Below are 144,179 nucleotides of genomic sequence, written 5' to 3' on the forward strand. Positions count from 1 at the left end.
TCTATTAGGGGTGAATCGGTGCATCAAAGGTGTAGTACAACCTTTTTTGACTTTAAAAAATGTTGATTCTAATTTTTTAGTTATGAAGAAAACCAAAAAGAGTATAAAAATTTGTAACTTGTTCATCTATCAGAGACTTGAGACATGGAAATGAAAGAGATTTTTTTGTTTATTCTTGGGGGTGGGGCTTGCCATAGTCAAACCCTAGTTTAGGAATTAACCTTGAATTGAAATAATTGAAATGTAATCCGAGCAAGTAGTAGTGATAGATCTAAAATAAAATCAATGTAAATATACAAATATGCTCTTGAATTTGGAATTAACCAAGTATGTAGATGTAATAGCTTTGACTCAAGTTCAAAACCCTAGAAAGGAAATCAAATTTACATCAAAACCTTCATGATTGGATATGCTTGAAATCCACCATAGAAATATATGTAGATGAATGTATATCTTGAGAGGATGGATGTAGAAAATGAAACAAATGATCTTGAATGTATGAAGGGAGATCTTGAACATTGGAATGGCAAATCTTGTATAAAATCATTCAGTAGCTTGAATGCATGAATCCTTGATCTTTAATGAAGAGATTGATTAAATTCCTTGAATCCTTGAAGAATGCTTGAATTCTTGAGAGCGTGGATGTGAGTTTTTGAATGCTTGAGGTTGAGATATGAAAAATGGAGTAAGTGGACGGGTTTATATATAGATTATAGTTGACTAATTCCCATAGGCTGACTATCATAGGAGTTTGTACTTGATATTTATCTAAAATATAGGAGCCAACAAAAAATGACAAAAATAGGGCCCTATTAGGGGAACAATGCACCCCTGATTGGCTTATCAGGGGTTTAGGGTTCTCTTGATGCATTAGGGGTTCATTGCACCTTTGCTTTCTAGGTGCACAAATATTGGGGACAATCTGGGGACCTTAAAACAAGTTTTAGAATCCAAAAATGATGCCCATACTTTAAGGATACCCTATTTTAGTGTGAGGAGTATAGATCTTACCTTGAGATTATCACTAGGAAAATATGATCCTTAAAGATGATCTATTAAATTTTATCCCAATTCCACCTCAGGGAAAGGATGAAAAAGGGAAGAAGAGATGAAAGAGAGAAGGACATTGATGAATTCACATTTAATAGGTGCTAAAACTTCATTAAATTATAGTGCTTCCAATTTAATATGGTACACTAACCTATTGAAAAATCATCACAACTCTTAAAAAAAAGGTAAATCACCTTGGTTTTCCTATGAAAATTTGATATGTGACACAACCACTTGTCAAATTTTACAAAATGCCTGATGTAGGAGCATCTAGGTTGTTAGAGAACTATTGCATCAAAAAAAAAAATTAAATAAATAAATAAGATAACAATAAAAAATAAAAAGAGATAGAAAAGAAAAATCCTAAAGAAATGGTATATCCAAAAATATAGGAAATTATGGAAAAGTATGGAATCCCCAAAGAATAAGTAATCCTAAAAGATTGCATGTATGAACAACTTTATAAATCTTCATTTAAAGACAATTATTTGATATTGAATATTGGTCCAATATATAGCTGCACGTAATGAGCACACTAATTATATGAGAGGGATAAAACTAGAATTATCCCTATTTGTGCATTCTTATTTCTTTGTTATAAAGAAACTATCAAAGAGTAGGCAAAGGTAATCCTCTAATGAAATATTTAAACAAAGTCAGTGCTTTAGATGGAGAAGTATATGGCACTTCATGTGCTCCACCCCTAACTGATGCGAACGTTAGAGTAGTTTGATTCTTTCCATCCACCACACACCCATAAGATTGAGTCCATCCTGCTACCTAATAAATAACACATGTATTGTCAACATATATTTATTGATATAGAAGTATATCTTTAGTTAAAATAAATCTTAGATCTCACCTGTTGATTATCATACCAAGTACCATATGTATCGATTGTGAATAGTCTTAATTGTTTGGCTATAATATTAGCAATTGTTCTTGTTGCAGTAAATGGGACAACTGAATCTTGGTCTCCACTGTAGATTTCATTTGATGTTACAAAGAACTAGTGAGTGAGAATATCAACACTAAGAAATCTATATTACTTAAGTTGACAAAATACATTACCTAAAAAGCATAATTGGTAGACCATAACTTAGAAGCTTAGTTAGAAGGTCTATGATGTTGATTCCCCTATTCCTTTCATCGTAGTTCAAAGGCCTGCAATACATGTTGAATTATGAACCTCTTCTTTAGTATATGTTAGTATGATGATAATAACACTGCTAAAGAATACACATAAAACATATACATTTTCACAAGTGCTTCCACTATACTATAATTGGCATACTTATAATTTTATTATTTATATTATGTTGTACTACTATTTAGTAGATTAGACTAAGATAAAATTTGTATACATAATTTGTACTTAGATGATACTTTTGATCATATTTCTTTTTGATATTTACTTTATATTAAAAAATAATATTATACTATCTTTTAAATTCAATTAACTAAATGTGACTTCCTATAAATAAAGGAAAATCACATAAAAATATCCAAATTAGGATATTTTAAGGCAAAGTCTTCTAGTTCCAACTTGTAGGTTTTCATGGAAAAAAATATCATTATTGGATCAAAACTAAAAGTACCAACTTGTATATAATATTATAGTGATTTATTTAGAATACTAATATCTATTTGGGTTATGCATGGTCATTAGTATGTTAATATTCAAGAATTAAATAAAATATAGCCCTTAAATTGAAAATATAAGGATTATAATCATACCCATCACAAAAGGTCCACGAGTAAGTATCATTACTTCTACTTGCATGAATTTTCTTCTGCACCTCATTTGTGTTAAGGTATGTAACTATGTCATTGTCAGCACAAAGGTTTATTTCATTTTCAACTTCTAAATTCTTCTCAAAAAACTTTGTTTGAATCTGTTAGACAAATATTATTGATTAGTGTATGATTTAACCTACACCACATTAATACAAAAAATATTGAATAAAATTGATACAATCATTTTGAAAGGTTTGATAAACTTACTTCTCCTTGAAGCTTGGACAATTGTGAGGAAGATCCAATCTCATTTAAACAAAGACCTAAGGTAACATCATAATAATCAATATTTCCAATTTCTTCGTACACTTTGTTAAATACTTCATTACAAGCTTCGGATGTATTTTGATCAACAAATCTCTCTATCCATTGTTTGGAATTGTTGCAGATAGTTTGAGTCAATTGATAAGTTTCATCTGAAATTAACCCATGTGACCATTGAAATTCTCCATTATTTATACTAATCTCAATGTCAACATAGGGATTTCCCATCTGTAATCATTTGAGATTTTTAAAATATGTGTGTCATGAACATTACAAGTGGTAGCATCATATTTGAGGAGTATAATTTGATATTTTATGAAAATATGTTATTTCAAAATTTTGAAATTACTAAAGTACATAAAAATAATCAATTTCAAGTAAAATATTCTCTCAACATACAATAATTCCCTTTAAGTTGATAGGAGTTATGCTTGTCTTTTTGTTGTAATCTAGAACAAGGGCTGCCAATTGTGGTATATAATGCCCTGTAATATGGATTTAATTATGAGAAAAATATTATGACTAAATTTATACTTAAATGATACTAGTATTGAAAAAAGTAGAGATTGATCAATTGAACAAGTACTTCAAAAAAATTAAACCAAAGAATGCTTGAAGATATATGTACCTCCATAACTCTCTCCTGTTATGTAGAAGTTTACATCTCTAAATTCTGAGAATTTTTTAAACCAATTCAAAAGGAATGCCAAGTTATCTTGAGCTGTAACACATTAAATATTTTATTAGTTTTTCACTTTCAAAAAATCACCCTACATATATGAATGATAGGGAGTATAGATAGAGAAGAATGATAAAATAAATGACAATAGTTTTTTTTCCTTAGTATTAAAATTACTTAGTTTTCTATAATCATACAAAGATAGAATTAGTTTATTGAATAATGATAATAAAAAAATATTTTAACTTCATTAATCAAAAGGAAACTAAAAAAATTACCATTAACTTATCATATTATGAGAATGCCAAAAAATATAAGCAACATGAAGAAACTAATTTTTTGTTTTGCTTCCCTTGGTCTTGGAAAACATCATCTAGTTCCAATCCTCTATAAGGAAACTAAAAAGCTCCTAGGAGGTATTGTTCTCTAGGCCCTTAGTCTCTATTTTTCCTTCCTACAAATTCATTAGTGTCATGGTTGAGGAATGCATCATCTTCACAACAAAAGGACAAGTGTTGTGAATTTCTCATCTAGGTTTTCCATATCCTCTTTTATTTTATGGATTTACACGCAATTGGCAACCTTGTACACAAAAGGTTTAGTGTTCCTCTTGGGATTCATGATAAGGTCTTAACTACCTCATCTATACTATAAGTTGAGTGGTTGTATCAAACACTAATAGATTGGCCTTTTTGTGCAACGACAACCTCACTCTAACAAGTGGTATTAGAGCTTGGTCATAGGTTTGAATCCTTAGACACTCGAGTAATGATGAGGGGAATATTATTGGAAAAATGTTTAGAGCTCCTCTTAGGATTTGTGAAAAGGGTTTAATTTCCTCCTATTTACTATAAGTTGAGTGGTTATATCATACACTAACATGTCATTCTTTTGGTGCAACAAGAACCTCACTCTAAAAAACACATGATCCACAACCTAGTTTTGATGCAATCTTGTCATCAATCATAAGTTTTTTACCATTATTGAGTGAGGTATGAGTAGGGGAAGCAATCATTGATAGAAATAGATGATACTAGGGGGGGGGGTGTTGGAATTATGATATATTTGTCATTAGTTACAACACTTATTCAATTCTGAATGCTTATTGAGCTCATACTGAGCATTCCCTTGGAAACTAAGCATATGGGTAGTTTAGTAGTGTTTACTAAGTTCATAGTGGTTACTCAGTAGAATAGTGTTCTCCAAGGAGTTAGTGGTCATCGAGCTTCGCAGTGTTTACCGAGTGATCAAGGTAAATGAAGGACTTAGTGTTTATCGAGTGATCAAGGTAAATGAAGAAACTTAGTGTTTACCAAGTGATCAAGGTAAACAAAGAACTTAGTGTTTATCGAGCGATCAAGGTAAATGAAGGACTTAGTGTTTATCAAGTGATCAAGGTAAATGAAGAACTTAGTATTTACCGAGTAAACAAGGTAAATGAAGGAATCAATGTTTACCAAGTGAAGAAGGTTATCAATGGATTTAGTTTTTATCGAGTGACACAATATTCACCAAGTCACCAATGGTTACTGAGCTCCAAGCTACTTAGAATGATTAGTATGGAATGTGCCTCTACTCTTACTGAGTGCATGATGATGCAGTGTATTGTAGTGGATGCCAAGTATTAGAAGGTCATCGAGTCAATTTGAGGAACTCAAGTTTTCTACTATCTGGCTAACTCAGTAAATATTTGTTCACTTGTGTTTGGCCGACCTTGCCAGTGTAAATATTGGAATGATATATATATATATATATATATATATATATCAATTGAAAAGAAGTGATTTTGTGTGTGTTTTGTAGTTGGTATTGTATGGCAATTTTTGAGAAGAGAGAAAGCGAATCAGCAGCAGAACAGAGGAATACAACAAGGTCAACATTGGTGCAGAAAAGTTATATCTATCACATCAGGTGATCAGAGCATAAAGGATCTTATCAGCAATCAGTTGTAACCAGATCCACTGCTTCATTCTAACAGGTGAATCAGTTTGTAAATCCTTTAATAGGGTAGACTTAACAGTCTTTTGTAAATCTCCTAACAGAGTGCATACTTCATTTTATGTTTGTAAATCCTCTAACAAGGTGGATCTAGCAATCCTACTTGCTCCTAATAAGGCAGATCATCAGAAGTGATCATTGTAAGCCTTAACAGGCCAAATTTATACTACAATATTGAAGTTTTGTGGGCATCATCCCCACCCCAATTTTACTTTCTAATTGGAAGGTTTCTGGGTCACCAAATTAGTGTGTTCATATATGTTTATCTTTTCATGCATACAGTAGATTAGATGGATGAATGGTGAATAAGTTATTATGCAAAATTAATTTAAAGTTTTAAGACTTACTGATTCACCCCTCCCCTCTCAGTAACCTTGTTAGTCTTGATTATTTCCAACAATTGGTATTGGAGCTTTGTGGTTCTCAGGATAAAGTTTGACAGCTTGAGCAAAGATCAAAGACAATGGAGATATTCAAATTTGACAAATCTATTGAGAATGAAAAGCTAGATCTGGAAATGGCCATGGCTCAACTCAAAGAAGCAAAGGAGCATCTTTCTCAATCTCTAAAAAGAAGGAAGGAACTTGTAAGACAAATGAATGATCATTAGTATATTGAAGAAAAGATTGAAGACCTTTTACCATCAAGCAGTTCAAATGAAGCTAATGAAGCAATCAAGGAACTCCTAGCAAAGAATGGTTCTCTGCAAGAAGAAGTAAGAAAGCTCAAAAGAGAACAAGAAATCCAATCCATTAGGCTATGTGAAGTTTTAAAATAGAGAAACAAGGCAAATGAAGACTTAGAGGTAAGAAATAATTAGTCCCTTCAGCATGAAGATCTTGTAGGTCAACTATCTAATGCAAATGAAGAAATTATGAATCTAAGATCAGAGAATGAAAGTTTGAGAAATGATTTAATCATTGAAAGACAAATCAATGCAAGCTTACAAAGTGATCTGAGATCTGAAAGACAAATCAATGAGAGTTTGGAAAATGACTTAAATGTTGAAAATCAAGTCAAAGAAAGGATGATAAAATATCAAGCAAATATGGATCAATTGAATCAGCAAAATGAGTAGAATCTTCATAGACAAAAAGGTAAATTTGGTCTTGGATACAAGGAAGAAGGTGGAACCTCCAAACAAGGTGCTCAAAGGAATCAAAGACCCACTTGCAATCACTATGGCAAGATAGGACATACATCAAACAAATGTTGGAGCAATGGTAAAGGAAAATTCAATGGTAAATGCTACAACTGCAATCAGCATGGTCACAAAGCAAATGAATGCAAAGAGAAACCAAAATTTGAAGGCAAATGTCACAAATGCAAGAAACAAGGTCACAAGGCATCTGAGTGTAGATCTAAATCATTCAATCTAGCAGAAAAAATTTTCAATGCATTATTTGGTTGGGACTACAATACTTGGTGCAAATGTCATTATTGTGGAGAATATGGACATATTGGAATTAACTGTGCAAGGCATCACCTAAGGAAGAAAGATACTACTATAAGATGTTATACATGTATCAAACTTGGTCATATATCCAAGAATTTCATGAACATAGGAAGAATTGAAGATGAAAAGAAAGCCAGAGCTGACAACATTTGAAAACAGATGAGACAATAGTGGATTCCTAAATCTACCGAGCTAGAAAGTTCAAATAATGGCAATGTCACTCAAGAAGTGGGTGACTTCACCATTTCTAATTAGACTCATCAAGGAAGATCAGGGACTACATCTTCAAGAAATATCCTAAGTAGTTCTATAATGAAGGAGTGTAAATGGCAAGTCAGTATATCAGATACAAGACATAGTTCACTATGGTGCATCTACCGAGCAAAGTTGGTTTAGACTTAATCGAGCTAGATCAGGAATATGAAAATTTTTGTTTGTTCACCAAGTTGCAAGGTTTACCAAGTAAGTCAGTGACTATCTAACAAACCCTAGGTCATCTTAGCTACCTTCGTACCCAAGCATTAATGGCAAATTTTTCATCAAAAAGGCAGAATTTGATCTCATTTTTCACCACAAAATTAGAATATATAGAGTGAAGAGATCTCCAAGAGCATGAAAGTGAGTTCAAGTGATTTGAAGTAATTTTCTAGCAAAGAATTTGTTTTGCAAAATCATTCACTCACCAAGTAGCAATGGCATGCACAAGCACCAGCAACAGAAAGGCAAAGAGAGGCTCTAAAATGCTTGTGAAGGGAGTGGAATGGAAAGCACCTAGCTTCAAGCTTGTTCTTGCCATAGCTGCATCGCTCGACCTCCATGGAGCCCAATTGTAGATTCCACCAAAGATACTACTTATATACGAAATTCGTACTCATTTCAAATGCACAGTTCAAGAAATAGGGACACTAGATATGGATAATGCCCTAGTTGAGTTATGTGTGGATGGAACCCTCAAACTCGAGCACAAGCATCTAGAAACCAAAGGTTTGACCCATATCCTACACTTGCCAAGGAACTTTCAAATGAAATGGATAAGAGACATTTTAAGTCATGTGCATAATGTTCAGTTGTGGTTAGAGAAACCCATCCTAATAACGAAGAAGATGATTCATAAGATCACGGGTTTACCTATGTTGAGCAAATCCAAAACCACTAAAACCCTAAGTCGAGATGAACTTCAGAAGTTAACCCTAACTGAATGGGATGATAGAGGATTGAAACTTAACAATGTATCTGATGCAGAGCTAAGATTTGGAATTCATTTAATTGCATATAAGATGTATAGTTCCAGCAAATTGAATAGTGTGACCTGTGAGGCTGTGGACTTAGCCTATAAGATTGTGAAGAAGAATATGGAGTTTGACCTAGCAGATGTGTTGTTGAAACAACTAAATAAGAACATTGACAATATAAGGACCTCAAAAACCAACTCTTGTAAATTTGGTTCTTTGTTAGTTTTTTCATTTTTCTATGTACAAAAGTTTTTTCCTTCTAAAGGTACAGTTGTATGGAGAAAAGATATTTTAGTTTTGTATCAAATAAATGAGTTTATTGCAGAAATGGGTATAAATTTTGATAAGGTAATGGATAACTATTTTGAAGACTTCAAAGAGAGGATGAATAATAGATTCAAAATTCCTCCCAAGCTTGTTGAAGATTATAAGGATGATGTATGCTTCATGGTTGACTGTGACAAGGTATACATTCAAGTAGTTAGACCCCGAGTTGCATGGGTGAAACCTCTTCCCTATGAGGTAAATATTGATGAAGCTAAAGATATTATAGAAGCACTGGTAAATGAGCCAGTAGACCCAAGACAACAAATTTTTGGAACCTATGATGAAGCTAAGGCCAGAATTGAGCTTGAAATCAAGATACCATAGGCCATAAGCAACGGCAAGAGGAAAATAGCCAAATTTAAAACTTCAACTGGTCCTCTTATACTCACCAAGGGAAAAGGTGAAGATGAAATAGGTGAAGAAGAAGAAGGAGGATAAGAAGAAGGAGGACAAGAAGAAGGAGAAGAAGAATCTACAAAAGAACAACCAAAGAAGAAAGGTAAGGTAATCATTGCCAAACCTAAGAAAAAGCCTACTGCAGTATTCACCAGAAGAACTAGAAAAGATAAGCAAGAACCTATACTAGTCAGGCCTGCACCTATATTTGAGCAAAGGCTCAAACAATTGGAAGAAGGAGCTAACATCACAAATTTCAAGGCATTGAAATTTGAAACTACAATAGATGCTGAGCAAATGCAGATTGAGGAACTGGTACTCAATAAGATGGGTAAATGGAAATACTCCCTAGACCAGATTGCCCCTCAAATCTCAAAAGAACTACTGGAGAGATTGCAACCAAGATGGGAGTTACCTACCCAAATGGTAAAAGATATTTATGAGCAATCCTTGAAGAATTTTCGACCAAGTCTCACTGGAGCAGAAGCAAAAACTGAAATGAAAAACCATGAAGGTAAAATGATGATCAGATTCCACACCTATTTGATTTTGATTAAAGACATTGAAAATGTTGTAAATGATGCTACAAACATGTGGAAAAACATATATCATCTACATGAGCCCAGTGAAGACCCAGTAGAAATCAAAGATGATGATAGTAGCAACGATGATGAGTTTGAGAGCACTCCATCCATCACAGTCTCACCAGGAGAGTTGCATGCACTGATGGAAGATAAAGAGGAAGAAGCCAAGGAGGAAGAAGTTGAAGAGGAAGATAAGGATAAAGATGATCTGGTGAAAACTACAGCAACAGTAATTGCACCCCTTTCTCACTCTCTACCTAAAACTGTGACATCATAAAGGTTGGAGTCAGCTTCAGCAGGTTTGATAACATCTACACTAGATTTATCATCTGCACCTGCCACATCTCAACTCTAGGTATCATCAATGGAAGTGTCTACCACTTCATCTACTGAGCTACATCCCTCTTCTTCAACTATCGAGATAGCCCCCTCAGCTCCATCATCATCAGTCGGTATAGCAGTAAGTTCCACAATTTTGTCAATTCCAATTTGTTCTACAATTTTGTTAGCATTATCTGCATCTACTTCAGACCTAGTTAGTTTAGATACTGCATTACTGAGTGTATCACCATTTTTGGCAAGTACTCCTATTTTTGATCTGATATATACTCCTATTGGCACTCAACCCTCAAGCATTCTAGTTTTCACTGCTAGTCCTTCCATCTCTTCTATTGTGTCTATTCCTAAGGTCAAACCAGTCATCACAAAAGTCAAACAAAAGCAACCATTAAGACTTATGATCACTGGAAAGGAAATTCTTGAAGATATTGACTTAGACATAGAGATAGTAATCCCAAAGATTGACTATGAAAATGCTACCATTGAAGAAATGAGGTATGCTAGTCAACTAATTGAGATGAAGGCTACATAGAAGTAGCTAAGGTCTGAAAGGGATAAGGAATATAGAATAATTGAGAATGCCCAGAATATAATTACTGAGGCTATAGGTGTTGATGTTGATACTTCTCAACACATTTTGATATAATTAGAAGAGTTAGTCAATAAATTCAATGAGGATACCTCCGGTCAAGAAAAGTTGATGGAGAAGGTAGAAAAGAAGTTTGATAATAAGGTGCTTGAGCACATTGCTTAGCATATAGCAATAAAACAGGTTGAATTAACCACAATTTTGGCCAACATTGAATTTTATTTTAATAATGTAACATCTCTTTTTGCTAAGCTTTGTGATGTTACCGAGTATACTAAGGAGATAAGAGAGAAATTGAATAAGATAGATGAGGATCTAAAGACAAGTGCACAAAACCTGAAGCTTGACCCCAGTTCAAGCTCATCTCATCACCTCAGGATCAAATTTTTGTCAGAGAAGTAGACAGAATTGTTGAGAGAAGAGGCAAGGATCTGATCTACATTGTTAGATATTCAGAATATGATCCTTCCCATCATGGACATAATGCAGAAGCACATTGTACATTCAAAAACATTAATCCATGACAACAATTTCTCTATTGTAGAACATGTGATTGAACTCTCTGCAGAAGTTCAAGTAGCTCTATCCACATGCAAAATCTTGCAAAAGAATTCAGATAAAACTCTGCAACTCATTCTCCAGGTACATTCTGAGTTTATCTCACATTTTGGCATCTCTATGTAAATACATTATTTTATTCTTTGGCATTATTGTCAAAAAGGGGGAGAAAGAGATACCTAGGAAGAAATATTGGTGAGATGAATGTACAAAAGGGACAAAGAGATACTATAAATAAAAGTCATATAACTCACATAGATACCTTGTGTATATTGTATGTGGGAGTTATATGTAAGGAAGTCATGTATATTCAGCAGAATCAGTCGTCAGTATGTCAGATGTATATAATTTTGGCTCATAAGTGTTTTTGTCACTAATTCCAAAGGGGGAGATTGTTGGAATTATGATATATTTTTCATTAGTTACAACACTTATTTGATTATGAATGCTTATCAAGCTCATACCAAGCATTCCCTTAGAAACCAAGCATATGGGCAGTTCAGCAGTGTTTCCCAAGTTCATAGTGGTTACTGAGCAGAACAGTGTTCTTCAAGTAGTTAGTGGTCACCGAGCTTTGCAGTGTTTACCAATTGATCAAGGTAAATGAAGGACTTAGTGTTTACCGAGTGATCAAGGTAAATGAAGAAACTTAGTGTTTACCAAGTGATCACAGTAAATGAAGAACTTAGTGTTTACCGAGTCATCAAGGTAAACGAAGGACTTAGTGTTTACCGAGTGATCAAGGTAAATGAAGAACTTAGTATTTACCAAGTAAACAAGGGAAATGAAGGAATCAGTGTTTACTAAGTGAATAAAGTTATCAATGGATTCAATTTTTACCGAGTGACACAATATTCACCAAGTCATCAATGGTTACCGAGTTCCAAGCTACTTAGAATGATTAGTATGGATCATGCCTCTACTCTTACCGAGTGCATGATGATGCAGTGTATTGTAGTGGATGCCGAGTATCAAAAGGTCATCGAGTCAATTTGAGGAACTCGATTTTTCTACTATCTGGTCAACTCAGTAAAGATTTGTTCACTTGTGTTTGGCCGACCTTGCCAGTGTAAATATTGGAATGATATATATATCAATTGAAAAGAAGCGATATTGGGTGTATTTTGTAGTTGGTATTGTATGGAAATTTTTGAGAAGAGAGAAAGTGAATTAACAGCAGAATAGAGGAATACAACAAGGTCAACATTGGTGCAAAAAAGTTATATCTATCACATCAAGTGATCAGAGCATAAAGGATCTTATTAGCAATCAGTTGTAACTAGATCCACTGCTTCATTCTAACAGGTGAATCAGTTTGTAAATCCTTTAACAGGGTAGACTTAACAGTCCTTTGTAAATCTCCTAACAGAGTGCATACTTCATTGTATGTTTGTAAATCCTCCAACAAGGTGGATCTAGCAATCCTACTTTCTCCTAATAGGGCCAATCATCAGAAGTGATCATTGTAAGCCTTAACAGGCCAACTTTATCTGTAGTATTGAAGTTTTGTAGGCATCATCCCCACCCCATTTTTACTTTCTAATTGGAAGTTTTCTGGGTCACCAAATTAGTGTGTTCATATATGTTTATCTTTTCATGCATAGAGTAGATTAGATGGATGAATGGTGAATATGTTATTATGTAGAATTAATTTAAAGTTTTAAGAGTTATTGATTCACCCCTCCCCTCTCAATAACCTTATTAGTCTTGATTATTTGCAACAGGGGGGTGGGGGGGGGAGGCGGGGGGTGTGAATTAGTATTCTACAAATTTTTTTCCCATAACTCAATATTATTAATTACTTTGCAACATGAATAGGAAAGTAAACCAATAATGCTAAATAGTAAATATAACCATACACAAAGAGAGCTCACAACACCATTATTTTTTAACTAGGGAAACCCCAGTGGGGATGATGACCATATAATGATCCACTAAACAAAAGAATCCTATTAAGGATATTTAACCTATTAGGAGTCTATCAAATATATATAGTGTCTTGAATCCTTGTTTAAGGACTAGGCCCTCTTAAAAGCCTCAAACTTGTTAGGAGTTGGTAGTACAATTATAATGTATGCAAGAAGAGCCTACTACCCTAACATGCAATATGCAAATAAGTTTCTTCATAATAATAGATATATATACAATACTATCTCACTATCGTAATTGACACTTTCTATGATCATACATTAGATTTTGCATCACACAAGGCTCACATGTCGCATATACTTCCTTTTAAATATTTCATATCATTTTTTCACTTCCATTTAGCTATGTAAGAAATAATCTTTACTTATACCTCACAAATTATCAAAATTCTAATTAGTTATCCTTGAAGCTTCCACATGCTTGGCTAATTATAAAATAACATTGGGGTTAACATATAGGATATTGGCCCATCATGGTTAAGTAATTATTTTGTTGCCAGAATAATTCCTTAATCTATACAATTCATTTGTACTGTCATGCTCTATTATACTTTGTTAATTACTTGTACTGATAATTCTTCTGTAACTAACATCATACTATATGTACAAGTCTACACATTGACATGCACCATCATGACATAGTCAACTATTTATCCTCAACTACACATGAGATAACTCAAACTTTTTCATCTCTAAATACCAAATCTATCCCTTTACTACTACAAATTTTTCAATAATTAGACAATTTTCTATCTAAAATTTCACAATGAAATACCAAAAGGTATATGTTTCCATAAATGTCAACACTAACACATCTACCTAGCCATATTGCCAACAATAACCCGATGGAAAATTTTGAGAAAATTGACTCTGTCCCAAAATGATGTCATATAAAACAATAATAAATACAAAAGTAATTACTCAATGTTGCCTTTAAAAATTGAAAATTTTATTCATGTCTTGATGGATCAATACATTCCTTATCATTCCTTTACAATGATTTTCTATATACATAGCTAAGCTCCCCATTTCATTTATATATATATTCTATACAATTTTTCTTTACATTCTTCTCCGACTTTGACATCAATGAAAAAGGTGTTTGAAATAATATATACAAGACAAAATTGTGTTACCTTTCTCTAAATAACTTGAAATTATTGATATACAATTTATAAAACCAAGTTTCAACTTTTCAAGATCCTTCTTCCATTTCTCTTTAACTATATCAGATATACTAATAAGTGTGCAAAGCGCATAATATGCAACTTCTACTTCACTTAAGTCAGTATAGGCAAATTTGTCACATGATGCCTTTTCTACAAGACACTCGTCTAATTGCCTCTACAAAATAATAACTTTAGGAGAAAAATATTCTCTAAGGATAGAGAATCTCTTTATTACCTTCTCCTTTTCATAGTTGACTCCATCAAACTTAGGACTATCTTTTTTGAAAGTACTTACCATTGATCTCCCAAAGATGTTAAGCTTTTCCTTTAAGGACCTGATACTCTGATACAAATTGTTAGCATGAATGTTGATGGTATACCTTTATGTGAGTATCCTAAGTATTGGAGATCATGTGGTAGTATTGACATGATGAATTCATGATTGTGTTTGTCATTGATGTCAACATAGAAATACTTCTACAAAGACTGGAAGAGTAGCAGATAGAGATCATAATTGTGTAGACAAAGTGTTTACTATTAGGTGATGAACAGTTAAGGACAAGTTCCTCATTGTGTCCTAATGATAAGGTTCAATGTATGTTGTTTGCTCCTAATTTAATAGTTTACAAAATAACCAAGAAACCAGACCAATGCATCTAAGGCTAGCAAATTCCTATGATGGATGCACTCAACTGCAATCTTGGACCAACTATAAGGCATAACTCATTCTTCACTTCAAGCTCTATAAGATCTAGGTGGGTTAACCGTGAGGTTCTAATATATGGTACCAGTGCAATTAAACATAAATTAGAACCTAATTAATAAAAAATGCAACCCTTTTATCTTCTAATACTTATGCAATGACATAGGAATGAAATAGCTACAAAACATAACCTATGAACTCATAAGCTAAATGAGGGTTAATTCCTTTCAACCCACTACAAAAATGTGAAATACTAAATTTATTTGATTAAAATGATTTGTGAAAATAAATTTCACCTCAACTTGCATCTGATTTAGTGATCAGTGCCTCACCCATTGAAACATAGAGTCATTACCAGCAGGATGACATAACTTGATTGCCTTACAATTAAGTTTGTCAACCAAAATTCCCAAATTCCATTCTTATGAAATATCCCCTCCATACACCCAGAAACCCTATCAGAACATTGAAGAATTTACTTAACTCCTTGAATCAAAAGTAACAACAAATCTAAAATACAACTCATCCAAGCTACCTTAAATCAAATGAACCTTATTCATTCAATATCAAAGCCAATAGCATAAAAAGAATCAAGAGACAAAATAAAAGAATATAGATAATTCATTATAAATCCCCTTTGTATTCATCCTTGGAAAGACTGAATACATAAATTGGTAAAACTAAATGAAACTCTAGATAGTTCACATGATCTAGCATCAATTACCATTTATCTAAGAGAAACAAGACATAAAATGAAATAAAATCTACACAAGAGTGGATGTGTGGCCTTCATTGCTAGAGCTCTACTCAATTAGACAAGAAGTAAAACCAACAACAACCTAGTCTCATAGTGAAAACTAGAACCCTATTGGTATCACAAAGAAAATTTCCAACACTTACAATGGATGAAAGAAAGAGAGATATAGGACAGAATTCCCAAATCTATTGTATGTTTGACATTTCTCCACTTGAAAAACCTACTCAAGAAGTGAAAAGAGTCTCTCTAATCTCTCTCTACAACTACATATCAAATCCTTAACCATTTTACCTCCCAAAAGAATAAAGTGAATCAAAATATTTGATGAAAGACCATAACTAATTTTGATACCAAATTTGAACTCAAGGTAAAAGTGAAAAATTAGTTAAATGGCCTCTAAAGGCATAATAAACTAATTTTTTCCACAATTAAGCTTCAATAAGATTTTATATCTGCCTTCAAACCAATTTTGATGCTTAATGGTGAACACTACCCATTCCATTGAGAATGCCTTAAAGAATACAAATTCACTGAATTCCTATGCAAAATCTGACCTCATATTTGGAACATTCATTTCCTCCTAATTCCAATGGTATACTATACTACATATTTTGGATAAAAATTGTATTCCTAAGATTAATCTGAAAATTTTCCTCTCTGCTATAGCTCTGGTATGGATTTTTAAATTTCTTCAAAAATTTAGAATTTCTAAAGTTCAAACTTTAGAATATAGCTTTTTCAATTTAAAAGCTTTGATCGAGCTACCACATGGCAACACCTAATTAGCTCTCAGACTACTACATCATCTACCATGTCACATCACCTACCACATCATCTTTGACCTAGCACAAGTCAGCCCACATCTATCACAATTGGTCCTACCTTGCCACATGTCAGATTAACACTTCCCCAAATTATTTCAATATCATGCAACTTCATAGTGTGGGAAAGCACTGACCTCTGATCTTGGTTAGATCAATGATCACAAAATTTTGTATTTCTATAACATCCAATCAACTTCTCCAACCAATAAAAGATCTCTACATAAAGCAGTACATTCTAACAACCACCATGCAAGCAACTTGCTTATTACCTTTTGAAAAGGTCAGTCCATAACGTCATCATTTTCCATGCATCAGATAGGCATTTCCCCACTTTATCTAATTGTTGGTCATCTTCACAATGTGATTAAGCACTAGCCATTGATCTTTGAAAGATCAATAGTGGCACAATATAAACCTTTTTGATAGTATGAGATAGAAGTAATGACATCAGCATGGACATGTGTCACTAAGGCACTTCTTCGCTTTGTCTAAAACTTGTCCAACTTTGTCAAGCAGGAAAGCATTGCCCATTGATTGATCCAAGATCAATGGTGGAGCAAAAGATATTATGGAAGACCACGTCAAAGTGCATAGCCAATGATAGTATAACACCTATGGTATGGAAAGGGAACAACTGTTAGCATTGATGATTTATTTTTCAAAGTGTGGCACTGACATCAATGTGGACATGTGTCCACAAGGCACTTTCTTGCATTACTTAAAACCTTTGCATCTTGATCAAGTAGGGAAGCACCAACTGTGGATCTCCCTTTAGCTCTATGGTGGATAGAAAACACATTGAGGTCTACTCATAATACTTCACCTATCATCATCTTGGACAAGTGTTAACACAACGTTTGCTTGCTTTAGTTAAAATCTTCACACCTTCATGAAGCAAGAATACACTTGTCATTGATCTTCCAAAGATCAACGGTGTATAGATGTGATGCCCAAAAGTGAACCCATTGTATGATTTGACCAATTATATTTTTGGAAATTTGCATGTTCTTTGACCATATTGACAACACAAAAAATTTTAGATAAGGTACTGACAAGTTAGTCTTTGTAGTGCATTTATAACCCAACATCACCAAGTGCTACATGGCACAAAGGCACTTGCTCACATTACATAAAGGTTGAGTAGATCCATCTTGTGGGTATGCACCCACCGTTGATATTGGAGAGATCAATGGCTAGCCCAAAACAAACCATCATAGTTAAGATGCTTTATGAAACACTAAATAAAATAACCATGGTTAGGATAAAGGTGACTAGGGTAAAATGGTTGAGAAAGGATTTTTAAAAGATATATGTAGAAAATTTGAAATAAAATATTTTAAAGAACTAAAACTTCCCACACATATTTGAATTCAAACAAATGAAAATCCTACCCTTGGAAACATGGAGCACAAACAATATTAGGGTAACATAAAATTAAGGGCTTTTGATTTATGAAAAATAAATCTTAAAAAACAACCCTAATTTTGAATAAGTAGCTGAATTTTCACTGTAATATGCAAAAATTTTGAATGGTGAAAAATTGGGCCAACATGTGTAACATGAATTGAAGACATGTAGAAGTTGTAAGTGATTTAAAGAGAGTAGTGCAAAAACATAGTATCTAAGAAGAGGTTTCTGATGATTGCATTATATCTTCTAGTAGAGATATAATTTGGAGATGCACAACTATTTAGTGATAGAAGAAAGTCATATGGTGATGTTAGTCAGTGCACAAGCCCTGAAGTGACACATGTGAAGATATGTTTAGATTGTGAGTTGACATTGCTATTGTAATTATGAATTAATTAATTATCTTATCATAATTAATTGGGAAAGCCTCAAGGTCAACTCAAGGAATTATTTTGAAGATTCAATATAAAGGAAATATTATGCAAAGTGATCAAGGAAGTTTGAATAAGAGAAGAGTATTTGGTAAATGTGAGAAGTGATCCATGGGATTATTGGATGAAATATTCATGATCTAGTACTAAGATCAGAAGGAGAAGAAGTCCAGTTGATAAGAAAAAGAGAGAGGAAGGAGTAGTATAGTATAATTATAATATTCTTGAAGGAATAATACAAAGATCATTTGGATAGTGGGTTCATTGGTATTTCTCCTAAAGCTATTTGGAAGGTGGGTCCATCTACCTTATACAACTCTTAATAGGGTTGGCACAACTCCTAACAAGGTTGGAATCTCCTAATAGGGATTCAAAGTCTCCTAATAGGGATTGATCTGTACTAAATGTTTTTATTTCTCATATGGTTAATATTTAATAAGGTTGATAATTGTGATAATAGTTGGATAACTGATTCACCCCCTGCACCCCCCCCCCCCAGCTATATTGGTGGACTATATATTCTAACAATTGGTATTAGAGCTTTAGGCCCTTGAAGAAAAAGATTAATAGCTTTGGGAGATCAATGGCGAGTCTTTTTAGAAAGGATAGTTGAAAGTTTGATGGGTTCAAATATGATAGTTGGAAGGATAAGATGAAGACTCATATACTATGTATGGGTCTAGGATATTGGTTTTTGACAAAAGGTATCAAAACAATTATTGAAGAAGAAAAATTTGAATAATGTAGTGAAGCAGAGAGAGATCTATTCATGTGTAACATGAGAGCCAAAGAAGCCTTACTATTATCTCTTCTTGAGAATGAATAAAGTTAGGTAAAGTCTCTATTAACATCTTATGAGATTTGGAAATCTTTATAATCTACTTTTAAGGTGATTAGCATACAAAAAGAATAAGATTGCATAGTTGAATGTGTTTATTTCAAGATACTAAAATGATGAAAGATGAATCTATAAGAAGCTATGTAGGTAGGATATATGAGATTTTTATAGGAATCAAATCATATTTTATAACCAAGGAATAAGATGAGGTTGTGTGGAAGATCTTGAAAACTTTGACACCACCATTCAAGAAAGTAGCATAGATGGTAGAACTTCTGATACCTTGTACTAAGAAATTCACTAGGGAAAATTTTCTTGGAAGATTGGAATCAATGGAACCAAGTATGATAAAATTTGGAGAATTTACAAGAGTGGAGATATATTTTAGTGCCATAAATATCCAACCAATTTTATCTAGATGTGTAAGTACTCATGGAGATTTCACTAGTAGCAATAGAACTAGATCTGATGATGAGAGAAAGATTGAAGGAGTTGCCCTTCTTGTAAGAAGAGCACCAAATGGTAAGAATATTTTTAAATGTTGTACTTGTAATGAATTTTTTTACTATGCATGTAAATGTCCTAAAAGAGGAAAAAAGCATAAGGAGAAGTTTAAGCCTAGAAGACCTAGAAATTGCTTATATGCTAATGAAGATGAGGAATCTGAGGAAAGACTTCAGAATGAAAGTGATGATGAGATAAAATTTGTAGCCATAAAGGAAGATGATCTTGATATAAACATTAGAGAAGAGAAGGTTCTAGTTTTCCAAGTTGAAAAGAAATCTAATTGGATAATAGATAGTGGATATTCACATCATATAACTGGTGATATGAATAATTTTATCAAATTCAGGAATCATGATGGAGGTATGTTAGAGTTGGTAATAATATAGCCTATCACATAACAATAATAGGATCTATTACTCTTGATGGAAAGTCTAACACTGATGATATTTACTTTTTTGGTGGTTTAAAGCATAATTTGTTGAGTGTTGGACAATTATTAGATAAAGGTTATCAGTCGCAATTCACTAAGAAGACGTATATTATTAAAGATAAAGATAGCAAGTTGATTGGAATAGGTACAAGATCTAGAGGTAATGTATTTTAGTTGAATCCCACTAAGATGGCATGTTTGGTTGCTAAAGTGAATAATAATTGGTTATGGCATAGAAGGTTTTGTCATATAAAATTTGATAAAATTGTGAAGGTTAGTAGCACATTTTTATTTAGAGATTTGCCTAAAATAACTAACCCTACTAATTTTGTTTGCAACGAATGTATCATGGCTAAGAATAAGAAGGTATCTTTTCCTAGTAAAAAGTTCACTACTATAAAGAAGCTAGAGATTGTTCACACAAATCTAAGTGGCCTTATCAAGACAAGAGGATTCTATGAAGAAAGGTATTTTATGATTTTTTTTGATAATTCCATGAGAATGATGTGGGTAGCATTTCTTAAAGAGAAATCTAAAGCATTTGAGAAGTTTAAGATATTTAAGAATAGAGTTAAGAATTAATATGGTGTTAAAATAAAATGTTTGAAATTAGATAGAGGAGGAGAGTTCACCTCTATAGAATTTAACATGTTTTTTGAAGAGAGTGGAATTAAGAGATAATTATCTTCATCTGTCATGTCCCCTATTCAAATAATTAAAAAAAAAAAAAACTTTGTTAAGGCAGGCAGGCTCCAAAAAGGTGAAATTTCGGAAAAAGGGGCTAATCTTTGGAAACCAATGGACTAATAAATAAAAATTATTATTAAATTAAATTTTATTAACCCCTCTTGGATGTGAGTTAGGGTTATGCCCTCTTTAAAAGGGGTTTGGAGGCATTTTGGGCTCATTCTACATCTTGATTCTTGCTAATTTTCTTGTTGTTCTTCAGAGGCTGCCAAACCTGTGGAGAAGGAGACCCAAGAATGGGAGTTTTTAGGTTTCTAGGAAGGCTAAGAATGGGAGTTTTAAGCCATTCCATGTGCATGCTCATACAGAGTTTGCCTTTGTGCTGAATAGTGCCGATTTGGGTGTTTTCGGGGTTGTTTTTGGTTTGAGTTTGGGTTTTCAGTTGAGTATTTCATATCAGTTTAGTTTTCTTCTGTATTTCAGACTTTATGATGTTAAAATAGAGCTAAATATATGTATTGGGTCATGATTAAACTTCTGAGATAGTTTATGAGTGTTTTGTGGTGTTTCTGGGCATTTTTGTGTTAATTTCAGGAGCCCAATTGAGCATAGTTTTGCCCTACATTTGTGAGCTGTTGTGTAAAGGCTATACAAATCTAGAAATGTCATTTTGTAGGCTATTATGCTGCTGAAATTTCTGTAAAAATGTCCATTTTCAGATTTATTAATAATTTGTGAAGTTGTGAAGTTTTTGGCACAAATTTGGACATACCCGATTTGGGTTTTATTGGGAAATTGGCAGATCTTTGTAATATTGGTTGTTTGATTTTAAAGTTCTGATTTGAGGCTGGAAATATCATAAAAAATCAGTAAAAGGACATTACAGTGGTATCAGAGCCGTGATCTTGGCAGCCTGAGGGTTTGTAGAAGTTGCATGTCAGTTTTAACAACTACCCAGATCTTGCATGTCAAGTTTTGATAACTACCCAGATCTTGCATGTCATATTTTATGATTGCATGCAACTAAGTGAAAGAGAAAAAAGATATTTGCAGAGAGAAAACAATAAAGAAATTTTGATCAAACCCCCAGTTGAAAGCAAAAGTACAAAATCCAAGGAAGAAAAAAGTATGGCTGATCCAGATGAGATGGCAAAGAAATTCTTCCAAGACATCCAAAATACTCAGAAGCAAACAGTGGATGGTTTGGCGGAAACTAGAGAGGCTTTGCGAATATTGACAGAAAAATTACAAGGAATTGCATCTATTAATGAGAAAGGGAGCACTTCAGAGGAGCCAAGAAATGGGAGATCCACACCATCTAAATCAACCAAATCTATTTTCTTGCCTGCAGATGAGCCACCAGTACCAAATCCAGCCATTAATCCAGTGGAAGAGGTTACAGGTAATTTGATTACATTAAGAGCTATTTACAATGGCTTAGATGATGACTTTCATAGTTCAGTTCCTTTTAGAGAATATGTGGATATGATGAACGCTTTGATGCCCAAGAAAGAGAACAGGAGGGAGCATGACACAAGTGGAAGAGAGATCAAAAAAAAAAAAAGCAAGTTTACAGCACCTACTTTTGATAGAACAAATAAAATTTCAGCTAGAGCATGCCTACAAAAATTACAAACTTTCTTCATAGTTAACCCCATGAAAGAGAGTGATGCTATTCAATTTGCAAGTCTACACTTGGAAGATGCAGCCTATGATTGGTGGTATCATGGAATGACTACTCAAGGTCACGATCAGGTAACTACATTTGAAGATTTCAGTCAAAGGGTGATAGATAGATTTGACCGCAAGGATGATGAAGAGTACTTTAAAGAATTGTCAAAGTTGAAGCAAACCAAATCAGTTAATGAGTATATAGAAGAATTTCAAAAAGTGGCTGTTATGGTACCTGATATGAGTGAAAAGAGGATCATTTATCTTTTTCTTGATGGTTTAGAAGATTCTGTTAAGGGTTTGGTTAAGGCTTTATCACCCTCAACCTTACATGAAGCTATCAAAAGAAGCTTACAAATTGAAACTTGCGTGCCTATGAAATCAATCACTAATCAAAAACCCCCAAATCTTTGGCAACATAAGGGAAATTTTCAGAAAAAGACTTTCCCAACACTACCACCAAAAGATGTGACAAATGTGGCAAAAAAGAAGGTAGATGAAGAGACTAGGAGTGAATTACGAAGGAAAAAGCTTTGTTTTACTTGTAGAGAACCATGGGTTCCAGGACACAGATGTTTGGGGAAAGGTCAAGTGCACTATATTGAAGTTGCTTCAGAATCTGATTCAGATGAGCATGAGGAATTTCATGATACTAAGGAGGAGGTAGAAGAAGAGAAAGTAAAATAAATCAGCAAGGATGGCACTTTAGCAGCATTATCAGGAGTCCCAAGATACCATCCCTTCTGAATTCGAGGGGTACTAGTAGGGCAAAGGTTGACTGTTCTTCTTGATAGTGGGGCAACTCACAATTTTATTAATGAGGGATTTGTCATGAAAAGAGGGCTTAAAGCAGAAGATTTTGAGGGATTCAATGTTACTGTAGCTGATGGATTCACTATGCCTTGCACACGGGTGGTGAAACAACTCAAGATGTCCTTAGGAGATTATGAGTTATGTGATGACTTCTATGTGGTTGGTATTGGGGAGACAGATCTTGTATTGGGTGTTCAATGGTTGCACTCTATCGGAGGCTATTACATGAACCATCAAACTATGGAGTTTAAATTTCATTCCAATGGGAAAGAAGTCATATTGAGAGGGTTATCGAATGGAGCACCTAAGGCGGTCTCTGCAAAGAGGATGGAGAGGAATTTTCAAAGAGGACAAGTAACATGGGCAGCAGGAGTCATAATCCAACCAACAAGCTCTCCAAAGAATCAAGGTAATTTCCATTTTGAAATTCAAAATATTCTTGATAAGCATAGTTTAGTTTTCAATGATTTGCCTCCAGGATTACCACCAGATAGAGGTTTTGAGCATGTTATAGAGTTAGAATAGGGTGCCAAACTAGTTATAACAACCCCATACCGAAATCCAAGAGGTTATAAGGAAGAAATTGAAAAAACTATTAAAGAACTCCTAGACATGGGATTCATAAGGCCTAGCTCTAGTCCATTTGCATCATCTGTGGTACTTGTCAAGAAAAAGGATGGTACAATGAGAATGTGTATAGACTATAGGGCTCTAAACAAGAAGACCATAAAAAATAGGTATCCCATACCACGCATAGATGAACTCATTGATGAGTTACATGGTGCTGTATACTTCTCAAAAATTGACTTAAGATCAGGCTACCATCAAATCTGAATGAGGAGTGAAGATGTGGAAAAGACTGCTTTCAGATGTCACTATGGGCACTTTGAATTTCTTGTTATGCCATGTGGTCTCACTAATGCACCTGCAACATTCCAATCTTGTATGAATAAGGTATTCAGTCAGCATCTTCAAAAATTTGTTTTGGTATTTTTTGATGATATCTTGATATACAGTAAAACATGGGAAGAGCATCTAAAGCACATAGACACTATTTTGGGAATCTTGGAGCAGCAATCCTTCTATGCTAAGCTATCTAAATGTGAGTTTAGTTTGACAGAGATCCTATATTTGGGACATATTATAAGCTCTAAAAGAGTACAGGTTGATCAACAAAAAATCCAAGCAATTTTGGATTGGCCTCCACCCACTAATCTTACACAGTTGAGAGGTTTCTTCGGGTTGTGTAGGTACTATAGGAGATTTTCCAAGGGATTTTCTCAGCTTGTTGCCCCCTTGACTGATTTGACAAAGAAAGGAGCTTTTGTTTGGACAAAAGAGGCACAAAAAACATTTGATAAGCTTAAGGAGGTAATGAGTTCATGCCCTGTGCTTGCAATTCCAGATTTCTCTTTACCTTTTGTTGTTGAATGTGATGCTTCTGGAGAAGGTATAGGGGTTTTCCTAACTCAAAGGGGACATCCAATAGCATTTGAGTGTCAAAAATTAAATCAATCAGAGAAAGGGTACTCCATCTATGATAAGGAAATGTTGGCAATCATGCATGCACTTCATAAGTTTAGACAATATTTGGTATGTGGGAGATTCATTGTAAAGATAGACCATAATAGCCTCAGGTTCTTCTTGAACAAAAGGGATTTGAATGATCGTCAACAAAAATGGGTAAGAAAATTGCAAGCTTATGATTTTGATATTGAATACATGAAAGGAAAGAATAATGTGGTTGTTGATGCTCTCTCAAGAAAGCCCACTTTGTGTTCCTTATCATCTATCTCTGTTGATTGGAAAGTCTCCATAATTTTAGAGTATGCTAAAGATTCATTTGCCACCAAGATTTTGGATAAGTTAGTGGATGATAACAGGTACAAGGTTGTTGATGAATTGATTTATTACAAGAATAGGATCTTCTTAGTGCTAGGGTCAAAAACTAAGGAGAGGATATTGAGGGCCTTTCATGACACACCTTTGGCTGGTCACCAGGGATACTTCAAGACATACAGGAAAATTCGAGAGCAGTTTTCATGGAAGGGTATGAAGGAGGATGTCCTTAAACACATTAAGGAATGTATGGTATGCCAACAAAGCAAGAGTGAGCAAAATTTTCCTGCAGGGTTGTTGCAGCCACTTCCTATTCCCGAACAAAAATGGGAAATTATTTCCATGGATTTCATCACTGGGTTGCCCAAGGTTCAAGGTAAGGATTGCATATATGTGGTGGTAGATAGACTAACTAAGTATGCACATTTCTTTCCTATCACATCTGATTTCAAGGCATCACAAGTGGCCGAATTGTTCTTCAAGGAAATTTTTAGATTACATGGTTTGCCTAGAAACATTGTTAGTGACCGGGACAGTAGATTCCTTAGCTCTTTTTGGAAGGAGCTCTTTCATTTGGCAGGAACTGAACTCACTCCCATTACTAGCTATCACCCTCAAACAGATGGACAAATAGAGATAGTTAATAACTGGATAGAAGGATATTTGAGGAACTATGTTTCAAATCAATAACATGCTTGGGTGAAATGGTTACACCTAGGGGAGTATTGTTACAATACATCTCATCACATGTCTATTGGTATGCCTCCTTTTCATGCTCTTTATGGTTATGATGCCCTTTCCTTTGTTGATCTAATACTTTCCGATAGCAGAGTACCCGCAGCAAGTGATTTCATCAAGCAAAGCCAAGACATAATAAGGTCCCTCAAGGATAATCTACAACATGCACAAAACCAACAAAAGATATATGCTGACAGGAAAAGGATTGAAAGATCTTTTGAGGTGGGAGATTTGGTATTTGTTAGGTTGTGGCCATATAAGCAAAGCACCTTGAAGAGAAGTGGGGCAGAGAAACTCAAGCCAAAGTTCTATGGGCCTTATAAAATCATCAAGAAGGTAGGAGAGGTAGCTTATGAATTGGAGCTCCCACCAAATAGCAAAGTACATAATATTTTTCATGTATCTTGCTTAAAGAAGGTTCTAGGCCAGCAAACCATAGTATTTACAGAATTACCACCTCTTGATGATGAAGGGAAATTAGTTTTGATACCAGAAGAGATTTTGGATACAAGAGAGAAAAGGTTGAGAAATAGGAGCATCATAGAGCATTTGGTCAAATGGAAAGGATTACCACTAGAGGATGCAACTTGGGAAGGAGCACATATTCTTGAGAATTCCAACCTTCATTGCTTGAGGACAAACAATATTTGGGAGGGGAGGACTTTTCATGTCCCCTATTCAAATAATTAAAAAAAAAACAAACTTTGTTAAGGCAAGCAGGCTCCAAAAAGGTGAAATTTTGAAAAAAGGGGCTAATCTTTGGAAACCAATGGACTAATAAATAAAAATTATTATTAAATTATATTTTATTAACCCCTCTTGGACATGAGTTAGGGTTATGCCCTCTTTAAAAGGGGTTTGGAGAAATTTTGGGCTCATTCTACATCTTGATTCTTGCTAATTTTCTTGTTGTTCTTCAGAGGCTGCCAAACCTATAGAGAAGGAGACCCAAGAACGGGAGTTTGCAGGTTTCCAAGAAGGCTAAGGATGGGAGTTTGAAGCCATTCCATGTGCATACTCATACAGAGTTTGCCTTTGTGCTGAATAGTGCCGATTTGGGTATTTTCGGGGTTGTTTTTGGTTTGAGTTTGGATTTTCAGTTGAGTGTTTCATATCAGTTTGGTTTGCTGCTTTATTTTAGACTTTATGATGTTAAAATAGAGCTGAATATATGTATTGGGTCGTGATTAAACTTCTGAGATAGTTTATGAGTGTTTTGTGGTGTTTCAGGACTTTTTGTGTTAATTTCGGGAGCCTGATTGAGCATAGTTTTGCCCTACATTTGTGAGCTGTTGTGTAAAGGCTATACAAATCTAGAAATGTCATTTTGTAGGCTTTTATGCTGCTGAAATTTCTGTAAAAATGTCCATTTTCAGATTTATTAATAATTTGTGAAGTTGTGAAGTTTTTGGCACAAATTTGGACATACCCGATTTGGGTTTTATTGGGAAATTGGCAGATCTTTGTAATATTGGTTGTTTGATTTTAAAGTTCTGATTTGAGGCTGGAAATATCATAAAAAATCAGTAAAGGGACATTACATCATCTAAGACTCTAGAACAAAATGTAATAGCAAAAAGAAGAAATAGGTCATTATGAGAGGCAAAAAGAGTAATGATGTTTGAAAGTGATGTATCCAAGACAGTCAGGAGAGAAGTAGTCAATACAATAGTGTACACCATGACCAAAGTATAGATCAAAAAATGTATAAAAAGACACCTGATGAATTATAGTTTGGTCATTCACCTTGAGTAAAGTATTTTAGAATCTTTGGAAGAAAATGTCACATTAAGAGAGATGATGATGTTGGTAAGTTTGATCCAAGAAGTGATGGAGGTATGTTACTTGGTCATTCAATGAAAAGTAAAGCTTACAAATGTTTTAATTATAGAACCAAGAAAATAGTTGAATGCACAAATGTAAAAGTTAATGAAAATTTTGGAATTAAGAAAGAGATGATGGATTACAATTATGATGAAGAAGAAGAAATTTTTAGAGAAAATGTTGAAGTTTTCTTTGAGACTAACAATGATCTACATAATGATGTGCAAATTATTGGGTAGAAAGGAAAACAAAGATCTGAACCAAGAGAAGAGATAAGAGTTGAGTTAGAAACTCCCACCTCTAATAAGAATTTAAAAAAGAATCACCCACTAGTGTAGATAATTGGAAGCAAAGATAGAGAAGTGATGAAAAGAAATAGAGTTAATAAGGAATTATGTTTGATTTCTCAAGTTGAACTGAAGAGAACACATGAAGCATATAAAGATGATCATTGGATTCAAGCAATGTAGGAAGAATTAGATCAGATTGCAAAGAATAACACATGGGTAATAGTCCTAAACCTAAGGACAAGAATGCCATTGGACCTAAATGGGATGCATGCATCCATTAGATCACACAATTAGTTAAAATTGTAGGTTACTATTAAGTCAACTTTACATAAATGTAAGGATGAAATATAATAGATTCAATAAAACATTTGACATAATGATTTCACATGGAAACCTAATTTAGGAAAAACTACCAGTAACATGCTACAAATTCTCACTCATTTGAAGTGATGCCCTATAAAAGACCAACCCTATTAAAGGTTACAATGCACACTATTAAATGTGACCTGGTTAGAGGATTTCAATTACCCTATTAGGAGTGATCCTTGTTAGAGGACTTTAGATTATTTAGTTGGAATGCCACTTGGTTAAAGGATTTACAAATGACGGTTAGGTCAACCTTAATCCAAAAGATTTACCCTAGGCTAGTATAATGATTAGAAAGTAATAGTAAGTCTTAATCTAATAACAACTTACAACCCACTTTGTAGACTACTGATCTCTATTTCATTTCTCCATTCTACTTGGCTTTTATACACTTCAGCTTTGATAGCTTGTTCACCCTTTAAGCATTCATACTCTTAAACCTTCTTACTTTTCTTACCAATAGTAGTCTCTTCTCTTTGGTCACTGAATGAAGCAATACCTTAGACTCCTTGTTTTCCTTAGGTTCTCACAATTGACAACCTTTTCTTTTGACTAGCCATCTCTATAAATAAAAAATTAAGATCTTTTTCCATTCATCCTCTATCATCCATTTTAGAGTTAGGTAGGATTAGGTAGGATTCAATGAATCTACCCATCTTTTCATTTTATTCCCTTCTAGAAACTTATGCTTTAATTCTCTTTGAATTTTCCTCAAAATAGTTTATCTTAAATTCTATGCCACAACTCATCAAGCTTATCTTCCACACGGTTTGCACAATCTAAGAAATCAAACCTGTTAGCTCAGATTAATCAAATTCACAATCTTTCTCATAATGCTATCACTCAACATTAACTTGCTTTTGATGCTCAAAACAAACCACAATTTGACATCTAATATCAAATAATTCAACATGAACTAAAGTTTACTAGTGCTCAACATCAACTAAACTTTACTTGGCTTATACTGTACAAATTGTTAAGCTTGGCAGACTTAATTCTTTTCACTTGTTCTTCTGAACTTAATTAGTATATTCATCCTTTGCAACCATAAGTAGACAATCAATGCACTATAATATCACTATCTTAATTGATCCTTGTACTCCTTTTTCATACCATAACTCAACCTTTCCTCTAGGTGCTATTGTTACCTCATTTGATCAAATCCTCTTGATTAATCAAACATAAAGGGAGAAATCGAACAATCTAGAGAGGGAGATTATAGAAGATACATATAGAAGAAATATAGAGAATTTACTTAGAGGGAGATGTGTTGAGGGAGATATATATAGCGATCTAGAGGGAGTCATAAGGATGAGTTGATTGTCTATTCATCAAAAGAGAATTTTGTAACCTATTCAAAAGATGAACATTGTTGATAGAGGGAGAGATTTCAATACAAGAAATTATTTTCTTTTTGGTATTATTGTTGGTTGTATTGGTTGAATTTCTTTTCCATCAATGCCAAAGAGAGAGATTGTTGAAAATAGATTGAAACAAGTATGAGAATGTGTTTCAATCATTGTTTTGTTAGTGATGTTAAACCTTCTACTTATTGGTAATATAATTCCTTAAATTATAGTACTCAAATAATATAAGCAATTGTCTTACCAACAAGTAGCAAGTTTGACATCAGTGACAAAAAAATGATCGAAACACATTCTCTTACTTGTATCAATATTTTTTCAACAATCTCCCTCTTTGGCATGGATGGAAAACTAGTTCAACTAGTACAACCAACAATAATACCAAAAAGAAAATAATTCCTTGTATTGAAATCTCTCCCTCTATCAACAACATTCATCGTCTAAATAGGTTACAAAATTCTGTTAGGATAAATAGAAAATCAACTCATCCTTATGACTCCTCTTGATCACTACTTATATCTCCCTTAGCACTATCTCCTTTTGAGTAGATATTCCATGTTTCTTATATCTCTAAATATTCTATAATCTCTCTCTTTGGGTTGCTGGATTTCTCCCTTTATTTTTTGCTTTCTTTATCTTTTTCCCTCTTTGACAACAATGCCAAAGACTTGTCATCTTAATATGTAGATATGAACATTCTAAGTTTCTCCCTTTTTCACCTAGCTTGTGACTAATTTTTAGCTCTAACTCTTTGATTACTTTACGAAGCTCCTAAAGTAAGATGCATTACATCCATGTGTAACATATGTAAACCATCTTGTTTGATGTATGAAACTTCTCATGCTTCTTAAATAGCCTTGGATAGGGGTATCACCCCTAGTTTACCTCTTAGATACTGATGAGCATCCTTAGGTAATGCTTTTGTGAAGATATTAGCTATTTTCTCTCTTGTGTTAACATATTCCATCTTCACCTCTTTATCTTGAATGAACTCTCTCAAGTAATGATACTTGATTGCTTAGCCTTTGTATCCATCACATGGTTATTTGATATATTTATAGCACTTGTGTTATCACAATAAAGTATCACAGGTTTAATGATTTCCTCCTTCATACCTTTGAGTAGTTGTTTGATCCATACAATGTTTGTACAATTTACTATAACAACACCATATTTAGCTTTAGTAGTAGATTGAGATATGTAGTTTTATTTCTTGCTAGTCCATGTAACCAACCTTTTTCCTAAGAAAAATGCTCCTCCACGAGTGCTCTTTCTATCATCAATATCTCTACCCCAATCAGCATCAGTATAGGCTCTCAATTCAAAAAATTTATTTTTCTTGTAGTATAGACCATATTCTCTTGTTCCTTTTAGATATATCATTATTCTCTTAACAACCATCAAATGATTCTTCCTAAGATTAATAGAGAATATTGCAACTATCCCAATAGATAATGCAATATCAAGTCTGCTATGTACTACATATTGTAATTTGCCAATCATAGACCTGTACAATGTTTGATTCTCCTCAGTTGAATTATTATTCTTAGAAAATTTGTGTCCTATCACCATAAGTGTGCTTACTAGCTTGTAATCTTCCAATCCAAAAGTTTTCAGTATCTCTTTTACATATTTTTACTGAGTGATGTATTTACCATATTTTATCTAATATACTTGCAAACCCACAAAGAACTTGATCTCTCCAAACATAGACATCTCAAATTCTTTCTTTATTTCATTTGAAAAAGCTTTACACAAAGTATATTGACTTCCAAATATGATATCATTAAAAAAAAATTTAGATAGTAAAATACCTTTACCTTTCTCTATCTTCAAGTATAGATTACTATTATCATTAGTCCTCTCAAATCAAATCTTCACAAGATAATTGTGAATACTTTCATACCATGCTTTTGGTGCTTTCTTCAAACCATATAAAGCTTTGTGTAATCCACATGCCATATTTTTATTGTTAGCATCAAAAAATCCTTCTGGCTATTCTATATAAACCTCTTCTTCCAATATGCCATTCATAATACTAATTTAACATTTTTAGATATGAAGTTATCAAAATTAGATAGCTCAAAATCAATGGGCCTACTAACTAGACCTTCAAGAGTTAGATTAGAACCTAGTATACATCTCAATTCTTGTATTGTAAAAATTCTAATAGCATAAATGGGTAGCAATGTTCTCAAAACCTTACTTAGTATAGTCTCATCATCTGACTTACCTATAGCACCTGTTATTGCATTAACAACATCTTTTATCCTAGAGAAATATTGAGCAACATTCTCACCTTCTTGCATTCTAATATCATCAAACTTACCTCTAAGACTTTTAGATTTGGCTCTTAGAACATTTGTGTCTCCTCCATAAATGGTATGAAAAGCATCTCACATTTTTTTTGCACTATCACAACCTTTGATATCATTAAACTCAACATAGTTTAGGGAAGAAGCAATCTCCAACATTGCCTAGTTGTGTTCTTTCTTCTTTTTCATATTTTCAATAGTTAGGACTCCAATAGGATTGACATGCCTTTACATGATGGTAGATTGTGCATGATATCTAAGGAATCCTAGGTGTAGCTTTATTAGAATTTTCCATGTAGTAAAGTCATCTCTATTTAGTGTGGGTACCTCTCTTTTTGACATCTTGATCTTTTTCTTCTAGTACCTTCACACTAGTCCTCTTAAGCAGATGGCTTTGATACTAATTGTTGTAATTATTTAAAATAACTAGGGTGGGGGGGGGGGGGGTGTGGTGGGGTGAATCAGTTATCCAAGGTCTAGATGTACAAATAAAACTTTTCACATCTTAGTGAACCCATATCCATAAAACATATTTATTATGCATGCATCCATTAGATCATACAATCACTTAAACTTGTAGGTTACTACCAAATCAACTTTGTAGAAATGTAAGCATGAAACATAATAGGTTCAAAAACACATTTGACACTATGACTTTACATGGAAACCCAATTTGGGAAAAGACACTAGTAACATGCTACTCATTCTCACTCTTATGAAGTGATGCCTTGTGAAAGGCCAACCCTGTTAAATGTTAAAATGCACACTGTTAAATGTGACCTAGTTAGAAGATTTCAGTCACCTTGTTAGGAGTGAGCCTTTTTAGAGGAATTTAGATCATTCACTTGGAATGTCACCCAGTTAGAGAATTTAAAAATAACTATTAGGTCAACCTTAATCCAAAGGATTTACCCTAGATTGATATAATGATTAGAAAATAATAGGAAGGCTTGATATGATAACAATTTACAACTCACTTTGTAGATTACATATCTTTGTTTCAATCCTCCATTTTGCTTGGTTTTTACACACTTTAGCTCTAATATCTTGTTCACCCTTCAAGCATCCATACCCTTAAGCCTTCTTGCTTTGGTTGGTAATAGAAGTCTCTTCTCTTTGGTCATTGAATGAAGTAATGTCTTATATTCCTTATCTTCCTTAGGTTATCGCACATGACAGCCTTTACTTTTGACTAGCCATCTTGATAAATAGAAAATTAAGATCTTTTTCCATTAAACTTCTATCGTCCATTTTAGGGTTAGGTGGGATTAGGTATGATTCAATGAATCTACCCATTCTTTCATTTTATTCCCTTCTAGAAACATCTCCTTCAATTCTCATTGGACTCACCATTCAACAAGCTTATCCTCCACATGGTTCACATAGTCCAAGAAATCAAACTTGTTGGCTCAAATTCATAAAATTCATAATATTTCTCATAATTCTATCACTCAACATTAAATTGCTTCTTATGCTTGACATAAACTGTGTTGCTCAACATCCACTATCAAATCACTCGGCCCAAAACAAACTTTACTGGTGCTTGACATCAACTAAACTTTACTTGGCTTACACTATATAGATTGTTAAGCTTGGTAGACTTAATTCTGTGTGCTTATACTAATGTGGATTGGGTAGGTAGTATGGATGACAGAAAAAACACCAGTAGTGGAGCATTTTTTCTTCAAGGAAGATTGATTTCTTGGCTAAGAAAGAAAGATGATTATATTTCTCAAATTACAATTGAGGTAGAGTATGTAACAGCAACAAATAATTACAATCAAGTCATATGGATGAAACAGATGCTTAAGGATATTGGGATAGAATTATTAGAACATGCTGTCATATATTGTAATAAAAAAGTACAATAAGTATGTCTAAGAATATTGTATTGCATTCTAAGACTAAGCACATAACTATTAAGTTTCATGTTTTGAGAGAGAAGGTAGTAGAGAAGGAGATTAGATTGGAGTATGTTAGTATTAAGGAATAGATTGTAGATATCTTTACAAAGAATTTACCTAAAGATACATTTGAGTATTTGAGAGGTATTCTTAGGGTTATGCCCCTATCTACTTTTGAGTAGATGATGCATAGATTACATTAGTTTAGTGGCACACAACACTATTATTTGATTAGACTAAATGTCCATGCTTCCTATATGGGGGAGTATCTATGATGAGCAAAGTCATTGAGGAATCTTGGTAATTGGTCTTGAATAGTATCTTTGGACACTTGAGCTAGTTGAAGACTTGGAATAGTAAATTGACATAATGAGGCCTTTGTCATCAATGTCAATGGGGGAGAGAGAGTGTGAAAATCATCTCCTAAGTATGAATGGGGGAGATATGTGCATCCTCTAAATAAATGGGGAAGAGAAAGTTGAATAAGGAGATTTAGAAATATTCATGTAAGAAAGGAGGCATATAGTATGAAAAGTTTTGATGTATGGGGGAGAGGGTAAGAGTTGTTTATCGTGAACAACTAATGCTGATTCTAAATAAGATGCAAAATAGAGCAATGTTCCAAAGGATTTCAGATTTGATTGACGAAGAGGATTTGAAAAAAATGAGAACATCAGTAGTAGTAGTAGAGTACTATTTGGTATTCTTGGAACTTAGATGTTTTTCATCTATGTTACCATTAATACCAAAGGAAGAGATTGTTAGCATGACTACTAATGGTATTTATTTTGGAGAGTATCCTAAGCATTGGAGATCATATGGTGGTACTGACATATTGCATTTATGACTATATTTGTCATTGATGTCAACATAGCAGTAATTATGTGAAGATTGGAAAAGTAGCAAATAGATATCATAATCAAATAGACAATGTGTTTACTATCAAGTGATGTGTGGTTAAGGATGTTTTCCTCACTATGTCCCAATGATAAGGTTCAATGTGCATAACATGAGTTAAAGACATGCAAAAGTTGTAAGTGATTTACAAAGAGTAGTGCAAAAACATGGTATCTAAGAAGTAGTTTATGATAATTGCATTATATCTTCTAGCAGAGATATAATCTGGAGAATCATAGTTAGTCAGTGATAGAAGACAATCATATAGTGATGTTAGTAAGTGTCAAAGCCCTGAAGTTTCCCATGTGAAGATTTGTTTAAACTATGAGCCAATAGTGCTATTGTAATTAAAAATTAATTAATTATATTATTATAATTAATTAGGAAAGCCTCAAGGCCGACTCAAGAAATTATTTTGAAGATATGGTATAAAGGAAAGATACTTTCCTTGTTTTTTGTAAGTGTGAAGTGTATAGAGTATATGAAGTGATCAAGGAAGTGTGAATAATAGAAAAGTGTTTAGTAAATACAAGTAAGTGATCCAAGGGATTATTGGATGTAAAGTTCATGATTTGGTATCTAGATCAAAAGGAGCAAAAGTTTGGTTGATACGATAGAGAGAGAAAGGAGAAGTATAGTACAATTCTATTATTCTACAAGGAATAATGTAGAGATCATTTGGATAGTGGGTTCATTGGTTTTACCCTTGGAGCTATTTGGTTAGTGGGTACATCTACCTTCTACAACTCCTAATAGGGTTGGCACAAATCCTAACTGGGCTGAAATCTCCTAACAAGGATTCAAAGTCTCTTAGCAAGGACTAATATGTATTGAATATTTTTATTGACTATTTCATGTCAACACACTTAAGATGTTTACTAAGTTCATGGCAAGCTAGTAACACATACCAAGTAAAATATGTATAGATGTTGAGTAAATAGTTGATGCCAAGTAAGTTCAAGTGCCAACCCAAATATAACTACAATAGGTGCTGAGTGAACTTCATGTGCTGAGTAATCTTTAGGTGCTGAGTGAAGATCAAGTGTTGAGCAAAGTATAGGTGCCGAGTGACTATAGAAGCCAAGTGGAATAGAATTTCTATAGGTGCTGAGTGAACCAATTTTTGTATATGAGTCAAGAATTAGAGGTAACAAGTGCCGAGTAGCACATATTGGACATAGTTGTTTGTAATTGCACAAACACCTATGTAAACTATTTTTGAGCTAACATAGAAGAATATAAAAGGATATTAAAGATAAGAATGAATCTTTTGTATTACCTATAGAATCAACATGTAGCCAATAAGAAAAATGGAGAAGGCACGCAACCAATAAGAAAAGTGCAAGGAATGAGTGGAAAATAAATATTTAATATGGATCATAGATTCATACCTAACCCTAAGTCTTCAAAAATTTTAAAAGAAGAATGAAAACCCATTGTATGTGTGGATGAATGAAGTGTATGGGTGAACTATAGTGAAATTTAGAGAGGAACTTGAAAAGACTTAGTGTATAACAAAGTAGCATTGTAGCATTTTGTTGATCAAGAACAAAGTATCAAAATATCGAAGAGTGACATATCAGATTAAGTAAGGATCAAGCTAGTCAGAGAAAAATAGAGATCTAGAATTAGCAATTGGAGATTGCAAAGCTATCAAGTCAAAGACTTTCTAATACTCTTTAAAAATTATATTAGTTGTGAAAATCCTATGGACTAAGGTTGGCTTAGCAGCCATTTGTAAATCCTTTAATAGGGTGGCATTCCAAGTGAATGTACTAAAGTCCTTTAACCAGGCCTACTTTTAGCAAGGTAGTGAAATCCTTTAACTAGGTCACTTTTAATAGGGTGTAAAGTCTTTAACAAGATAGGCCTTTCATAAGGTAGACCATTGGAAGTGGTCAAACATTGTAACATTGAATAGTTACACATTGCTATAGTAATATTTTGTGGGTATCATCCCCACCCCAGTTTTACCTTCTCATTTTGGAGGGTTTGTGGGTTACCAAATTTGTGTGTTGTCAATTTTCATGCATGTCTTTACTTTCAAGTTCATTAGTTAGATTGGATGCATGTGAATGTTTTTAGTTAAAATAATTTAAAAGGGTTAAAGTTAGTAACTTCTAATTCACCCCCCCCCCCCCCCCCCCCCCTCAGAAGTGTATCTTCCCACTTGTTAATTCCAAAAATTGGTATCAGAGCCAAGTTCTCTCAAGAAGGAGCCTTAAAACTTGGAGAAAAAGATATGGAATTTGAAGTGTACAAAATTGGGAAGACCATAGAGAATCAAACAATTGGTATACAACTTGCTCTACACACTTTGGAAGAAGCTAGAGAGGAACTGAGAAAATCCTTAAAGAGAAGAAGAGACATTGCCATAGCTGTGAATGATACACAATACAAGGAGATTGACACATAAAATATATTTTCAAATGGAGATTCCAAAGAGTTTGATGTAGCAATAGCAGATTTGATGGAAAAGAATAGAGCTCAAGTAGAAGAAATCAGAACCTTGAAGATTGAACAAGAATCACAAGCCATAATGCTTTGTGAAGTAACTGAATAGAATAGAAGAGCCATTGAAGAAAAATCCATGATAGAAGATGAAAAGAGAAATCTTACCAATAGATTGGAGGAAAAGACAATTGAGTTTGAAAGAATTTCCAACATGCAGCTAGACATCTTAAGCTAGATGATGAATGCACGTCATGAGCTAAATATGAAAGACATTGAGATCTCTGCACTGAAGATGTAGAATGAACAATCACAGAATGATGTGAAAAGAGAAAAGGAAATATTAGAGAGCTTAAAACAACCTAATGAAGAAATAAATTACTTTAAGCAACTACTGAAGTCACCAAGGGCTAGCAATTTGACTCTTCAGGATTGGGATACATCAGCATTGAACAAGGAGAGTCCTCTAAGACTGGATAAGAAAGGAGTAACAAAGGTAAGAACACTAAACCTACTTGCCATTTCTATGCTAAAAAGGGACATACCTCTAATGTATGTAGAAGTAAGAATGCCCATCAACATAAGAAGCCTAAAAATGCAAGTTACTATCATAAGTGCAAAAAATAAGGACATCAAGCACATAACTATAGAACTAGGACTATCAAGAACTAAAGATTTGAAGGTCACTACTACAATTGCAATAAGTATGGACATAGAGCTTTTGAGTGTAGATCAAAGCCTAAGTGGACACCTAATCAGTCTGCAAAAAAAATAGCCATGGACATCACTACAATTGGGATTACAACACCAAGTATAATTGTCATTATTGTCAAGAATATGGACATGTTCCTGAAAATTGGATAAAGACACATTTTAGAGGGAATTAAAATAGATAGTTGAGTGAAACCACATGTTTTAGTTGCTTGAAGATTGGTCAGATCTATAAGAATTTCCCAACAAGGTCAAAGGTGTTAGAGTAATTAGTTGTTTTCACTTATTAATTAAATCATTTTGATTTAATTAATTAAGTTTCCTATTACTCTAGTTTTCTTAAGCTATCTTGTAGGTGCATATAATTAATATTTTATTAATTATAATGTGCAACCTATCTTTTTTAGGCTTTACATTACCCATTTCAGGTTTTGATCTCCTTTATAAGGATTGATCTCTTTGTATTTTTTCATTATGAAGATTTCTTGAATAATATTTTCTTTGTCTGAGTTTTTCAGATCAAACCCTTGCCTCTTCTTGTCTTGTTCTTCTCCATGATAGGTTTTCTGCATGCAGGTTTTCTTAGGCTTCGTGGATTTGTTGTCCACTTTTGCTCAAATCCTACATGGTATCAGAGCCAGATCTGTTGTAGCTTGTTCGATATTTTAAGAATAAGGGAGAACAAGGGTTTGGCAGATTAGATCTGGTTTTTTTTTTGGGTTTTTTTGAGAAAATAGGGGGTCACTAATTTTTGGAGCAGTTTGAGGCCAAATAGACCTCACGATTGGATTTAGAAGGTGTCAAAACCCCCATTTTGATATAAAATTTGTTCGATTTGGACAACGTTGATCTGGAAGGCAAATTTTTTTTGTCCAATAGCCCCATACGACCCCTGGCATGAAGTTTGAGGCAAAAAATATTTAAAAATCACAATTTTTTTGGGGTTTTTGGCCACCACGGTTAGTAGAAATCACTAGCAATCATCAAAACTACTAGCAGCTATGGTAAACCGTCGATAGTTATCGCCCGTGGTCCCGCAGATCGCCAGCGGCTCAGTGGCTATTGTGGCTCCACCGCTACTAGCAAATCACCTACCCTCCTCCTTTGTCAGTGCGGCCACCTCCAGACCTCCGCTCTACCACCACCGTGGCTCCAGCTCAACCAAAGTGCCTTTTCGCCACCACTCACGGTGGCCAGTGGTGTTTTTTTGTTTTTTATTTTTGTTTTATTAAAAAAAAAAAAGAATCATGCATTTTTAGAGGCCCTGGTGGTTTTTTCTCCGTAACTTGAGCATACAGATGTATTTTTTCGATCCAAAAAATGTGTCAAAAAGCTGGTTCCAAGATAGAGATTATGGTATAGGTGTTTTTGGGTTTTGATGTAGTTTGGTTGCCTATTTTGGCAGTCAAATTTGGATGTTCTATTTTTCACTCCAGGAGGCATATCTTGAGCATCCGATCTCCGTTTTTAGATTTTTTTATATCACTGGAAAGATCTTTCTATGCTCTTTCTAGTGATGCTAGTTGTTGTTCCAGATTCTTTTCTAGGCACATCCTATTTAGTCTTTTGCATTTTAGCATTATGGAGGATATCCTAATTATTTCAGGTCCGAGGATCAATTTTTTTGCTTCACTTGCTTCAGTTTGGGCTCTACCTTCTATTGTTTCAGCCTTATGTTTTTTTTTTTAATCATTTTTTATATTTATTGTAAGCATCTTTATGCTATGTACTGAGATAAAGTGACACTCTTTCATTTAAGGATCCTTTTCATCATTGTGGTTTTTTGTACTCACACTATTTTATAAAGTGCCATGGGGGGGATAGTTGTTTACCGCTTATAGGTCCTCTTTCTATTTTGCCTCATGAAGTGTCAATGACACATGCCTTTATTGGTGTCTGTATCTCACTCTTGATGTGTTTGGTTCTTGTGTTGTAGGAGATTTTTTGGCCCACCTTTTTAGCTGCCTGTCACCTACCCTACATTAAGGGGGGGTTATATTATTGTTCTATGCTTCTTTGTTTGATGGTTTGTTGGTTTGAGCTATGTATTTAGTACTTGATCCTACATACTAGGTGCTTGCAGTGGCTGGCTATCTATTTATTTCAATGAGATGGATCATCTACCATATAGACACGCTCTGTTTGTGCCTTATATTTTGATGGAGGTTCTATAGATCAGCATTCTGACAGAGTTTTGTAGTTCTTCATGTTTCAGTGATTCTCTTCTGATCTCTTTTTTCCTTATTCTAGAACATTCTTTGCTATCTCTTTTTGGAGTAGGTTTTTTCCCATGTGGTTTTCTCTATTTCTCCTCTTTATAGAGATTTTTTTGTGATTGGGTACTTGATCAAGCCTTGTTGTCAAGACCCAATTTTCTACTTTCATAGCTATGCTAGGTTAGCTTACCTCTCAAGCTTCGCTTAAGGGGGGGTGTTAGAGTAATTAGTTATTTTCAATTATTAATTAAATCATTTTGATTTAATTAATTAAGTTTCATATTACTCTAGTTTTCTTAAGCTATTTTTTAGGTGCATATAATTAATATTTTATTAATTATAATGTGCAACCTAGCTTTCTTAGGCTTTAGGTTACCCTTTTTGGGTTTTGATCTCCTTTATAAGGATTGATCTCTTTGTATTTTTTCATTATGAAGATCCATTGAATAATATTTTCTTCGTCTGAGTTTTTTAGATCAAACCCTTGCCTCTTCTTGTCTTTTCCTTCAGGTTTTCTGGATGCAGGTTTTCTTGGGCTTCGTGGATTTGTTGTGCACTTTTGCTCAAATCCTACAAAAGGCACCCAACTCAAAGAATGAAAAAGGTAAAGAGAAGGTAGATGTTGAACACATCAAAGGAGAAATGAATCAGACATAGAAGAAGAAAGTTGAGTGTAGCACATCAAATGAAGAGATCACTTCACCCAATTGGTCAAGTGATTACACTTCATAAAACTAAGTAGATAAAAGGCTTGAGGGACTAATTTACTAAGTCTTATCATACATCAGTTCTTAAATAAGAAAGTACTGAAAGGAAGAGATCACCATGATTAAAGATGCAAAGCTAAAAGTTCAAAAGATTTCACAAGTGTTGTTGAGCTACCTTTGGAAGTCAAGTAAAATCCAATACAAGCTAAGTTAGTAGAGGGTGTTGAGTGAAGAGGAAAATGTAGTGGAAGTTGAGTGGTGAAAAGATAATGGAAGTTGATTAACGTAGGATCCTTTAGCAACTGAGTGGACAACTGTAACTGTACTAAGCATTAAATGCAATGGAAATAGGGTATAATATCATATTTTCATTCATTTTTCTTCATCAAGAATGTAGAGAAAAGACAAGAAAGAGTGTAGAGTGAATCAAAGGCAAAGAACCTAGTGTATACAAAGATTCTAACAACATTCAAGCATGATTTCATTGATTATAAGGTGTTTACGACTATGTTGAGCTATGCAATTTCATGTTTTCATTGTGTTGGAACCCTAGTTTGAGTAAAATGGAATCTAGCTCTAGAAAAGCTTAGTAGAAGGATATATTTGAAGTTCAATTAGTGTTAAAAGAGGTTAGGCAACTCAATTTTTGTCCTATCCTAGAGGTTACATACAAGAATGATCCCGTTGGTGCCCTTTCCAAAAGTTGTAATGGTCCAAGATGTAAGGAAATGTTATAACAGCAAAATTGGAGCCATAGGAGATATGGAAATGAGGGAGGCATATGAAAAACTGTGTGAAAATGGAATGTTAAAGGAAGAATTTCAAATATTTGAAAGAAAGGGCTTAACCCATGCCCTAGTTTTCTCTAGAGTTTTAAAAACTAAATGGATAAGAATTGTCCAGAAACAAAATATGTAATGGTTATTTAAGGTTAGAAGGAGGACCTATCAAGATAATGAAGAGAATCATGCTTAGGGTTATAGTTTTTCCAAACCCAGATTAGTACAAGACCCTGCAAAGTGATTCTAAGGAAGTTATTGAAAAGAACATCGGGGTAAAATGGAATAAAAGGGGCATGAATATTGATACTATCTCAGATCCCCTTCTAGATTTTGTAGTAAGAGTCATATCTCATAAGTTCTATCAATCAAGCAGATTGAATAGTGTTTCGTGCATTGCTATGGATGTGGCCTACAAAATTGTCAAGAAAGATCATACATATGATCTAGCAGAATTGTTATTACAATAGATCATGGAGAATTTGGGAGCAATAAGAAGATCAAAAGGTGCTTAGTGTAAGTTTGGATCAGTTCTGATCTGTATATTTTTCTATGTTCTAGAAGAATTTCCCTCTTTTGGTAAAATAGATTGGAAATCAAATAAGTCAGCTATTACTCAAATCAATGAGTACATTGAGAAAATGGGAGACAACTTTGACTCTTTAATGACAAGTTACTTTGAGGATTTCAAGGAATCAATGAAGCAAAGGCTTAGAATTCTAGTTTCTTTAGTGGAGAAACATGTAAATGTTGTATGTTTCCTTGTAGATATTGATTTCACATACATTCAAGCTGCCATACCAAGAGTGAGATGGTTGAGACCTCTTGGGTATGAGATAAATGTAGATGAAGCATCAACAACAATAATTGCACTACTTGCATTAGAGATTTATAAGGATGCACCACATTTTGGAACATATGATGTGGTGAGATCTAAGGTAGACATGGAGTTGAAGATTGCCTCCACTATAAAGAAGAAAGACAAGCTTGTAAAAAAGCTAAAAGAAAAATTTGGAGAAGGCACTACAAAAGAAGTAGAAGATGAAGGTACTAATGTCGAGGAAGATGATGATGATGAAGAGAAGTAAGATCAAGGGAAACTTACCCTAACTTAATGCATGGGAGAAGATGTAGGTGAAGAGGAAGGTGATGAGCAAGAAGCTCCAAAGGCCAAGCCACAAAAAAGGAAAGCATAGAAGTAGCCAGTTTCCCAACCCAAAGGGAAGAAGAAACCTAAAAAGCTAAGCCTAGACAAGCCAACTAAAAGGGCTAACACTAGGGCTACTAAACAAGGGGCAAAGAAGTAGGTAAAACAAAATGCAATAGAACAAGCAGGACCTACCAAGCATAAAAATAGAATTAGATGAGGAGAGAATAGAGTCTGATGAGGATCAATTTAGAATGGTAAGATGCTCCACCACATCTAAATTAGAAAATATTTGCAATAATATAAGAGATAATGCAGATTTTTTTGGTCTAAAGACCATAGAATTCAATAAGTTCTCAAAAGAACAACAAAGCATAGTGGAAGAGGCTATCTACACTATGATTGCTAAGTTCAAGACCACCCCACTTGAACTTGACACTTCAATTCCTAAAGAGCTAAGTTCATTGGTTGAGAAAAAGTGGCATTACTATCTCAAGATGGAGAAAGAAATAAGAGAGTCTACATTGGCTCATGTAATGCCAGACCTCACCAAGGTTCAAATAAAAAAGGCTAATAAAAAGCATGGGAACAAATTTGCACCCAAATACAGAGCCTTCAAAATTTTGCAAAATCAAATTGAGGATGTTGTCCAAAAATCCACACAAATGTGGAAATTGATATATAGTTTGAAAACTATAAAGGAAGGATAGGAAGACCCATTTGAGGGTAGGAATAATGAAGAAGAGGAAGAAAATAAGAAAAATGAAGAAAGAGAAAAAGAAAAAGATGAATGAGAGAAATAAATAGTAAAATAAATAATGGAGACACATGGTGAAGAGGAGCATCAAACTAAATAGAGTATTCAAGATATACAATTGCTACCGCCAAGTCCTCTACATATAGTACCTAGAATTACATTAATGGTAAAGGATGTTCCTAACACTTTATCTTAGAACATCAACCCTTTAACTATAAAGGATCTCAAGAAAATCCTTAACCAATTAACACTACAAGCACAATTTTGCATAAATCTAGTATTGGTGAGTGTTGATGAGCTGCAAAAAGATATAACAAAAATAAAAAGGGAGAAAGCAACTACACAAGAAAAATCTACACAACCTCCCACAACTACAACAAAGAAACCTAAAGAGCAAGAAGTACAATACAAAATTGCTAAGGTTGACTCTACAATAAGGCCCCGTTTGTTTGCTGGAATTAACCTAGAATAGGGAAACGGGAATAGGAAAATTGGAATAAATTTATTCCAATTTTGGTCCAAAATGAGAATAAATCAAATTCTAATTTTTTTTTGGAATTCGATTTATTCTCATTTTGGGCCAAAATTGGAATAGATTTATTCCAATTTTCCTATTCCCGTTTCCCTATTCCAAGTTAATTCCAGCAAACAAATGGGCCCTAAAGGTGACAACTACCACCAAGGAGTCTATAAAGGAATCAATAGGACAAGATGTTCCTACAACACAAAACCAATGTGCACCTCCTCAAATTGTCATAATTGACCAAGGTAGTAGACAAGAGGAGAAAGAAGTGGAGAAAACCCCTAAGGAGTAGGAGGCAATACAAATGTTGGTGAACTTGCCTACCTTAGGGACTCCTCAGAAGTAGTTGAGAACTAATGCAATGCCATTGCAAATCTCTACACTAGGCTCAAACTCTACTAAGGTTGCAAGGGTACTTCAATATGGAGACCCTACACTTGATGAAGAAATAGTCATACCAAGCTATGACTTAAGGACAATGAACTTGCAATGGATAAATGAAGTGTGAGAGGCACTAGAAATGAGAAAGAGGCAAGAGATACTCAGAAATGAGTATAAGCAAAAGCAAGTACTAGTGGAGATCAAAGAAATATTTCTTGATGCCTTTAGCTTGCAAGTACCTGATGAAACTTAGCCCATAATGGAGAAACTATCCAATTTTTTGGACCAGGTATAGAATGAGGACCTTGAAACCAATGTCAAATTATTGGAATGGTTAGAGAAGAAATTTTAGATGAAATTAAATGATAAGATATCAAGTGAAATAGCACTGTCATAGGTTGAATTGGCAAAAAATATTGAAAAAGTGAAAAAGGTACTTGAGAATGTATTCTCATTGTACAAAAAGTTGTCTGATTTCTCATATTTCACATAGGAGATAAGCCAAAGAATAATGATCTTGGAGAGAAATATAAAGATTTCTAGCACACAACTCCCAAGAGATCTAGCTCAGAGTGAGAAGCATTTTGCTCAAACACTTCACACGCAAAAAGAATAAGTGGTGTTGGCACTCATGTATGCATATTTTACTCAAAGAGATTAGACTTTGATATACTGCTAAGTGTTTTTGACACTCATGTCAAAGGGAGAGATTATTGAATCTAAGACTAGGTTTTGACTATTTTGTGTCAAAACACACAAGATGTTTACTAAGTTCATGCCGAGCTATTAACACATGTCAAGTAAAATATGTATAGATGCCAAGTAAATAGTTGATGCTGAGTAAGTTCAAGTGCCAGATAGAACTACAACAGGTGATGAGTGAACTCCATGTATTGAGTAATCTTTAGGTGTCGAGTGAAGATCAAATGCTGAGCAAAGTATAGGTTCCAAGTCACTATAGAAGCCGAGTGGAACAAAATTTCTATAGGTGTTGAGTCAACCAACTTTTCTATATGAGCTGAGCATCAGAGGTAATAAGTGTCGAGTAACATAGATTGGACATAGTTGTTTGTAATTGCACAAACACCTATGTAAACCATTTTTGAGCCAACATAGAAGAATATCAAAGGATATTAAAAATAAGAATGAATCTTTTGCATTACCTATGCAATCATCATGCAACCAATAAGAAAAATGGAGAAGGCATGTAACCAATAAGAAAAGTGCAAGGAATGAGTGGTAAATAAAGATTTAATATGGATCATAGATTCATAACTAACCCTAAGTCTTTGAAATATTTAAAAGAAGAATGAAACCCCATTGTATGTGTGGATGAATGAAGTGTATGGGTGAACTATAGAAAAATTCAGAGAGGAACTTGAAACGACCTAGTGTAGAATAGAGCAGCATTGCAGTATTCAGTTAATCAAGAGTAGAGTATCAAAATATTGAAGAGTGGCATATTAGATCAAGTAAGGATCAGGCTAGTCATAGTAGAACAAGGATCTAGAATTAGCAATTGGGGATTGCAAAGCTATCAGGTCAAAGACTTTCTAATACTCTCTAGCAATTGTATTAGTTGTGAAAATCCTATGGACTTATGTTGGCTTAGCAGCCATTTATAAATCCTTTAACAAGGTGACATTCCAAGTGGATGTACTAAAGTCCTTTAACCAGGCCTACTTTTAGTAGGGTAGTGAAATCCTTTAACCAGGTCACTTTTAATTGGGTATAAAGTCTTTAACAGGACATGCCTTTCATAGGGTAGACCATTGGAAGTGGACAAACATTGTAACCTTGAATAGTTACACATTGTTGTAGTGATATTTTGTGGGTATCATCCCCACACCAATTTTACCTTCTCATTTCAGAGGGTTCCTGAGTTACCAAATTTATGTGTTGTATATTTTCATGCATGTCGTTACTTTCAAGTTCATTAGTTAGATTGGATGCATGTGAATGGTTTTAGTTAAAAGAATTTAAAACCATTAAAGGTAGTTACTTCTGATTCACCCACACCCCACCCCCCTCTCAGAAGTGTATCTTCCCACTTGTTAATTCCAACACTAATAGGGTGCATCCTCTAACAAGGAATATTTAAATTAGTACATCATCTTGTGGGTACCATCCCCACATAGTTTTTCTCTCTGATCAAGGGTTTCCTTAGCATATTTGGTGTCATTGTTTGGTTTTTGACTATATTTATTAGATAGTTACGATTTAATAAGGTTGACAATTGTGATAATAATTGGATAACTAATTCACCCCCATCATGGACTATATATTCTAATAGTTTCAACTTTCGAAGATCCTTTTTCTAGCTCTCTTTATTTGTATTACATATACTGATAAGTGCACAAAGTGCATAAAATGCAACTTCTACTGTGCTTAAGTCAGTATAGGTGAATTTTTCATAGGATGCCTTTGCTACAAGACACTCCTCCAATTGCCTCTGCAAAATAATAATTTTAGTAGACAAATATTCTCTAAGGACAAATAATCTCTTTATTACCTTCTCCATTTCTACTTCAATGTCTTCCATACATGTATTAGGTAGCTATAATTTGATTGTGAGTGTTTGAAGCTCACTCAATACTCCTTTGATTAGGACATCAAATTTTGATAAGTAATTGTTTGGCATTATGCATTGTCTATAAAATTTCTTCCCTTCATCTAAGCTCTTTCTCAACTTTGTAATGAAAATACTCAAGGTTTTAAAGTCATTCTCAATATTAGTGCATACGGTGTCAAACAGTGTTGCATCATGCTTAGTTTGAGCTTGCACTGAAGCCATATTCGACAAAGTGGTAAAATCTGCATCAAATGATCTTATCATTTCTTTTTCCTTCTTCTAAATATTTAGTTTTGTAACAGTGGTTTGTACCATCTTCTACATTCTTTTTAGAACTTCTACTAATGTTCTCTCTAAAGTCTTCACAGACTTGATCTTCTCTAGAAACTTTCTCAAAGAGGTCATTAGACTCTTTTGATCATCATCCTCATATGATACTATAGGAAATATATGAACTATTGCTGCTTGGGTAGTTGTTTCAATAGGTGTAACTACTTGTAGTACAATACTTTTCTTCTCTTCTTCTTTCCTTTCTTTCTCCTTCTTTTATTCTTTCATTCATTCTTTTTCCTTCTCTTCTTATTTCCTTCTTTTTTCCTCCGTTTTCTTTTCTTCTTTCTTTCTTTCCTCTTCTTCTCTTTCTTCTTCAACTTTCCTCTTCTAATCTTTAATCCTCTTTATTTTTATTTTTTTCCTTCTCTTTTATTTTCTTCTTCTTCGGTCTTCCTTTTGTCTTCTTCCTCATTATCTTCTTCATTAGAGATAGAATAGGTAGTAATATTGCCAACAATGTTGGTCCCATATTCTGTAAAGGGATTTTCTTTAGCATCTACAATTATATGAGTACTATCCACTTGCATGGATTTAGTACCAATAACTATATGTGGAGTTGAGTTAATTTTCTAATTTTCCTCAACCTCTTCATCATCATTAGTAGGTGTACTAGCCTCAATACACAAGGCTTTCCCTTTCTAGCTATACACTCTCCTTAGTGGTTTTTGGCATAGAATTCATATAGATGACTATGGCTTTCTCAGTTTCCTTATTTACCTCTTCATAATTACCTCCCATAAGAAGAATTGATCTTATTTTATTCCTCAACAAAGTCTCAATACCTTTCAAAATATCATCTACATCATTATCAGTGCCAAATTCATATAATTTCTTAATCATATTTGTTCTTAACTTCATATCTTCCTCTATAACTCTTCTTTTTCTATTTAGTAACCTATTATACAAGTCTTTAGGTTTCTTATTCTAAATGATATCAAATATTTTATTCCTTAAAATTATATTTCTTACTGTAGCATTCTATAACTTCTTTCTATCCATGTGACTATACAAACTGTAATATTTATTTAATTGAACAAAATTTTCATTCTTAATAATCTGCATATTCAAATTTTCAACCTTAGGTTTCTAGGCTTTCTTACTAGATGGTGTTCTTCCTTCACCAACTACCTATTCAACTTCATTTTCCTTAGTCTCTTCCTCAGAGTCATCGGATTCACTAATCTGCAATTTTATTCTTCTTTTACCTAGACCACTCATGGTTTGCTTGGTCATCTTTCTAGGGGATAGTGTAGGCACTTGCTTTACCTTTACCAACCTTTTATATTTACTTTCTATAGATTTTGTAACTACCATATCTTTATCAAGTTTCCTCTTCTATTGTATGAGTTGCTCCTTGACTGGTTGCACTTGCACAACTACTACATAGGTTGAAGTAGGTATTTGTGCAACAAATCTTGCTACTATCACTCCTTCTGAAGGTGCTACAATGGCAATAGGTGTAGCTATCAACACCTCATAATTCCCACTAGTGTTCATTTCCAAAGCTATACTTTTAATCTCATTAAATTCTTGTCTTATCATACTTGATTCCTTGAGAATGGATTCTATCCTTTTGTCAACATTCTTCTTGATTTCCTTGCTATGAAGTTCAAAGTGAAATTCCTTCATCTTTTCATCATATTTCTCACATCTAGGACATTCAACATCTCTCTCTAATTGAAGTATGATATTTGCATAACCTTCAATGAGTTCTTCACTTGTCTCATAACAAATCAATTCTATAAATTCCACTCTTGGATCTACTACCTCCATATAGATTGTATCAGTTTTTACGATAAAGCACATTTCATCCTTGTACTTTTCTACCATAGAAGGATGAATTTTGTATATTTTTTTCATTTTCAATTGAAAACTCTTTATGATCCTTTTAATGTCTCTGTCTTTGACATCTTCAAGTCTAGACTGGTAACACTAGGCGACCATCTTCATAGTACATTCATTACTATCCCAATTTTTCATTCTGAGAAATTTCTTGATTGCATGGAAAAAAAGATGTGTTACTAAATATTTAAATCTAAAAACTCCATTCTTACATTTCTTCAACTTAGCAATGCTATCCAACAATTGCACTTTGATAAACTTACACATAATAACCTTATTCTTTTCAACAACCATTACATAAGTTGCATGTAAAAATCCTGCTAGCATAAAATTTACTATAGAACTATAACTGAGCTTGTATCCTATAATATTTCTCAACACTCTAATTCTAATGTTCTCAATTAGGTCACTCTAATGTTTCTTCCATCAAACTTTGTCTTCAAATTTGTTTCAACAATCTTTTTGATGTTCCTATCATTTATTGGGTTACAACCTTCATTGCTTATTCTAGTGACCTTATGAATTAGGTCATTATGAATTACAATAGTTATATCACCTACTCAAAATAATTCTTCATGTACTCTACTCAGAATAATCATACTCCACTCATGATTATCAAATTCCATATAAAATATATACTTAATTAGGTTCAGCTCATTCAAGTATACATACTCAAGTTTAATAATTAGGTTTCCATTGCAAATAACTCTTAAATTTGTAGTGAATGTAGCTTCTAAAATATTCTACATGAGGTACATTAGGTGAGATTTGAGAAAATTCTCCCAAAGGATCATCAATAAGAGAAAAAATTGGGTACTTTTTAAACTTGTACCTTGGTTTGTCACTAACATCACATACTGATTGGCTTGCCATAATGCTAACTATTTATACTAAAAAATCCAATTGAAATCTTTATAAAATACCTTGACTATCATGTTTTAGGGATTCTATAACTTTACACTTTCAAATGCTTCAATTCGCTCTTAATTTTCTATCAGCTCTCTCACAAATTCTTACACAATCAAATGGTACTAAAAATATTGTTTGCAAACCTTAAATCATTTTAAATTTTACTTCACATTAAATTCATATCTACTTCATCTTCAAAAGTTGTCTCTAATTACTAGTAATCTTGTTTTCTTCCATGTGACTTATTGTAATCATGAAAATATTTGTGCACTCAACCATAGCTTCTTCACTATGTCCTCTAAATTCTACTAATTGTACAACTTTTGATTCTCTTTCTAACATCATCTCTGATTAACTAATGCTCTACCTCTATTGGAAATGCTTAATTCATATAGGATGAGTCACAAACAATTGTTGACTTCAATCTTCCATCAAGTGCATCAAAATACCACTCTCCCAAAACTGTATGAGAACTTTTTAGATTACTAGATTTCACAAATACTTCTTTGAATTCATCAACATGCTCTTTAATTTCTTCGCTCTAACTATTATTTCTATCATTATCATTTCTTCTATCATAATTGTTATTGTTCCTTTTGTAATTAGGATTCTTTTTGAAGTTTCTTCTATCCATTCTAGAAAATCCTGTTGTGTGTCCAAAGTTATTGCATAATTGACACATAGGTGCATTCCTTCTCTAATTGGTTCCATTCTGAATTTTAGGTGCTCTACAATTCCTTGCAATATATCTAAGGTTGTTATATTTTTAACATAAAACTTGTTTCCTTTCACCATTAGGTTTCTCTCCATCAATAGATCTTCTTGGTGATCTCCTTCTTTCATTACCTATATGATTAGTATTCCTAAACATTCTACTATTTGCATTATTACTATCAATCTTAGGTTTATTACATTCTACTGCTCTATGTCTATAACCATGACAATTATAATAATAGAAATTAATAATAGGTTGGAAAGACTTACCTATGCAATCTCTCTTCTTATGAACAACTTCATTGCATATTAAAAATCTATCTCTGAATTCATATCTAGCTTCCTTAGATGCTTCAACTTTCTTTGTTCACTTAGGTTCATCATGTTTCTCAGATAGATTAACTTTCTCAACTTCTTTAGGTACTTCAATAGGTACACTTGATTCAATCCTACTTTGATCAATTTCTTTTGGTTTAGGGGTTTCAACAAGTTGATCTAATGCCTTATTAACCTTGGTTTTCTTGGCTGATTTTTCTCCAATAAGATATCCAAGACCCATCTTATCATAAGAGGATCTCTAAAAAAGTATCTATTCATCAATTTTCTCACTACTAGAATAAAGCATCTCTAATTATTTCTTGGCTTGAGTTAATTCTCCTTTCACAATGGTATTGTAGTTGTCTAAATCTACAAAATCTATTTTCATAGAATCTAGTTTAGATGTTACTTAACTCAAATGGGATCTTAGGTCTGTATTTTCAGATTTCAAATCTGGTTCAGTCTTTCTGTCATCTTTCTTAAGACAACCTAATTTCAATAATTTTCAACTCATGTTTCAAGGTCTCATTTTCTTTCTTGAGGGTTCCTACTTTAACATTGTCATTAGTCTTCACTTTTCATTCCGTCCTATATTTTAGATGATTAATCTTATCTTTTAGCTTACCAATGTAATCTTTTGCATCTTCATACCTATCTTTTAGGTTGTCTCTTTGTTTTGTAAGAAGATCAATTTTCTCAAGAGCTTCTTCAAGATTTATCTTCAATTGTTCCATATCCATAGGGATCTTACTCAAGCTATTAAGCCTCTTCTGGGTAACTATTCTCTGATGCCAATTGTTAGAAATGGATAATATTGGGGGGGGGGGAGGATGGTGTGGGTGTGAATCAACATTCTACAAATGTTTTCCCACAACCAGATATTAGTAATTACTTTGCAACATGCATAGGAAAGTAAACCAATAATGTTGAAAAGTAAATATAACCATACACAAAGAGAGCTCATAACACCATTATTTATTAACTAGGGAAATCCTAGCCAAGGGAAAACCTCAGTGGGGGTGATACCCATAGAATGATCCACTAAACGAAAGAATCTTGTTAAGGATATTGACCTTGTTAGAATTCTATCAAATACATATAGTGTCTCAAGTCCATTTAGAGGACTAGGCCCTATTAGGAGTTGGTAGTAAGATTACAATGTATGCAAGAAGAGCCTACTTCCCTAACATGCAGCATGCAAATAGGTTTCTTCACAAGAATAAATATACACACAATACCATTTCACTATTGCAATTTGCACTTGCTCTGATCATACATCATATTTTACATCACACAAGGCTTTCATATCACATATACTTCCTTTTCAATATTTCACATCATATGCCCACTTCTATTTAGCTATGCAAGATATGACCTTTACTTATACCTCACAAATGATCAAAACTCTGATTAGTCAGGCTTGAAGCTTCCACACACTTGGTTAATTACAAAATAAATTTTGGGTTAACATATAGGATGTTGGCCCATCATGGTTAAGTAATTATTTTGTTACCAAAATAATTCCTTAAACCATACAATTCATTTTACTATTGTGTTGTGTTTTACTCTATTAATTACCTATGTTGGTAATTCTTCTATAACTAACATTGTACTATCTGTACAAGTATATGCACTAATATATGTCATCATAACCCAATCAACTATTGATCCTCTACTACACACAAGCTAACTCAAACTCTATCATCCATACATATTGAATCTATCTATGTATTGTTGCAAGCCATCCAATACTTAGACAATTTTCTACCTCAAATTTCACAATGAAATACCAAAATGTATATGTTTCCATAAATGACAACATTAACACATCTACCTAGCCATATTTCCAAAAACCATCATAGGGGACACAATTTTACTTTCAACTTTCAATTTAGTAGTTAGACTCAAGGACTTATTTTAAAAACTTCTAGAGATATATGTGGAGTTATTTCTATTTTGGGTGGTTTCTTTCCCCAAACCATCAATATTCTATCTCTTACAATGATTAGTGCTTTTCTCCTCCATTGACTTTCCTCTTGCAACTTTTTGCTTTGGTTTGGAAACTATTCTTGTAGGCTTGTAGGGGGTTTCCTAAAATTCAACATCTAATTCAAAAAAATGAAATCCATATTGTAATAAATGGTTTCATTTCCCTTATTTAATTAATTTAGTTTTATTTCCTCTTTCCAAATTGTAAACTCTAATGTGTTTGATTTGCACAGATTCATTTCCAATGAAAGTTACAAATAATTTCATATCATCCTTTTTTTCTTGTGAAAGAGAAGGAAATTAGTTTCATACATGACACTATGACATTCATATGAAGAAGGATTATTGTTTCATGATAAAAATTATTAGGAAATACCACCTCACATTGCTAAAAGGTTGTGGTTGCCTGATAAATATAACCAACATAGTTTCCTTATTGTTTTCTTTTTTCTTTCTAATTTAGTTTCAACCATAGATATAATAACTTTTTTGATCATTTGTGAATAATTTTTTTATTTTATTTTAAATTTCATCTTCATTTTAATTTTTTTTATGCACTTTACAAACATGATTGCCTAATCGATTATGATAGATTATTTTTAAATGTTTAGTCAATTCATCTTATGGTGAATATATAATGACTCAAAATGATTTTTCAATAAATGATGATTATTATCTGGTTGTTAATAATTGGCATAATATATATTTTATTTAAAATTTAAAATTTATTTTTCCAAAATATCTATTAAATATATATATTATTTAAATTAATCATACTTTAGCATGTAGAATTGATAGTAAAATTTTATAAATATCAAAATTTATTTATAATCTATTATAAAAATTGATGTAGGAGCATCTTGGGTGTAAGAGTAATATTGCATCACCCAAAAATATTTTATTTTTGTTTCTTGAATAAGGGTTGTCTCAGTGCATAGTTGTTGTTTTTGGAGGCTTGGTACTTAGTAAGTCGGCTATATGAGCTCAAAATATCCTAATTTCAAAGGTGGATGTTCATCTTGGATATATCAACCTATTAGTTGAGACTCAGTACCATATCATGAGTATTTGTGAAGTTAGTATGGATTTTTGGTGTGGAATTTTGGCACAAAAACTTTAGGCTCAATTTTGAAGACCTTAGAAGGCCCGGATGGGATCTGAAATAGGGTTGACTAGAGCTTGCATGAGCAATTCCCTCTATATCACATGGTGAGGATTCTAAAAAGGAACAAAGGTTCAAAATTTATGGTCTTCAAAAGTTTAGATGACCAAAATTTCAAAAATAAATGTCAAAAGGGTATTGGGCTGATTCTATGTTTATTTTTAGGGTTGGTTAGACTCAAGGGTTAGGGTTTGTTGTTTATCTTCTTAGGTGACATAAAATTCCATATAGAACCAAGGCCCATAGATTGTCTAGGACAACTCTGGGTGATAGTTTTCATCTTTTTGTTACAAATTATTATAAGGAAGACACCCATGTGGGTTTACATATTGTATTTCAAAATTCTATAATTCTATATTTGTTGTAATAAAAAGAAGACCATATTTTGTTATTGAAAATTGTTGTTATTTCTTTATTTTTGTAATGTGTTTGTGGTATTAAGAGGAAAATTCATCATTAATTGGTATTAGAGAAGGAGTTCTTAAGTGTGTAAGGAGATCACTAAATATGAGGAAATTGTACTAGGACCATGGTTTGGGTTGAGCATATAGATAGGTCACTGACTGTAAGGTAGTTTGCACTGGGGTTTTAATGGAAGCATGAAAATACCTCTACAAAGGGAGCATGTAGGAATAGTCATAGGTGTTACACCTAAGGGTTTTAGCATTAACATGAATGATAATAATACTACATTAGGGGAGTATCCTAAGCACTTGATAGTATTCACATGTTGCATTCATGACTATGTTTTTCATTGATGTCAACATAGCAGCTAGTCTGTAAAGATTGAAAAACTAGCAAACAAAGATTTTAGTTGTACAAACAAGGTTTTGATTATCTGGTGATGCATTACTAAGGACATGTTCTATGTTGTGTCATGATGATAACATTTAATGCACATGAATTAAGTTAATGATGCATAGAAGATATTTTTGATTTACAAAGAGTAGTACAAAAATAGAGTATTTAAGAAGTTCTTTTTGGTGATTAAATTATATCTTCTAGCAAAGATATGATTAGGTGATGCATGGTCAATTGATCATAGAAGATAGTCTATTAGTGATGTTAGTGAGTGTGTAAGTCCTAGTATAGAATGTGTGAATTTTTGTATGTGTAGAAGTGATCCAAGGGATTATTGGATGCGAGATTCATGATTTGGTTACAAAATCTAAAGGAGAAAAAGTCTGGTTGATAGGATAGAGGAAGAGGAAGGAGATACATTTCATTTGTATTATTTTACAAGGAGTAATACATAGATCATTTGGACAGTGGCCTCATTGGTCTTTCCTTGAAGTTGTTTGGATTGTGGGTTTATCTATCTTCTACAAGTTTGAATAGGGTTAGAATCTCCTAATAGGGATTCAAAGCCTCCTAATAGGGACTAATATGTATTGAATGTATTTATAGACTCTTAATAGGGTCTATTATCTAACAAGGAACTTTTATATTAGTACATCATCTTGTGGGTACCATCCCCATCGAGGTTTTCCCTCCAATCAAGGGTTTCCCTAGTTAACATATCTAGTCTTATTGTGCATGAGTATCTTGTTATGGTTTCTAATTATATTACTCATATGGTTAAGATTTATTAAGGTTGATAATTGTGATATTATTTGGATAACTAATTCACCGCCCTCTCAATTATATTGGTGGACTATATATATTCTAACATTTAGATCCCTCTAAAGATCAACGCAAGCATTGGAAGAAAAAATGCGTAGAGGAATAAATCTTGTTGTAAGAGATAAAAGTGAGGATAAATAGTAAGAAGAAGAAAATGTTGAAGAAGAGACAATTCTAAACCCAAGAGAAGAGAAAATTTAAGGCCATCTCCAAGATTGGAAAAAGACCTAACTTGTAGGTTCCCACATTGTTGTGAAATCTTAACCTAGAGAAATTGATCAATTGGATCAATAAATTGGAGGAATACTTTGAGTATGAAGATGTTGAGGATCTTGATAGGGTTAAGTTTGTAAAGGTCAAACTGAAGGGTCATGCAAAGGTCTGGTGGTAGGAGATTTAGTTGGAGTGAAATAGAAGAGGGAAGGAAGAAGTCACAAGATTGGACCACATGATAGCTAAATTAAAGTGAAGATTTATTCCCATGGATTATTATTTTGTTCTATTAAAGAAAATACAAGGGTTGAAGTAAGTGGGAAGATCTGTGCAAGAGTATACCAAAGATTTCTACTGAGTTATCATTAGAACTAGCCATGAAAAAGATGACAATGAGAAAGTTACTTGTTATCTTAATGGGTTGAGGCCAAGAATTCAAGAGGAATTGAGTTTGGTTTGAATGTAAAGTATTGAAGAGGCATCCATTTTCCCCTAGGAGTTGAGAAAAATATGAACAAGAAGTTTGATAATGAGTAGTGGAAGAAAGTATGATGAAAGATCTAGAAGATGGTCTTACGGAGGCCAAAATGATGATTAGACAAACAAGGATGAGGCCAAAAATAGTAGTGAGAAACATACGGAAAAAAATTGCAATCATTTCCATGATGACAACAATAGAGATCAAAGAGGAAGAAGCATAGGGAAAGGATCTGGAAGAGGAGGTTCTCATGGAAACTATTTTCACTATGGAGAAGAAGGGCATTAAGAATTTGAATGTTCTCAATACCAAGAAAGAATTGATATAATAATGGAAGGCTACATGAGAGTTGCACAAGTTGATGAAGATGTCAAATCATCACATTTTGAAGATGTTGAAAGAGGAGAAGTCCTAGTTAATAGAAGAGTCCTACTAAGTGGTGAGAATAAACCTTAAAAAAGGAGGAACTTGTTTAAACAAGGTATAAATGTGAAGACAAGTGTTTTGATGTGATCATTGATGGTAGAAGTATTTTCAATATGGCATCAGAAAAGATGGTCACACAGTTAAAATTGAAAAGGAAAAAACACCCATGACCATACCATATTTCTTGTGTGCAAGATGACCACATGGTCATGATCAATGAGTAATTCATAGTGAAGTTCAATATTGGAAGCTACTAGGATGAGGTGCTATGTGATATTATACCTATGGATATATATCATATGTTTCTTAGTAGGTCAAGGAATTTTGATAGGAATTTGTACATCACGAGTGTGCAAATAGCTACACTCTGACAAATGATGGGGTGAAACATAAGATGAAGTCATTAAAGGATACATATGAAAATATATTTAGTTCTACCAAACTATGTTTTGTTGATGGAAAAAAAGTTCCTAAAGGGTATGAGGTGTAAGAATATGCATTTTTCTATAATTCCAAAAGATGGTAAAGAAGTAGAAGAGGTACCTACAAAAGTTGTAGATTTATTGAAAGAGTTTCCAAATATTGTCTTAGATAATGTCCCTAATGCATTACCACTAGTGCAAAAGATCACTCAAAATATGGAATTTATTCTAGGATCCAATTTTCCAAACAAGGAATTATACAAAATGACACCAATAGAAAGGGAAGAGTTGAATAGACAAGTTCATGAGTTGTTGTAGAAGGGGTTGATTCAAGAGAGTTTGAGTCTATGTGTTGCACCAATAGTATTGGAACCAAAGAAGAATGTATAATGGAGGATGTGTATAGATTCTCAAGCTATCAGCAAGATCATAGTCAAGTACAAATTTCTATTTCTATAGATGGATGTCATTATGGATTGTTTGAGTGGAGCTGTGTATTTTATAAAGATAGATATGATGAGTGGGTATTATCATATTTGCATAAGAGAAAGAGATGAATTGAAGAATGCCTTCAAGACAAGAGAAAGGTTGTGTGAGTCATTAGTCATGCATTTTGGGCTAACCAATGCACCAAGAACTTTCATGCATCTCATAAATGAGGTACTGAAGGAGTTTTGGGGTATTTTTTCATCATTTACCTATATGATATTTTGATCTTTAGTAAGACATGGGAGGATAATTTGATGCATATTATTAAAGTTTTTGATAAGTTAAGGGAAGAAAAGTTCTTGATAAATCTAAAGAAGTGTAGTTTTGTGGGAAGGAGTTGGTGTAAAAATAGACCATGAGAAAGTTAAGGATATCCTTGAATGCCTACTCTAATGAGTGTGATTGAGATAAGATATTTTCTTGGATTGGCTAGTTTTTATAGAAAGTTTATAAGAGGTTTTAGCAATATTTGTGGACCCTTAACTAAAATAATGAGAGGGGATAGGAAATTATTTAAGTGGACCATAGGAGAAGATAAGAGTTTTAATTTTTTGAAATGGAAAGTTACAAAACAACCTATTTTAGCACTTTTATTTTTTAATACGGTATTTCAAGTAGATTATGATGCTAGTGGTACTACAATATGGGCTTTGAGCCAAGAAGGTGTTGGGATATTAAGAATAATTTGGAGGGGGGGGGGGGGGGGGGGGGGTGGGGTGGGTGCGAATCTTTCATCCAAGGTCCAAATGCATAATTAAAACTTTTTAGTACTTCAACACATACATGTGCATACAATGATTAGTTAATCCATTATCTCAAACTTTTGCATATTGCTATCCTAGGTCAAAATAACTTTTTAGTAATATAAAAATGACTTAAAAAAAAAATAATTCACACAATTTGACACAAGGATTTAATATCGAAACCCAATTCGGGAAAAAATGCCAGTAACATGCTACCAATTTTCACCCTTTTGAAGTGAGCCTTGTAAAGAGCCAACCCCATTAAAGGTTATGATGTACACTATTAAATGTGACTATGATTAAAGGATTATTTCACCCTATTAGAAGTGAGCTTTGTTAAAGGACTTTAGAACATTACAATAGAATGCCACTTGGTTAAAGGATTTACTCATGACTAGTAGGTCAACCTTAATCCAAAGGATTTATCCAAATTGGTATAGTTGTTAGAAAGTAAAAACATGACTTGATTTGATAAATAAAACAACACACTTACAAATTTCAGATCTCACATTTAGTCCTCCATTCTACTTGGCATTCATCTTCATATTTGATCTTCATCTCTGATAGCTTGTTCACCCTTCAAGGCTTTACCTTCTTAAGCCTTCTTTCTTAGTATGCCAATTGCAGATCCATTCCTTCAACCACCATATGAAGAAACACCTCTAGACTTTCTTATCTATCTCTGGTTTACACTCTTGACAAATTACTTCTGGCTTGTTATCTCCTTATATAGATAATCTCAATCTTTTGCTACTTAATCACAATCATCCATCTTAGGGTTTGGCTAGATTCATTGAATCTTCCCATCTTTTTGTTTCCTTTCCTCTATAAACTTCTCCTTGATCCTCATTAAATTTGTCTCAAAATGGTTTATCTTTAATTCTATGCCACCAACTCATCATTCTTATCTTCAAAATGCTCCACACAATTCAAGAAATCAAATTTCTTAGCTCACATTCATCAAATCTTTGATCAAAATCATTTTATTATAACTCAACAATTATATGTTATTACTCAACAATAATAGTCTTCTAATGCTTGACCAACACTAGGTTGCTCTACATGAAATAAGTCTTCACTTGGTCACTATTGCCATCCTCTAATGCTCAACACATACTAAAATTTGCTCGGTCACTACTAATATTCTTCTTTTCTTGGCACACTAAGCTTTACTTGGCACATACTATACTTTTCTTGGCCTGCAGTAGATTTTCTTGACTTCCACTATTTTCTTCCTTAGTCTTGATAGACACATTTATTTTCTTAGTCTTATTATTTTCTTAGCTTTAATATTCTTTCATTATATCCTTGAATAGAAAAACAATACACTATGTCGTCAAGGTCTTATTTGGTCTTAGTGATCCTTTTATACACCATATAACTCAACCTATCTCTAGGTACAAGTAGCAAGTTTGAAATTAGTGGAAAAATAATGATTGTTCCATGATAGGTTTCAAAAATATTCCTCATAATCTTCTTATCAACAGAAGGTAGACCTATTGTTTATTTCAATGAGAAGTTGAATGATGCAAAAAGAAAATATTTTGTTAAAATCATGAATTTTATGGTACGGTTCATTCATCAAGGAAATGGAGATACTATATTCTTCCTAAGGATTTTGTTTTATATAATGATCATCAAGCTTTGCAATATTTGAAAAATCAAGGAAAATTGAACGAAAGGCATTTGGAATGGGTTGAGTTTTTGCAGAATTATACATTTTTTTAAACAAAGGAGTGGGAAGTCTAATAGACTTCTATATTCTCTTAGTAGGAGACAAATTTTTTTGGTAGAGATGCAGATTAAGGTGGTTGGGCTCAAAGACCTCAAGAATTTGTATCTAAAGCATCCTAATTTTGGTGAAGCTTGGAAAGCTTATACATAACATATTACACTTGATAGGATGAATTGGTTTGATTTCATAATATAAGTTGGAATGTCTTTCAAAGGATTTCAATTGTCCATTCCCAAAAGTTCTATGAGAGAGAATCTCATCAAGGAGAAGTATAGTGAAGGATTGGGTGGACATTTTGGTAGAGATAAAAAATTGCTTTGGCTGCTGAGAATTATTACTAGCCACAATTACATTAAGACTATTGGCAATGGGCTAGCATCCCTCATAGGGTTTGTAACATGGCTTAACTATCTCTTGCAGCTCTATAAGACTATTGGTTATATCAAGAATTGATAGGTTGATCTTTTGGCACAATATAAATTCTCTCCTTTCTAACAATTGGCATCAGAGACTGGTCATAGGTTCAAATCCTGCAAACCCTGATGAGTGACACTAGGAGGAGAATTATTGGTAGTGTGCTAGAATCCCTCATAGGGTTTGCAACATGGCTTAACCACCTTCTATGGTTTTATAAGACTATTAGATGTATCAGGCATTGCTAGGCAAATCTTTTTGATGGGGTCAAGCCAAATAATAGAATAGACACAACAGGAAAGGGAAACTTTATTAACTATGAAAATATGCTAATACACTCAGTACAAAGAAAATAGACTTCAAAACATGCCCTATAGGCTTACAATAGTATAAATCTAGAGATAATTTCTCCTTCCAGTACCTCTTCTCAAACTCCACTCTGAACTACCTTTTACAATGCTAGAGATGTTCTTAAATAGACCCCAAACGGATAAGGATTAGGAATACATTCTAGAAAGTGCCAATTGGCATCCGCCACCCAAATAGAAGGCTCCAGAAGTTGCATTAGAAGTCAGTGCAAAATTAGAAGAATCTAGAAATGGTAGTCAAACTTTCGAGAGGCATAACTTTTGAACCATAGCTCTGATTGACAAACCATTTATATTTCTAAAAAGCTCTCAAAGTGCTCTATAGCCCTATGGATAGCTTCACTCATCCCTCATTTTTTGGCCCTATATGAGGTCATTTAATGCCCTTGACCTGAATTTGAAGCATTCTTAGGAGGTCTCCAAAAATTGAAAAATTACAATAACTTTCAAATTGTGGGGCCTTTTGACCTGATTCTTTTTCTGGAATGTTCTAAATTATGATTATAATCATCCCACCAATTTACACCTTCTAAATCACCATAATTATGGCCCATTTTCATAGTCATATTTTTTTAGCATTTACATATATCCCAAGGTGCTTAAAAACTCTAACCCAAAACACTAATAGTGGAACTGTGAGAGTTGGAACCTTTATTTGACCCAAATGGGTATCTAGAAATGAAAACACATGAAACAAAAACTATGTCTAGGTATATTTTTTTTTGGGTGACACAGGATTGCCCTTTTACCTTTGGATGCTCTTGCATCAGACACCCAGGGTACATTGAAAAGCGACCCTGTCACTTAATGGATGGTAGAGGAAATCCCAAATGGGAAACCTCAGCTGCTAATATCCAAGTTGAGTCCTCTATCAGCCATCCTTTCCACTTAACCAGGTACTCTTCATCCTTTCAATTTCTAGTACTCCTGCCCACACGACTATCTAGAATCTCTTCTATCTCCTCCTTCTTAAAAGTAGGAATTAGACATGGCTCTAGCATCAAACCCTTATCTACACCATCATCATGATACCGTGTTAAGTGTGCAATGTTGAAAATAGGAGAAATATGAATTCCATTTGGAAACTCCACCTCATATGCATTTCCTAAGTCAAGTTTCTTCAAAATTTTGCAAGGGCCAAATTTCTTCATCTTCAGCTTGTTTTAAGTACCTACTAGAAATCTTTCTTTTCTTAAATGTATCATGACTAGATCCCCTACTTGAAACTCCTTATGTCTTCTCTTTTGATCAGCCCTAGCTTTATACTATTGGTTCATCTTGGTAATGTGTTCCTGGACCTCCTCATGTAGATGCTTGATATGTTCAGCAAAGTCTTCTACTTCAGCATTTGTCCTCTCCCCTTGCTCCATCTTCCTCAATTCTAGTGCAGTCATTGGGCTATTTCCATATACAATTTGGAATGGTGATCTACCAGTACTCCTATTTATAGAGTTATTGTAAGCAAATTTTGCTTGTGGTAGAATCAAATCCCATCCCTTGGGCTTATCCCCAATTAAACATCTTAGCAAATTGCCCAAACTTCTATTTACCACTTCGGTCAGTCTGTTAGTGTGCAGGTAATGTGTAGAACTGAACTTCAAGTTTGTTCTCAACTTCTTCCATAATGTTCTCTAGAAATACCCCAAAAATTTAGTATCTCTGTCAAAAACTATACTCCTTGGGAGACCATGTAGTCCTACCACCTCTTTAAAAAACAAGTCTACAATATGGACATCATCATGAGTTTTGTGGCATGGGATGAAATGTGCCATTTGGAGAACCTATTGACTACCACAAATACTGAGTCATTACCCCTTTGTGTCCTCGGCAATCCAAGAACAAAATTGATACTTATGTCCTCCCATGGCTTTGATGGAATAGGCAATGGCTGATATACTCTAGTATTGTGACTAAATCCCTTGGCCGCTTGATAAACTTGGCAACTCTATACAAACTTCTTCACATCTTATGACATTTAAGGCCAAAAATAATGTTCTCTAAGAATGTCAATGGTCTTATCTCGACCAAAATGTCCTGCCATCCCTCCACTGTGTTTCTCCTTAATCAAATTTTCCCCCATGGAACTCCTTGGAATGCACAATTGACTACCCTTGAACAATATACCATCCTGAATCAAATAGTCTAGCCACTTGGTTCTGTCTACAACAATAGGCTCTTTACAAGCTTTCCATGCTTCAGCAAAATCAGGATCCTTAGGGTACAGATTCTCGAGTTCATCAAACCCAACTACTTCAACCTACATTACTGTAAGCAACAACTACCTCCTACTCAATGCATCCACAACCCTATTAGACTTTCCACTTCTATGCTTCAACACAAATGTATAGCTCTGCAAGAACTCTACCCACTTCATATGCCTCTAGTTCAATTTACCTTGGCTATTTAGGTACTATAATGCCTGGTGATCAGTATAAAAAAAAAATTCCTTTGGCAATAAATAATGCCTCAATTTCTTTAGGGCCTGAACTATTGCATAGAACTCTTGATCATAAACATAATACTTCTTCTTCGTATCATTCAATTTTTCACTAAAATATGCAATAGGCTTACCTTTTTGGCTCAATACAACCCCAATAGCACTGCCTCTAGCATCACAATCCACCTGGAACACCTTACTAAAATTAGGAAGTTCCAATGTAGGTTGTTCTATCACCTTCTTCTTCAGCATTTCAAAACTTCTCACAGCTATCATAGCCCATTTGAACTCTTTTCTATCCCCTCTTATCATGTCAATCAGGGGTGCACATATGCCACTAAAATTCTTAATGAACTTCCTATAAAAACTAACCAGACCATGGAATTATCTTACCTCAGTAGCAAACCTTGGAGCAGGGCATTACAAGATGGCTTTTACCTTCTCTAGATCCATTTGAGACCTTTAGGTGATACAAAAAATCCCAAGAAAACTAACTCTTTTTAAGAAAAGCTACACTTCTTTAGATTAATTAACAGTTTCTCTTCCCTCAACCTTTCAAGGACACTATGAATATGAAATAAATGTTCTTCCAAAGTCTTGCTGAAAATTAAAATATCATCCAAATAAAAAATAACAAATTTTCCCAAGACCTTCTTAAGTACCTCATTCATAAGCCGCATTAAGGTGCTTGGGGCGTTTGTCAATCCAAAGGACATGACTAGCCACTCATAAAGACCCTCTTTGGTCTTGAAGGTAGTTTTCCACTCATCTCCTTCTTGTATCTATATCTGGTGATAACCACTCTTGTGATCTATCTTTGTGAAGTACTAAGCTCCACTCAAGTAGTCCATAAGATCATCCATTCTTGGCAAAGGAAATGGATGCTTGATGGTTACCCTGTTTATAGCTCGAGAGTCCATACACATTCTCTACTCTCCATCCTTCTTTGGTGCCAATACTATAGGTACTACACATGGAATCAGGCTCTCTCGAATCAAACCCTTCCTCAATAGCTCCTAAACCTATCTATTTAGCTCCTCAATTTTAGGAGTCATCCTATGAGAAACCTTGTTACGAAAAATAGCTCTAGGGATTTAATCTATCTAATGACTGATTTTCTTTACTGGTGGCAATCCTTCTGGAATATTATCAGAGATGATATCTCCAAAGTCACTTAATAAATTTGAAACTTCAAGTGGTATTTCACTATTATCTTCCTTATCTTTTCTAGGAATCAAAGCATAACACATACACTGATGTTTCATGCCATCTAAAAAATTTCTTCCATCAACAAGATAGATCCTAGCATTGTTGCATACCTTTTCACCTTATTTTATCATGGGCTTCAATTTGTGGCAAATTCCATCCTTTCTTAGAGAGTATGTGTTTGCACGACCATCATGTACTACATGCCTATCAAACTACCATGGTCTTCCCAACAATAGATGGCAGACATTCATTGGAATAACATTGTAGAGAACTTCATCATAGTAACTCCCAATTTTGAACTTCAGTAAACATTGTTCACATACTAGGACCTTATGATCATCCTTCACCCAAGTGATCTGATAGGGCTTGGGGTGTTTCTCCCTCTTGAGCTTCAGCTTAGAGACCATCTCCTCTAATGCCAAGTTGTTAGTGCTACCACCATCCATGATCACATCACAACATTTATCCTCACACTTGGACCTGGTACAAAATAGACTCATCCTTTGCCCTAGTTCAATCTCACCACTTAGTAGGACCCTTTCATTTACTAAAGTCTCTCCTCTTTCTGCATCCTTTGAATGTGATGACTGTGCATCTTCATCCACATGAGCAACCCTATCTTGACCCTTAGCTCTCCTATCTGTCCTTCCTTGTCATTGAGGACATTCAAAGGCACAATGACTTTATTCATTGCAATAGAAATAGGTACCATGAAAGCCTCCTCTTCCTTGTCCACATCCTCTACGTCTTCCTCCAAAGTTTTGATCACAAGAGTGGTTGAAATCCTCATTCCTCTAGTTCCTCCTAGTACCCACATCTTCATTTTTCTTTTGGTTCTCATTTCAGCCCCCTAGATGACCTACCACTACCCCTTCCTCCTTGATTGCACCCTCTCTGTCTCCCCTCAAACCTTTTATTTAGCTTCTCTTCAACTCACAAGGAAAACAGGTATGCCTCTTCAATACTCGTCATTCTTACCATACTTAATTCCTCCTGGATGCTAAGTTGCAACCCACTGATATAACGAGAAACCTTCTCCTTATTTTCTTTTGCATGCCCTGATCTAATTAGAAGTTGGTGAAACTCCTCCATATATTCCTGGATTGATTTTCCTACTTGCTTTAACACATGCATCTTCTTAAACAAATCTAGCTTGTAGTCAACAGGAATGAACTGCTTCTTTAGTTTTTCCACCATGTGATCCCATCTTGTGATCTTCTCCTTTCCTATTCTATTTCTTTCCAATTGAACCTCTTGCCACTAGATTTTTGCATGGCCTTTTAGTTTGGCCTTTGCAAACTTAACCCTGTCTGGGTCCTTGATATCCTCATACTCAAAGTGCTCCTCTAGTTCATTGATCCAATTGATCAACTCATCTGATTTCAGATTTCTTAAAAATACACCCACATCAATTGTAGGTCTTTTTCCAAACTTAGTAATGGCCCTAAAAAGCCTCTCCTCTACCTGATTTAGAACTTCCCCTTCAACTTCCTGTCCAATTTCTTCTTCTTCATTGTCATCCTCACTTTCGTCACCTGCGACAATATTTATTCCTCTACAAAGCTCCTCCTACAATGTCGAACCTTCCTTTGGAGGGCTCTAACCTCCTCTAGATTAATAGCTCCAGCCCTTCCACTATGCTCTCTTCATGGAGGCATCTTCTTAACTCAAACCCATAATCACATAGTCCTAGTGCAAACTACCTCACAGTCGACGCTCTATCTACACACTCAGGAAAACCTTGCTCTGATACCACTTGATGGGGTAAAGCCAAATAATAGAATGGACACAACAAGAAAGGGAAACTTTATTAACTATGAAAATATGCTAATACACTTAGTACAAGGGAAAAAAACTTCAAAACATGCCCTATGGGCTTACAGTAGTATAAATCTAGAGATAATTTCTCCTTCCAGTACCTCCTCTCAAACTCCAGTCCGAACTGCCTTTTACAATGCCAAAAATGTTCTTATATAGACCCCAAAGGGTTAAGGATTAGGAATACATTCTAGAAAGTGCCATTTGGCATCCACCGCCCAAATAGAAGGCTCCAAAAGTCGCATTAGAATTTGGTGCAAAATTAGAAGAATCCATAAATGGTAGTCAAACTTCTAGGAGGCATAACTTTTGAACCGTAGCTCCGATTGACAAACTATATACATTTTCAAAAAGCTCTTGAAGTGCTCTACAGCCCTATGGACCAACTTTGCTCATCCCCCATTTTTCAGCCCTGTACGAGGTCATTTAATGACCTTGACCTAACTTTGAAGCATTATAAGGAGGTCTCTAGAAATTGAAAAACTGCAATATCTTTCAAACCGTGGAGCCTTTTGACCTAATTCTTTTTTTGGAATGTTCTAAATTACAATTATAATCATCCCACCAATTTACACCTTCTAAATCACCATAATTATGGTCCATTTACATAGTCTTATTTTCTTGACATTTACACGTATCCCAAGGTGCTTAAAAACTCTTACCCATAACACTAATAGTGGAACTATGAGAGTTTGAACTTTTATTTGACCCAAATGGGTATCAAAAAATGAAAACACATGAAATAGAAACTATGTCTAGGTATATATATTTTGGGTGACACAGGATTGCCCTTATACCTCTGGATGCTCCTTCATCAGACACCCAGGGTAGATTGAAAAGTAACCAAAATTGTTGAGTATCTATGGAATAAATTATGGAAGAAGTTGAAGATATATTTGAAGTTTAGTTCATCACATCATCCATAAACTAATGGGAAAAAAATTGTGAAGCAATGTTTGGGAAACTTGTTGAGATGCTTGGTTGGAGATAAACCAAAATGATGGGATCTGATTTTACCATAGGAAGAACTTTCATATAATAATTATGTCAATAGGAGTATTTTTAATAACCATTCCAAATTGTATAGGTATTAGTACCTAAAATGCTTCTAAATTGAGATAGTTGGAAAAGAGAAATAAGTATTGTTGAAGCAAAAGATTTTGCTAAATGTTTGAAGAACATCCACGGGGACAAAGATGAACACATAGTATAAGGCTAAGGAAGATGTGAAAAGGATGTATAAGGAATTTTAGATTGGAAATGAAGTTATGGTTCATTTGAGAAAGGAGCATTTTCCAATGGGTACATATAATAAGCTAAAAATAAAGAAGTTTGGACTGTGCAAGATAGTGAAAAAACATGACTTTAGAAATGCCTATGAAGTAGAGTTTCCTAATGAACTTAATATTTCACCAATATTTAAAATTTCAAAATTGATAGAGTATCACGAAGGAGGTGATGGAGATGAAGTTGAAAAAGTGCAGTGGAGTAGTCCAACAACTAGTTTAGTTATAGAGTAGATTGAGGAGATACTAGACAATCATGTTGGAAGAAGCACAAGGAACAAATTGTATGAAGAGTATCTACTCAAGTAGAAAGGGAGACTGGTAGAATATACATCATGGATAGAAGGGGAGGAGGTTGACCATCTTAGTTTTTCTCTAAACACGTGACACATGATGGGGTCACTTTTCAAATTACTCCAGGTGTCTGATGTAGGAGCGTCTTGGGTGTAAGAGAAATCTTTCATGACCCAAAATATTTCCTTTTTGTTTCTTAAATAAGGGTTTTCATAGTATAGAGTTGTTGTTTCTAGAGGCTTGCAACTTACTAAGTCAGTCATATGATTTTATTAATGTTCTAATTTAAGAGATGGGTGTTCATCTTGGATATATCAACCTCTCAAATGAGGCTCAATGCCATATCATGAGTATTTGCGAAGTTATTATAGATTCTTGGTGTGCAGTTTTGGTACAAAAACTTCAAGCTCAATTTTTAAGGTCTTGGAAGCCCTAGATGGGCTCCAAAATGGTGTCAATTGGAGCTTGTGCAAGTCAAGCCCTCTAGATCATAAGCTGAGGATTTTGAGAAAGGGGTTATAATAGATGATAGGAGCAACAATTTGAAAAGTATGGTATTTCAAAGTTGGGTTGACCAAAATTTCTAAAATAAATGTCAAAAGTGTATTGGGAGACTTTATATGTATTTTTAGGGTTGGCTAGCCTCAAGGGTTACAATTTGATGTCCACAAACTTCTTAGATGGCATAAAATTGCCTATATAAGAAGATCCCATAAATTGTCTAAGACAACTCTGGGTGATAGCTTGCATCTATGTGTTGCAAATTATTGTAAGAAAGGTGCCCATGTGGGTTTGCATATTGTATTTCAAAATTCTGTAATTCCACATTTGCGACAATAATAAGAAGCTTATATTTTATTCTCTCAAATTGTAGTTATTTCTTTCTTTCTATTATGTGTTTATGGTATTAATGGGATCACCTTTCATTAAAAATTAAGATATTTTTATTGTTTATTTGTATGATTTATTTATTTATTTAAAATAATTAACTATATTTTCTTCTTGTTCCTTAGGATGACTTAAATACCAAATTTAGTCCAATTCACTTGTGCCATTAAATTTTAAATGTGTATGTTTTTCTCTTGCATGATTTTTATTTCTTGGGATAAAAATACTCATCACTTCTTTATTTTTTATATTTATTAGGGAGAATTTTACCAACTTGAATTTGATAAAAAAAACATTATGGACCAAACCACATTGTTTGGTGAGTTTTATAAATTTTATAGAGGAACTTTTGACATTTATTAATGAGATTTTTTTTTTCATTTAGATAATGTTAGTGAACATTTTTCCTTCTTTTTAATCGTAATCAATTCACAACTCTATCCCAATATCAAGAAAAACCAATACACTAACAAACAAGCTTCTTGATTAGCAATCTCTTTGCCTTTACAAGGTGCAACTTCCTTGAAAGATTTTTTTTGTTAGCTCTTATTGTAAAATAATTCTTGAAAATGATATTTTTACCCTAAAAGTGTAATGATGTAACATTCAACTCATAAATATGAAAAGAATGTTAAAATTAAATAGCCAATTAAATTTCATCATAATGAGATTGCACAATCAACAAACATAAATGTCTTCTCTTTGCTACTTTGGATAAGAAATCCCATACGATAAAATGAGAATCCCCTTAAAATATCATACATTCCCATGTGAAAACAAATAATGTGAATTCATAAACCACAAGATTTAATGTTTAGACACCTTAGATATAAAACCATAAGATTTCATATTTATTGCATTATATAAAGTCTTAAGAAAATCTAAAGAAGAACTTCAAACATACGTCTTCTTGAAAAATAGAGAGCCAGCCCTATTGAAGTCTTTGAAATAAACTTAAATCGATACACAACGCAAAGATTCAATTTTTAAAATTGACTCGCATAGGAGGAGACGTATAAGCTTGCTGTTCCTGATCCGCAATAATGCCACCACCTGATTCCTTCCATTCCGATAGTGGTAAAGTATTTGATGGAGATATTTTTTATTTCATTCATGATCTTTATTTTGTCTTTGAAGGAAGAAATGATTTCTTTAGCTCCTCAATTAGATTTCTCTTCATTCTCTGTCAATCTTATATTATTCTCCAGGAACTCCATATCTTTGACAAACTATACTAACACATCCAGACCTTGTTCAATGACAACATTTCTCCATTCAACATTGGATCTAGCTACAAATCGGAGATGATCATCAATCCTGACAGTCGGTTTTTCAGCCAAACGCCATATGCTTTCACTTCATCAATCCATATAATGTAATCATCCCACTTGACCTTCTCTACTTCCCAGGCATTGAGTTCTAATTATAATTACCTAATCACCTTGTCTACTTTCTTCTTGGTTTTGGTAAAACTTGTGATATAATTCTATCCATTATCGATCACTAAATCAAACCAATCTGCATTGAACATTTTGGCTACAATTCTTTCCCTTATCATTTAATCCAAGAACTTCTAGTTGGAAGGGGAGGTAATATCCACTACTAAGGTTGTATCCGGTAAGGCCAAAACATCTATATTTTGCAAGGCATATATATATATATATATATATATATATATATATATATATATATATATATATATATATATATATATATATATATATATATATAATGGATTGCTTCATTTATTGCTTATCCTTCCAATCTTTCCATACCCTGTTAGCAATCTTCTAGTTGTTGGCATTGAAAATCTTCATATCGGCTACCCTTATTGCCAAGACAAGATTAGTCCTTTCCACCACATACTCCTAAGGCATGGTTTCGTCTTGGCTCTTATCACTAGTCAATTTACACAAATTAGCCACCCAATGTTTGATCTTTTCATAAATTTCAAGAATGGCCTCTACTTATGGATTCTTAATTTGGGTTGTTTTTCCTAGATATTTTCTAATAATTTCCTCCATTGGGATAGTTATAGGTAAAATTTTGCACTTCTTACTAATAGAAATATCAAAAAATTTAGGAGTGTTGAGATTACCTTGGGCCTATGGAGTTTGAAAATTTCTAGGATTACGCATGGCTAGTGCTAGCCTCCATCTACTTTTCACCTTATCCTGTAAGAAACTATTGAATTGTGAAAAATGGATGTTTATATGAGTTCACCCTCTTCTCCCTCAGTATCTAAATTCACCATAATTGGCTCTCCCAACTTCATATTTTGATTGGATGGTTCCTCTATCTTTCTCCTCTAGCTACTTCAATAGGTGATTCTTCCTAATGATTTGACTTGAACCCGAACTTTCTTTTTTCTAGGGAGTTCATCTTCAATCTCATATTTTGGATTACCTCTAGGAGGACATTAAACAATTTCATCAGTATGTTCAAGAGAGGAAGTTGGACTAGAAGTTGTTGAACATACTTGAAGATTTTTCCCCGTCCCTCTTTTTCAGCTTCCTTTTCCCCCTCAACCACTCTTCTATTATGTTCATAATGCAAAGGGTCCTTATTTGGATATCATCCCCTTCCACTTTACTCTAGTCAATCTTAGGCATGGGAAGGGCCTCAATTTTCTCTATGAATTTAGGGTCAAGCACTTATTCACCCTCTTCTTCTTCCACTCTAGATTTATCTATATGAAATGAAGATCTACAATTTGTCTCTAGGTAAACCTTGACTTTAACCTTTTTCTTACCTCATAATCATCCTCATAGTCAACCCAATAATCTTCTAATTGAGGTTTATGTATAAATTTTGGGTCTAGCTCAAATTATGTTTGAGTGAAGCCTTTATAGTCAAATTGGGGCCAAGCATGATAAGACTTTAAATTCATATCTTTAATCTCATTCTCTAACCTAAAGAGGTCTTGATTGTTACTGCATCGGTAATGACCTATTCAAATAGGGAAAATATATCTAGAATCTAGATTCTAACATTATAGCTCTTATCTACATTAGCTATTTGCCTACATATTTCAATCAATATGTAACTATCAAAGCAATATTTGAGTATTTTCAATAGCTCACCCTAGAACCAATCAACCCTTAGATATGTGAATTTATGAAACTATAAGAAAAATATGTCATAGATTATAACTAGTTGAAAGGATTCTTTAGATAACCTCTTGCTCTCCTTTCCTTGCAATTCAAAAACTAGTTTTGCCAAAAATGCATCTTGTAGCCTCTTAAAATCTTTAGAGTTCCTCTTCTCAGGTACAAATGGGGGTAGTAATAATAGATATCCATCTATCTAGTACAAAAATGGTATGGAAAACCTTTCCATTCCCTACAACAAGCTAATATATAGAACAAGTAGGATGACCTATAGAAACTAGCAGTTCTAGACACTTGAAAAAGTTCTTCGTAAAGCTTATCTATAATTATTTCTACCCAATCACTATATTTACCTTCAACTAAAATAGTCTAAATGAAGAAGTACATCCAATGTTACCATAAAAATGCATACTAGTTTAAGAAATCTTATTATTATCTATTAGTCCAAAACACTTAGTCATTTATAAGGTAGATTTGGTTGGTCAACACTATGACCAAGACACAATGAAGGCCAAGCTACAAAGAGAAGAAGTGCACAAGTTCAATAAGTGCCAAGTAGCATATAGTCGTTGGGAGTCAAGGGATTGGAAATCTACCTTAAAGGAAACACATAATATAAGATGAGTGCTATATAAGTCAAGTATTACAAAGAGAAAATAGTTCAAGATGAGCATAGTCTATTTTGAGGATCAATAAGAAGAACCTTGCATGACACATTATCAGAGGTAATATGTGCCAAGTTATACAATTTGAGTATATTAGTTTGAAATGTCACAAAATCATAGGTAAACTATTTTCTAAGAATGAAACATGTTTCTATGATCAAGGTGAAGATAAAGGAGGTAATTGTTCCTATAATCACACATCACTAATCCCTATGCAATATGAAGAACCAATTTAAAAAAAAGAAAGTTTAAGAAATAAAAAAGATGAACGAGAATTTTTTATTTCAACCTAGAAGTTTCCTAAGATGGCTATTTAAGAAGCTTTTCTAGGTTGAATATGTTCTTATGAGTTAGAGGTATTCATGTATGCAAAGTTGAAGGATAATCAATAAGTTATAAAGGTGACCAAGCAGTATAGTGAGGAGTAATTACAAATCAATCATACTAAGGTGATCAAATATTAGATAGAGATGGTTTTTTATTAGCAAAGTAGTCCAAACCAAGTTATCAAGATTGTATTACATTCTAATCAGTGTATCAAGTGAATATCTTAATAGAGTGATCCTAACAAACCTATTATAAATATCCTAACATAGTGCTCACTTAATTGTGAAGTAAAAATCCTTTTGTAAAGGTAGATTTAATAGTATTAAATGATTTTAGTACAGTAGACTCCTCATAGGGTAGATGATCAGAAGTGATCAAATTGTAGCCCTAATATGCACCTTTTTACTATAGTAGTGAAGATATGGTGGGTGTCATCCCTATCATAGTTTTACCTTCACCTTTGAGGGTTTCTGTATTACCAAATCTTGTGTTAAGTATTGATTACTTTTTAATGTGTTGTGTTCATGCTAGTAGGTGTTAGATATGATATTACATGTTATTACATGATGTTTCATGATTAAGGTTAATAAAGTGTATGTTGAATTATGTTGAGTATGGATTATGTTTAAATTGGTAAAAAAAAATTTGAGATCTTGATTCACCTCCCCTCTTAGGATATCTCTTTCCCATTAGATTTTCAACAATTGGTATTAGAGCTTAGTCCTCTAAGAAATAAGTGTAACCACTTGAGAGTCAAAGGTCCTAGATATGGAAGCCTACAAACTAGGAAAGGTGATTAAAAAGTAGAGGCTTGATTTGCAAATTATATTAGAACAAGTTAAGCCTACGAAGGAGGAACTGAGGAAATCCTTGAAAAGAAGGAAGGAGATGGTAATCCAAAAAACTAACATACAATACTAGAAATAAATAATTGAGGACTTATTTGATGAAGGAAAATCTAGTGAATATGATGCAACAATAGTAGATTTTTCGGAATAGAACAACAATTTGAATGAAGAAGTGTGAGCACTAAAGATAGAACAAGAAGTACACTCTATAAGAGTATGTGAAGTCATGGAAAAAAGAAGAAGAAGATGAATATGATAAGACAATGGATGAAAATGATAAGAGATCAATGACTAAAAGACTTGATGAAAGGATCACTAAAATACAAAGGCTCACACACAATCAACTTGACATGGTCAATTAGTTATTAAGTGCCAATCATGAAATTATTAGGAAGGTGGAAGATATTGTATGCCTAAGATCATAAAATAATTGATTGGAAAATAAATTAAGAGCTAAGAAAGAAATCATTGAAAGAATGAACAGATTTGGAGAGGCCATGAGAAAACTTGATGAATAATTAAAAGTACAAAGAAGACCTCATGACAATATTGGATTAGGATATACTGAGTTCATATTATCTACCAAGAAAGATAAATCATCAAACCATGGAGAACAAACGAATGGAAAATATAAGAGCAAGAAGCCTAAATGCTATCACTGTGGAAAACCAATTCATACAACAAATGTTTGTAGGAGTAAAAATGGTAAGTCCAATCCTAAACCTAAATTTGATGGTTAGTTGAAACAAGTACAAAAACCAAGTATATGAGTGTAGATCAAAGATCAATAAGACACCAGCTACATCTAGATTTGAAGGTTAATGCTACACATGTCAAAAGTATGGTCACAAGGCACAAGATTAGAGATCTAATGCAAAACATAGTTGGACACCTAATAGACAAGTCAATGCAACTAGGAAAGGTAATGCAATAAATTGGGATTAAAATACTTGGGTCACTTGTCAGTTATGTTGAAAGTGTGAACATATTCTAGAAAATTATGCAAGAACACATTTTAGAGGAACATCTAGAAATTGGAAGAACTTTGGTTTGGTATGCTTTCACTATTAGAAGGTCAGTCATTTAAGAAGAGTCTATAGGAACCAAGCACCAACACCCAATGATGAAGAGAACAATGGAAAATATAAATTCAATGTTGAAGAAGTAAGAAGCTAGATGAATGAAACCTAGAAGAAGAAATTTGAAGGAAGCAATAGTCCAAACAAAGTAGTTGGGATGACATAATGCAATGGATCAGGTGATTCTAGCACCAAACTAAGAGTATGGAACAATATTTTAAATTGTCAAATTATACATCATTTGGTAAAAATGAAAACATGAGATTCCAAATTATCATAAGATTATATGCATACAGATAGATTTGTAGTATCAACTGAGTGAGTGTTTGGGTACCACGTTGCAAATTTAGTAATGGCCAAGTGTTAGTATTGAAGATTAAAAAGTGTTAAGCATCGAGGTAAATTGTTTAATGAAGACCAAGTCACATTTTTTGCCAAGTAAGATGAAGGATTTTTAAAGTGTTAATGTCACATTTCATAGTAGTGGACGAGACAACCTATATTGCACCCACTATATGTATGGAACATTAATGAGGCCCTAAAATCACATTTTTGATCTATGTAGTGAATTTTATCACTCATTTTGATCACTTTTTATTTGAGTTATCAAAATTGTATTGAGCCCAAGTGATTTTTGAGAATGGTTAAGAGAATCTAAAAGGATTGTAGTGTGTTTCATTAGAATTGGAAGTGAATTTGTGAGCAACTATGTTGTAGTAGAGTGAAGCAAAGTCTTGTTTTCAAAACCTAAGTCATGATAAAGGCATTTAGTTCATTAGTTGTAGAGAAGAAGATGGAATCAAGGGCATTAAAGGTTAGTAATAATGAATTGGTTAGAAATGAAGTATGTAAGCCACAAAACTTCAAGAATATCAAGAGGTTGTGATGAAGGGAGATTCTTCTAGAGCCCTATCCTTGATCTTGTTGAGAGTTATTTTGATTCATGATGTGTGATCATGTTATATGTACAAGATTGGAGAAATTGAATATGTTTAATTAAGAAGTGCATATGAGAAACTATGTGTAAATGGGAAATTGAAGGATGAACATAAGCATATTGTTGAGAAAGGGCTTATACATGCCCTAAACTTCCCCAAAGTTTTCAAGATTGAGTGGGTTAATATTATACTAATCTAAGTCCATGATATGAAGCTATGGTTGGAAGAAGAACCAACTGAGATCACAAGGTAGATCATTCACTCAGTCACTAGCTATCCCGTTATGGATAAGGTTAAAGCCATTCAATGCCAAAGAAAGGAGGCTATTGAGATGAATACATTGGCAAAGTAGAACAAGTGTCTACTATCAATTTCAACCATTAAATATGCAAAGATTAATTTTGTAGTTAGGGTTATTATACATAGGTTTTATCACTCTAGTTGACTAGACAACATTCCTTGTGTGGTCATGGACTTTATATGAAAAATTGTGAAGAAAGACCATAGTTATGATCTTATTGACTTACAATTGAAGTAGTTAGCCAAAAACCTAGAGAGTATTTGGAAGGAAAAGAACAATATGTGTAAATTTGGTTCATTACTTGTTTGTATTTTATTTTATGTTCAAAATGTTTTCCCCACCATTGGAAATATAAAATGGAGTAAGAAGAAACTAGTCATACAACAAATCAATGAATTTTATCAATCATTTGGGTGATAATTTTGAATAAGTTATGGATGGATATTTTGAAGAGTTTAATTAGAAGATGAAGAATAGATCAAGGATCCCCAAATACTTAGTAGACAAATACTATGATGAGATTTGTTTCTTAGTTGATATAGACAAAACATATGTTCAAGAAGTCATCCCTAGAATTGCATGGTTAAGACTATTAGCTTATGATATTAACATTGATGAGGCTATTGCAGCCATTACAACATTATTAGATGAGCCAATTGAAAAAGATACCAATCCATTCAATAAATATGAGATTGCCAAGGTAAAGATCATAGTGGAGATTAATGTTTGAAGGATTAATCAGAAGATGAAAGGAATGATAGAAAGCTTGGAGAGAACATTTGGAGAAGAAGAAGGAAAAGAGAAACTATTGCAAATTACTGAGGGAAAAGGTGAAGACTTGTCTAGTGATAATGAGGAAGGAAATGAAGTAGAAGAGGTAAAGGAAAAGGAAAAGGAATAGTTCTGGTCAAGCCACAAGAAAGTAAAGGTAAGAAGGTGGTCACCAAGTCTATCCCTACAACACAAAGAGTGACAAGAAAAAGGACAAGGGAATCTAATATAGAAGTGGTCAAGCCTCATAAAGAAGTCATTGAGGTGATTAAACCAACTCAAGGAAATAAATTAACAAAGAGGGAATCCATCATAGAATAGGCTAAGCTGAGAAAACCTACAAACATGAATAGGAGAAAGTCTATAATGTCAGAATATGATGATGAAGATGATGAAGAAAAGAACAATTCAGATGGCACTAGTGAATTTAGAATTCTAGTGCATAAGCCACCCTACATAATTGATGAATTCTATGAAAATATCAAGGGGAGTGTAGATATGGATGAATTAGAGTTTAATAAGTATAATGAATTGGATACATTAGATAAGGCCAAGGTTGAAGAAGTAGTTCTATATATAATGGAAAATCTCAAGTATACACCATTGGAGTTAGGTAACCTAATACCTAATGAACTATATGGGAAGATTGATGAAACATGGTAGTATACATTGAAGAATAAGAGACAATTTAGAGAAGACACACTTTCCCAATTCTAAAGCCACGAGTGAGTACAACAAAGATTTTTTTCCAAACAGAAGAGAATATTCTATTTTGAAAAGTAAAATAGAAAAAGTAATGGAAGAGGGTAAAATAATATGGAAGAAAATATATAGACTAATGATAGATGACAAAAAAAAAGACGAGGATGAGAAAGGTGAGCTTGTAAAGCTAGAGTTAGATAATATAGAGGAAATTTAAGATGATTCAATAGACATAGTCAATTAGGTTCAAAAAGGTCAAGGAAAAACTAACATAGTAGTAATTGAAGATGAACTAGAGGTTAGCCTAGCAAAGGATATGACAAAAAAAGAAATGTCATGGTTGAACCTCATAGAAAGAGTGAAGGTCATGTGCTGACTGAGCTAGAGAAGAAGGAGGAAGCTTCAACATCCAAGTCATCTCATGAGATCTTCTTAAATCCTAACCCTGTGATAGAACAAGTCAAAGATTATCCAAAGATTGATGTACATGAGAGTGCACAATAGATAGATCTAACACCTATTATTTCTACTATTCCTATTATTTTACTTAGTCCATATGTTATTCAAGGTAATTTCATTATTAGTCAAGTCGAGCAAGAGAGTCTATCAACTAATGAAGGTGAAAATACCCAAATGCAAGAATATAAGAATGATGTCATAGAGGGAAATAATATAGACAATATAGAAGGCTAGAAGAATGAAAGAGTAATAATGAAAAAGAAGATCAGTTTTCTAATGGTGAAATACCAATTGCCTTAGGACATCTAAGTGAGGGAGAAAAGGAGGCTAGACAATAAAGTTCAACTAGTGAATTCAAAATTGACGATGATAAGGAGAAGAAAAAATGAGTGTGTACAAAAATTAGGTATTGAGGAGAATAAGAATGAGGAAATGCAAATAGATGAAGAGCCTCAGTAGGAAAAGGAGACACAAAGGCCAAATTCGAAAGTCCCCACACAAGGACAACAATAAACTAGGTTGAGTTCCAACACTCTAGGTTCCAAATAAAAGAAATTGAAGAGAAATATGAAGTAGTCTCCATAGGACATGAAGGGTAAACTAGTTACTCTTGATAAAGAGATTGTGATCCTAATTGGTACACATCTAGATTATGTGTTGAGAGAATGAGGGCACTTAGTGATTCCCTTGATAAAAAAGAAAAGCAAGAGGAGATGAGAAAATAACATCAACAAAGAAAAATATTATATCAAATTAAAGATATATTTCTTGACATTGTTGTTGTAGATAACTGAGATGCCCACAACATTGAACAACTGATTAAGTTTGTGAAGAAACTCAATGACCCTAACATAGACACACAAGAAAGAATGATGCAGTGGTTAGAAAGAAAGTTTGAGAATAGAGTGTTGGAGAAAGTATCAATTGAGATTACACTTAAAAAGGTTGAACTCTCCACTATTGTTACTGATTTGGAGCAATTAGTGAATAATGCAAACACATTGTTTTCTAAAATTTGTAATGTCTTGGGATTTAGGAAAGAAATTGATGAGAAAATAGATAAGATTGATGTAGATCCACTAAAGAGTGGTAAAAATTTGAGCTTGGATCCAATTTCCAATTCAACATATTTTTCAAAGATCAAATTTTCGCAGTGAAAACGATCATAGTTATTACATGAGGAGTACAACATTAGATCAAGGTCACATATATAAAAGAATTATTATTACCTCATTTGGAGGTGATGTAAAGGTATTTATAGGTTACCAAGGACCTTATTTGAAATAAAAAATTATCTATAGCTAACAACATGGTAGATCTAGCAGCCAAAGTGGAAATAGAAAGACAAGTTCTTGAGACACTTAAGAGAATTTTTTGAATGAATTTGGTATAATCCCTAGTCCACAATTGAATGTCACTACTTGACATAAGTGACAAAAGAAAGGGAGACATATTTCTATGATCAAGTATGAAGATCTTGAAAGGAGGAAATTTAAATGCTATGTATATTATGACTAAAAAAAATGGGGAATGGAGTAATAAGGAGATATATGATGCTGAAAAAAGATTTTGAAATTATTAGTAACAATGTAATACTTGATGACTGAGATTTAGGTATGGAGCACACCCTTAGGAGGACAGACATTTGTTGATCACATGACAAGCTATATTGTCAGTTGGTGTCAAAAAACTTAGTCATAATGATAACACAGTTGCAATTGAGTTACTAGTATGCAATGACAATTGTGTTGAGAGTTCATATAGAGCTATAGTGTCAACCAAATTGACTATGTTTACCAATCTTCAATGTGAACTGTGTTAGCAGAGCAATCTTGTTCCAAGGTAATAATAAAGATGGAAGAACAGTGCAAGCCAAGTCAGAAGCATCTACCAAGTGATCAATGTGAATTGTGCACCTAGTATCTACTGAGTGCTAGAGCTAGCTAAGGTGACAGTTGTTACTAAGTGTTTCTAGTATCACCTGAGTAAGACATTGACCTGAGTTACATCACTAAGCCTACTTGGTGATCATTTTTGGAACTATTCATGTTGTAGCCAACCTATGAAGGATTTTATTTGGATGGATAGAAGTCTAAGGTATTTTTTTTATCCAAAGAAAATATGTGTGTTTATTGTATGATCATTTAAGCATTAGCAAAAATGGAAGGGAAGATTTTTTAGAAGGCTACAAGCATCAAAATGAAAGGAAGAGACTCATTCATCATAGTCAAGTGATCAATTTCCTTCAAGGATCTTCATGAGCAATCAAAGTTGCATTTCAAAGATTAATCCACTAATTCATCCTAATAGGTGCATCAGTCCCAAATCCTTTAATAGGATGGACCTAAAAGTCCTTTGCAGAAACTCCTTACAAAGTACATACTTAATTGTATTATATAAATCTTTTCACAAGGTGAAACTAATAGTCCATATTTCTCTTAACTGACTAAGATCATCAGAAGTGATCATTTGTAAGCCTTAACATGCCAACTTTATTACTACAATAGTAAAACATTGTGGGTGCCATCTCCACCCCATTTTTACCTTCTACTTGGAGGGTTTCTGGGTTACAAAATATTGTGTTATGTTTTTTTTTTTGTTTTTTGTTTTAATAGATTATGTTTCATACATGCAAGAAGATTAGACAACTTAACAAAGTAGTTTAATTGATTGAAGTTTAAGTGGTTCCTAATTCACCCTCCCCTCTTAGTCACCTAGCTTGCATTACATTTCCAACAATTGGTATCAAAGAAAGGTTCTCTTATGAGAAAGTTTAATAGCTTGAGAGAAAAGATTAGACGCGATGGAGGTATACAAGCTAGAAAAGGCTATTAAGAATGACAAGTTGGATGTACATGTAGTCAGGAAAAAAATCAAGAAACTAAAGGAGCAACTCTCTCAAACCCTAAAAAGAAGAAAAGAATTAGTAGAAAAGATGAATGCCAATCTCTACATAGAAGAAAAATTGAAGATATTTGCATAGAGAGAAGTTTAGATGAAGCAGATACAACTATAGAAGATCTACTTGGAAGATCCTTATTCTTCAAGAAGAAGTTAGAAAATTGAAAAGAGAATGGGAAATTCATTCAGTCAAAATATGTAAAGTCATGAAACAAAAGAATCAAGCTGAAAGTGACAAAAATATGGTAGAAGAAGATAGAACACTCTCAACACTAGGTTAGAAGATAAAGACAATGAAATCCACCAACTCTCACTACATTAGGTAGACTTGGTAAATCAGTTGAATAATTCAAATCAAGATGTCATCCATTTGAGAACATAAAATGAAAGACACATGAATGATCTTAGAGAAGAAAAAGAAACTAATGAAAGAATGATGAATTCACAAGCAAGCATGGATCAATTAGCTAAGATATATTGGAAAAGACAGAAAGGTAAACCATGATTGGGCTATACTAAACAAGGAGACCTCAAAATAATAAAAGACCTACATGCAATCATTGTTGAAAAATAGGGCATACTTCAAATAAGTGTTGGAGAAATGGAAAGTCAAAGTTTAATGGAAAATGTTACAATTGTAACAAGCATGGGCATAAAGAAAGTAAATGCACAAAGAAGACTATATTTGAAGGAGAATGTTTCTCATGCAACAAATAGGGTCATAAATCCTCAAAGTGCAAAACCAAGAATTGGAATCCTACTGAACAACTTGCTAAAGCTATCTTTGGTTGGGATTACAACACTTGGTGCAAATGTCATTAATGTGGAGAATTTGGGCACATTGGACCAAACTACATGAAGACTCACCTTAGTAAAATAGATCCTACCAAAAGATGGTATGTATACAAAGAACTTGGTCATCTAGCAAATAATTGCATGAATAAAGAAAAATTTGAAGATCAAAAGAAAGCAAAGGCTGATACAATCAGAAGTCAAATAAAGCAACAATGGGTAAAGAAGTCTATAGAGAATTCAAGTGAACTCAGTGAGGTCATTGACATCCAAGACAATTGATTAGGTGATTCTTATGCAGGAGTATCTTGGGTATAAGAGCAATCTTGCATCAACCAAAAATATTTTCTTTTTAGTCTTTTCTATTTTAATAAGGACTAGTAGATAGGGGGTTGCTATTTCTAGGAACTTGCTATTTTTAGGAAGTTTGTGATATGAGCTCAAAATGTTCTCATTTTTTTACATGAAGGTTCATTTTAGAGCTATAAGCCTACCATAAAAATCTCATTACTCTAGCTTAAGTATCAGAGAAGTTATTGCAGATTTTCAATGGAAAATTTAGGAGAAAAATATCCAGGCTCACTACTGGAGCCCTTAGAGTGCCTAGATGAGGTCTGAAAGCTTGATAGAAGGGTTCTTGCATAATTTTGACCTTGTAGATCAAGAGCTGAGATTTTTGAAAAGTGGTTATAATAGCTAATCCAAGCAATAGTTTGAGAGTTATGGCCTTCCAAAGTTGGGCTACCTGAAATTTCTAAAATAATTGTCAAAGATGTATTTGGCCGACTCTATATGTATTGTTATGGTTTGTTGGCCCTTGGTATTAAGTTTCAATGTCTAGAACCTTCCTAGGTGGCATAAAATTGTCTATTTAAGAAAGGCTTGAACACTATGTAGGACAACTCTGGGTAGTAGTTCACAGCTTAGTCTTGCAGATCACTATAATGAAGGCACCCATGTGGGTTAGCATATTATACTTGTGTATTTTGTAATTTTGCATTTGTAGGGATAATAAGAAGTCCATATTTTGTTCTTTCATTTTCTATTGTTTCTTTGTTTTTGTTATTGGCTTATGGTATTAAGGGGCACACCCTTCATCAAGTGGTATCAGAGCTAGAGTTCTTGAGTGTGTGGAAAGACCACTGACTATGAGGTAGTTTGCACCAGGACCATGGTTTGGGTTGAGTGCATAGATAGATCACTGATTCTGAGGCATTTTGCACTAGGGTTTTAACAAAAGTGCAAAAATTCCTCCACAAAGAGAGCATGATGGAAGAGCTATAGGTGTTACACCTAAGGGTTTTAGAGCCCTCCAAAGACAAATGCAAGCATTGGAAGAACAAATGCATAGAGGAATAAATATTCCCATAAGAGATAAAGGAGAGGATGAGGATAAAGTAGATGAAAATGCCAAACCAGAGGTAGTTCTAAACCTAAAGGAATAAAGGATTTTTAAGGCCATCTCCAAGATTGGAAAAAGACCTAAGTTTGAGGTTCCCACATTTTTGGGAAATCTTAAGCTAGAGGAGTTGATCGATTGAATAAATGAATTGGAGGAGTACTTTGAGTATGAAGATATTGAGGATCCTAATAAAATCAAGTTTACAAAGGTGAAACTGAAGGGACATGCAAAGATCTAGTGGTAGGAGGTTCAGTTGGAGCAAAATAGAAAGGGAAAGGATAAAATCACTAGATGGGATAAGATGATTGCTAAAGTGAAGCAACAATTCATCTTGGTGGATTATGAACTTGATTTGTTAAAAAAATGCAAGGGTTGAAGCAAGCAAGAAAATTTGTTCAAGAGTATAATGAAGAGTTCTACAAAGTTCTCATTAGAACTGACCATGCAGAAGCTGATAAGAAGAAAGTAGCACATTATCTTAATGGGTTAAGGCCAATTATTCAAGATGAGTTGAGTCTAGTTTGAATGAAAAATATTGAGGAGGCATACTAGTTTTCCCTAAGAGTTGAGGAAAAATTGAGCAAGAATTTTGAAAACAAGAATAGCAAAAGAGGTCACCGTGGAAGATCTGGCAGGTGATATTATGAAGGCCATCATGATGATTAGAAGAACTAGGATGAGTCTGAGAGTAGCAATTAAAACTAGAGGGGAAAAATTCCAATCATTTCCATGAATAGAAAAATAGAGATTAGAGAGGAAGATGTAGAGGACAAGGATCTAGAAGAGGAGGCTTTTGTGGGAAATTTTTTCACTACAGAGAAGAAGAAAATAGACAACTTGAATGTTCCTAGCACTAAGGAAGGATAGGTCAAAGAACAGAAGGCTAGGATAGAGTTGCACATATTGATGAAGATACTCAATCATCACATTCTAGAGATGCTGAAAGAGAAGTCCTAGTTAATAGAAGAGTCCTGTTGAGTGGTGAGAATGAACCCAATCAAAGAAGGAGCTTGTTTCACACAAGGTGTAGATGTAAAGATAAGTGTTGTGATGTGATCATTGATGGTGGAAGCACTAAAAATCTAGTGTTAGAAATGATGGTCACAAAGTTAAAGCTAAAGAGATAGAAACACCCACATTCATACCATATTGCTTGGGTGTAAGATTACCATAAGGTTATGGTCAATGAGCAGTGCTTAGTGAAGTTCAAGATTGGAAGCTACCAGGATGAGGTACTATGTGATATCATACCTATGGACATATGTCATATGTTGTTGCATGGGCCATGGTTGTTTCATAGGCATGCTCTACACAATGAGTGAGCAAATACCTATACTTCGACCAAGGATGGATTGAAGCATAAGTTGAAGCCATTGAAGGATAAAGAAGAAAAGGTATGTAGTGCTACAAAAATATGTTTTTTTGATGGAAAAGTGTTTCTCAAAGGTACAAAGCATGAGAATATGTGTTTTCTATAGTTCTAAAAAATAGTAATGATGAACTAGAGTAGGTTCCTACAAAAGTTGTAGATATGTTGGGAGATTTTTTTAATATTGTATTAGATAATGTACCTAATGGATTGCCCCCAATGTGGAAGATCAGTCACCAAATGGATTTGGTTCTAGGAGTCAATTTTCCAAACAAGCTAGCACACAAAATGACATAAACAGAAATTGAAGAGTTGAATAAACAAGTTCATGAGTTGTTGCAGAAGGGGTTGATTGGAGAGAGTCTAAGTCCATGTGCTATACAAGCTGTATTAGCACCAAATAAGAATGGCAAATGGAGGATGTGCATAGATTCTCATGCTATCAACAAGATCACAATCAAGTACAAATTTCCATTGCTAAGGATGGATGATATTATGGACTATTTGAGTGGAGCTGAGTATTTCACAAAGATATATTTGAAGAGTGGTTACCATTAGATTTGTATTAGAGAAGGTGATGAGTGGAAGACTACTTTCAAGACAAGGGAAGGACTATACAAGTGGCTAGTCATGCCTTTTTGGCTAACCAATGCACCAAGCACTTTCATGTGGCTCATGAAGGAGTTTCTAGTTTAGTTTGTCATTGTTTACCTAAATGATATTTTGATGTTTAGTAAGAAATTGGAGGAGCATTTAATCCATATTCACAAGGTGTTTGATAAGTGGAGGGAGGAAAAGTTGTTGCTAAACTGGAAGAAGTGTAGTTTTGTAAAGAACAAGTTGGTATACATGGGATTTGTAGTCTCAGCAGAAGGTCAAAAAATAGACCCATAGAAAGTGAAGGCTATCCTTGAATGACCTACTCCAAAGAGTGCAACAGAGGTAAGATCTTTTCATGGAAACTACTAGGATAAGGTACTATGTGATATCATACCTCAGGATATGAGGTCTAAAATTGGACCTAGAGAAAGTGAAGGCTATCTTTCAAAGTTTTAATTTGTTGAAACAAAAAGTTACTAAGTAGCCTATTTTAGCACTTCCTGATTTTAACAAGGTGTTTCAAGTAGACAATGATGCTAGTGGTATTGCAATAGGAGTTGTTTTGAGCCAAGAGGGTAGAGCTATTGCTTATTTAGTGAGAAATTGAATGATGCAAGAAAAAAAAAATTCTATTTATGATCAAGTAGTTCAAGCATTGAAGAAGTGGAGATACTATCTTCTTTTATAAGGAGTTTTTTTTTGTATACTGACCATCAAGCTTTGCAATATTTGACTAGTCAAGAGAAATTGAACCTAAGGAATTTGAAGTGGGTTGAGCTTTTGCAGAGTTATACATTTGTTTTGAAATACAGGAGTGAGAAGTCTAATAAAGTGGTAGATTCTCTTAGTAGAAGACATATTTTGCTAAAAAAAATGCAGATAGAGGTGGTTGGGTTCAAGGAACTCAGTACATTGTATCCAAATGATCCTAATTTTGGTGAAGTGTGGAAGGCTTGTACAAAACCTGTTACACTTGACAAGATAAAGTGGTTGGATTTCATGATCAAAGTTAGTATGTTATTCAAAGGAAGCTAGTTGTGCATTCCAAGAATTTTAATGAGAGAGAATCTCATCAAAGATAAGCATAGTAGAGGATTGGCTGGACATTTTTATAGAGATAAGACCATTGCTTTGGTTGCTTAGAATTATTACTGGCCATAGTTTCAAAAAGATGTTAAGAAGTTTGTATAGAGTTGTTGAGTATATTAGAAGGTGAAAGGAGTGAAGCAGGATACAGGGTTGCATCAACTATTACTTGTACTAGAGAAGCTGTAAGAGGATGTTACCATGGATTTTGTTTATGGATTACCAAGGACACAATGTGGTTATGAATACATTTTTGTGGTGGTTGATAGGTTTTCAAAGATGACACATTTTATTCCTTGCAAAAAGACTAGTGATGTTTTTCATGTGGCAAAGTTGTTTTTCAGCAAAGTGGTGAGACTACATGATCTCCCAAAGAGTATAGTTTCAAATCAAGATACCAGATTTGTTTGGTATTTTTGGCGTACATTATGGAAGAATTTGAAGATAGATTTGAAGTTCACTTCATTGCATCATCCCCAAACTAATGGACAAACAATAGTGGTGAATATGAGTTTGGGAAATTTATTGAGATGTTTGGTTGGAGACAAGCCAAAGGGCTGGGATCTAATTTTACCATAGGAAACATTTGGATATAATAATTCTATCAACAAGAGTACTAGTAAATAAAAATTCTAGATTTTCTATGAGAGTAGTCCCAGAAATGCTTATGAATTGAGGCAATTGGATAAGGGAGAGATACGTAGTGCTGAAGTAGAAGATTTTGTTAAATATTTGAAGAACATCCACGAGGAGGTGAGGAAGCACATTATAAAAATGAATACATAGTATAAAGCTAAGGTAGATGTGAAAAGGAAGTATAAGGAAATTTAGATTGGAGATGAAGTCATGGTTCATTTACAAAAGGAGTGTTTTCCAATGGGTACATATAATAATTTGAAGATAAAGAAGTTTGGACCGTGCAAGATAGTGAAAATGCATGATTCTAGAAATGCTTATAAGTGGAGTTGCCTACTGAATAGAATATTTCACTAGTATTTAATATTTTAGATTTGATGGAGTATTATGAAGGAGGTGATAGAGAAAAAGTTTCAAAAGAAAATTTGAGTATTCTAGTAGCTTGTTTGGCTACAAAGGAGATTAAAGAGATACTGGATAGCCATGTTGGAAAAAGTAAAAGTAACATAACTTATGAGGAATACCTGGTCAAATGGAAAGGGTGGCTAGTAGAGGATTCATCATGGCTATCAAGGGAGGGGGTTAACTATCTTGGTTTTCCTCTAAACACCTGGGACATGATGGGGTCACTTCTCAAATTACCCTGGTGTCTAATGCAGGAGTATTTTGGGTGTAAGAGCAATCTTGCATCACCCAAAAATATTTTCCTTTTAGTCTTTTTTATCTTAATAAAGAGTAGTAGACAAGGGGGTTGCTATTTTTGGGAACTTGCTATTTTTAGTAAGTTTTTCATACGAGCTAAGAATGTTCTCATTTGTTTACATGAAGGTTTATTTTAGAGTTATAAGCCTACCATAAAATATCATTGCTCTAGCTTAAGTATTAGAGAAGTTATTGCAGATTTTTAGTGGAAAATTTAGGAGAAAAATCTTTAGGTTTATTGTTGGAGGCCTTAGAGTGCCCAAATGAGATCCGAAAACTTGATGAAAGGGTGCTTGTGTAGTTTTGAGCCTCTAGATCAGGAGCTAGCATTTTTGAAAAGTGGCTATAATTGCCAATTAGAGAAACAGTTTGAGAGTTATGGCCTTCCAAAGTTGGGCTACCCAAAATTTCTAAAATAATTGTCCAAGATGTATTTGGCTGACTCTATATGTATTCTTAGGGTCTGTCAGCCCTAGGTATTAAGTTTGAATGTCTAGAACCTTCTTGGGTGACATAATATTGCCCATTTATGAAAGACCCTAACATTGTCTAGGACAAATCTAGGTGGTAGTTCGTAGCTTAGCCTTGTAGATTACTACAATGAAGGCATTCATGCAGGTTAGCATATTGTAATTTTTAATTCTATAAATTTTCATTTGCGGTGATAATAAGGAGTCCATTATTTGTTCTCATATTTTTTGTTGTTTCTTTGTTTCTATTATGGGTTTATGGCATTAAGGGGTGCACCCTTCAGAAAAATCAATCATCTATACATAAATATGCAAGGAGAACACTGGAGCTATGATAAAAAAATTATTCTACATTAGTTCTAGTTATCCAAGCAAGATATTCTAGACTATCATATTAGATGCACTTGGACAAACCAAGTTGTTAGTTCTAATTGAGTCACTCCTCAAATCTAACTAAGCTGTTAGACCTAGTCGAGTTACCTCTTAAAACTAAATGAGCATGTGAAGAATTGACTAAGTCACTGACTCAACTAAGAATTGAAAGACTATACTAACCATGTTTCAAAACTAAATCAGGTATCTTTTACCTACCTAGTTACAAAGCATCAAATGGAGCCCTAAATTCAAAAATTTGATAAAAGGTAAAGATTGAAACTTTGTTTTCATGTGATTTCAAAATTCTCTTTGGAATTAGCATTCCTTAAGCCCCCTAGAGAAATTTTAGTGCATCTTGTTGAAGCAAATTCTTAGTCAAAGTCATCATTGTGAAATTCTTCTTCAACTGAGCAGTATGACAACATCTTCTAGTTTAATTGTTAAGAAAGGTTAAAAAATGTTGGTACAGAGTTTGGATTACATTCCTCCAAAAGTCTAACTATATCCAACAATTTCAAAAGAAAAAGATCCTCAAGGTGCTCACTCTTCCATTCCTCCAAAGGTACTTACTACTTATCCATGATATTAGATTGTTTAACTATTGTTCTATCTAAGAGCTAGGAGATTTTGATCTAGATTAGACCTATGTAGCTTTATGTGAAAATGATGTTTTGAAGCTAGATCACAAGCATCTAGAGGTAAAGGGATCGACCCACATCATCCATATTCCTAGGCACTTTTAGATCAAGAAAATCAAGCTTATACTAAGCTAGGTTCACAATATGTCATTTTGGTTGGAACATACCTATCCCATTACTAAGAAGATGATTCATAGGATAACAAGGTATCCTATGAAAAAGAAAACCAATAATACTAAAACCTTAGGTTAGGTAGAACTAAAAAAGTTGACACTTTTTGAATGGGATGGCAAAGGCATGAAGCTGAATAATGCAATTGACATGGAAATAAAGTTTGGCATCCATTTCATTGCTCGTAAAACCTATGTCTCAAGCCATGCCAGCAATGTGCCATGAAAGGTAGTGGACTTGGCATACAAGATTGTAAAGAAGAACCTATTATTTTCCCTTGACAATATTTAGTACTCCCAACTAAGCAATAACATGGAGAGCATTTGGGCCTCAAAGAACAATTCATGTAAGTTCGGTTCACTCTTAGTATGTTTCTTCTTTTATGTTTAGAAATTCTTTCCTTCTTAAGGAAATGTTGTTTGGAAGAAAGACACTCCTATTCTATATCAAATCAATGAATTCATAAGTGAAATGGGTGAGAACTATGATGACATCATGGATGCTTACTTTGAAAATTTCAAAGAAAGGATGCAAAGTAGGCTTAGAATCCTTGGGTAGCTTGTCAAAGATTATGAGCAAGATATATGCTTGCTAGTTGACTATGATAGAGTCCATAGTCATGCAATTAGACCTTGGATAACATGGATTAAACCTCTATCATATGAGGTGAATATTGATTAAACAAAGGACATTATTGAGGCTCTTATCAATGAGCTAGTAGACCCTAAGACCACTTATTTAGGGACTTGTGAAGAAGCTAAGAAAATAATCTCACTTGAGATTTAGATCCCTCAAATTTTGAAGAGAGGGAAGAAGAGGTTGGAAACTATTGTAAAGAAACTTGCCAAGTTAGACACACCTCCTATGATCACATAAGGTAACGATAATGATGTAGAAGAGGAAGATGAAGAGGTAGAGGAAAGTGATGAATAAGAGGAAGAAGAGGAACCTTACAAGAAAAAATCAAAGACCCCATCCAAGACACTCAAGAGAGCAACAAGATCAACTCCTATAATTAAATCTACCAAGTTAGGAAGGCAATAAAGCAACTAAATCTTCATGATGAAGATGAAGACAATAGCCCAATTTTATCTTTGAAGAAGGAACCCTTAGCATTGAAAAACATAATAGAAGGAAGGGGTATGGAACAATTTAAATACTTCAAGTATGACTCCAGAGGCAAAAAAGAGTAGAAACAGATTGAGGAAGTGTTAGTGAACAGTTTTTCCCATGGATGTTCATGTATCAAAACTAAGAAAAGAATGTAAACTAACAAATGAATTCCTACTTGAATAATTTAGGAATTCTCTACTTAAAATTTCTTCAAATGAAACAAGTGTAGCTACCTTTATTGCATTGAAAGTTTCAACTAAATAAACCCAACAGAGTAACTCTCTAAGAATGTAATCTGTTGGAGATGTTGGAACAACTTATTTTATCTGATCAATATGAAACAAACTTTAATGCAGAAGAACCACTTGACTTTAATTATCAAAATGATCCACATAGTTGAATAATTAAATTATCGAGCAGGCAAATTTCATGAACTCATTTCCCACAGAATTTCCAGATTCAGAATTCACATTTTCAAAATTGATAACAAATGCAACTAAAAGCTTAAATAGTATCTATAGAAATACTAAAAATAAGTAGACAATAGTACCCACTTACAAAGCTTTCAACCCAAAATCAAACTATAGAGTTTGAAGTCTTTGTTGAAGTCCTGATATGTTACTTATAAACTAGAAATAAAACTGTAAACAAAAGTAGTTTTGTCTACAAGCCTACTGGAGAAATTCGAACCCCTCAAACAATACTAATTATTACATTTATAGGCATGGGGCTGGACTTGAGCCAAAAGTCACCCCGCTGGGAGTTAATTGTCTTTTGGAATACCTAATAACTGAAAATGCAAGAAAACCAAATGGTAAAGATACTACAGCTAAGCAGTTTTTGATTAGTTTGAACTATCGCCACCAACCACTCCTCTTGCCAGCTTCCACGTTTTGTAGACAGTTGAAAAGGAAAAAATAATGGATTGATGTGGAAGACCAATGTAGGCGAGCCTTTGTTTCCAAATTTCCTTCATCTTTTTCAATTCAACAACCTTTTCTTCGTGCATCTCCAAGTGCTTCAGGATGATAATTAACATAGCTTCAGTGTGAGCCACATTGGAAATATCCTACTTGACTGGTGTCCTTTTGTCCTACCATTCCTAAAATTTCTTTTACACTTCTTTGATTATCTCATCTAATTGGGCAACAAAGTCATCTTCTCTTTCCATGAATTGTTTTACAAACCACTTAAGGTCATTCTGAATAATCTGATGTATAACCTTAAGTTCTTGCAATGCTTCTTTGATTTCAGATACCCCTTGTGCCAGTGCTTCATTTTTCCATTCAATGCAATCTTTTATGACATACAAATTTTTTCCATCAAGACCTGCTACAGGACATTCAGCTTGAAATTTCTGCAACTCAAATTCCTACACATCCTCTAGTGATATTACCACTTTTGCCTAGTTATTCTTCTCTTTTTCATATCCATCATTACTTGCCTCCACCTTTTTAGTAATATTTAATATCTCCTTTGAGGTGTGATCTAAATGTCCAATGTGTTTTATAGTATTAAGCAGAACATCTTGTACCCATTCACCTACTACTTTGGTTACTGCTTTGCATTTGCATAAATTCTCCAGTGATTGTTGGTTGGTTGCAAAGGATACGTAAACAATGGCTGACATCTCATGGATCGACTTGGCTTTGGGATGCAAGATAGCATTAATATACTGTGCCATGTTCTTAATTATTTCCTTCATCTCCTGCTTATCTTGCCCGTCTTTCCACACCCTTTCTGCAATCTTCTTGTTGGATACTTCAAAGAATTGCATATCTGTCTCACAATTTTCCTTTCCAAGGTTGACCTTGGTTATCTGATAATCTTGAGGAGCTATGGAGTCTTGAGCACTTCCATCAGGTGGTAGGGCTATCTCAGTCACCCATCACCGTGAAGTTTTGCCAAAGTTGATCCTCGACCCTATTCTTGCTTTTTTCACTTTAGGCTTTTTACCAAGGCACTTGCTAACCAGGTCATCAATTGGCATGGATATGGGAACAATGCTTCTTTTCTTTTCCATTGATGTCTCCAACCATTTGGGAGTTGCCTGTTCTTTTTCTGCAGTGGAGGAAATATTGACTATAGTGAGGTTACCCTGTTGATTGTCGGCGATCGCTAACAAGCTCTAAGTCTCTGGTAAATTGTCTGCCATGGGTGGGTCTTCTATTGCCTCAAGCTCCACAGTTATAGTGCTCTTACTTTAAGTGATCAGTGCCTTCTTCGTACTCGAGCGAGTTATCCTTTTACTCTTCGGAGTCTCCTCTTGAACTTGAAGTTGAAGTGTTTTCAAAGTTGCTTCAACTTCAACTTCAAGTGGACCTGCAACAAATTCAGGGACACTTTGATTAATTTTCTTTTGGGCAACTCTTTTATCTCTGCTCCTTGAAGATTTCTCAAAAAATCTTGGAGTAACTGGCGCCCTTGATTTTATCCATTTGGCAGTTCTGGCTATCACATCTTTGGTACGAGCATACAGATCATTCTCTTCTCTTTTCTCCCAGTTGATTTTCAGAATAGGCATGCATTCAATTTGATCTATGTAAAATTGATCAACTATTTTCTCAGAGTCATCATCCTTCAACTCATAGGTATCCAGCTCCACGTTGAACATGATGACCTGCTTAATGGTTAAGGGTGACCAAAGCCTCTTCCTCACCTCAAATTCATTGTGGAAATTTTCCCAAAAATCCTCTAGCTATGGGGAGTGAAACAGAGAAAATGCATTTTTGACATTGTTTCTAGTAAAGCCGGTGTAATCAAAATCTAGCTGAGAGGTGAAAGGTTTAAGACACAAGTGGGTCAATGACTTGGCTGATAATAGAGCTTCTTTCACACTAGGGCATCTATAATGTCCAATTTCAATCAGAAAGAATACTAAAGAGGATTTTTTAGAAATTTGAAAGGACTCAACGAGAGAGGCAAACTGTCTACATATTTCTAATAACACCATAGAGTCTGAACAGTAGCGTGGTAGTTTCAAGGGTTCACCAGAAAAACCACCTACTCTGATATAGGTAAATCTAGGAAACTGAATAAAATGGCAACCATAAATTTTAATATCTTGATTGGCTTCCTCTGACATCCTATCATTCTCTCGACCTTGTAGTTCAAAAGCCAATTTCCCTAAAAAGACATCATTGATTTTCTTAAATTCTTTACATACTGTGTCTTCTTGGAGATCACTGTAATACTGATATATAGGAATGTCATCTATCCAAGGTGAATGTGGGAGAAAATCCCAATCTTTGGACATTGCTAGGATGTAGATCAGGTAAGAAGACAAGAAGAACAGACTGCAGTTGGTCACATTAATCAAGCCCTTATGCAAGTTCTCAGCTATAAGGTCTGACCAATCAATGAACTTGACTCCCTCCATTATCTTCTGTATAAAGAAATACATCCAGGATTCCCAGTGGAAAGCATGTTTGTTTCCTTTAATTCTATTCAATAGGAGGACAATATCTGCAATCTCTTTGATGAAATGCTTGATACTCAGTGGTTTGGGTAATCTAGAACCTCCCTCTGCAGGCTTCAAGAGCCAGGATTGAGAAATCTTGGTGTCATAGCTAGTTTTGTTTGCTGCATACAGGTGCTCAACTTCCTCGAATGTCCAAGGCTCATAGGATTCTTTATGAGGGATTTTGATGGTGGAATTTACACTGGTTCTGTTGATTTTAACAACTACTTCTCCTGAGGCTTTCTTAACACACCCCAAAACATGGTCGAAATGATTTGCACACTCAAGGATACATTCAGAGTATTGGATAGCAGCGGGAAAAGCGATGGCTTCTAATAAACCACTATCAACTAGCCTCTGGTAAATGGGACTTGACAGAGAAGTTTTGGCTCTTTTGACGACTTCAGGCAAATTTTATTAACCAAAAATGTATCATGAATTTTAGGCAAGGAAATGAGTGATGGAGGCTTCTCCAATTTGGCCATTTTTGGCCAGAAAAGCGTCATGATTATTATGACAGCAAATAGTTTGACAAGGACACAACCCAAAATTTGCATTTCTCACCCAAAAGCGCCGAGATTTTTTCTTGGAGAAAATGAGATGTGTGGGAAAGGGTAATTACATGCATTTAAAGAATGACATGGACAGAGGATTGCAAGATGGATTTAGCAAGTAAAAATCATGATTTCTCATTCATGTGACATTCATCATAAAAGGTGTCGCGGGTGTTCTTGTTTTAAATACCCTGTCAAATCTGCACGCACCTTCCCATAACAAGTAATCATTAAATGACACCATTAATACTCCATAAGTATTGCTAAGAGAGAATATGTGTTGCTTTAGATTTCTTTGCATATGACTTTAGGTGCTTTGGGAAAACATTATGTTGGGACCCACCTTGGAATGGCTCGGCAATCTTTAATTTGCATACAAAAATAGTTAGTGGACAAAATCAACATTGAAATTGAAGTTGAAGTTTTGAGTGATCAGCTTCAACATCAACTTGGACCTCAAGCTTACAAAGGTCGACTCGATAAAACTAGTGTGCTTATTACATGGCAAACCAACAAGACTTTGAACCTGAAGTTGAAGTAAATTATGACTTCAAGTTCAACTTCAGAGGGATGACTTGGGACAAAAATTTGATAGGTGACGACTAAAATTACAAGCTCTAACAAGAAGAATTAGTTGAAAAGATGAAAATATGATCCTTCTGAGCTCAAAGGGCATGCTCCTGAATCTCTACTAAAGGATGTTTCACATTTTTGGGATAATGCAACAAAAAGAGAGAAGGACATTAGAGAACAAACCTTAAGCAATATCATGCCTAATCTCTTAGACAAAGAAATCAAGGAGGCAATGTCTAATCATGAAGATAGATAAAAAAACTCCAAGATTTAAAACTTTTCAAATTTTGCCAAATAAAATAGATGTTGTGTAGTCCACAACAAAGACATGGAAAAACATCTTTTACATCAAGGATGAAGGAGCTCTTCTAGAGATTTAGACAATTGTGGATTCTGATGCTTAGAAGATTGTAGTAGTAGTCATGGAATCACTTCCCTCCACTCCACCAAAGGCAACAATTTTTCAAAAATCAATTGAGTTGAACCCAATTCAACCTAGCAATGAAGTGAAGACTATCACACCTTCATCGAGTTCTATCACAAAGGAAATCGAGAAACAGGTCCCATCAAATTCAAACAAGAAAAAGAATCCCTTAGTCATGACTGAGCATTAGGCTCTCTTAGTCTTGACTAAGAAACAACATCAAGAAAAATAGAAGAGCTCAGTTGAAAAGGGAAAATCTATCATTCCTTCTTTAGTAGCCAAAAGCAAAGGGAAAAAGAACATAGTTGATGACATTGATCTTGATGAGGAGATTGTAATCCTAAATTGGGACCAATCAAATCTATCAGTTGAGGAGATGGATATCCTAGGAAAGCTATGGAAGAAAATGGAAAAGCAAAGAATTCCAAGAGATGAGAGAGATAGGAGCCAAGTCTTGGAAGATATCAAAGAAATATTCATAGATGCTCTATCTATAGAAGTAAATGAAAAGGTACCCATCATTGATCAATTAATTGATAATGTGCACAAGTTAAATGAGGATACTAATGGGCAATACAAAATTTTCATGAAAGTTGAGAGAAAGTTCGAGAATAAAGTGCTAGAAAATATAGCACAAAAGATAGTAATTGATCTAGTAGAACTATCTAGTTTGATATCTTCATTATAAAATGTTGTATCTTTATTTGTAAATTTGAGCAATCCCACCAACTTTACCAAGGAAATAAAAGAAAAATTGGCCAAGATTGACATAGACTTGAAGGATAGTGCAAATCAGTTGGCACTTCATCCAAGCTCCTATTACAATAATTTTGAAAAGTCCAAATTTTTGATAGATCTTTAGGCAGAATTACTAAGGGAAGAGACTAGAATAAGGGAAAAATTGGTTGGTATTCAAGGTATGTTACTTCCTCACATGGACATTATGCAGAAAAGGATGGATCATACAAGGACACAAATTTATTAGTTGTAGATCATATGTATGAGTTATCAATAGAGATTTAGATTGATCTACATATTTTGAAGGTATTGCAAGATAAATGTGATAAGACTCTGTCCATAATTTTAAAGGTACACCATGATTATTATTATTATTTTGGCTTAAACTTGTAAAATATTTGACATTTGTAACAAAAACAATAGGGAGAGAAAGTGTACAAAGGGGGACCATATATAGAGGAAGTATATGTACATAGAAATGTAAAAGGAAATATGTACAATAGAAAAGATATGTAAAAAAAAGATAATAAAAAAAAAATTAAAAAAAACAAAAATAGAGTTTTCAATTTTAACCAAGTTGCAGAATCTTTAGTACAAACTGAGCTACCAGATCAGGCATATTCCAAGGGGGAGTTTGATTGAAGAAGTTTTTCAGATCTTGTGTATGATAAGTGTTTTTGTCACTAAAGCCAAAGGGGTAGATTGTTGATCACATGCCAAGATATATTGTCAGTTAGTGTCAAAAAAATTAGTCATAATGATAATACAGTTGCAATTGAGTTACAAGTATACAATGATGACCGTGTTGAAATTTACACACCAAGTTGTAGTGTTAACCAAGCTGACTATGTCTACTAAGCTTCAATGTGATTTGAGTCATCATAATAGTCTTTTTCTAAGGTAATAATCAAGATAGTAGAACAATGCAAGCTTAGTTAGAAGCATCTATTGAGTGATCATTGTGAATCGTGCACCTAGTATCTACCGTGTGCCAGAGCTATCCAAGGAGACAATGGTGACCAAGTGTTTCTAGTATCACCTAAGTAAGACATTGACCGAAGTTACAACACTGAGCTGACTTGGTGATTGGTTTTAGAACTATTCATGTTGTAGCTGACCTATGAAGGAATTGACTTGGATGGATAGAAGTATAATATATTTTGTTTATCCAAAGAAAATACGTGTGTTCATTGTATCATCATTCAAGAATTAACAAATATGGAAGGGTAGATATTTTAGAAGGCTACACACATCACAAGGAAAGGAAGAGACTCATTTATCTTAGTCACGTGATCAATTTACTTCAAGTATCTTCATCAGCAATCAAAGTTGCATTTAAAAGATCAATCCACTAATTCATCATAATAGGTGCACTAGTCCCAAATCCTTTAACAAGGTGGACCTAATAGTCCTTTGCAGAAACTCCTAATAGAGTACATACTTAATTGTATTGTATAAATCCTTTCACAAGGTGGGCCTAATAGTCCTTATTGCTCTTAATCAAGTAATATCATCGAAAGTGGTCATTTGTAAGACTTAACATGCCAACTTTATTACTGCCATAGTAAATCATTGTGTGTGTCATCCCCACCCTAGTTTTACCTTCTACTTGGAGGGTTTCTGGATTACCAAATATTATGTTATGTTTTTTTTAATAATTTATGTTTCATACATGCAAGTAGATTAGAAAACTTAACAAAGTGGTTTAAGTGATTAAGTTTAAGTGGTTCCTAATTTAGCCCCCATCTTAGTCACCTGGTTGGCATTGCATTTCCAACAAAAGTTTGAAGATTTTTCTATGTCAAAGTTTGATCATGACAACTATTTTTTCCAATAATGACAAAGGGGGACATTGTTGACCCTAAAGGTAATCTTACTATTGTCTATTTGTGCAAAACATAGTAATTTCCAAGGCATAGTTGATTGGTGAGCACTACAATAATGAAGGTTGAGATACAAAGAGAAGAAGTGTAAAAGTTTAATATATGCCAAATAGTGTATAGTTTCCAAGCATTTTTTGGGTTGCTGAGCTATCTAGAAGGTAATATGAGACCTATATAAGCCAAGTATTTCAAAAAGAATATAGTTTAAGTCAAGCATAGTTTATGTCAAGGATTAGTAGGAAGAACCTTGCATGACTGAGCATTAGAGGTAATATGTGCTGAGTTATACAATTTGAGTATATGAGTTTGGAATGACACAAAATCATATGTAAACCATTTTTTTGAGCATGAAACATGTTTCTATGATCAAGGTGAAGAAAAATGAGGTAATTACGCTTGTAATTATGTATTACTAATCCCTATGTAATATGAAGAACCAATCAAAAAATTGAAAAGCTTAAGTGGCAAAAAGGATGAATGAGAATCATTGATTCTGATTTAGAAGCTTCCTAACATGGTTATTTAGAAAATTTTATAGGTTGAATGTGTTGTTGTGAGTTAGAGGTATTCATGTATGCGAAGCTAAAGGAGAATCAGTGAGTTATAAAAGAAACCAAGTAGTGTAGTGAGGATTTATTCCAAATTAGTCATAGTAAGTTGATCGTATATTGGATAGAGAGGAACTGTTATTAGAAAAGAAGTGCAAACCAAAGGGTCAAGGTACTATTACATTATAATTAGTGTATCAGGTGAATCTCTTCATAGAGTGGTCCTAAAAGAACTATTCTAAATCTCCTAAAAAAGTGCTCACTTAATTGTGAAGTTCAAATCCTTTTGTAAAGGTAGACTTAATAGCCTTATATGTTTTTATCAAAGAAGACTCCTTAAAGGGTAGATCATCACAAGTGATCAAATTATATACCTACAAGGTACTTTGTTACTCTTGTAGTTTTACCTTCACCTTTTGTATTACCAAATACTTGTTTATGTGTTGTGTTCATGCTAGCAAATGTTAGATCTAATATTACATGTTGTTACATGATGTTGTATGATTAAGGTTAATGAAGTGTATGGTGAATAATGTGAAGTATGGATTATGTTTGAATTGGTAAAAGTTTTTTGAGATCCTAATTCCCCCCCCCCAACATCTCTCTCTCCCATTAGATTTCTAACAATTTCCTTTCACCCTATTCAATAGAATGATGATAAGCATGAACCTTCCTTTTAAGGATTTAAAAGAGAGTTCTTTGCAATTGTGCTATTAAAGTCTTTGGTGCTAGTAGTGAATTGGGAATATGATAAGTTTACGGTACACTCTTCATATACTTCTTTTGGTGAGATTCTTAGGGCACCCATGATAGTAACACAATTCACATAGACCAAAATTTCCCCATTTTTTGCTCTAATGAATCTTTCAGTGGCATCATATTTACCTTTGCACTCAAGGACAAGTGCCATAGACAATGCAAGTTTAGGGAAACCACTCTTAACCATCTTATCTTCCATTGAACTAGATTGAACATTTTCAAATACTTCTACTAATATCTCAATACTTAGATCTACCAAAGTGGTATTTCCTAATTCTAGGGGGAAAATTATCAAAGGTGTAAGCTTCTTTTCCTTAGGCATTTTGGGGTGGGATGAAGCCATGAGGATATATGTGCAAGATCTAAATTGATAACACACACAAGGGAAAGAAGAGGACAAATTAGGAAGCTTCTAATTGTAGAAAATAGAAAACTAAAATAGGAAATTGAAGAAAGAGCTTGAGACTCACCTGTGCTTTGACTTCCAAGAAAAATTTGTGGGAAAGATTGCTACTTCACCATCCTCTATTTTCATTTCAGTAAAATTTATAGGCAATTTTTAGCAAGAAGATAATCATTGCAAATTAGGAGAAAAAGGGACATTTATATTAGACTTGACTGGCATTTATGTTGCATGATGGGGGAAAGTACTACTTTGACAACATGTCATACTCATTCATGAGTAGCTTAACCCTTTACACATCATGAATTTACCTTACCACCACCTTTTCTAATCATCATTAAATGTGTGTTCATACACCTTGTATGGGAGGTTTTCTAACCCATCCCATCACCATTTTCCTATTTAAAAAATAATATACCTGGAAATCATGAACCTTGAGCCATGAAGTTTATGTTCAAAGGTTAAACTTCCCTCGACCATAGAATAAATGATGTAACATTTTGATGACTAACTCTTTCTGCACACATGCTTTATGAATTATGAACTCTAAACCATTGAACATAAATTTTGAGGTTCAAGTTCAATGTAGAACATTTACATCTGTTATGACTTAATAAAAAAATAATGTGGCTTGCCTTTTAGACTAACATGAGACATGAGACAAACTTTGAACTTTGAAATTCACAATTCAATGGTTCAAGTTCACAAGGAAGGTGGGGTAACTACAAGGTACAACAAGAAGAATAATTCAAAAGGACAAAGAAGAACATCATTGCCTAAACTTCAAATTTTGAACTCCAAAATTACGATGTTCAAGTTCAAACTTTGATGACAAAACGGAGACTTAAGAGTTTGGACACTTAGGAAAATTGTGGTAATAATTGAACATGGGTAACATATACTTCTTAGCTTCTCCCAAAATTAATTTGTAATTTTGTAGGACACAAGTTTTGTTAGTTCTAAACCACTTCACCCATTGGTAATAGAATTTCCATACTTTATATTATTCTCATGTACCTTGATTTCATCCAGCATAGAAAGAGAACATATCATTAGATGATAGTGTAGTTTCTAAACAATATCCAAATACCAAAAGACGTGATGCCCAAATATAATTCAAATCACTTTTCTTACAAGGAATATTTTTTCCAAAAAATTTAGATACTTTATAATCTTTTTCATGTGCCATCATAGATCTTCCTGAAGTGTTCATGCTTCTCCAAGAGAAACTTAGATTTGATACTAAATGAATTCTTTATTTCAGGGTTTGATTGTATAACCTAGATAAAATAATTCATTGATATGGATTGTGGAAATTTGATTCCGCTAATTGATACTAATTGTTAAGGGTAAAAGTATAAAGTTGTGTCACCTTTCAAGCTAACTTATTAGAAGGACACAATTTGAGTATTTCTATCTAAAAATTACTTTTTCTCAAACATATGATCTAGATAAATTCATTCTAGCTAAGTTATACATGGTCTCACACATTTCCAATTAGAGATATCTACTAAATGCATGTTTTGTACTAGTTTGTATCCAATTACTAAAGAAATTAAATTATTTCAAAAACTTAAAGTTTAAATAACTCTTACTCTTTTTATTGAGATTTATTTAATAACATATAAACACCATTTTATAGAGCTCAAAGTTAAGAATATTCTCATATAGAGTTTATAGTGTATTAATTAGATATAGTATAGTATAATTAAAATATACTATAATTATGTATTTTAACATTCTAGAAGATGTTGATTTTGAGAAAGAAAAAAATACTAAATCAAGTAAATTTTTTGCAAAAATGTATATAACACATTCTGGAGGAGAGAGTCATCTTAAAGAATGTAAAAAATTTCTTTTGGGTAGAAAAGATTTGTTTTTAAAAATGTGGTGGGAGATGAAAACTATTGATTTTAGGAGAGTTGAAATTTGAATTGTTATAAAAGAGAAAATATAGGTCAAAATTCAATTTTTATTTTTGATTTGTCTAGATATATATGTCATCTATAACATAATCTGAGATCAAAGAGGAACATGTTTATTTCCATATAGTTTTATGGTGCGAACTAGACCACTAATTTTAAACATTTTTCAGCAACTAAATTTTTTTTGTTAAAATTATAAAAATATATCAATTCTTATTCAAATTAATTATTAAAAATTATTATCCCAAACTTCATCCATTTCTACACATTTCATTAGTTTACTTCATTTTCAAATTCTAAATAATAACACCATTTTTATGTTATTGAAGTTGAACAGTTATACTTTTGTTAGCCTTTTCCTTTATAAAAGGGTGATATAGGTTTGTGCTCATACTCTTAAACACACCTTAAGAATGAGAAGGACTTGTTGAATCAATCTTAACCTCTAAGTGGTTACTATAAAAAAAAACTTATCAATTATCTTGTCAAACAAACTATCAATGAATGACATTGAAATGCCAAGGAAATACATGAATTCCATATATTTACATGGAAAACCCAATGTGGAAAATTAATTGATAAAGCACACTTACTATATAAAAGAAGGTTACCAATTTTAAGGTTATAGGAGAAGGATAACATAGTTCCTACAAAAAACTTACATTATAAGGTGCACAACCTTAGGAAAAGATACAAAAGGCCTACAAAACTAAGACATGTGATCACAAGAAGAGATATAGATCTATACAAGATCTCAAAAGAAAAAATTTCTTCTAGTAGGCATAGGGAATTGATGAATAAAAAATATGTAGGACCTCTTTATCAACCACTATTAAGAAAAAAATCCATCAAACTTAGATACTTGCACACGTCTCTTTCTTATTTTCATCATATTGGCTTAAAATTTAATCCACACAAAATCCATGTCAGTCTATACTCAATTCAATTGAAAACACTAATATATATCAAATTTATCATCCAATACATAGCTAGGTAATCCACAATAGATAAAAGAATTATTTACACAAAGTGTGCCACCAGGAAACACTTACACTCAATGTTGTCTTCCTTGGAAGATAAAGGGGACCCAAATACATCATAAGATGCCTAACCCACAAATAAATCAATACAGGTCTTGTAATACACCATCCTTTTATGTTGGGACAAAATTTAATTTGTATCAAGACATAAGACCATATTAACCAATTCACCTGAAAGTATTCTAGACTTCAACACACTGACATAACAATATCCCTTCCAGTCTCTTAATCTTTCTCCAAAGCATATATAGACAATTAGTTGATTAAAGTGATCATTGCAATTAATTGAGTTATCCAAAAAGAATCACACACTTGAATAACATGAGAATATTTTACCTTCACAAGCTAAAAGATACATCAAAATTTATTTCAACTTATTTCAAACATTTTCACATGAAAAAGGAATAGGGTATACTCTATATTTTTATTAAATATGAAAATTAAGGCTCTTTGAGATTTAAAATTTCCTTCAAATATAGTCGATTATTAGAAGTCACTACTGGTGTAGTTTAAATGAGTTCATCATTAAGTTAATTTTTTAATGGTTGAGTTTGATCCCCAAGCTTCAATTAAGCTCAAAAATCTTCCAAAATTTTAGGGTAAGGAGAAGGAAAAGGTAGTAGATAACTAGATAGATTACCTAGAGTCAGATTTATCTTTGAGTAATATTTTTGACATAGGAAAGATCAAGAATTTAGTTGTATAAGTATCTTCACCCATTAAGAAATGGTGGGATGTAAATGCACCATTGGAGAAATTGTAGGCATATGGATTATATGATACAAAAATTAAGATACATTCGTAGAAGAATTTAAGGATCACTACTTCCATAATATATCTATTATGATCAAAACATATAAGTCAAATCACAATTGTGGAAAGAACATGATACATTTGTTCAAGGATATATTGTATCCTTCTATTACCCTATGTAAGGTTGAGCTTATTTGAGTTAGAGTAGCATAATCATCACATACAACATTGTATGGTCATTATTTCAACATCTAAAATTTTTAATTAAATGTGAGACAATAGAAAACCTTCTCAATATACAAAAACCAAAGCAAGAATCTCAATGTAAGAGAAAGTATGAAATAACCTCCACACTACATGATGAACTATGCTTAGATAATAATAAACCACCCAAACTAGGTCGACAAACACAAAAGTAATAGTTATTTCAACACTGAGTGCCATGCTCAATATACATTTCTTATATTGGATAGAACATAGAATCATGAAATTAAGATCTTAGATGGAATCATGGTCACAAATCAAATATTCTAGTCAATGCTAGGAAATAAGTTATCATAGCACCAACTTCTAAAATGACTATTCATTTATAGATGTGGATGCACTAACATGTAACAAAAGTTTCTAATCACATGTGCTTGCATGAAGAAACCCAATTTATTATAAAATACAAAGTAATACTTGTTTTACCTCACATGCATGATGATGTAGGGTGCTCCCCTTACTACCATAAACACATAACAGAAACAAAGAAACAAAAACAAATTTGAGAACAAAATATGGATTTCTTATTTGTGCTGCAAATGTAGAATCACAGAACTCATAAGTACAATATGCTAACCCACATGGGCACCTTCATTATAGTAATCTACTAGACTAAGCTGTGAAGTACCACCTAGAGTTGTCCTAGACAAGGTTTGAGCCTTTCTTAAATAGGCCCTTTTATTCCACTCGGGAAGGCTCTAGACATTGAAACTTAATACCTAGGGTTGACAGACTCTAATAATACTTAAAGAGATAGCCAAATACATCTTTGACAATTATTTTAGATATTTTGGGTAGCCCAACTTTAGAAGGCTATAACTCTCGAACTGTTGCTCTGATTGGCTTTTATAACCAATTTTCAAAAATGCTAGCTCCTGATCTATATGCTCAAAACAACACAAGCACCCTTCTATCTAGTTTCCAAACCTCATTTGGGCACTCTAAGGCTTCCAATGGTGAGCCTAAAGATTTTTTTGCAAATATTTCCACCAAAAATCCACAATAACGTTTTTGATACTTAAGATGGAGCAATAAGATTTTTATGGTAGGCTTATAACTCTAAAATGAACCTTTGTGTCAAAAATGAGAACATTCTGATCTTGTATGACAAACTTACTAAAAATAGCAAGTTCCCATAAATAGTAACCACCTTGTCTACTAGTCCTTATTAAAATAGAAAAGATTGAAAATAAAATATTTTTGGGTGACACAAGATTGCTCTTACACCTAGGATGCTATTGCATTAGACACCTGGGGTAATTTGAGAAGTGACTCCATCACATCTCAATGTTTAGAGGAAAACCAAGATGGTTAACCTCCTCCCTTGCTAGCCATGATGAATCCTCTTCTAGCCTCCATTTTCATTTGACTAGGTATTCCTCATAGTTCTGTTCCTTGTACTTTTTCCAACATGACTATCCAATATCTCCTCAATCTCCTTTGCAGTTGAACTAGCTGGTGGAATACTCCACTACGCTTCTACAACTTCATCTCCATCACTACCTTCAAAATACTCTGTCAAATCTGAAATATTAAATACTAGTGAAATATTCAATTCAATAGGCAACTCCACTTCATATGCATTTCTAGAATGATGTCTTTTCACTATCTGGCATGGTCCAAACTTCTTCGTCTTTAGCTTATTATATGTACCCACTGAAAAATGCTCTCTTCTCAAATGAATCATGACTCCATCACCAATTTCAAATTCCTTATATCTCCTTTCCACATCTTCCTTAGCCTTGTACTATGTATTCATCTTTATAATGTACTTCCTCACATCCTCATGGATGTTCTTCAAATGTTCAGTAAACTCTTTTGCTTCAACACTACTTATCTCTCCTTTATCCAACTACCTCAATTTAGAAATATTTCTGGGACTACACCCATATACAATATGGAATGGTGATTTACCAGTACTCCTATTGACATTATTATTATATGCAATTTCTACCTGTGGTATAATCATATCCCATCCTTTTGGCTTGTCTCCAACGAAACATCTTAGCAAGTTTCTCAAACTACGATTCACAACTTCTATTCACAACTTCTGTTTGTCCATCATTCTGTGGATGATGTGATGAACTAAACTTCAACTCCATATTTAATTTCTTCCACAATGTTTGCTAGAAATACCCAAAAAATTTGGTATCTCGATCTAAAACTATACTCTGTGGCAAACCATGTAGTCTGACCACTTCTCTGAAAAACAACTCTGCCACATGAACATCACCATTAGTCTTCTTGCAAGGAATAAAATGTGCCATCTTTGAAAACTTGTCAACCACCAAAAAATAGAATCATGCCCTTGTTGTATCCTCGGTAATCCAAGAACAAAATGCATGCTGACATCGTCCCATGGCTTCTCTGGTATAGGTAACGGTTGATTCAACCCTATATTCTGCTTCACTCCTTTCGTCATCTAACATACTCTACAACTCTGTACAAAATTCTTCACATCTTGCTACAACTGTGGCTAGTAATAAGTCTTAGCAATCAAAGCTATGGTTTTATCTCTACCAAAACATCCAACCAATCCCCCAATATGCTTCTCCTTGATGAGATTCTCTCTCATTGATCTTCTAGGAATGCACAATAGGCTTCCTTTAAACAACATACTATCATGGATCATAAAATCCAACCACTGTGTCCTATAAGGTGTAATAGGTTTTCTACAGGCCTTCCATGCTTCACTAAAATCAAGATCATCTAGATACAAAGTACTGAGTTCCTTGAACCCAACCACCTTTATCTACATTTATGTCAGCAAAAGTTGTCTTCTACTAAGAGCATTTGTAACTTTGTTAGACTTCCCATTCCTATGTTTCAAAAAAAATGTATAACTTTGTAAAAACTCAACCCACTTTAAATTCCTTTGGTTCAATTTTCCTTGAATATTCCAATATTGAAAATCTTGATGATTAGTATACAAAAAAAAACTCCTTAGGAAGAAGATAATGTCTCCACTTCTTCAATGCTTGAACTATAGCATAAAATTGTTGATTATAAATAGAATATTTTCTTTTTTACATCATTCAACTTCTCACTAAAATAAGCAATAGGTCTACCTTCTTGGCTCATAACAACTCCTATTGTAGTACAACTAGCATCACAATCTACTTGAAACACCTTGTTAAAATTAGGAAGTGTTAAAATAGGCTGCTCACTGACTTTCTATTTCAATAGATTAAAACTCGTATTTGCTCCTACAGTTCACTTAAATTCTTTGGCATGGGTATGTGCAGGATCATGGTGTGCCAAAAAGTGGTGATCTGAAAAATATGTAGTTATGAAATGCCTCAAAGAATTTCAAAATCTATTCCCACTTTTTTCCCACCCATCTTGATACTAAATGAAAATAATTAATACCTTTATAATTCCTACTATATCTTTCAATACCAACCTTATATGGTCATCTTTAAAACATCCTGAAAATGTGTTTTTGGCATGTTCTTATGTATTTTTTACTTCAAGCATGTAGCTGACAACTTTTTTTAAAACAAAATTTGATTTAATGAAAAGGGTTTCTTAAGAATGTTCTTAGCTTTTCATAAATGTAAGTTTTGTCAAATTACGAGTTCAGTAAGTAATTATTACTTATTTTCTAATGGAGTTAGCTACAAAGTGCTGATTGACATATTGGTTGAAAAATAGCTATAACTTTCAAATCATATAAGATTTGTGAAATCCAAAAGATGCATCACATTCTATGCTTTGACTAGTATAAGAAAAAAAAAAAAAAAACTTAATTTTGATTTTTTTTGGACTAGTTAAGGTGGTCAGACACGGGAGTTTTTTAATTCTGAAAATAGTATAGTAGAAAATTCATAATTAATTATTTATTTGGAATAAAAATTGCCAAAAATATGCGTCACATCCAGGCATGAGTCTACTTTTTATATCTAAAATTATATTTAAAAATATTATCATTTGATTATGATTAAGGTGGTCAGACATACACCTACTTTTTATTTTTTCCCTGAAATTTTTGTACTACTGCATTAAAGTCCAAACTTTTAACCAATCAAATAATTTTTTCTCCAGATAAGGCCTTGTAGTTTAGAAACTAGATTCAATTTCCTACATATTATTTTCTTACAACTTTTTGATATAAAGCCTAGAACCACTTTAAAATTATGTGTCAAGTTGACATAATCCTGATTTGCTGATTTTTCACTGCCACTTATGGCCATAGTTTGGTACACCATGATCCTGCACATACCTGCATCCCCTCTCATTGTTTCAGTTAGGGGTCCACAAATACTATTAAAACATCTTATGAACTTTCTATAAAAATATCTAGTCCATGAAAATATCTTACCTCTATCGCACTCTTTGGAGTAGGCCATTCAAGGATAGCCTTCACTTTCTTTGGGTCTATTTTTAGACCTTCTGCTAAGACTAAAAATACTAGCTACACCAACTCCTTTATAAAACTGCACTCTTTCAAGTTTATCAACTACTTTTCTTCCCTCAACTTATCAAACACCTTGCAAATATGGATCAAATTCTCCTCCAATATCTTGCTAAAGATCAAAATATCATCTATGTAAACAATGAAAAACTTACCTAGAAACTTCGTTAGTACCTCATTGATAAGCCACATGAAAGTGCTCGGTGCATTAGTTAGCCCAAAAGGCATGACTAATCATTCATATAGTCCTTCTTTGGTCTTTAAAGTAGTCTTCCACTCATCACCTTCTTTGACACGAATTTGATGGTATCCACTCTTCATATCTATCTTTGTGAAATACTTAGCCCTACTCAAATAGTCCAAAATATTATCCATCCTTGGTAATGGAAATCTATACTTGATTGTGATCTTGTTGATAGCATGAGAATTAGTGTACATCCTCCATTTTCCATTCTTCTTTGGTGCTAATACGGCTGGTACAACACATGGACTCAGAGTCTCTCAAATCAACCCCTTCTGCAAAAACTCATGAGCTTGTTTATTTAACTCTTCACTTTTTTCTAGTGCCATTCTATGCATTGCCTTGTTTGGAAAACTAGCTCCTAGAACCAAATCCATCTGGTGACTGATCTTCCTCATTCGGGGGAAATCTATCAAGTACATTATTTCATACAATGTCAAGAAATTCTCCCAACACATCTACAACTTCTACAGGTACCTCCTCTACTTCTTCTTTACTATCTTTTGGAATTATAGGAAAACACACATGCTCTCACTTCATACCTTTGAGAAACTCTTTTCCATCAACATAACATATTCTAGCAGCACTACATACCTTTTCTTCTTTATCCTTCAATGGTTTCAACTTATATTTCACTCCATCCTTGGTCAGAGTGTAGGTATTTGCTCACCCATTGTGTACAACATGCTTTTCAAACTGCCACGGCTTACTCAAAAACATATGAAATATGTCCATAGGTATGATAAAGTACCTTGTCTTGGTAGCTTCCAATCTTGAACTTCACTAAAAATTGCTCATTGACCATGACCTTGTGGTCATATTGCACCCAAGCAATATGGTATGGATGCGGGTGTTTCTGTCTTTTCAGCTTCAACTTGGTGACCATTGTTTCTAACACTAGATTGTCAATACTTCCACTATTAATGATCACATCACAACACTTATCTTCACATCTGCACCTTGTGTGAAACAAGCTCTGTCTTTGATCAGGTTCATTCTCACTACTCAATAGGACTCTTCTGTTAACTAGGACTTCTCTTCTTTTAGCATCTTTAGAATGTGAGGATCTGGCATCTTCATCCACATGTTCAACTCTAGCCTAGCCTTTTATTCTTTGATCTATCCTTCCTTGGCACTAGGAACATTCAAATATTATATTCTCTTCTTCTCCGTAGTGAAAACATTTCCCACGGAAGCCAACTCTTCTAGATCCTTGTCCTCTACCGCATTCTTTTTAATCTCTATTATTTTGATCATGGATTGGAATTGTTTCCCCATTGGTTTTAATTGCTACTTCTCGCCTCATCCTTGTTCTTTTGATCATCATTATGACCTCCATAAGATCATCTGCCAAATCTTCCATCGTGACCTCTTCTACTATTCTTGTTGTCAAACTTCTTGCTCAATTTTTCTTCAACTCTCAAGGAAAATTCATATGCCTCCTCAATATCATTCATTTGAACCAAACTCAGCTCATCTTGAATACTTGGCCTTAACCCATTAGGATAACAGACCACTTTCTCCTTATCAAGTTTTGCATGGCCTATTCTAATGAGAAATCAGTAGAACTCTTTGGTATACTCTTGAAAAGATTTTTCTGCTTGAGTCAACCCTTGCATTTTCTTCAATAGATCAAGCTCATAATCTACGAGAATGAATTGTCACTTTAGTTTAGCTACCATCCATTCCCATCTAGTGATTTTGTTATTTCTCTTTCTATTTCATTCCCACTGAACCTCCTACCACCAGATCTTCATATGTGCCTTTAGTTTTGCCTTTGCAAACTTGACCCTATCAGGATCTTTAATATCTTCATACTCAAAGTACTCCTCTAATTCATTGATCCAATCAATTAGCTCCTCTGGGTTAAGATTTTTTGAAAATATGGGAACCTCAAACTTAGGTCCTTTTCCAATCTTGGAGATGGCCCTAAAAAGCCTCCCTTCTTCTGGTTTTAGAATTGCCTCTACTTCGACATTTTCTTCTACTTCGTCCTCATCCTTGATTTCATCTCTTATGGGAAGATTTATTTCTCTATGCATTTGTTCTTCCAATACTTGTATTTGTCTTTGGAGGGCTCTAAAACCCTTAGGTGTAACACCTACAACTCTTCTATCTTGCTCTCTTTGTGGAGGCATTTTTTGTGCTTCCGTTAAAGCCCTAGTGCAAACTACCTCATAATCAGCAATTTGTATACACGCTTAGCCCAAACCACAGTCCTGGTGCGAACTGCCTCACAGTCGATGATCTTTCCACACACTCAAAAACTTTAGCTTTGATACCATTTGATGAAGGGTTCTCCCCTTAATACCTTAAACACATAATAGAAATAAAGAAACAACAACAAATGTGAGAACAAAATATGGATTTCTTATTTGCGCTGCAAATGTAGAATCACAGAATTCATAAGTACAATATGCTAACCCACATGGGCTCCTTCATTATAGTATTTTGTAAGACTAAGATGTGAACTACCACCTGGACCTATCCTAGATAATGTTCGGGCCTTTCTTAAATAGGCAATTTTATTTTGCCCTGGAAGGTTCTAGACATTGAAACTTAATACCTAGGACCAACAGACCCTAACAATACATAAAGAGTCAACCAAATACATCTTTGACAATTATTTTAGATATTTTGGGTAGCCCAACTTGGGAAGGCCATAACTTTCAAACTGTTTATTTGATTGGCTATTATGACCACTTTTCATAAACATTAGCTCTTGATCTAGAGGCTTGAAACAACACAAGTGCCCTTTTGTTGAGTTTTCGGACCTCATCCAGGCACTCTAAGGTCTCCAACAGTGAGCCTAAAGATTTTTTTGCAAATATTTCCATCGAAAATCCACAATAACTTCTCTGATACTTAAGTTGGAGCAATGAGATTTTTATGGTAGGCTTATAACTCTAAAATGAAGCTTGATGTAGAAAATGAGAACATTCCAAGCTCATATGACAAACTTACTAAAAATAGCAAGTTCCCATAAATAGTAACCACCCTGTCTACTAGTCCTTATTAAAATAGAAAAGACTGAAAAGAAAATATTTTTGGTTGATGCAATATTGCTCTTACACCTAGGATGCTGTTGCATCACCTTATTTGTATCTTTATAAGTTAATTCATAAGGACTTACTAAAATCATTTAAAACTAAAATATTTATTTTATACAAATGGACAAATTAGATGATAGCCATAAAGAAAGAAATTATATTGCTCTTTTTCCTTGTTAAATAAGGTATTGTGAAAAAAAAGTTAATAGAGATGTTTAACTACATTTCTAATTAAGTATGGTATTCTAAAATGTATGACACAACATACAAAATTTTTCCTTTTGACTATGCCACTCAAGACTATCTTCTTTAACCCTTTTCAACTTAAGTTCACATACACATGCATACATACATCCACATATATGCACTTTTTTTAAATAATCAAAAAATGAAGATGTGTGCACTATTGTTTGTGACCATTTTTAAAATGAAAATGTTTAATACATCCTTTCCCCTCCATTTGATTTCTTCGGTCTACCCTTCATAAGAAAGATAAAATACCCTATATATTACTCCTTTCTAAATATGATAAAACAAATGATATAATACATAATTTTTTTTATACTTCTTATATTTTACATAATATTCTCTACTGAGAGTGTAGCTATACTTTAGTCCTATGTACTTTTATTGCACTTACACTTTTTTTATTGATATTTCTTTCATATTTTTTATTTAATAACTTGCAGCTAGATTCATATAAGAATGAGTGTTATAAGGAATTTTACTCTCAATTATTGTTCTCATATTTTGTATGAAATTAGATATACAATCAAAAAATTATGTGCATAACTAGTAGTCTTTCTTTATCTTTATTTTTTATTTCTACTACAATATTTTTATTTTTATTTTTCATATTTTTTTAATATTTAAAAGTACTAAAACTTCAAACCAATTTTTATATAAGTTATACCACATAATATTTAAAAAAGTTAATAGGTCACCTCCTCTTAAACTACCTTTTTGCCCAAGATTGTTGGCATTTTATTCTTAATAAGCTTAATTTCCATATGCCATTACCTAACTCTTCATGGGATTTATTCCAGGCATGGTCAATCTTATATTCTGAATCAATGTTTTCATGTCTTTGGAAGTGCATCTCTACATCTGTAGTATGGGCATTTGGTTGGAAAGAAAAACGATAATTTTTATACAAACATCATATCTAACCACTTAATTTTTGGAAGGATTAGAGAGATCAATTGGTGAACCTGTTAATGCTTTAGTAAGTACATATAAAGGTAAACATGTTTTTTCTCCTTGGGATGGCTATGTTATTCATCAGTGGAAGGGTTTACTTTTTCTTTATCTTCCTAGTCTATTGTGTCCATTCAAGAATCCTCTTATCCAAGCACAAACCAAGTGGATTCCTCCAAGTGAGGGTTATTTCAAACTCAATTTTGATGGGGCCTCTAGAGGAAATCTAGTCAACTCTGGCTATGGCATAGTCATTAAAGACTTTAAAGGTCACGTGATAGCAACAAAATCATCTCCTCTCCTTCCATGTACTAATAACAAAGTTGAGGCCTTGGCCTTTCTTTTTGGTTTGGAACTTGCAGAATCACTATCTATATCTATGTTATATGTTGAAGGGGATTCAACCATTATTATTAATGTGTGTATTAGACATCATGTATATAACTGGTCCATACAATATATATTGCATGTTGAGTATGATCTCTTCTTGATTCAATCTCTGAATGTTACATCAAGCATACTTATAGAGAAGACAATATTTTAGTTGATTGTCTGGCTAATTTGGGTACTGATGGGGGTTATATTAATTCTTTATTTTCCCCTCTTAACCTCCTTGATTTCCCCAAATTAGTTAATATTATGACAAAAGAATATGTTAAGAATAATTTGTTAAGCCCTTCTCATATATTATTTGATAGTAAAGCATGACTTCTCTGCGATCTCACATGTTTTTACTTTAATGGATCTCAGTTGTTCTTTTGAGATATTGTATGTAGTTCAAGGTCTTGGATTGCACTTGCATCAGATGACTTTCTAATATCACGGTCTCAATTGGAGTTTTAGATGAAGATAAATGATGTAAACTTTTATAATAGTTTTTGACTTGGCTCTTGGTTTTGTCTCTAACACCAAACAATGAATTGTATTCATATGAGTTTTGGGGCTCTTGGTAATCACAATATTTTCAATTTGGGAATTACAAGGACCAGATTCATTAGTGTTGATAGATACTCTCTTTTGATGCAGTGTTTCTTCTTCTACATCCTTTTTATATCAGGCAATGACCGAAATTTTTTTTTTTTTTTTGGTTCTTTTATTGGGAGCTATTTTTGAACCATTATATATATATATATATATATATATATATATATAATGTTTTGCCAATTTTTTATATTTTAATTTTTAAATTAAAACAAATTTTTTAGTTCATTACTTCTGAAGCTACCTTGAAATGATCAACAATTGGTTATATAGAATGGTCTTAGAATCTTTTTGATAAAAGTTTGTTCGCCTTACTTTTTAATCAAGATCCACTGAATTTTGGCCATTAATTTGATTTTTTCATTTCTAATTATAGCAGTAAGAGTATTCATAGAAATTTGATTACAAAATATTTTTGAGACTCATTCTCCAACATTGTAGAAAAGTATACAAACACTACCATAAATTTAAAGAGGTGGAAGATGTATTACCAGTCAAAGTGTCATTAAACAAATGATAATCTGAAGTCGTATTTGAATAAGAAAATCCCACTCCAATTGGGCTCTCTACATAAAGCATGTTTGTCTCTGCCATCAAGAACTTTGACGCATAAATGAGGAGCACATAATTTGACTGATGGAAAGATAAAGAGGGATTAAGCATACACCGATGTCTCTACCTGTATTCCATGAAAACTTGTTTTCTTCCAAAACTTTTCCATTCAATTTGAAAGGGCCATTCTCCTCAAATGCCCCATATCCAAGTGATGAGCATCCAGGCCCTGCAATGATTGATCAAAATGGGTATATTATATTAGAATAAAAATTAAGTGTTTGGTCTTTATGTCAAATAAATCTTCAACTATTTTTTATTAATGGTAATGGGGACGATATTGATATCAAGATTTAACTGTGCTGTTTTGAAGATAAATTTATTAATCTATATTTCATCAAAGGCTTAAACATCATACTAAAGTTTAATTCTGATACTAAAAATGTTAAATAGTTAAAGTTGATTTATTTTTCCAAACTTAAATTTTCTATTGGTGCGTTGTTTGAAATTGAACATATATTAGAAGTATTGTTCACAAGAATCCATCTCTCATGAGAATGAATGAAATACTTAGTACTCATTGCATCTAAATGATTTTTATTAATTCAGAAAGAAATACACTACTCAGAAAAATAAAGTAAAAAGACAATAGAATTACTTCTCAAGAATCAAATAAACAGAACCACACAATAAAAAATACAAACAAAAGCTGCCTAAGCTACTGAAACATTAGCTATAGATAACAAAGGTGGATCTCTATCAATTTGTATTCGTAAAATAGCTTCAAAAATAAAGGAAGCTTATAATAAATTATGAAAGAAAAGTGCAATATGACCTAGTTTTAAATTTTTTTTCAGTTGTATCTATATTAAACAAGAGAGTCAATCCACTACCAAATGGGCAAGCATGATATTTCATGATTACAATAATTTTTTTTTTTAAAAGTTATACTATAGAAAAGACTGTAAATCGAAAGGAATCATGATAACAAATTCATCAAATTAACAAGCAAAGTGAATTTTTACCTCCATTGAGCCATAAGGCCAGAGGCCTAGATGTAGCATTGGTTTGGGCCTCTACAAAGTAATAATACAATGCTCTACCATGTTCTTCATCAGTTGTAATGTACCCACCATACTGCTTGAAAGGAACTTCCTCTTTTTGGCCTGGCAACTTCTCTATAAGATCAGATTCTGGGGCAGCAATAGCATTATGAAGCATAAACACTGCAAATGCAACAATACCCAATTCTACTAACTTAATGAAACCCATGATTGCACAGAACGAACGCTATGATTTTGTTATGGTGGCACTGAAGCCTAGGGAAAATAACTCATTCACAGCAGAAGGCAGGCATGAAACAATATTTGATGGTTGTTAAGATTTCAAGACTACTTATGAGCTCTGATAATAAAGCTTCATCTTGTTTAAACATTTAATTTGTTTGTAAGCGTTTGTTGGTATCACGATTTAAACTATTATAACCAGTGGGAATAACTTATAAATATGAGTTTCTTGACACTGCACGGTACATAGCGGAGATCCCCAGTATTGATTACGTGAAACGACAGTAGTTATAAGACGAATACATAATCACAAGAAAAATATTTGAAAGGAGAGGATGAAAGATAACATTAGTCTCTGTCGTTAAGGCACCAAAGGCAGCAGGAGACTATAGTTAGTTTTTGTGTTTTTCGTTTGTTTTTTGAAATAGTGCAAGAAACTTTTAAGCTATGGTTTCGATTGTTTTATTTATATTAATTATTTTTTATTATATTATTCTTTTTTGATTGGCTTTGCATTCGTTCTTGTAAGAAATGTAATACTATTTCTAAAATAAAGATTAATAGATTTGACTCAAAACTGTCAGCTATAAAATATGTAATAAAAGTAATTGTAACAAGTAAAAATGAAGCACTAAGATGGAATGGGATATTTACCTCCATTTAGCCACAAGGCCAGGGGCTTAGATGTAGCATTGGTCTCGGCCTCTACAAAGTAATAATATAATGCTCTTCCATGCTCTTCATCAGTTGTAATGTACCCACCATACTGCTTGAAAGAAACTTTCTCATTTTGGCCTGGCAACATATCTATAAGATCAGATTCAGGGGCAGCAATAGCATTATGAAGCATAAAGACTGCAAATGTAATGCCCAATTCTACTAACTTAATGAAACCCATGATTGCACAGAATGGAAGCTATGAATTTGTTATGGTGGCACTGAATTTTATGGACAACAAAAGAGAGCAATTATTATTAAAGTGCCAATGAGTCACTCATGGCAGAACAAAAGAATCTTAAAATAAAGTATTAATTTCCTAAAACAATATTTGATTGTAGAATATGAACCATAATTCAAGACAGTTAATGAATTTCAATAATGAACGTGGTCATGTTTAAAGTGCCAATGAGTCATTCATGGCAGAACACAAGCATATTAGAATAAAGTATTCATTTCCTAAAACAATATTTGATGGTAGAATTCGAACCATAATTCAGGACTGTTTATGAATTTTAATAATGAATCCTTGTCATGTTCAATCGTACAATTGGTCAAAATTGTTTTTTTGTATCATAGTTTAATGTATGATTTATGGATTTCTCAAATAAAGAAATCTATGAAGAGCTGTTCTCAACATACACGGAATATGGCAGGGATGGCCATTATTCGTTATAGGAAACGACAGCAATAAAAGAAAAACAATAATTGAAAGAAAGAGAAAGAGGATAAAAGATAACACACTGCCGCTCAACATTGTTTGCTTCCCTGTCTGCACATGACTAAAGAGAAAGTTGGTCTGTAACACTGCAGTATTCATTAAAAATATTACACTTTAAATTGGATCAGGATTCCACATAAGGATGATTTATTTTATTAGAAAAAGATTCTGTCTGATGGTGAAATTTATGATATCCATATCAATTCCCATTTAGTTAGATGTTATTTTGATAGAATTAAGTAGTAGAAAAGTTTGACTATTTGTCTCTTTCTACACTCAATTATTAGAGTGGATTGTTGGAAATTTAATAGTTTTGGGTTCAAGATTGTTGAATTATTTAATGCAGATAGTTGTTTGTCCCTAGAGCCAAATGCCCATTGATGCAGGAGCATCCAGAGGTATAAGGGCAATCCTGTGTCACCCAAAAAAATGTACTTAGACTTAGTTTCTATTTTATGTCTTTGCATTTTTGGATACCCATTTGGCTCAAATAAAGGTTCCAACTCTCATAGTTCAACTATCAGTGCATTTAAAAATCTCGAAAAAATAGGAGCATGCAATTTGACCATCATTTTGGTGACCTAGAAGGTGTGACTTGGCCAGATGAATGTAATCGAGATTTAGAGCATTCCAGAAAAAGAATCAGGTCAAAAGGCCCCACGGTTTGAAAGTTATTGCAGTCTTTTGGGTTTTGGAGACCCCCTAAGAATGCTTCAAAGTCAGGTTTGGGGCATTAAATGACCTCGAAAAGGGTCGAAAAATGGGGGACAAGCAAAGCTTGTCCATAGGGCTATAGAGCGCTTCGAGAGCTTTCCGAAAATGTAAACGGTTCGTCAATCGGAGTTACAGTTCAAAAGTTATGCCTCTCGGAAGTTCGGCTACCGTTTCTGGATTCTTCTAGAATTGCACCGACTTCTAACGCAGCTTCCGGAACCTTCTATTTTGTCGGTGGATGCCTACTAGCACTTTCTAGAATGTACTCCTAGTCCTTAACCCTCCGGGGTCTATTTAAGGATATTTCTGGCATTGTAAAAGGCAGTTCGGATTGGAGCTTGAGAGGAGGTGCTAAAAGGAGAAATATTCTCCAGATTTATGATATTGTAAGCCCGCAGGGCATGTTTTGAGTTTATTTTCTCTGCACTGTTTGTACCAGCTTATTTTTTCAGTTAATATAATTTCCCCTTTCTATTGTGTCTATTCTGGTTGTTGGGCTGTGTCCCCATCACCCATCTACCACCTTAACAGCTTGTAGAATGGTTAGAAACATTAATGCATGGTAGGTGAGTTTTGGAATTCAAAATGAGGGGGAAACATTTTTGCCAAGAAAAAAAAGGAATGTAATGATTCATTTGATCAGTTGAAGTTCAATAGAACTGAGTAGAGCAAAGAAGATATGTTGAGTTGTAGAAGAGCAGAGAGAAGGATTCAATCAATTGCAGAGAAGCGAATCGATCAGTAGATCAAAGTTAAGGTTCAGAAGACAGAAGGGTTTTAGCTTGGTGTTTGCAGCGCATGTGTTGAATCTTTTATCATTTTGTGAGTTATCATTGAATCAACCTATGAAGCAGTGATTGCTCTAGGCATTGTTGTATGCAACCATTAGAGTTGTAAGTTTAAAGTTTAAAGTTTTTACCAGTTTGAAGTTTTTAAGATTTTTCTAGTTGAAGCCGAATGCTCCCAGATTTTGTAATAGTTTTTGTTGAATAGAATATATGCAAGCAAGTAAGCAGGCAAAAATATCTTGTTGTTCTCTTCTTCTATTCATCATTGCATGGTATTTTGTATTTGAGAAGTTCTTTGTTGAAAGCTTCATCCTTTGGCTCTCTGCATTTTAATGGTGGAAAAATTTCAGATTGAAAGTTTGTGAAAAGGTCACTCGATTTCTATAAGATGTGTTGTCTTTATCGAGTCCACCAAATCTCCCTCTCTACCATCATCGAGTTCACTCAGTTTCTTTTTGTTTACCAAGCTCACTTGGCATCCTCTTTTGCCATGCACCACTTTGTAGTGGCTACCAAGCTCACTTGGCATATACTTGTGCTAAGTTGTTTTTGTGTTCCAAGTTTACTTACCTTCCTCTTGTGCCGAGCTTACTCGGTACCCACCTATCACTTGGCATCCATTGCTACTGAGCAAAACTGTCACTCGACATTAGTTGTTGCCGAGAAATTTTTTTAGGGTTGTGATTTGTTTTTCACATATTATCAGAGCTTTGAGGCCCCACATCCATAGTGGGTTAGGGTATTTTTGTTTGGAATATTTGACATGGTAGGAGATGCAAGAAAGATATGGTAGCAACTACCATTCTTTAATGGACAAAATTATGACACATGGGCAAATAAAATAAAAATCATAATGGTTGCAAATGATTTATGAGAGTTTGTGATTAATGGGTTCAATGATGTGATAGACCCAACTCAATATGATGTCCTTACCAATAATCAAAAGACTCAGCTAAAGGAGTCAAGGAAAAATGATGCAAAGACATTAAGTCTATTTGAGGTAGCAATGATAGAGACAATTTTTTCAAAGATTGTAGTAGCAAATTATACAAAGGAAGCATGGGATATCCTTGAGATGGACTTCAAAGAAACTAATAAGGTCAAAGTAGTAAAGCTACAAATGCTCAGAAGAGAGTTTGAGAACCTTCAGATGAGAGACAATAAACCTATATTGCAGAGTTCAGCTCAGGAATCTCCACTTTGATAAACTAGATCAAATCAAATGGAGAATATTATGATGAGCAGAGGATTGTAGAGAAGATATTGAGGAGTCTACCTCATAAATATGATAAGCTTGTGATGACCATAGAGGAATCAAAAGACCTCACCACATTGACCATGGATGAGTTGATGGGAACTCTCCAAACTCATGAGCACCAGATAACAAGATCAACCACTACTTCCCAAGAGCAGTCTTTCAAGGCTCAAGAGAATTCAAGAGGTAGGATGTTATGCTCCACTCGAAGATCCTTGGGAACAAGGATGAAATACAAGTCAGAATATATATATATATATATATATATAAACACAAGTGTAAATGCACATGTTAGCAACATACACAAATCAAAAAGATTGCAATGGAAGACTAAACCACCATCCTATCAACCAATGAATCTCCAAATGGCACTATTGACCAAAAGACCCAAAATGAAAGACACAAACTAAATTCAAATCGAAAACATCTCGAATTCAAAATGCAGCACCATAAAGTTGAAGAACACCAAAGAGGGTATCTAAAACAACTCTCAAAAAGTTTGGATCAAACTAAAAAGTTCCAACTACCCACCCACACAGGTTTTTACAAAACCCAGGCGATACTTTAATATGGCACTAGAAAGTATTGCGACATTCCTAAAGAAGGAGGGTGACACTTTTAGGGACTAGGTAATACTTCTCATGAAGGAGTACGATACTTTAAGGGTATCGCACGATAATTTTTACAAGGAGGTGCAATACTAGAAAGTATCGCACGATATTTCTCCAAGAGGTGTGCGATGGAATTAGGCGACGCATGATACAATTTCAATGGGCATGCGATACATTTTTGTGTTACACCATGCTGATAAAATGTCACCCAGGAAAGTCAAGAAACACATAAGGAGAACATAAAAGAAGAAAAACAAAGAATAAAACATCCACACTGGGGAGTACTGGATCCACATTTTGAGGCGTGAACACTCGAACACACTACTGGAAGAAGTAATCTACATCTAATCATATAACAAGCAATAAAGGAAAAAAATTGAAGTAAACATCGTAGTATACGAAAACAACATTGGAATAACTAAATTAATATTGCAATGAACAAAATAACCAAACTAAGTATGTGGTTCCTCCCAACCATCAATGGCATCATAAGACCATCGTGGGTACTGTCGTAATAGGGATGTCACTACTAAAATATGCTAAAATCAAAAGCATAAGGAAATCTAACATGCTAGAATAAAGCATAAGAAAATTCTACAAAGTAGAGAATATCACCTGCCACATGCTAATCATCATAATCAGGAATTCGTTAAAACTAACATCATCTAAATATGATAAACAACATCTCAATGAAAGCATAAATCATAAGGAAGCATACTCCGTAAACTAAAGTACCAAGTGAATACATCCAGCAATGGTCGCACTAGGATATAAGACCATCTCTATACACTAGTCCCTAGTAGTGGTGAAGGTAGCTATGCCTCCCAACCATGTGGCACACTTAAGTCCACACCCACCATGCTGATGGAGATAAAGATCCCACCACAATCACACAAAAAAAACATTCATGGTTAACACACAGACCAAGTAGTATGATGACTAAATCCAAGATACAGACAATGCATAACCTACAGGTCCTGGTCAGACATTTCAATGGGCTACTATGTAGGGACTGACATCATGGAGAGTCGCTTGCCATCAAAGATGATCCAAACTTGGATCACATGTGGCAACACTCTCAAGGGACTCCCTTGGAACCATCACATGACTTCAAAACTTTTCATTATCTTAAGTTTTATTACCATTCAATATTTTGTTTAGTTATCACTTATATAAAGCTCCCTCTACCAGTCTCTAGTCCCATGAACACTGAGCTGCAAGATAGAAGCCCCCTCCATATGCTACCCTATCCTAACCATGCTTATCCAATGATGAGTGCCCATAGGCATGCAAATTCCCAACCCAACCTCAATGATCAAAACTTCTAGATAAACCATAGAAGGTTGAGACCCACAAGTCCTTTGACAATTGTATGCACACATTCTCATGTGTGGTGCACCACCATCACAAAGATCATAACACAAGGACTGGATGAGAACACAAAGAAGAAAGTCCCTCAATCAAAAATAGAATCAAGAGGACGGATGCATCACACATCCCAATGCAACATAAAGTGCAAAAGTGGTTTGACGGATATCCCAACGGATCCTCTAGGTCCACGAACCACATTGTGCCAAGAAAACCTAAGAAAATAGGTCAACATGCAAAATGAGGTAAAACCTCAAATTTTGAAAAAATTCAAAATTAAAACACATTTGGCCTTTGGGTGCAAAAACCCCAAAAATTCAAAAATAAATGAAATTGAACACCGTATGCAAAAATGGCCAGCATAATAGCTCAAAATTCTAAATCCCCATTTCAAAACTAGGAAAAATGTTCATACCTAACCAACCAGGTAGAACCATCAAATAGAAATGGAGGGGAACACTAGTTCTCTGCCTCCTAACATACTGCTACAAGAAATGGAAGCTAAAACAAAATGAAAAAAATAATATAGGAAGGCCCTACCTAACAACAAAAAGGGTAAAAATTGAAACCCATGCAATAAAATAAATCACTTGCCAAATCCACTGAAAGTGACAGCAAAGCATAAAATCCCCAAGCTGGATCCAATGAGACTAACCTTGCAAAAAACCCACGCTCATAGCTCCCAGAATGAACAGAACAAGAATTCTTCAAAAGAGGATTTCTACAATAGCTCTCAAATTTCTATTTCTAAAAAGTGAGCAGTGAATAATGAATTCACTTTTCCAATACTTATTCATTTTTTTTGAGTGAATAGTTAGCTATGAGAAATAGCCAGCTAGAGTAGATAAATGCCGAATCAACCCAAATGAAAACAATTTATTATCCATAACTGAAATTCACATAAGGCAAAGCTGTCAGAAATTAAATCCAAAAAGAATAAAAACCTCAAAACCCAAAATTAGAAAAAAAAACCTAACACTTTTGCAACAATGCAAACTTCTAAATGCACAAACATGCTTACTGATCTAATCACATAATGCAGATGAGTTTGGATTTACTAATCACTAAAAGGTTTTAATTAAAACAATTAAAGTAAGGATATGTCGACTACACAGGGGCGACATTGGCAAAATATGATTGGTTGAATCACTAACTTCATGTGCCACTACCAGGGATATAATTCCTACACACTAAAATATAATGAAGTGCAATTGCACATAATATCATAGCCGAAGCAACATGTATTGGAATACCTATTTAATCCATTTATATCACTCACATTTGTATAAACTATAAAGATACAAGAATGAAGTAAATAACCATAGCATAAAATTTATCTCATAACATAATCAACAAATATGTCCAATAAATCATAAAACCAGATATCATCATAGATCTACTATCATCTCAATATACCATTAGCATGAAAATATGATAAATTGAATAGTATAGAAGTAAAACATCTATAGTACCAAATCAAGTATACATTTGACCCTTAGGTCATCTCAAAATACAAATAACAATAAGAGTAATAAGTATCTCTCAAATCAAAATAAACAACAAGGTATAGACTGCAAACATGAGTGGCACTATAGGGGGAGAGGAAGAAATGGCTTTGGTAGAGGCTCAAGAAATAGAGGTCATGGAAGGAATGGTCAAAGGAATTCTAGTGAAAAAATATCAGAAAGAGCAAGCAACTAAGAGGGAGCAAGCACCTCTCAAAATAACTCTAGAGAAGGTAAGAAGAATTGTAACTCCAACAAGAGCAATGTTGAATGCTATTACTATCCTAAGTATGGTCATTATGAAAGTGAATGCTAGAAGAAATAGGGTGATTAGTCAAAGTAGAATGCTAATGTGGCTGATGTGAACATGAGAAATGCAATCAATCCCACAACCTTCATCATGTGTAACATTGGTGAAGAAGGAAGCCTTAAGGTATGGTACTTGGACAACTTGATGAGTTTTGGACAACTCATTCAAAATGGATACAAGGTGCTAATGGAAAATAATAAGTGTGTCATTCATGAGAAGGATGAGAGTAATAGATTACTTGCAACAGTTCAAATGAGAAAGAATCAGATGTTCTCATTGAAGATAGAATACACTTCTCTTCTCAAGTTAGTGCTACACCTCCCAAGCATGCATGTACAATAGTACATTAGCAACCAGCTCTTAGGAGCATGATTGAAGACCCCTCCAAGCTTTCACATCTTACACACATACATCTTGGCTTTGTTGGTTTAAATTTGTTGTCCAAGAAAAAAATGGTAGATGGTTTGCCAAACATTGTAGATTCATATGACACATGTGAGGCTTGCATATTGGGTAAGAAACATAGGGTTCCCTTTAATTTTGGAAATTCTAGAAAGGCTAAAGCACCATTAGAATTGCTGTAGTCTAATTTGGTAGACCCTATGTAAACTACTTCTATTGGGGGGAGTACTTATTTTATGACATTCATAGATGATTTTAGTTGTAGGACATGGGTGTATTTTTTGAAGAAAAAATTTGAAGCATTTGATAAATTTGTTGAATTTAAAGCCTTGGTTGAAAAAGAATGCACATGGACACTATATTAAGGTCCTTAGATCAGATAGAGGAGGGGAGTATACCTCTAATATGCTTGTAAATTTTTGCAAGAAAAATGGCATAAGAAAAGAGCTGATAGCTAGTTATATTCCACAATAAAATGGAGTGGTTGAGAGGAAAAATAGGACCATTGTTGAAATGGCTAGAAGCATGTTGAAAGAAAAAGGGCTCCCAATTGAATATAGGGGAGAAGCTATAGAAACAATAGTATATTTGATCAATAGATGTCTTACAAAGTTAGTTCATGACAAGATACCTCTTGAAGCATGGTCAAGGAACAGATGGATGATTGAACACTTGAGAGTGTTTGGATATCTAGCATATGCACATGTGCCTAAGGAACAAAGGCAAAAGCTGAATGACAAAAGTGTGAAGTGCATCTTTAGAAGGTACAACTCAAAATCAAAGGCCTATAGGCTATATGATCTAATCACCAAGAAGATCATCATTTCAAGAGATTTGGAGTTTCTTGAAATCAGTCATGGGATGGCTCGATAGATGAATCCTCAAACACTTCAAGTAAAGTGTCTAATATTGAAGAGGAAGAAGATGACATTGGTGATCAACAAGAAGATGGAGAAACTAACATGGATTACAAACAAAGGTAAAAAGGGAAGCAACCCTTAACATGTCGAGCAATAGCCTTGAGCTAGTATACAAAATAGTAGCAATAGCAATACTGAGAATTTAGATCCCACTCTCACCTCCTTATTACCAAGGAAGACTAAAAGTATAAGGGAGATATACCAAGATGAAAGGTATGAGGAAGATTATGATGAGAGTGTATAATTTTGTATTATTTTCTCATAGTGATCTAATTTATTTTGAGGAAGCTATGAGTGAAGAGAAATAGTGTAATGCCATGGATGAGGAAATAGATGCTATTGAAAGAAATGAGACATGAGAGCTAACTATTTTGCCTCCTAAGAAATAAGTAATTGGAGTGAAATGAGTTTATAAGACCAAGTGCAATACTGAATGAAAAATAGATAGGCATAAGGCATGATTAGTGGTACAAGTATGACAAAGATTATGATGAAACATATGCCTTGGTTGCAAGAATGGAAACTGTGCATGTTGTCATAGCAATTGCAACCCAACACAAATAGAAGCTATATCAAATGGATGTGAAGTCCACCTTCTTGAATGGTGTATTGAAAGAAGAAGTTTATGTGGAGTAGCCACCTGGTTATGAAGTTTTAGGTTGTTGGTCTAATTTTTTACAAAGTAAATTTCTTCTAGTCTTGGTATAAAAAATTAGAATTGAATCCATTGTTTGCCTGCTAGGGTTTTTGGTTCTTAGCCTTGGAATTTTAATAACCTTTAAAAAAAAATTGTCAAACCCTAAGTCTTGCATTCTTTTTGAATTTATTTGGATGCAAAGCTTTTCAAATTTTGAATATTCCTTGACTTGTTTAAGTCTTTCGTGCCCCTAAGTGCCTTTTACTTTTTTTTTTTTTTGTTTCCACTGTCTGATCTTTATAAGATCTACAGCTATCGCATTTCCGCTATATGAAGATGCAATTGTTTTAATTATAGAAACATAGTGACTACTATGAAATTGACTAGTGGTGTTGTAAAGTGGAGGCTCAGAGACTGCAAAATTGCATTGTTTCAAAAAATTCAATCACATGCTTCATGTCAGAATTCTCAAAACTAGAAAAGGAACCAAATATGATGAATTGCAAGTGGCATCACCAAAATCTAGTTTTTCTGATGAGTCGCTATGTCATGATCAAAAAATGTTTACATCCTACCAATAGCAACATAGCACTTTAATGAAAAATATAGAAGACAATGGCTTTTGAAAAATCTAGTTACCGTGGAAGTTCCCAAGTGGCATTGTGGACATATTTTTATTACTGTGTCAGAGGTATTAATTATGGTAATCATGATAGACACGCAAGTATTTTTTCAGCACTAGATTTCAATTTTATTCATGAGGTCACTATGTCATGACCAAAAAAAATATGGATCTTGCCAGTAGTGACATAGTGCCTTGTTGGAAATCAAGAAAGATGGGAGATTATGAAATGGATGGGCGCGGAAGTATTCCTATCATTAAAATTGGTCATGTGATTTTATTTCTTTGTTAGAAGCATTGATTGTGGTAATGATGGAAAAAATGTAAAAATTTCTTGGCACCAAAATCTCTAAAAGCCTTAAAGAGGTTGCTATGTTGTGGTTAGAAAATGAAAGAATCCCATCGTCAGTGACATAGCACCTTGATGAAAAATGGAAATGTGGCAATAATTCCAATAGGAAGGTCCCAAACATCTACTTCGTCAGACATGAATCACACAATCTTCTGGACATGGTGGCATCCTACTAGAAACACGTATGCACCAAAGGTTTTAAGAACACCAGAGCTCGCTATTTCATGACCAAAAAACCTTTGCGCCTCAGCGATAGAGACATACCACAAAGCCTAAAAATGTGCATGTTGTGGGACCCAAATCACGTATTGTTACAACAAGGATTAGAATATTAAGTTATATGCTAGCTTGACAGGACTTTCCCACATCATCAGTAACATGGACCCATGCCCATGTCAGAAATCAGATGAAAGAATATGATTGTTAGATCAAGATCAGATCAACAATCATCGCCAAGTCACTATGAGAAGTTGTGCATTGTTTACCCATTGCGTAATGGTGACTAAGGGACCCACCACAATTTATATAACTCTAATGCATTTTTCATTTCCTTTAGATCAAGTTTAGATCTATGGCTATGGCTTTGTTGCTATGGAAAGTTGCTTGAGGTTTAAGGATAGAGATATAGTGAATAAGGAAAATGGATAAGGGACCCACCACATTTGTAGTAAGTACTAAATCAAATGTCCTTTGCTCAATCAAGATGAAATCAATGGTTGTTGCTATATAGCATAGGCAATATGCTCACTCTTTATGTATAGTGAGATAGTGAATAGGAAACAAGTGTCCTCAAGAATTAGTGGGTCCAGTTGGAAACACCAGCAATGAGAAAAGGTATAGGTGGACAATTTTCATTGGTTTGACTACTAGCATGTCAAGTGGAAAATGAGTCATCCCTATTTTCATTCTTGGATTATAGAATTTTTTGAGATCAACAATTTGAATTTAAACATAGAAGGTGGTGCCACTCTATTTCCCTTATAGTTAATTTATGAGGAATGAAAGCTTTTCATGTGAGAAAAAAAAAAGTATATTGCAGAAGATCTTGCCATTTTCATCTCACGCGAACAAGATTTCAAGTTTTTCGAGTGGAAAAAATTAGTGAGAGTTTGTGTTGAGCTTGATTAGAATGTGAAGTAGTTTCCCATTTGTTCATGAGACATTGTAGGATTACAGAGCATGCAAGAAAATCAAGTAAGTTTTTTGTAGAAATTTAAGTTTTTTGTAAACTGTATCTAGTATGCCTCCCAAGAAGGTTTTCTCTAGGCAAAAAGATTATTTGGCCAAGAATATCCATGATGACTTGTTTGAATTGCTCCTTGAGTCCACTACTGAAACTATGCAAGTAAAAATGTTAACCTCATTAAACCCTAGGCTCAAAATTACAGATGGGTTATACGATAAGTGAAATTGGGTTAAGGATGGAAAACCTTCCCAAACTGGCATCTATTTAAAAAATGGTTTTCAAAAAGGAATTTATTTTCCCCATATGCTAATATCTAGAACTCTAATTTAAAAAAATTAGTAGTTCCAAGTGTTTTTATTGATTACAACCTTTTGGAATCTGTTGCAAAGAATTATGATTAAGCAATTAGAGTGGTGAGAAGAATTGATGGTGAAATTTTGATCATAATTAGCATAGAGGAAATTCAATAGGTGTTTAATTTAGGGCCTCTAATAGACTATAATGTGCCCATTGAACTACAATAATTAGAGAAAGAATATGTGTCAAAGAAGAATGTAATTAGGTAGGGTGCATCAAAGGCACATATAGGCAAAATTGGAAATTTTTTAGCAATTACAACATCCTCTAGGGAACCCTTCAAAAGTGCGTATTTCAATACCAGGGCTATGGAGGCATACAAGAATCTATGTGGAGTATTTGGTGAAGATAAAGAGGAATTTATGCCCATAGGTTTTATATATATGATCACTCAGATTTCCTCTTTTTGTGTGGACATTATTTTTGATTTTTCCTCCTATTTAGCAAAAGAAATTCACAATGGCCTAGTTGGGATTGCAAGAGGGAAGGTGGAGAAGATTTTTGGTCACTATTCCTTGTTAATATATATGTTTTTGTTCAAAGGAGTAACATATTTTGGTAAATAAATAAAATTGAATAGAGAACAGGATGGGGAAGCACTGCCAGTCTAGTTATGAAGTGCAAATATGACTTGGGAAGCAAAAAAGACTAGTTTTTTCAAGTTTGATAGATACTTTGCTTCAAAGTTAAGGTGCCTATTATTGATTGATAGTACCAGAGTACCTAAGGCATTGGTAAGTCTTATTAGGCCCTTGGACAATATTGTTGGTTTGAAAGTTTTACATAATTGGGGAGATATCATCCCATACTTAGTTTCAACTATCTTTACAATTTATGGTTTCAGAGGAACTCCTCATGTATTACCTTATCAAGTGCCATTAAAGGTAGGAGTACCTAATTTTTTGTGGCAGCTAGGAGGGTTGGAGGAAACTTACTTGTTGAAAATGAAAAGAGTCTCAATATTCCCAACTTGCATTGTAGCCCACCAATTTGTAATCACAAAAGGGGGTTGGCTTTCTTTGCATAAAATATTATATTAGTACAAGATGGTTGTCTCTCATTCCTATTTTTGTGACACTGAGGGATTCTATAACTTGGCCTTTAGGCATAGAATCAAGCTTGGCAAAATTGATCATGAGTCATATTTTCTTGAAGATATAATACAAAATGAGTTCTCCTTGCAAGAATAGGAAACCAATAAAGAAAATTGGAGAGTGTTCTCAAGAGTTTTGGATTTTATTCATTGTTTTAATGAAAGTTATAGTCCTCTGGGTAATGCCATTATAGAGGTAGATAGAATAAATAAGCTCATGATTACTTTCCCTAAAACAATGGAAACTATGAACGAGAAAAATAATTTTTTTATTAATTCTTATCTAGATAAGGCAAAGGAGGTCATAAGGAGATTGGGATTCACTCCCAATCTAGGGGTAGGGCAATTGATTGTCCAAAAAAGGCTGGGGCATAATATCATTCAAAATAAGAAGAACACTATGGACACAGGAAAATAAATAATTGGATCCACTAGTGCTATGTAGGAAGAGAAACCTAATGAAGCCTCTCCTAAGAGGTAAAGAATAATGAAAAAACAAGGTCCACATATTGAGGAATATTTTCCTACATAGTCTCCTTTGCAGATTTGAGAGGAACAACTCATTGGAGAGAAAATTGAACAACTGGGGTCACAAGGAGGAATTTTCAGTACCTAGGTAGAAATAGATGAAGGAAACCCCCAAGAGCCTCCTATGCAAAGCTTAGAGTTGACAGTAGCAAATTTTAAATGGAGGGAATTAGACCCTGTGATAGAGCAAGCTAGTTAACAATTTTTGTCAGATGATGGTTTTGTTAAGTCCAGAGCTTGCCACAAGTTTACATGGAGAATGAACATAGGAAAGTATGAAGAAAGATGTAATAAGTTAAGAATAGAGAATCTAGAGCTAGAGGAGGTATCCTTGCAAAATCAAATAAAAGAAAAGATGATGTAGGAATTCCAAAGTATAACTCTTGAAGAGGGGAGGTAGATGGTGAGATCATCAAATATTTTACTGCTACCCAATTGGGACATAGTAGATGCTTTGATTTTTAATTCTATTTCAAATAAATTGGACTGACAAGGCCAAAATAAAAAGGAATTCAAAGGTACTACTTTTAGTGAGGACCAGACCGCTTTGGTTATATGGTCATTAAGGAAGGGATCAAGGGCTATTTCATCATAGCTAGATGACTCTAGGTTAATGGGAAATATCATTATGAAAAGAGTAGTAGATACCTCCCATGTGGAGGTAGCTCACATGGGTGTTGGAACATCTCTATGGCTATTGCAGAAAAGGAAGAGAAGACAATGTTTGAACTAGTAGAATAAGTATGGGAGAGTTTTGGAGGCCTACAATAAAGAAGTTTAGAAAAGAATTGAACTTGAGAATAAGGTAATGAGGAGGTCTTCTAGACCAAGAATAACATATCCTTGCCCTCTAGTGGAACCTTTTAAATCTACTCCTTCATAGAAATGCCAGATGCCCCACAAAGGCCACAATATTACACAGCTATAAATTTTGAAGAAGAAAAGAGAAAATTGTGGGCGTTACATGTAGAGCTAAATGTGCAATATGAAGACAATTTGAGAAAAGCTCTCATGTATTTGGGAGATAAAATTGAATGGCCATTATTTTATTATCAATTAGCAAGAATAATAAACATATGGGATGAAATAAAAGAAAACAATGAGGCTTTGAAGCCTATTGTAAATAAGTGGGGAAAGAGAAGGAAAGAAATTACATTCTTGTGCTACTTTGTCCTAAGATCTTCACATGATCATATTGAAATAACTTATGCACTTGCTCATGATCTCACGGCATTTGATGACAAGAGAGTTGAATTGCAAAGAAGAATAGTTGGCTACTTGGATAAGTATAAGAGCCAAAATTTGATTTATTCCCTTGTGCCTTAGATAGAAGAAATAAATTGAAAAAAAAAGATGAATGGGCTAAAGAATTAGATGATTTATTTTGTCTAAGAATGAATAAAAACATCAATAAAATAGGACATGCATGGTGGGCCACCACAATAGAAGAAATGGTCAAAGCCCAAATATTTTTTGATTTTTTGAAACAAGATTTTGATGATATTGAAAAAGATAATGAACATGTTAATGTCATTTGATTTCCACAATCCATTAGTAATATCATGAGAATTTCTGGAGTTTGATTGTGTCGTAATTTTTAAGCATCAACGTTTCGGATCACACACAGTGATCCATCATCAGGATGAGGAGTGCAAGAGAATAGAGAAAAAATGTAAAGTGATGATGGATCACTTTACATTTTTTCTCTATTCTCTTGCACTCCTCATCCTGATGATGGATCACTGTGTGTGATCCGAAACGTTGATGCTTAAAAATTACGACACAATCAAACTCCAGAAATTCTAATGAACATGTTATCAAGAAGCAACAGGATATTCTGCAATTTGATTGGCTAGATGACACACTTTTTGACAAGTGGATGGTAGATATTGCTTCTAATGAATAGTTGGAAGAAGCTTAAAGTGATGATAATGAGACACATGAAGATGAAATATAGATCATTGACTCACTTCCACCAATACCTAGGAAAGAACAAGACAAAGAAGGGTGGTCATCTCATGTGAAAGATACAGTGGATCAGATGGATGATGTGCCAAAAATGAAACCAACTATAATTGTCACTTTGGTAGTACACGATGATATAGGTAGAAATGCCAAAGTAGAGGTGAATTTGCAAGAATCAAAGCCTGACACATCATTGAAAAATTTGATAGCTACATATGCCAAGGATTTAGAATGAATAAAGGCCAGTCATGGGATTTGTAGCATTCAAAGATATAATAGAAGAGGGGCCTACCAAGAGAATATTATGATGTATTACTTTTTTGTTACACAAATTTTTGTCTTTTCTTGCTAAGAAAAATGTAAATATCTTTTGTAAAAGGACACCTATTAGTTCTCTATTTCTGAAGCTTGTTGCATCTCACAATATATAAGTGAGATTCCAAGGCTAGAGAAGGGTTTGATTTCTAATGCAATTTTAGTTTACATTGAATATCAGTCGGTCCAGTTATAGTAGAAAAATTCATGATGTATCTCCTCTACAAATTTTTTTGAGAATACATTGATGTTACATGATCCTTGTGTCTCTTCTAGAGTCATTTTGAGTTTTATTACAATTGTATACAATTTTCAAGGAAAATTAATACAAAATTGAGCTATCCCCATATTTTTTCTTCTTGAATTTTATCTCCTTTATTATTAATTGGTTATTTTAATAATGTGTGAGCAAGGCTTATCCACTTGAATGCAATTCCCTTGGGTTGTATGTCAATTCATTATTGCTATTGATTCAATGAATTAAGTAATGCTTTAATGAATTTGACAGGATTGCTAAGGTAATAAGAAGGATATCCATACGAATGAATTCCAATAAGAATTGCTAATAGTATTGGTAGTAATGCAATCAATTAGATCCATGAATTGGAGTAGACTCTAAATCCCAATAGAATATGCATTGATCTAGTTAATCCAATATGCAGATAGGTAGATCATGAATAAGCACCAAGTCTAAAATCAAAATCAACTTTATTTTACTATTTGAAGAGTTTCAAAGATGGGTAGCACTTGTTTTCATGCAATATTTTAGCTCTAGTTAGCTGCTATTGCTGGAAATACTTGAAAATCTAAGAAGAATTGTGACCAAATCTACTCATAAGGGATGTATATCTTCTAAAAATGTCAAGGAATGGATAAATTATGTATATGTTAGAGATAGAAGATGAGAATCAGAATGAAACTAATATAATTCTCATACAATAGAATTCATTTGAATCATCCCCTAGGCATACCCACCTTGGTTTTATAGAGCCTAAAGAGTAGAAAACCATTCCTAGTTTTGTTGAAGTCGGTTCCAGATATTATGCAAATATAATTGTTAATGGAAAGTAGCTAGTCCTTAGATTTGTGAGTATCATTTTCTTGGTATTGAGCTTTTATTGTCCAATAGTTGAAAAACACCAACACAGGTGCAGAACACAAAGTGTATAGATTGAAGAGAGCTCTTGATGGGCTCAAACAAGCTCCAAGGGCATGGTACAACAAGATTGACTCATATTTGATTAGGAATACCTTTAGAAAAAGTGATGGTGAGCCCACACTTTACATCAAGGAAGAAAATGGTAATGTGTTGATTGTTTTCTTGTATGTTGATGACTTGGTCTTCACTAAAAATGAAAATTTTCTAATTAGTGAGTTCAAAGAGGCCATGAAGAATGAATTTGAAATGACAGACCTAGGCCTCTTGAATTACTTTCTAAGAATAGAAGTAAAACAAATGCATGATGGAATCTTTATCTCTTAAGAAAAATATGCAAGGTAAATCTTGGAGAGATTCAAAATGTAGAATGATAAAGCAGCCCTAACACCAATAGAAGTAGGTCTAAAGTTGAGCAAGGAAGATTGCAGCAAAAGTTTGAATTCAACACTATACAAGAGTATGGTTGGAAGTTTGATGTATTTGACTACAACTCAGCTAGACATAATGCATGTAGTAAGTTTGATTTCCAAATTTATGGAAACACCAAAGGATTCCCATTGGCAAGAAGGAAAGAGGATCCTAAGGTATGTGAATGGTAACAAGGGATTTGGAATTTTTTATACTACTACAAATGATTTCAAGTTGGTTGGTTACATGGATAGTGATTGGGTTGGAAGTTTAGATGATAGGAAGAGCACTTCTAGATACATGTTTCATATGGGATCAAGTGCAATTTTATAGGCATCCAAGAAGCAACCTATCATTGCCCAATCTATAGTAGAGGTTGAATACATAGTAGCAAATACAACAACATGTCAAGCTACTTGGTTAAGAAGGATCTTGACAAATTTGAATGAAAGGCAAGAAGATGGAACCACAATTTATTGTGACAACATCTCCTCAATTGCATTGTCCAAGGATCTAGTCTTCCATGGGAGAAGCAAGCACATTGAGATCATATATCACTTCATCAGAGAGTTGGTGGAGAATGGGAATATCATAATGGAATTTTGCAAGTCTGAGTAGTAGCTAGCAGACATTTTCACCAAGCCTTTAGGCATTGGAACTTTTGTGCACCTAAGAGAGATTCTTGGTGTAATTGATTTGAATTAGGAGTGATCCTTGTTTTGTTTGGCTTAGGACAAAGGGGGAGTTTTGAAATATCTAATGCAAATAGTCATTTTCCCCTAAAGCCAAACACCCACCTACCACCCTAACAGCTTGTAGAATGATCAGAGACATTAATGCATGGTAGGTGAGTTTTGAAATCTAAAATAAGAGGGAAATTTTTTTGCCAAGAAAAAAAGGAATGTATTGATTCATATGATTATTTGAAGTTCAATAGAATAAAGTAGAGAAGAGAAGATAAGTTCAGTTACAGAAGATTAAAGAGAAGGATTGAATCAGTTGTAGAGAAGATAATTGATAAGTAGTTCAAAGTTAAGGTTTAGAAGATAGAAGGGTTTTAGCTTGGTGTTTATAGTGCACATGTTGAATATTTTGTCATTTTGTAAGTTATCATTAACTCAACCTATGAAGTAGTGATTGCTCCAAGAATTTTTGTATGTAGCCATTAGAGCTATAAGTTTAAAGTTTTTACTAGTTTGAAGAATTTAGGGTTTTTCTAGTTGAAGCCAAATGCTCCCAGATTTTGTAACATTTTTTGTTGAGTAGAATATATGCAAACAAGCAAGCAAGAAAAAATATATTATTTTTCTCTTCTTCTATTCATCATTGCATGATATTTTGTATTTGAGAAGTTCTTTGTTGAAAGCTTCATCCTTCGACTCTCTGCATTTTAATGGTAGAAAAAGTTTAGATTGGAGGTTTGTGAAAAGGTCACTTGGTTTGTATAAGATGTGTTTTCTTTATTGAGTCCACCAAGTCTCCCTCTCTACCCTCACTGAGTTCACTCAGTTTCCTTTTGTTTACCAATCTCACTTAGCATCCTCTTCTACTAAGCACCAATTTTTAGTGCCTACTGAGCTCACTTAGCATATATTTGTGCCAAGTTGTTTTTGTGTGCTGAGTTCACTCAGCTTCCTCTTGTACCAATCTTACTCAGTACCCTCATGTCACTCTGTAGCCATTGGTGCCGAGCAAAACTATCACTCAAAATTAGTTGTCGTCGAGAAAAATTTTTAGGGTTGTGATTTCTTTTTAACAAAGTTCAATTATACCTACCCCAAGCATGAGATTGATGGTAGTCTTGACTATTAATAACATTAGCTCTAAAATACTTTGACTCTTCTTTTCCACGATCTTATATAGTATGATTTGCATAATAAAATATATATGAATTAAATTAATCTCTATAGCTAGCCATAATATTGATGTATGAGTTCACTCTAAATTCTTTTCCCTTAAACTCATGAATTTATGGATAGAGCTACCCTCAATTCTTGGCCTTTCTTTCTAATTTTGGAGAAAATTAGATTTTTTTTCCCTAAGAGTTGATAGAATTGTGATAATGCTTAATGCATCAATGATTCTCTAATCCCATCCCTTTTGATAAGTTAGAGTGCTTGCTACAAAATTTAAACTTCCCCATTATCTAGTCAAATTAGCTCTATCTAAGTGGGGCAAGTAACAACCATATATTGTGGTTTCCTTGTGAACATAAAGAGTAACTATAGGAGGAGTTCAAGATAAAGTGCACTTATGGATGAAAGTTGAGACAAATATTTTCTCTTGGTGAATGCAATATCATGAAGGTGCAAACTATACCTCTAAGTGACAATGAAAATATAGAGAAAATAATATTGAGCAACTTTGAGTAAAAAATTAAGCAACATGGAAAATGTGTAGAAGTAAAATTTGTAGTAATTGAATTCTCTCTCTCTCTCTCTCTCTCTCACACACACACACACACACACACACACAAACAAATAGATAGATATGATCAAGTTCCTAATTTTTAATGATGTACTACTATAATTTAAAAATAAGTAATCTATTGAATTCAAATTGTTAGTGTAAGATTCTATTTTCCATATGTTGGTGGGGAATATTTATTTTCGTACACATATTATTAAGCTTTCTTAGGTTATATTAGAATGGTTAGGAGATGACAAATGGCATAATCCTATAATTATGAGAGTTATTTAGACCCACCTTTGGGCAATTGACTGCATTGTCCTCTTTTGAACTTCTTCAAGTAAGCTCATTCTTATTTTGGATTATTGGGAGTTATTATTCCTCTTGCAATTATATGCCTTCTTTTTCTATACAAGAAACCCTCACCTCTCTATATGCCAAGGTTATTTATCTCATTTATTCATGAATGCTAGTTCATTTCTAGGAAAGTGTTGAGTTTTGTTCATCTCTTGTATTAGCCTTGCTTTTCTTTAGCCATGTTGATCTTGGATGGTTTCATAGCTAATCTAACATGGTATCAAAGCTAGTTCTGATTTGTGGGTAAGAATTCTTATTAAAAAAATGGTTTCTTTTGTTCTTGAAGAAAGTATGATCTTCTCTTGTGTTCAATTATGAGATTGAAGATAAGAAAAGCTTGATAGGTATCTTAATATTTGTAGGGGTTCTTATCTCTTTCCTTTCAATGCAAATATATTGGAAGATTTTTGTAGGAAATTAAATCTCACCATTGAGTTTAAAGTAGCCAAAAAAGTCATAATCACCCATTGTTTCTAATGGAATCCAATATCAGCGAAATCCCAATAGAGATTCTAACCTTGTGACAAGAGTAAGAAATAATGGGAATACACAAACACACTTAGAAAAAACCACATAATATGAAATAATATCAATGAATTATCATCAATTTATCCTACCAAGAAAAACTTCATTACATAATTATAAAATTGTGATCAATATCATCGAGCTTATAGACAAATTGCAACTCCAAGATTCATTCTCTACAAGAAATCTTAGAATGCTACCATCTTATTCCTAATGGATATCTATCACTTTTTTCACACAACTTGTGCTACAACTTTGCACTTTTAGGCTCTACCTTTCCTTGTACTTACCAACTAGCCTCCTTGTACTACTAAAACTAAAACCTGTACCCTACTTATATACAAGATCGTCAATGATAATTTGGCTTATCTAATTAACAATCTCCAAGACAAAGGAAACTTATTAAAAAAATATAGTTCTAGACCCAAATCATAAGAATAACCTCCATATGAATACATGATGTAGGAATATCCTTGGTATAAGGGCAATCTTGCATCACCCAAAAATATTATCTAATTTGTCAATAAGGGTTATCTTAGTGTATAGTTGTTAGATATGGAAACTTACTAATTTTGGTAAGATGGTCATTAGAGCTCAAAATGTTCTAATTTGCTCCCCAGAGGTTAACTTTTGATATATCAACCTACTAGTAAATTTTCATTGTAAGATTAGGTTTGATTTTGAAGATATATTTTTTTCAATATTGATAGTATAGTACAAATTTTTTGAACTCATTCTTGAAGGATTTAGATGCTACAAAAGGGGTCTAACCATGGATAATAGGAGCTTTTACAAAATGGATGTTATAGGTCACTTCATGCCATTTCTAAAATAGGGTCATAATAATCAATTAGGTCAATTGGCAATGAGTTATGGTCTCCAAAAGTTGCACTAACTAAAATAGAAAAATGAAAATCCTTCAAAGTTTTATTTGAGTTCCAAAATATTTTTTTGGAATATTATAATGTAATCAAATATGAAACTTCTAGAACCTTCTTGGGTAGCTAAAGATTTCTTACATAATGAAATCCCATAGGGTTATCCAAGATAGTTATAGGAATGTATATGGTAGCTTTAGCTTTTAGAATATTGTAAGGAAAATGACCATGGGGCCTTGCATGTCAAATTTTAGAATATTTTAATTTCATTTCATTAGAGATATAGAAAGCACATTTCCCATTCTTGAAATTTGTTGTTATCCTTCTATTTTGTCATATGTATATGTGTTGATAGGGTGAGTATCATTCACCAATACATCATGCCTTTTGAAGATACATGAGGTTCAATGAAATGTGTGCTAACATATAACAATGTAGAAAGGTGCATTGGTTGAGTCATAAATCTCCATTTCAAGCAGAATCTCTCCAACCTAGGTGTTAGAACATGAAAACTAGAATAAGACCAAACCAATTTTAAGATAACTTTATTTCGAAACACTAGATCATGATATAAAACTAGAAATAAGAATTCTATGATTCTTGGATAATACTATCAGAATTGCATAAAGAAATGAGCAATTTCAATTAGTAGAGAGCTAAAATGATAAGAAATTGTTCTTATGAACAATGAAATAGATAGATAGAAAATATTTTTTAGTGGCGTAAGATTTCCAATGACCCAAGGATGCTCCTACATTAGAAAAACTATGTGAATAGAGGATGATCCATAAAATGAATTTATGAAAATATAATAAGTTTCAAAATGAAGATGCCATGAAAATTATTCAACCACTATTCTTCGTCATCCAAATAACCAATATTATTTCAATTTTGCACACAGTTATTCTTGAAAGAGCTCATTGATTCTCAATAAGAATATCCTCATCTATATGGTATCCCACTATTTATTTTGTTACAAACATCCATACTATGATAAGTCTTATCAATCCATTAACTTCCTCAATTAGATATCCCACCATTTTTGGTGCTACAACTATCCCTAGTTTGATAAATCTTGCCAATCCTTTTGTGTCTCCCTATTTCATCACTTGAAATTATCAACCAATTCTAGCTTCATCTTCTCATGTTTAGCTCATAAATTATGCAACATGTCCATATTTAATAAATTCCTAGGATTTTATTACTTATTTAATAACAATTTTTCTTTGGTAGCATTCTATAACATCACCACTAGTTCTTATTTCAACTAGTTCAAGACTTCTCACCGATTCTTTCAATGACTATTCAACCTTAGCCTACCATCTTAAAATGGAAAGACTTTGATTTAAGACATTTTGTCACTCCATAGTGTGGTTTTAATGTAGGAGCATCATGGGGTAGTTGGAAATTTTATATGTGGGAGTGAATTTTGACCTTAGAGTTGGTGGAGTTGGTTGAAAAGAGGTGATGCTTGATCACTACTAGGGTAGTTATGGATTCTAGTTTTGTCCAAGGAGCTCGATGATTCAAGGAACTTGGAAATGCCTATTATTCTTGATGATTCTTTTCTTTAGAACTCATGCTCACTGATCTTCATATAGTTTAATGGATGTTCAACTTGTTTGACACTGTTCTTAGAGAATGTTTGAGTGGTTTGATGGTCATTGGAGATACCTAGTTGTTTTTATTGTTGCTTAGTGTAGCACAATCTTATTGTAAATGGGTGGCCAAACTATGCATTTAATGTGTGTGATTGTGACATGGACTGATTGTGGGATGTGGGAGAACTTGTTTGGGATCTTGGTTCTTTATCCTATGTGCATTTAATAATTTTTATAAGCCAGAAAAACGAATATTAATTTTATTTAGGTTCTAGATGATTGTGTTTGTAACAAGCCAACTTGTGGCTATGCAAGTATAAAGGGAGGGTTTGGGTAGTGTGGTAGACATGCATTAAGAATTAGAGATTTAGTTAGGAATCTAGATTGGCAAATTTGTGAGTAGGGCTAGTAACTAGGTGTGATCTTAGGAAAAAAGAAGATTTCTTGGTTGCTTCTGAGAACAAGTTTAGATCTTTCATGGTATTTTACCAGATCATTGTGGTTTTACAAATCTAGGCTAGCTAGGGTTTTCTTGGATCTTACAAGGTCTTGTAGAGCTAATATTGTAGTTTATTTGTATGTAGTCATAACTAGGAAGGCCTTATAGCTTAACATATTGTATGTAATCATTTCTTTATACATAAAGAATTGTGTTCTCTATCATATCTTATTTCTTGTGTTATGTTTCTATTGTGTGGTTGTTTTTTGAGGGCTTGGCCACCTCCTTTAGGGGTTCACTTAGCCTTGTATTGTGTCAAGTGGTGTTAGAGTGAAGGTTGATTTGGTGAGTTTGTTGTAAAGGGTTTTTTAAGATATTGGAAGATGCCTTTGAGAAGATTGGACTATAGAGAAATTACAAATCTCTATGATGCAATGGAAACTAAAATTTTAGATAAGGTTAGATTAGATTTTAGATATGATATGGAGTTAATGAAGAATGACATGGTTTTTGAGATCATGAGATCTATAGCTTGTGTACCAAGAAACATGGGTATTGAAGATGGTAATGAGGAAGATTCTAAAGACTTTGATGTAACTAGTGGTGAAGATAGAACCAATCAGATGGAGAGATCTATGGAAGAAGAAAATGGCCCACTGGATGTATTTGAATCTTGGTTGAAGATGAAGCATAAGATGGATGTTTCTAATTTCTATGGTACTTTGAATGCTAAAGACCTAGTTGGTTGGATTGGTGACTTGGAAGACTACTTTGAGTTAGAGGATATTGGAGATCCACTTAGAGTGAGGTTGGCAAAGACTATGTTGAATAGACATGTTTCTTTATGGTCAAAATAATTATAGTGAGATAGAGAAGAGTAAGGTGAATTTAAGATCACTAGGTGGAGATTGATAATGAAAAAATCAGAAACCAAGTTCATTCTTTCTGATTATGAATGTAAGTTGTTTAAGAGATTGCAGAATATGAAGTAGAAGGATATGACTATGAATGATTATACTAAGGCATTTTACAAGTTAACAATATGGTCTAGATATAGGGAAACATATAAGGAAAAGATGTCTAGATATATTAATGGTTCGAATTCAATATTTAGGATGAGATTAGTATGCTAAATTTGATTTGGTTGGAAATGCTCATCAGTATGCTCTTAAGGTAGAAGAAAATTTAAAGAGAAGACATTAAGGTAAATATGGAGGGAAGGAGAAGCAAGATCACTCAGTGAAGAATAACTTTTTTACTGAGGATAAACTGAAACCTATTGAATAGATAAGAATAGGTAGAGGTATATTTAAAGGTACTTGCTTCAAATGTGGTAAAGAAGGACATAGATCTTTTGAACATCCCAATGTTGATAAAAAGGTTAGTTATACAAAAGTTGATGTGGTAAATGAAAGTGAGGACTCGGTAAATAAACCTAAGGTGGATGATAACTTGTTGGTTTGGTGGGTATATTGGTAAGAAGATGTTGGAACCTTGTCAAAGAAGGGATTTGTTAAGGACTTGATGTAAATCTAGGGGTAATTTTTAGAATGTAACTATGGATAGTGGCAATGCTAATAACCTGATTACTGAGGACATGGTTTAGAAACTTGGTTCGAGGATAAGGATGCATCCTTGTGCTTATAGGATTAGTTTATTGTAAGATGAACATGCTTTGGAAGTAAGGGAGTATTGTCTTATTAATTTTCAAATTGGGCACTATAAGGATCAAGTGTTGTGTGATATTGTGGCCATGCATAGCTATCACATAATATTTGGTAGACCTTGGAAGTATGATTTCAAGGCAATGCATAATTGTGTCAAGAATGTGTTTACTGTTGAAAAGGGTGGATGGGAGTTTTTAATGATTTTTTTGTTGAATGAAGAACCTAGTAATAGGAACCTAAGTGTTAATAGGAAAGTTGAGTTGAAGGAGTCTTAAGGGGTTAGAAATTAGTGTGGAAGATAGACTTGTGGTACACCAAGGAAAGATGTGAAATATAGTAAATAGTTGTCTATTGTAGGAAAGGATTTGTAGAAGTGGACCAAAGGAAAAATTGTACAATTTGATGACTTGGAAGACATGTACATGTGAAGAGATAGCTTGGAGTTTATGTTTTGAATCTCAAAAGATATTCTTCAAGTTATTAATAGTATCCTTTTTGCACCTAAGGTGTATAATATAGGAGCATCCTAGGGTAGTTTTCAAATCCTATAAGTGGCTGTGGATTTTGACCTTAGGGTTTGTGGACTCCATTAAAAGGAGTTGATGCTTAGTCTTTACTGGTGTAGCTATGAGTTGTAGGTTTTCTTGAGGAGCTTGGTGACTAAGGGAACTCAATAATGCTTATTGTTCTTAGAGATGCTTGGATTTGGAACTCACACTTGATGATCTTTATACAACTTGTTGGATGTTCATCTCAATTGACACTATGCTCAATGAATGTTTGAGTGACTCAATGGCTTTTGGAGATGTTAGTTTTTATTGTTATTGTTTCTTACTGGAGTGCATTCTTGTTGAATTTGGGTGTTTGAATTGTGCATTTAATGTGTGATCATGACATGGATTGATCATGGAATGTGTGAGAATATATTTTGGGTCTTGGTTCTTTATCTTATGTGCATTTAATGATTTTTGTAAGTCGACTAAGATATATTATGTTTATCTAGGTTCTATATGATTCTATTTATAATAGGTTGACTTGTGGTTGTTTAATTATAAAGGGAGGATTTGGGTATTGTTGTACACATTCATTAAGAAGCAAAGATTTACTTAAAAATTTGGATCTGTGAATTTGTGAGTAGGGCTAGTAGTTTGGTGTGGGCTTATGAAACAAGAATGTTGCTTGGTGGCTTATGAGCACAAGTTTAGTTTTTTATTGGTATTTTACTAGATTGTTGTGGTGTTACAAATATAGAATAGCTAGGGTTTATTTGGATCTTGCAAGTTCTTGTAGAACTGTTACTATAATTCCTTTATATTTGGTCATAACTGAGAAGGCCTTATAGCCCAACACATTACATGTAATTAGTTGTTTATGAATAAAGAGTTGGGTTTCTATTAGATCTTTTTTCTTTTGTTGTGTTTCTATTGTTTGGTTGTTTGTTGGGGGTTTGGATACCTCATTTGGGGGTTCATGTGACCTTGTACTACATTAGGTTTGGTACATTAGGACCTCCTTTTGTATTTAATTACTTAAATTAGGGTCCTTTATTCTTTGAATCTTGCTCAAAACTCTATGTTGATACCAATTTCTATCCTTTACTCCTCAAGTATTCCCCAAATCACATAAATCATTCTTTAGATGTATTTTTGACCATTTTCCTCATATATATCACCATTTATTCTTTAGCATGTAATATTTCTTTGATCTAGAGCCCATGTTTTGTCCCTTTCACATCCAAGTTAGTAAAAAGGTTGTCCCCTACCTATGTTATTTTTCCAAAAAAATTATTGGCTTGATGTCAAATATTTCATTTTTTTCCACTCTTGTAAGTTGGCCCTTCTTTGGATTATCTCCAAAATCACTATAAAAGGATGCCTTCTCTCCTCATTTGAGAATCCATTAACCCATGATCATCACACATACATGTAAGATATCTATGATCAAGCTCTCAAGGTCCATTCAAGCAATTCTTAAGAAAGCAAGGAATTAAGGAACATATTCAAGCATTCAAGACTTTCATGCATTCAAGTTATTCTATTCATCATCAAGTAATATTATAAGTATCCAAACACATGAGGTTTTACATGATTTTTCTATTGGTTTTTAATGAATTATGTGCAGGATCATGATGTGCCAAACTATGCTCTTAAGTGGCAGTGTAAAATCAACAAATCAAGTTTATGTCACTTGACTTACAATTTTGAACTAGTTATGAAGATTATTAAAACTTTGTAAGAATAGATTGTGTAGTAAATTGGATTTAGTTTCTAAACTACTAGGCCTTATCTAAAAATAATTTAATATGATTGGTCAATAATTTGTATTTTAATGAGAAGTAGTACAAAATGTTTAGGAAAAAAATAATAAGTAGGTGTATGTCTAACCACCATAATCACAATCAAATAAAAATATTTTCTATAAGATTCTAGATATAAGAAGTAGAATCATGCCTGAATGTGCCACATTTTTAGGTACTTTTTTTCTAAGGAAATAATTAATTATAATTTTTTTGTTACAACATCTTCACAATTAAAAAGGCTTG

The 144,179-nt window shown here is 33.7% G+C and overlaps 1 protein-coding gene across 1 annotated transcript; it reads right to left on the bottom strand.

The window, feature by feature from the left end:
- Nucleotides 1-1,659: 1,659 nt before the first annotated feature.
- Nucleotides 1,660-116,726, bottom strand: LOC149544869 (serine carboxypeptidase-like 45). Its single transcript, XM_089796017.1, has 10 exons — nucleotides 116,483-116,726; nucleotides 114,670-114,771; nucleotides 114,482-114,577; nucleotides 3,740-3,832; nucleotides 3,511-3,596; nucleotides 3,055-3,339; nucleotides 2,788-2,945; nucleotides 2,122-2,214; nucleotides 1,913-2,030; nucleotides 1,660-1,830 (listed from the first exon to the last, which is right to left on the bottom strand). The coding sequence occupies exons 1-10, from the start codon at nucleotides 116,724-116,726 to the stop codon at nucleotides 1,660-1,662; spliced, it is 1,446 nt and encodes a 481-aa protein (XP_089652143.1).
- Nucleotides 116,727-144,179: the final 27,453 nt, after the last annotated feature.

This window comes from Cupressus sempervirens, chromosome 8 (assembly GCF_028749045.1).
Source record: "Cupressus sempervirens isolate cs-2001-9-10 chromosome 8, ASM2874904v1, whole genome shotgun sequence".
Lineage (NCBI taxonomy): Eukaryota > Viridiplantae > Streptophyta > Pinopsida > Cupressales > Cupressaceae > Cupressus > Cupressus sempervirens.

Bases quoted from the DNA above. Each gene is read 5' to 3' on its own strand.
- LOC149544869 (XM_089796017.1), bottom strand. From the start codon at position 116,726: ATGGGTTTCATTAAGTTAGTAGAATTGGGCATTACATTTGCAGTCTTT. The intron at 3,833-114,481 runs GTAATACATCTT...AATGTGTTACAG, and splicing joins GTTTAATGACACTTTGACTG to CTCAAGATAACTTGGCATTC. The intron at 2,031-2,121 runs GTAATGTATTTT...TGAAATCTACAG, and splicing joins CTACCAATTATGCTTTTTAG to TGGAGACCAAGATTCAGTTG.